The following is a 136,782-nucleotide window of genomic DNA, read 5'->3' as shown; positions in this document are numbered from 1 at the left end:
CTTAAGGGGGGGGTCGAGCCCCCCAATATTAACAATGTGGGGGCAGAGCCACCCAAATAATTTTGCTTAAGAGGATCTAATGTATTATTTTGCTTCTCTTGTAAAGTTTACTCTGAACTGTGCCACATGAACTTAACTTTTAATACACATTTAAAATTTTCTACACCATCAACTTTGGTGGACTAAAACCGCTAAACCATCAACTTTGGGGAGGCTATGACCAGAGACAGCAAAACGCATGATTTATTACTAGTATATACTAAGTATGTAATTATGAGTATTGTTAAAATTTTTACTAAACATGAGTTTCAAAAGACGATGTGCATGAACTAGGGTAGTGGATGGGACGTTCGGGCTACAAATGGCTCTCGCATGACATTCAGAACGAGATCATTGATATATTAGGGAGATCTGTTTTGCGCTCCGTGGTAGCAGATAATAAAAGTCGGGAATATTTTGCTATTATGGTTGACGAAACTTGTGACATATCCAACCGTGGACAATTAATATTCTGCATTCGAACTGTGAATAAAAAAATGACATTTTTGAGGAATTCATGGGCTTTTATTAGGGGTGTGCGGGACGGGAAAAATTTTCAATTTCCCTACTGAGTCGGGAAATGTTCAAAATTTCCCGAAGCTCTGAAAATCTCGAATTATACACGTCATTTTCACTTTAAGTGATTTCTGGATTAAAAACTAACAATTTACGGTAAGTTCCAGAAATTGACAATGCAGAAAACGTCGAGAAATAACGACATTTTCAAAGGAGCATTCGGTATTTCCCGACTGCACGGGATCCCGAAAATTCGGGAAATCATTTCCCGAAGTCCGGATCGGACTTTTATGAGATTCCGAACACTGTGGCCAAAACTTAAAAAAGGGAGAGAGTGAGTCATTCAATAATTTATTTCAGTGATCAGAGACCCCCCCAATAATTTTGACAAGTCGGCGGCCGTGACTGCAGGGACAAAAGTTGTGGGTAATAACCCCCCTTTTTCCGCCACTACTGAAGTAGGTTAGGATTTATATTCATCTAAATTTCAAGAAACTAAGTATTATAGAATTCCTATCCTCGTCCTGAAAAAATCACGGTGAAATATTTCCTGCTGCCTGAACAGTTTATATAGCAGAAAACAACCTGCAGTGTCATAATAGATTCTCCAGATGATTTTTTTCAAAGTACAAAATTATGTTTCCAAAAGTAAGCATCTGCGCTTCATTCAGTTATACAAACCAATGAATCGTATCGCAAAAGAAAAAAAATCACGTCACGATCAAAATCACGCATTGTGTATTTAGATATTAGTTTCCATTTCAAGCTTCCACCAGTCTCAAACTTACAGGACGATACGAAACAAGGAACTGAGAGGTTTCCATTTCTACAGTAAAACACGGGTCTTTCTTGTCGCACAACAATCTTGCTACCTTGTGCATACATTGCTAGCCTGCCTAACCTAACAACATAGCTTTCTCCCGTGACGTCAGAACATAAGGTTGCTCAAGTGTTGTGCGATAAGTGAGACCTGTAAAGAACGGATTAATTGACACAGATTCAATGAAAAACAGGGTTGCCAAACAAAAAAATTATCACAGACTATAAAATATCTACCACCAAAATGTGTTTTAAACACTTGTAAAAAAAACATGTTTAAAACAGATTGTTTTAAACGTTTAAAACATTTGTAAAAAAAACAAAGCCGTGTGTTTTAAACGTTTAAAACAAAGTGTTTTAAACACTTTTGTTTTAAACATGCCAATTGCACTTCGACTGCAGCGCCAAATAGACCGTGTTAAAAATGTAAACATAAACATTGGCGAGGTCTTGCCCGGTCCCCCCGGAACTTCCGGTTTGGGCCACCCGTTGTTGTTGTTGTTGTTGCCAGTGCAGATTCACCGGCATACGAAGTAAGAAATGGGAGCTTGTTTTCATTAGTTGTGCGACGATAGTCAAGAAAGGTATTTGTTATGAAGGAGTGTACGTCTAGAATCCGTCGGATGATCAACTGCAGAGCAGATTATTAAAATATGACGCGTCTTTGTGGCCGCCAGTTGTATAGCACTACATATTATACAAGTATCGCATGTACACGCACGACGAACTCAAAACGTACGAAAGTTTAGATATATTCAATTATTTTGTAAATGGAAAAGTGAGGGAAAGATAAATCTATAAAACTAGTGATATTATTATATTATAAAGTATGCTTAAGTGAATCTGCAGAATTAATGAAATGACACATAACAAATGCTAGTAAATATATGTGCTTTCAACGTCGCCTTTCCGCCTGGGGGATTTAGGGAAAACCTATGATATGGCATGCTACTTTCACTTGCACGAATTTATTTCAAACAACAATGGAGTTTTCAGACTGAAGGGACAAGCAATATCGAGATTTCGCACAGAAGCATTTGATCTAAAGCAAACCATTCATTCACCAGTCACGCTTGCGCAAGTAACAGGCCCGGTGCAACACAATGCACGGTATTGATAAAACGGCTCATTTCGAGCGACAAGCGACACCTGCAATTTGTCGTGTGTCTCTAATTCGGAAGGCGTTGTCTATTTTTGAATGTTGGTTTCAAAGAGACACGTATCGCTGCAGTCTGAAAGCTCCCTTTCGAACCAAATCACCAAGAGAAAACGCACATGTCGCTTGGACTGGACTGTTGTTTTCTCAGTACCATGCATCGTGTCGCCTCGGTCTGTTGTACTCGTATGCAAGATGAATTTTTTCCTTTAGAGTAAAGGGGCTGTTGCTTGTCGCTTCGATGTGTAATCTCCGTGCCACTTAAAAGTGAATCCTCAGTGATCAATGAAATTTCTCGACAAGCTGCACGTGTAGCTCAGATTTCCAATGGCGTGTATTGTGCCGCCTGAGACTTGATTTCCCATGAGCGGTAAATGCTTATTTATAGACTAAATGGGCCTGTGTCGCTTGTCACTTCGGTACGAACCACTGCTGTCGCGTGTTGCTTCGGTTTGAAACCTCACTAAGAGTCGTGCTTTTCACCACAACACAATACCCAGATATACGATCAACATGTTTGTAACAACAAAATGCAAGTCGTACAAATCCTTTCTTCGTTCTGCTTGTATCAATAGGTTTCGTCTCTCTACGTCCTTCGGAAACTTTCGAAGTGATACTTGACTCAATAAAGTTGTTCACGATCGAACTGTACAACCATATGCTACACAGCTGACACCCTATTTCCTTGTAAAATAATCTCCACTTTGCCCTTTCATATTAACGCCCATAGCACCGTAAGCGTAACCGGATGATCGAGGGGGACCAGACGAGTGCGCATGCTCCGCAGTAGCTCCGCCTTTAATCTATACGATCAGGAGATAAAACTGAGTACTCGTTGTTTTCCTCGACATTTAAACACTTGTTTTTCACAATAGAAATCACATAGCATTTTCAAATGCTCGTACACATACATTTCCACACATTAAAAGAACTATAACCCTATGCTATAACCAACAACTTGCTGGCCAATAACGTACCTGTGCTGCTCGCTTTCTACCTCCGTGATTTTAAACAAATGAACAACGAGTGTGGAAACCACGTGACCTAGTCACCAACCATCTGTACTGCACGCTGTGTACTTGCGTCCTTCTGTTCTTGACGCTTTCGAACTGTACTATACTGGATCCGCGCTTAGAAGGAACTGTACGGTAAACAAATGCACGTGTATGAATACAGTGTTGCCAACCAATAACTGCAGAATATAGCGAAAAGCGAATTATCACAGTGTGTAGTTTCTACATTATATTGTAGAAATTATTTTTATGAGTAGTGGTATTGACTGTACTATAAACCCGAGAAAGTATGAACCCCCCTCTGGCAGATTTGTCTACACTTAAAACAGGCTCAACATGCCCATATGAGCTTTTTGCTCAAGTGTGGAACCCCGCCTAATCCAAGATTTTTGTAAAAAAGCCCTCATGGATTCCATGAGAAAGTATGACCCCCCTCAGATTGATTTGTCTACACTTACAAAAGGCACTTCTGTGAGATTGTTGTCCATAATCCTGTCAAAAATATGCCCCTCCTCATATTTTTTTTGACCACACCTGAAACTACGCCAAACGTATTAACACACACCCACACCCACCCACACCCACCCACACATATTCACTTCCGGTCCACTTCCGGTTCACTTCCGGTCCACTTCCGGTCCACTTCCGGTATACTTCCGGTCTACTTCCGGTCCACTTCCGGTCCACTTCCGGTTTGACTACTTCCGGTCCACTTGTGGCCAAGTTGTGGCCTATTTCTGCTTTTTTTTATCCAGCATAGAGTTTTGATTTGAATCCCAAGAAATTGTATATAAATACCAAAGCCAAAAATATTAAGTGTATATACACCTACATACATATACACACACACAAAGCACAGTGTTGAACCCAACTGATCCAGCATAGAATTTTGATTTGAAACCCAGGAAATTGTATATAATAAACAACAGCAAAAATGCCGAATCAAAAATATTGTAATCAGTGCAATAAAAATATATCCAGCCCCAATTGGGCCAAGCACCAAAAGATTTGTAACCCAGACAAATACAGAACTCCCACAAAAATATGCCCCAAATGCAATAGAAAATATAACATGGAATATTTCACATATACACATAAAAATACTTGCTCTGCACAGTCATCAATATTGCCCCCTCAACCATCCACATCTGGTCTGAAAAGAAAGCACGAAGCACCTCTTAATGCCAGAGCAGCAAAACAGCCACGCCATGAACCTATCCGTAGCAGTTTTAACGGCCAATTAAGGGATCACAAGTTTGTATCAGAGCCAAGATGTGGCATTGAGAATTTCTTGAACAGTGTAAATCCTAAAGTGCAGGCAATTCTTAATGCACAAAATGGCTCTTATAAGCTCTCTCTCAAATTGTTTATACAATATAAGAAGCCAAACGCTACAAAATTTACACAGCCCCACGTAACAGAAACTGTACCGGTATATTCAAATGCAAATTTAGACACAATAATAAGCAGTTTAATGGATCAATTGAATATTAAACACTCTGAATTTGCAGCAAAAGAGTCAGGATGGAGCCTATGCGGTTCATCACACAAGTTATATGTTAATATTTCTGAATTCTGCCCATTACAAGGATCTACATATCTGCCATTACCTGCTAATATCAAAAACAAAAGAGCCGTGGTTAATATAGAAAATACCGACCAGAAATGTTTTCTGTGGTGTATATTAGCTGCTTTGTTTCTAGTTTCAAGGCATCCTGAGAGAATAAGTTATTACAAACAACATGAACATCTTTTTGACGATGCAATGGAAGGTTTAGAATATCCAATGTCTGTTCAGAATATTGATAAATTTGAAAAAAGGGCCAGGCACATCAATGGCAAACAATTATCTATTAATGTATTTACTTGTTCCACTGGCAATTGCTTGATAGATCCTATCAGAATCAGTACACTTGATGATGAATCTGCAATTCCGATTGATCTGCTCTTAATTGAAAAGGATGGCACATATCATTACACTCTGATACATAATCTTGAAGCTTTAGTGAGAACACAACTAGACAAAACTCATACAATATTCAAGTTGTGCAGAAGATGCTTAACTGTATTTTATGGTCAAAAAATGGTAAAAGGGGTTCGTGAAGAGAGTGCAGAAATTGCAAAAAACAAGTTAATTGAGCATCTAAAATACTGTGGCAACCATAAACCTGTTCATATGGTGATGCCCAATCCAAGTGAAAATTGCAAATTCAAAAAGTATGAAGCCTTGTTGGAACACCCAATATATATTGTCTGTGATTTTGAATCGAACGTCAAACCTCTTGCAACCTGCAATCCAGATCCTGAAGAATCTTCAAGTACATCATACCAGTTACATGAACCTTCCAGCTTTTGTTATGTGGTTGTACAGGATGGTGTTGTTACTAAAAAAGATTCATACATGGGACCAAATGCCATCAAAATATTTGCACATAGAATAGAAAATGTGTGCCGTGACATAGCATCTAACATCTTATTAAAATCAAAGCCTATGTTGCCTTTAACAGAGGATCAGATTGAAGATTTCAACAATGCAGAAAAATGCCCGGTATGTGATTCTGAATTTTCAGATGCAAATATCAAGGTGAAACACCATTCTCATACAGATGGTAAATTCTTAATGGCCCTGTGTAATAGCTGTAATATTAAGATCAAGAGACCAAGATTTGTCCCCATATTTTGCCATGGAGCATCCAATTATGATTTCCATCATCTGATCAGATACGAGGGGTTTGACAAGCAGAATTTAAACATTTTAGCTGAAAATGATGAAAAATATATATCTATTAGCAAGATAATTAAAGTTGATGGTGTTCCTATTCACATAAGATTTCTTGATTCTTACAGATTTTTATCTGCTAGCCTGGCTACACTGGCCTCTCAATTACCTGATGATAAATTAAAAATCACACGTGCATTGTTTCCAAATCAGGACCTGAAATTAATTAGGCGGAAGGGTGTATATCCATATGACTATGTTACAGATTTTTCTAAATTTGATGAGTGTTCCCTGCCACCACAAGAAGAGTTTTACAGCAGAATCAGAGGATCTGGAATCAGTGATGAAGATTATCACCATGCCCAGTTGATGTGGAACAATTTAAAATGCAAGACATTTGGTGATTATCACATGGCATATTTAAAACTTGATGTCACCCTCTTAGCTGATATAATACAGGCATTCAGAAAATCTTCCATGCAAAATTATGGACTGGACCCAGTGTATTTTTACAGTGCTCCGGGCCTAGCATGGGCCGCAACGTTTTTCAACACCAAAATGCAATTGGATCTGATCCCAGATCAAGATAAGTATCTGTTTATGGAGAAATGTATAAGAGGAGGGATGGTACAATGTTCTCAGAGATATGCCAGAGCAAATAACAAGCATATGCCTGATTATGATCCAGCACGGCCATCAAATTATATACTGTATGTGGATGCAAACAGCCTCTATGGTCACGCTATGATGAAAAAACTGCCATATGCAGGGCTTGAGTGGGTTGAAAATTTCAATATTAAAGATCTTAAGAATTATGATGACAGTAAGTATGGCCTCATCTTAGAGGTTGATCTGATAATTCCAGATCATTTGCACAATAAATTTTCTGATCTGCCCCCAATTTCCGAGGTTCAGTGCTCACCTGGCTCTAAACAGAAGAAGCTCATGATGACTCTGGAGCCGAAACAGGGATATGTCACATATTACAAAAACCTTCAGTTCCTGATGAAACATGGTGTCCAAGTGACCAAAGTTAGAAAAGTTTTGAGGTTCAGGCACTCAGAATGGTTGAAACCATACATTGATACAAACACGGAGCTTCGAACATCTGCAAAGAGCCAATTTGATAAGGGCTTGTTTAAATTGATGGTGAATTCAGTGTATGGCAAAACAATTGAAAATGTCAGAAAACATACCGATGTTAAAATAATTACTGACCCCAGCCTGAGCAAAAAATTGGTTGCAAAGCCCAACTTCAATTATAGAAGAATTTATGATGAGCACATGGCACTTTTCAACATGATGAAAACAAAAATCAAGTTTGATGAACCTATTTATGTAGGGGCTGTGATATTGGAATCGTCCAAATTACATATGTTAACATTGTATTATGATGTGCTGAAACCTTTTTATGGTGATCGTGTAAAATTATTGTACATGGACACGGATAGTTTTATTCTTGATATTCAAACAGAAGATGTTTATCAAGATATGTCACAACCTGAATTGTTTCAATACTTTGATACCAGTGAACATACAAAGATTCAACACCACCACAACAAAAAGGTGCCTGGCAAGTTAAAAGATGAGACACTTGGTGATGTTATTGTGAAATTTGCTGGGTTAAGTGCCAAGGTGTATAGTTTTAAAACATGTAGTGGTGCTGCTGCCAAAAAGGCCAAGGGCGTTGGCAGAGTGACTGTGGAAAAAGATCTTGAATTTGAAGATTATGAAAATTGCATCAAATCCCAGAATTCAATCAGAACATCAGAAAATAGAATTCAGAGTGAGGATCACTTATTGACCAGCAATGTTGTAAGAAAAGTGGCTCTGGACCCACATGATGATAAAAGATGCATTTTATCATGTGACATACATACTTTACCTTGGGGGCATTGCGATTTGAAAAGTGGGAAACAATGCCCAATTACAGAGCATGATTTGAAATAAATAAACATGCCTATGAACTTATTTGGGTTCAAGAAACAAGCTATTATGGACCTGCCGACACCACAACCCTTTCCTGATATGCTGTCTAAGCTGAGTGGCTTGTTAATTATTCATCTGAACAGCATACTTACAGATGTTGATGATGAAACAGGCAAAATATTGTACATATTTAACAATAATTTAAATCATTACCAATTACCTGTAGGTGGGCAATTGCAATTTATTACAACCCCTGAGGGTGATGTTAAAATTTCAGTAGGGAGAAATATTTACAGAATTAAGCACTCAAACATGGTTTCTGGCACTGTATATACTGTTTCTGCTGGTGACTGCTTATATATTGAGGTCCCTGGATCATATGATAAGCTTATACCTTTTTTTATAGAATTAAGAATCAGATACTCTATAATAAATAACCACTAAAACAAAAATGCCTAATGATATATTTGGCCATACAAGACATGAAGATCACAGTGATGAGATTCTGATGCTTGATGTCAGAGTCAAGAAATTAAGAAGTGATTTACAAGCTTTACAAACCACACTCAATGCCAGTCTTCAACTAGAAATTACAAATTTGCAATCGCAATGCATGGACCCTCTTCTTAAAATTGATTCCGAACTCAAGTTGTTGCTTCAGAAATATACTGATCTGGCAACCTTAGATAATTTTCAAAGTTTAGAAGAAGCTGTAGCAGCTCTTCAAGCCAAATTTAAGACCCAGGCCACCAACTCCGAGCAATTGAAACAACAATTGGAAGAGCAAATAAATAATGTCCAGGCACAGCTCCAAACAATTGTCAAAAGCATAAAATCACAGGAAGATTTTGATCTAGTGATTTCCACTCTAAAAGAACAGATTTAGTCACTCCAGATACCTAATCTGGATCCTCTGCACAATGCCATAGCCGAGGTTAAAGAAAAAATTGAGACACTTGAAAATTTTATGAACAATTTGCCATCTTCTGATGCTTTGAATGCAATAACTCGGAGTGTTGCAAATATTAAGCTGCAACTTGAAACATATGAAGATTTTGGAAAAATTCAAAGTACCATAACCCATCTTGAGGGTACAATAGCAGCAGTGCAAAGTGATTTGGCAAATGTACAAGAAACTCGCTTGCCTGGTATTGTAGACACCCTTGTCAGTGTCCAGCAACAGATCACAAAACTTGAAAACCTCAACACTGAATCTGAGCTATCTCATTTTCATCACTTGATCGATGATATCCAAACAAAGCTTGAAATTTTACAACAATCCACACCCTCTCAGGCAGATATAGCCCTGCTCCAAAATGCTATGCAAAATGTGGCTGATGCATCTGAATTAAACAATGTGAAATTGGCACTTGAATCTTTGCAAAATACAGTATCAAATCTTCCTACATCACAGGAACTTAAAAATATAAAGAGGGCAGTGAATAGGATATTGAAATCAGAAGATATCAAGAATATCCAGACAGAGATCAAACAACTCACTCAGACAGTGGCCACTCTACCAACCAATCAACATATTAATGAATTGCATGCCCTGTTTGAGGATATCAGAAGACAGGTCCATGATCTTACTGCTCAAAATTCAAAATTGGCAGTTGTTGAAAATTTACAGCAAATTGTAGCTAATATCAAGCAACAGCTAGGAACCATGGAATCCAATCAAGCAAATGCTCTGTCTGTTTTTGCCACCCAGCTTCAAGAAATTGTGCAACAATACAAGAAACTTATTGTGGACATAAAGATCAAGCCAGGCCATGATGATGTTGTTAGGACCATCAATGAGCACCTTGAATCTGTAACAAGCAGATTGCTCACAGCAGAAAAGGAAATAACAGGCATAATCGAGAATCCAAAACATACAGTAATTCTTGAATTGTACAGCATCCCCAACAAAGAATATGATTCTCCATTTACACCAGGTGGCAAAATATATATGCTGTCCCCTGCACAATTTTATTACCAGTTTTTTGTTGGAGGCACACTGAGACCAATCAAGATCAAATATTGGCTTCAACCACAGGCACACCACTACCCCACCTTATCAATAACAAATGCTGATAACAAAGTAAAAATCACCAGTGTAGAGTTAGAGGATTTTACAGATCCCAATACATTAGAAACAGCCTATGCTGAAGATGATGGATCTCTGGAATTTAAAATACAAATAGGGGACAAATTATATTTAGAAAATCCTGTAGTATCAGCTGCTGAACACCCCATAGTTGCAATATTCTTGTTTACATATTATGTCTAGTTGTTGATGAATTACACAGACAGGCCAGACATAATTTTAAGAGACTCCCAGTAGTCACAAAGGGCATAGATGATTTATGGCAGAGCGACTTGATTGAGTTGTCAAGTGGGCAGTTGAAAAACTTAGACAAAATCAACAAGGGCTACAAGTATCTACTCACTGTAATAGATACATTTTCAAAATTTGCCTGGGCTGTGCCACTCAAATCCAAGACTGGAAAATGTGTTACAGAAGCCATCAGGACAATCATCAATCAGAGTGGAAGATCACCGCGCTATTTGCAAACAGATAATGGCAAAGAATTTTATAATTCAGTGTTTCAACAATTTATTAAAAGCCAGGCAATAAAACATTACTCGAGTTACAGTGATCTCAAAGCCTCAATTGTAGAGAGATTCAACAGAACCCTAAAAAATCTTATGTATAAACAATTTACACTTCAAGGTAATTATAAATGGATTAATATTCTTCCAGAACTTCTACATAAATATAACAACTCGGTCCATTCCACAATCAACATGAAACCCTCTGAAGTAACTTCATCTGATGAGCAAAAATTGATCAGGACTGTTTATTATCCTAGATACCATCCAACAACAAGAAAGGCCAAATACAGGGTGGGGGATCAAGTAAGAATCAGCAAATATAAGCACTTATTCAAAAGAGGCTTTACGAGAAACTGGAGCACTGAATTATTTACAGTGGTTCAAGTTAAACCCGGGACCCTTAACACATATATAATAAAAGATCACCGAGGAGAAATTCTCAAAGGCCGATTCTATGAACAAGAGCTCAGCAAAACTAAACAGCCTGACACATATCTCATAGAAAAAATCATCCGCAGAAAAGGCAACAAGTTACTTGTCAAATGGCTGGGTCATCCGGAAAACAGCTGGATCGATGCAAACAAAATAATAATATGAGCACCTGGGATGTTATAAAAAGGCTGCCAGAACCTGAACAACAGAATAAGAGAAATGGCAACTTGCTGCCTGATAATATTAGGTGTCTTATTGTTGGGCCATCTGCTTGTGGTAAAACTACACTAATGGTTGATAATTTTTTATTGGCACCCAACTGGTTAGACTGGAAAAACAGGCACTTGTATGTTTTCTCTAAGAGCTTGGAACAATTAAAATATCAGCAGCTGATGAAGCTATATGATGGATTGGATATTGCCACTTTTGAACCAGATGTTAAGCCACTTCATGAATGTCTCGATAATTCTGTTGTTGTGTTTGATGACATTATATTGGATAATCAAAACAAGGTTAGAAATTTCTTTACACAGGGCCGCCACAAAAACATCGATTGCTTCTACCTGGCACAGACTTTTTCAAAAATACCGAAGCAGCTGATCCGAGACAACAGCAATTTTATATGTGTGTTTCATCAAGACCATACCAACCTCAAACACATACATGATGAATATGTAGGTGGGGACTTGAGTTACAATGATTTTTCCAAGTTTTGCAGCAAGTGCTGGAGCCAGGACAGTTATGGGTTTGTCACAATTGATATGACAAGAACACCCAATAGTGGCAAATACAGAAATAAAATCAACGATTTTCTAGACGTTGAGACATAAATAAATAACCATGAAAAGGCCAATTATTGATGATCTTAAGTTAAGAGATTATCTTGTAAAAAGATTTAAGGGATGGAAATCAGAGAACCGTGGAATTTATGAAAAACACAAACAAACAGAACAGCCTGTAATTGATGCTATTAATAATTTAGGTAAGAATATCAAAACTGTTACAGAGCAGAATCAAAATTTGATCACAGAGCTTGTACCTGTAGCTGCAAGAAACATATTAGATTATCCATTCACCCCACTTTCCAGTATTCATACACCTAGTCCTGTTGCTCCTAGAAGAATTGAAGCTACTCAGGATCCTATTGAATTGGGTCTTCTTGCACAAAAATATTTAACCACACCTAAAGACAACAAAGATGAGGTCTTTGGCTTATATGCTGACACAGAGCTTGATGGTAGTATCATACATAGAATTGGTAATTTCAGAGTAACTTTTATGGGGGATGATCTGATTGTATATTCAGAATCTCGTCTTGGAGAAAAAGGTGGTTTTGTTAAATATCCCGGCACACCTGGATTGTGGGAATTGATGACTAGGAAAAGGCCTGGCAGCTATACAGATCAAGATTATGAGCATTACAAAGAAATATTAATAAAATCAGATGCTCTATACCAGAACAATGATCCCACACAAAAAAGAGTCAAGTCTAGCAGTGGGGCAAAATACAACAATTTAATCAAGCCCATATGGTCACAGATCAAGACTGGCAGTGGAATCAAACAATACAACACCCTGCCTAAAGAATTTGTCTGGGTTGATGATGTCAGGAAACTTGTAGATAGGTTATTGGTGATAGCTGGGGAGGAAAATGCTGGGAACCACAATTTTTACAATGAAAAGGTTGGAATTATGGACATGATAAGCACCAAATTGTCTAATTTTATAGTGAATGATCCTAAGGGGATTGGATATCTCATAAAAATTATTAATACTCTACCCCCCAAATTTTGGAATATTTCTGAGGGTCGGGGCCTAGTTAATGACATTATAAACAAGCTGCCATTTGAACTACATATTCCAGGCTATCAGTATTGTGGTCCCGGTACAAAATTGGATCATAGATTAAACAGAGGCGATCCTGGTGTAAATCCCCTAGATGCTGCTTGTAGAGACCATGATATAGCATACAACACACATTCTGATCTTGACAAGAGACATGTTGCAGACAAGAAATTAGAAGAGGCTGCATTTGGTAGATTTGTAAGCAAAGATGCTTCTTTAAGTGAAAAAATAGCAGCATTGGGAACTACCATAGCTATGAGCACCAAACAAAAACTTGGGTGGGGGCTGTGAATATGTATATAATAAACCTAGAATGAAGGCCAAGGGTGTTATGTATCAAATACCTTATGCAGGTCTCAAATCTCTTGGGCCTATTGATAGTCTTTTAACCAAAAAGCAGCGCAAGAAAAAAAGCTCTTGTATTGCCAAGGGCCATGGTATGAAATTGTTGCTTAGTACCCCCCAATTAAAAAAATTACAACAATCTAGAAAAAAATCACATGTGGGGGGCTTCATATTTACTATCCCGGCCATCTTAGCTGCTCTCGGGGCTGTTGGGAGCTTGGCTGGGGGATCAGCTGCCATAGCAAAAACAGTAATAGATGCCAAGAAAAATAGGGCAGAATTAGATGAGCAGAAGCGCCATAACCTGGCCATGGAGAAAAAAGGCAAAGGTGTTAAGAGAGCCATGAATAAGTTTAAAAAAAACAAGAGCCGCTTACAAACCAAGATATTGAAGCTTTAATCAAGCCACTGGGCATCAAAAATTTTAGAGGTGTGTACATGTCTGATTCTTTGCCAGAACAACCACTCAACAAAGAGTGTGGCATTGTTAATTTGGATAAGTTAAAAAATCAGGGCACTCACTGGATTTGTTATCTTAAATATTTAAACAATGAGGCATTTGTGTTTGATTCATTTGGAGGTGTTCCACCTGAAAATTTAGTAAAATATTTAAAATCAGCTAATCTTTATTACAATAATGCTCGTGTTCAGAACTTCAAAGATGTTAATTGTGGACATCTGTGTTTATCTGTTCTCAGATATATGTCTCAAATAAATAAACCATCAATTGAAAATTTTCAAAAGGCCTTGTGGTATCTGAAACATCATGGGGGTATTCCATCTCACCAGCCAAAATTCAATATTGAAACTCAAATTACATGATGACATAGTGTATCCCAAAACAATAGCTCTCAGAGCATTTTACGGCATGTACTTGATACCTAATATTACACACCACAACAACACAATTGCAGTTGGTGATCAAAAAATTGTCATCACTCCAGGGCAATATAATCTGTCCACTCTAAATGCTCAATTACCCAGAGGTGTAGTGTTAAGTCAAAATTCTGTCACTCACAGAGTAGAGATTGTATCTGCTACAGAAACAGTGCATCTGGGTACTATAGGAGAGCTGTTAGGCTTTGAGAACAACACAAAACTTGAACCGGCCATCAAACACACTGCTATGAATATACCTAAATTCTTAGCCATAGAGACTCTGAATATTCACTGTAATGTGGCTGAGGGTATGATCACAAAATCAAATGGCATAGGCACTCACAAACAAACTGGCATCATTGCAACATTCAAACCTAATTCCGAATTTATGGAGCCCATAATCTACAATCCATCCCCAACATTATATTTTCCTGTGTGCCATAATAGAATAGATTACATTGAATTGATGGTCACTAATGAAAAGGAAGAATTAGTTGATTTTGCTGGAGCCACAACAACTGCTATCATAGAGATTAACATTTAAATAAAAATACATACAATGGAAAATATTGAGAGTTATGAGCTACAATCATTCCCCCCAAACAGGAGGACATTTGCAAATTTAAATCAACCCAACACAGAGATTGAGGTTGATCTTGATGTAGGGGATGGCTTTATACACCCCCACAGAGCAGATCTATACATCAAATTTGATGTTGTAAAGCTCGATGGAACAGATTATCCGGCAAATTCAAATATAAGATTGGTGGACAATTTTGTACCGCATCTGTTCTCTGAAATTGAGATCAGAAAGCATGGCGTTGTTATAAACAGAGTGGATTATCCCGGCATTACCTCCACAGCTTTGGCTACACTAAAATTATCCAAAACCGAGGCTTCTTACTACAAAATCGGTGGATTTGAAGCTGGTGATAAGATATTATCTAAAAATCACACAGTGCTGTTCCCAATGCGCCTGTTGCCAGGATTCTTCTCGGATTACAAAGAAATTATGTGGAAGGGCGGGTTAAGAATTACATTTAGAAGAGCTGCAAATGATAATAATGCTTTGATGAGGTACAGTACATTAAACTCTACAGGAGAAGCTCTGCCCAATACCTTACCTGATGCAGGCAAATGCATTATTCAGACTATGGAGTTAAGAATCCCGGTTGTTGAATATGAGGCCAGTTATGCTCTGAAATACAAAGCTGATATAATAAAAAATCCACAGATTCCTCTGCAATTTTACACATATCAATGCGTACAGAAGCCCGCATCTGGTACCTATTATGAGTTTGATGCTACAAATTCATTCTCCAGCATACAATACGACATGCCTGATTTTGTGGTGGTACTGTTTCAGACTGGGAGACACAACAATCAGGAAAAAAATTCAAGTAGATTTGATAACTGCAACATCAAGAACATATATCTTAAAAATGGCAGAAATGAGGTATTTCCTAGAGAAAATTACAATTTAGACATGTCCAAGGATGATTTTCTTAAATTATATGAGGCATTTTCGGCTTTCAAGCGTGTCACTACTGGCAATACTGATATGTATTACGCACCAGATGAATTCAAAACACGGAGACCCATGTTTGTAATCAACACTTCAAAAAGAAAACAAGTTGTGTTTAATGACAGGACAAACATTAAAATTATCTGTGAATTCCATGAGGCTTTACCTGAAGACACCATTTGTAGTGTCATTCTCATAGGAGAAAAATCATATGTTTATGATGTAAGAAATGAGAGAGTCACAGAGCAATTCTAGAAGAATTACATTGTTTTAATATTAGATAAACAAATTGAAGCTGGTATCCAATTAAACTTAAACCAGAAATAAATATGTGTGTATGTGTGTGTGTGGGTGGCCTAGTTTTAAGTATGGCCACAAGAGGGGCATATTTTTAACAAATTTATGGACAACAATCTCACAAAAGTGCCTTTTATAAGTGTAGCCTCATCAATCTGAGGGGGTCATACTTTCTCATGGAATCCATGAGGGCTTTTTTACAAAAATCTTGGATTATACGGGGTTTCACACTAGAGCAAAAAACTCATATGGCCATGTTGAGCTAGTTTTAAGTATAGCCAAACCTGCTTGAGGAGAGTTCATACTTTCTCGGGTTTATAGTACAGTCAATACCACTACTTTTATGACTTAGAAGGAACTGTACTGTAAACAAATGCAAGTGTATGAATACAGTGTTGCCAACCAATAACTGCAGAATATAGCGAAAAGCGAATTCTCACAGTGTGTAGGGTTCTAGATTATATTGTAGAAATGCTTTTTATGGATAATCACCATAATCACAATGTGGACACGTCATACCCTATTTGTTGCTAGTTTTCATAGAATAAAGAATACAAATTTTCCTCCTCACTTCCCTCACAAGAAAAGCCATTTTTTGAATGGCCAGTTCTTTCCGAGTGTTATCTTTGTATATCCGTAGGTTTATTAAATATATATATGTAGTATAAACATATTCACATAACTAGAGTAGTTTTGCATACATTTTTAGAGTTTTCCAAATTTCACGCAAATTGGACAAAAATTGTAAGAGAATTTGAAAAAAAAATCCAATATCGTGGATCCGCGATTTTCTTTTTTTATGCTATCAAAAAATGAAGTAGACCCTATCTTGCAATGGACGTAGAGAATATATGTGCAGAATTTCGTCTAATTTACTCAAAAATCGTAAGAGGTTTGACGAATCGAAAATTACCAACGAAATGGAACTTCAGCCACTTTATTTCTTCCATTTTTCAAAATTTTTAAAATCTAGCATCATATTTACAAACAGCGACGTAGACAATGTTCGAATAGGAACATCTGCAACAATACCACAAGGATTAATACTGCTGTTAAAGAAAATAAATAAACAAACGAAAAATAGGTCACTTCCGTGCCTATTTTTGAATGAAGTCAAATAAGTATGATACTACTGTGCAAATATCTGAAAGCCATTATTGTCACCAATGCAGGACCAAAAAGTTCAAAACAGCTAATTTTAGCAAAAGAATAGGCGGATTGGCAACACTTCTCGTTGAGTCTGCTTGAACAACAGACCCTGCCACGCGCAACAAAATATAGTCCACTTTCTAACTTGCAAGAATAGAACATTCCTTCAACACAATTGTAATTATCGTACTCTAGAATTATCATAACCAATATTTAGTATGTAAATGAACTCCAGGTTGGCATAAATACACAAGACGTGACAATTTTTACTCTGGGTACAACACGCATGCGTAAAGGCTGGGCATGCGGGAGGGAATTTCAATTTGTGCGAGATGGATGTTCGCGTTGGCTACGTTAAACACTGCAGCGGGAAACCGTTGAAAAGCGCCGAGAAACAAATTGTATTGAATGTGTTCGCAAAGTTTTGCGAGAAATATCCAACTATGGTTATCCAGGACGTGATGAAATTGACATCTGAGTTTACTGGTGTCTCTGTTAAGAGTGTAAAATCTGCGCGCAGCGAGGTTCTAAATAAGGGCATTTTAACAACACCAGGGAAAAAGCGTCAACGTCAAAAGCCTGTGTTACAAGTTCAGTGCGATGAGTTTGCGAGAAGTGCCATCCGTCGTAAGGTTCATCACTTTTTTGAGAGGAACGAAGCGCCAACAATAAATAAAGTGTTGGTGAGTGTGAATAGTGATCCGGATCTGCCGAACCTTAAGAAAACAAGTTTCCACACACTTCTGAAAGAAATCAGCTTCGAGTTTGTGCAACGCAACAGAAAAAATATTATTGTTGATCGAGAAGACATATTGTTGTGGCGCCGGAACTACCTGAGAAAAATACGCGAATACAGGCGGGAGGGGCGAAAGTTGTATTTCCTTGATGAAACGTGGGTGAATGAAGGCCATACTGTTTCTAAGGTGTAGGTAGATTCTGCCGTAAATTCTAAAAAAACAGACTTTCCTCTAAGGATTAACCACAGGGCTAAGAAACCCGACCGGCAAAGGCAGACGCCTTATTGTATTGCATATTGGAGAAAGAAGAGGAATGCTTCTGGGAATCAGATTACATGTGCGACACGATTGTTGACCGACTTGTTATCAATCCAGCTGATAGCAGTAGCGGCGGCACCAACAGTGAAGGGAAGGAATCGACTTTCTTTCTGACTCTGCTTAGGCAAGTAAAACACTTTTATATCTTCAAATTAAATTCTTAAGAACAGAAGTTCAGCTTATCTTGTGAATAGTTATAGTTTTCCTTTTTATTTAATTTCTCGTAGCTTGTAACATTGCTTTCGCGCCAACTTTCTCTCACACGTGGTGGAAGCAGCAGAAGCTTTACGATCATCCAATCGCTGAAGCCTGGCGGAGTAATACCTTTGCCCTTGTGTTTACAGTGCAGTCAGTCCCTTCTAAGCGCGGAAAAGGTATAGGTGACGTCAGCTACTACTGATGCTATGAACAATGATTTGCCTAAGGAGGGAGGGACAAAAATTGAGAGACATTAAGATAAGATAATAGTTTCCTGTATAAAATCCACATATAAATGTGTAAGGATCCGCCCTGGATCGTACTTGGTTCGATGGGTCTATTGAGCCTCGGCTTCACACTCAGTATCGCTTCGGGGCTTGGGTCTCCTCGGCTCAAGGTTCGGGTTATTCCGGCTTCTTCAATCCTCGATGTAAGGTCCCTCGTAATTCTAGGTCAAAGGTTCTCAATGTACTTATAGATCTTGACCAAGATTCTGTAAGTAATCGATAATCCTTTTTCCCACTAGGTTCTGTCGATATTCAGTTAAGTACCCAACTTCCTTTTCTCTTTTCAGCCTCTGACCAGAGAACTGAAAATTAATCCGTGACCACAGAATAAGAAAAGGTGTTCCCTGACCAGGGACACAAACGTTGACTACTAACAGTCTATCGACCGATCCCGAATTCTGGTGTATCCCACGACAATCACAATCCTCTCAATTATATCTCCTGACCAGGAGCATAGAACCGAGAGAACATAAGCCTTCTGACCAGAAGAGCTAAGTAATTGTCCTAACGATAATCCAGAATAAACTAATTCCTAGTAGCGACGTGGAAGTAAGTGCAGAAATACGGGTGTGAAAAGAAAAGACGGTAATACGAGTTCCGTATTTATCTGGAGTTCGAATACAAAAGGCCACGGGCCACCGAGCTTCGCTGCTTATATAGGAATTCTCGGTGCCGTGAAGGATTTACCAACTTTTATCTTTACCTCAATTTTACATTACAATAAAATACATATTAATAAAATATCAAAGAGGAACATAATTAGCTACATACAGAAATTACTATTTTTAACCTTTTGTGAATATTAAATATGCAAGATAATTTTAATTGTTACACTCAGCATTTAACTTGACTAGGGAGTATTGCTTCTTCCAACTCCCCTCTCTCCCTGCAACGGCCACGCGAAAAGACAACAAAGAAAAGAAAGAAAGTTTACAACGTTAAAATGTTAAGCAAAATTTTCTTTTAAATACAGGTTTTGTCTTGCGCGGGCATAACTTTCGTTTACCTTAACGTAACTAAATTCTGATTACACCGTCTTGAAGTAAAAGAATCAGGGATTAATATGATATTAGTTAACTTATTGTCCGCCAAGGGACACGACAGATAGAGCGTGGGGAAGACAGCCTAATCTTTCGTCTTTTCCCCGGTTTCAACGTTTACTTAAAGTTGAGTCTGCCTGGCTTCTACACAATAGCGATTGTTTTCTCGCATTGTTGTCACCGATAAAAAAAAAATTCCCAGCTCAGCTTGCTGGCAGAAAGAAACAAAATCTTTGAACTTTTATTTAACATCTGGATGTATAGTCTATATACGAGGTGGTTCCACTTTTCTTGGTAATTAACCATTACCACCCAAAAATTATAAATACCAAACAAAGGAAAATAATAAGTTTATATACTTCCTTGTAACGTGAACACTGCTACACGTTACAATTGCCCCGCCTCTTACGAGAAAATTTGAACAATTTTCTCTTTCACAGAAAAATTGTGAAAATTTTCAAAACTTCACTTAATGTTCATAAACAATTCACTGACAACTCTTGACGTTCCACACTAGTCACAAGAAATCTGGCTTTCTCCGAGAATTTCTCTCCGTCGTTCCTGGGAGCAGGTGAACTTCTTTAGGTTCTGGTAGTTAACCCGATCTACAGGCTCCTTTGTAGACGGCTGCAGGAGAAGTGCGGAGTTGTCCCTCATCTGGGTAGCGATGTATGGACCGACGTACACCTCGAAGAGTTTGGAGATGGTTTGGAGACGACTGGAGCTCAGCTTACGGTTCTTCACTAGGACCAGATCTCCTTCCTTCAAGATCAATGCTTGTCCTTGATTCTTCACTCTTCTCTTCTTCTGTTGGGCTTTTTCTCTCCCTTGAGCTTGATATAATTTAAAGGCCCAAGTCGTCTTCTCATCCTGTGGTACAGGCCAATAAAACCTTTCATGAGGTTCCTCCGGGATGGCTCTATTGAAGAAAAGTTCAGAAGGAGCATATCCCGTAACAGAGGAGACGGAATTGTTCAATAACCAAACCACATCATTGATGAAGGTGGCCCAACGAGTATGCTCTCTGTAGCAAAACAGCCGCAAAAGACGGACGACTTCTTGGTTAATTCTCTCTACCACATTACTGCTGGGATGATAGGCTGTAGTGCAGACATGAGTAATGCCCTTCCTTCTCATATACTCGCTCCAGGTTGTCGAAGTGAACTGGGTACCTCGGTCTGAGAGGATGACTTTTACTCGAGGGTAGTGTGCAAAATACGTCTTCTCCAATAAGTTCACGATCTCCTGAGATGTAGCTCTCCTCAGAGGATAGGCCGAAACGAATTTTGTGCCAATGTCAACGGCAGTAAAAATGTAGGAGAACCCATGGGAAGTTGGTAGCTGACCTATAATATCAATAGACAGCATCTCATGAGGATCCTTGGGTGAAATGTGAAGCTTCTCTCTCAGGATTCCTATCTTATCCATTTTTGTCTTGGCACACATCTCACAGTCCTTCACATACCGAATAACATCTCCGGATAGTTTGGGCCAAAAATATCTATATTTTATTTTAGCTTTGGTTTTTGTAATGCCAAAGTGTCCTAGGTTATCGTGATTTTCTCTAAGTATCTGGGAAACAAATATTGCCGGCACACAAAGCTTCCAAATAATGGATTCACCCTGAACTCTTCTGAACAATAAACCTCCATGTAGACAATAATTCTTCCTAGTTCTACCTTGAGTAATGGTATCAGTCTCTTCTGGAGCTTCCAAGATGTTCAAGATGCTTTGACAAAACAAGTCCTCCCTCTGAGCTTCAATCCACTTCTCCAGTTCCTCAGTTTCTTCCCGTTCTTGCCAAATATAGTTCACCTTAAAAAGTGTCTTCGGAATATCTCCTTCTGGTGAATCGGACACAGGATACCGGGAAAGAGTGTCAGCTATCTCATTATCCTTTCCTCTGACGTAAATAATCTGGAATTGGTAAGCCTGTAGTTTCAAAGCCCATCTAGTTAACCTGCTATTAAGATCCTGAGAGTTTTTTAACCAGACGAGTCCCTTGTGGTCTGAGTATATTTTAAATGATTGGCCTTTTAAATAAACCGAAAATTTCTCCACACCAAAAATGATGCTCAGACACTCCAGTTCATGGATGGAATAGTGTCTCTCATTGTTTCTCAACTTTCGACTTGCATATTGGATAACATTTACAATTTTCTCGACACCCTCTGGTTCTTGGAACAATATGCAGCCTAGCCCTTTAGCAGAGGCGTCGCACTGTAGACAAAAGCTTAAATTAAAGTCTGGCTGAGACAATGCACCAGTGGTAACTAACGTAATCTTAATTTTCTGGAACGCCTGTTCTTCCTCTTCACCCCAGCTCCACTTAACATCCTTCCTTAGGAGGTGACTTAAGGGTTCTACATCCTGTGCTAATCCAGGGTAAAATTTTCTTCTCCAATTAGCAAGACCTAAGAACTTCCGGAGGTCCTTCCTACAAGTCGGTCGAGGAAATCTCAAAATGGCTTCATTTCCAGCGGGGTCAGGTTTTACTTCCTCTCCTGATACTATATGCCCTAAAAAGCGAATCTCTTTTTTGACAAATTCACATTTCCTTAATTTAATGGTCATTCCACATTCTCTCAATCGTTCTATGACCAATTGTAAATGCTGTAAATGCTCTAGAAGCGTCCTGGAGTGAACAAGTAAATCATCCAGATACACGGTCAGATACTCCTCACTCTCTGGACCAAAATATTTGTGCATGACTGAGACAAAAGTGCTGACCGCATTCGAAAGTCCAAAAGGCATCCGAGTAAATTCATATAAGCGACCTCGATAAGAAAAAGCGGTGTATTTTCTGTGGCTAGGGTGTATTTTTACCTGAAGGTAGCCAGACGCGAGATCCAAGCTGGAAAAGTACCTGGATCCTCGGAAACGTTGCAAAGACTCATGGATGGGTTCGACGGAACTTCTTGGAACTATCATTTTGTTGTTGAGCTGGCGAAAATCAATGCACGGGCGTATTTGTCCTTGAGGTTTATCCACTACAATTAAAGGATTCAAATAGGCAGAATTCGAAGGTTGAATGACTCCCCATTCCTTCCATAAATTTAGTTCCTTTTCTAAAGCTTCACGCTTGGCAACAGGGATCGGATAAGGCTTCCTAAACACTGGCTCTAAATCCTTCAACCATATCTCACACTGAACGTCTCTAGCACAGCCAGGTCTTTCTGAAAATACATGGTGATATTTCATAAGCAAATGGAACAAACTATCCTGTTCACTCTTGGACAAGAACTGACTTTCTTCAACCTTTTCCCTAATTTTATCTTCACTGGCACTCCACTTATCCAACACAGCGACGTTTACTCTGGCTTCCTTGCCTCCGTCGTAATCTATATTAACAGTGAGCGGGGTGCAGCTACTTTGCAGTGTCAACTCGTTCTCCAACAAACAGATATTGGCTCCATAGGGCTTAAGAAACGGCATGCCCAGTAAAACATCAACACCTAACTTCTTTATCACAAATACTTCAGTGTTCAATTCTTGGTTTTTAAATTTAATGCTAATATTCCTTCTCCCACAAATCCTTATCCGATTCGAACCGGTTACTCCAACTATTCGAATTTCTGGATCCTTCTGTAGTTTCATTCCCCTGTACTTCTCAAGTAGTTCCATCCAAATGTCGAAATTTAACAACGAAGCCTCGCTCCCAGTGTCGAGTAAGCAAACGACAGGAATGTCTGCAACTTGAGCTTTAACTTTGGGCGTACTATGGAAAGTAGTTAATTCAACAGACCTCTTAATCCCTTCTTCCACAGCTTTCTCTTCTACTTTGGTTAAGGAGTAGCTGTAATGGATTTCGTAAGCCCTGTTAAAAGTTTCGCCATTGGATACTAATCGTTCCTTACTACTTCCTTGCCCAAGCGGAACGGAACTTAAGCAAGATTCCCATTTAAACCTTGGTTAGTGGGAACCACTGGAGCGCTCCAATAGAACTGACGAGTCTGATCAACAGCTTGTTGTTGCTCAAAGGTCCTCGGTAACTCGGATTCATATGTCTGAGATCCTGAAGTCACGAATTGCCGGTTAGGAGAATTGTAGACTCTTCTTCGAGGAGGAGATGCAGAGTTTCTTCTTCTCTCGACGTAACCTCCTTCTGGTGCTCTCGTCTCGGGATCAGATCTGGGTTCTTGTCTATTAGGTCGACTTCTATACCACGTCCTTCCTCTAAACTCCCTAGTTTGACGGTAACCATTATTACCTGTTCTTGGTTCTTCATGGTTACGGACGTTGTTGTTAATATTTCTTCCAGCAGGTCCGTGGTTTTCTCGGACGACTTGTCTCACTGCTGTATTTCTCTGTATTGGTTGCTGATTTCTAAACCTTCCATTATTACTGTTCCCAGCTTCACTTCTCTTGAACCAATCTGCTCTCCAGCTTTCGGCCTCCTCATTCACTTCATATCTTTTCAGGAACGCTGCTAACTCTTCCATTGTCTTTGGTGGGTTAACGAGGCAAAGTTGTCTGACTTTATAAGACATCTGTTTAATTATCAAATTCAAGACCTCACTTTCTATGAGTACTGGCGAAAGATTCTTAAACCCAGCATAGATTCCCCACGCATACTCTTCCATGGTTTGATTGGAGCCTTTAGTGTACTTTCTATTTCTCAAGACGTCCAATTGTCTTTGTCTTGCTTCCTCTGAAGCAAATGTAGCAGTAAACTTTTTACAAAATCCATTGTAGTCCCTAAACTCTTCATAATGGGCCTGGAACCAATGCTCGGCTTGTCCGGTAAACAATCTGGATAGTAACTGGAGACGATATTTCTCTGGAACTTGCATAAGCTCAAAGTTAACATTTAGTTCCTTCAAGTACTTCTGTGCACTTTGAGCTTCAATGTTACCACTGAACTTAGGGAGTTGATTTAAGTCAGATATTCGAGGTAATTTGACATATCGTCCTCCGATTTTTTTATCTAATTCCGAATCTGAAGATGGAGTTGAGTTCCTTCCAGGTTTCCGCCTCTTCCGACGAATCCTTCCCGGTGGTCTTTCGTCCTCCGAAGATGAATCACAAGAAGGTCTCTTCCGATTTATTTCTGTCTTCGAAGTTTTTCCAAACCTTCCAGCATCAGAGTTTCCAATGGAGGTCACAACTTTACTGTGTTTAATTCTTTCTTCCATACCTCGAACAATTTGATCTTCCACTGTAGGCCTATCATTATTCTTCCTTGAGATCTTTCTCTTTCTCAGAGGTCCGCGTGCACCCTCACTCGCAACGTAATCTGACGTCTCTCCAGCTGACTGATGGTTATCAAAGCCATAAGGTGACTTAACAGCGGTTTCCTGTTGAGTTGAATCTACGCGAAGTCCTTGAAGTCTGTCTCTCAAGGAGCTTATGTTTTGTTGCATGTTTAATTTCAGCTGACGTAACTCGGTGGCCACACAAGTGTTATTCTTTGCAATGTTATCCACTTCTTCACGAACGCTGGTTATATTGTGGGTTACTTCTTCACGGAAGCTGGAAATACTAGTATTTATCTCTTCGCAAAAAGAGGAAACCTTACTTTCTCCTTGACGTAGTTCTTCACCAAAATTCTCTAATCTCTCGAAGCATTCAGCAACCTTAGAACTTACTTCCTCATTTTTCCCTAGATAAGCAGTCATCTGTTCCTTAATCTCGGTTACACTCACTCCCAGAGTTTCCATGGAACGAGTAATTCCTTCCATTTCACGCTCTCGCTCAACTGTAAGCGTTGTGTGAAGTACCTCCCACTTCTCATTATTTTGGGACAGTTCCTTGCTTAGAGTTTCGTGCAGTTGTTTCCACCGTTCTTCATTTTCCGATTTATCAGCATGTCGCTTCCTTTCTTCTTCTGCTTTCTCTTCTTGTCGCTTTCTTTCTTCTTCGGCTTTCTCTTCTTGTCGCTTTCTTTCTTCTTCGACTTTCTCCTCTTGTCGCTTTCTTTCTTCTTCTGCTTTCTCTTCTCGTCGCTTTCTTTCTTCTTCGGCTTTCTCTTCTTGTCGCTTTCTTTCTTCTTCGGCTTTCTCCTCTTGTCGCTTTCTTTCTTCTTCTGCTTTCTCTTCTTGTCGCTTTCTTTCTTCTACTGCTTTCTCGTCTTGTCGCTTTCTTTCTTCTTCTGCTTTCTCTTCTCTTAATATACTCCAGAACTGTTGCCACCTGTTCTCTTCAGCGATTTTTTTAGCTTTCTCTTCAGCCTTCCGAGCTTTCACCTCTGCAGCCTTTTCTATTTGACGTTTCCTTTCTTCTTCGACTTTCTCTTCACGTCGCTTTCTTTCTTCTTCTGCTTTCTCTTCACGTCGCTTTCTTTCTTCTTCTGCTTTCTCTTCTGCTTTCTCTTCACGTCGCTTTCTTTCTTCTGCGGCTTTTTCTTTCCTTCTTTTCTTTTCTTCCATTTCGGACCAAACTGCCAACCACGGAGGAAGTTCAATAGCAGGTTCCTTATTCTCATCGTCATCGCCCTGGCAACCTTTACACTGGACGGCATCTAAATCTTGCCCTTCCACGGATTCAGCCTCAAATTCACAAACGAAATGTTTCCACTGGTTGCAGGAAATGCACCGAAATGCTCCCTTATCTTCATCTTGATCGGAGCAACAATCAAAGTGCAAATTTCCGTCTTCCTCTACAATCGTCGGCAATAAATTGCGTTTAGACTTTCTTGTTGCCATCTCGATGTTTCGTAATTTCAGAAGAACCACCGGATATATACTTCGAGCCCCAACGTTGCAGCGCCACTTGTAAGGATCCGCCCTGGATCGTACTTGGTTCGATGGGTCTATTGAGCCTCGGCTTCACACTCAGTATCGCTTCGGGGCTTGGGTCTCCTCGGCTCAAGGTTCGGGTTATTCCGGCTTCTTCAATCCTCGATGTAAGGTCCCTCGTAATTCTAGGTCAAAGGTTCTCAATGTACTTATAGATCTTGACCAAGATTCTGTAAGTAATCGATAATCCTTTTTCCCACTAGGTTCTGTCGATATTCAGTTAAGTACCCAACTTCCTTTTCTCTTTTCAGCCTCTGACCAGAGAACTGAAAATTAATCCGTGACCACAGAATAAGAAAAGGTGTTCCCTGACCAGGGACACAAACGTTGACTACTAACAGTCTATCGACCGATCCCGAATTCTGGTGTATCCCACGACAATCACAATCCTCTCAATTATATCTCCTGACCAGGAGCATAGAACCGAGAGAACATAAGCCTTCTGACCAGAAGAGCTAAGTAATTGTCCTAACGATAATCCAGAATAAACTAATTCCTAGTAGCGACGTGGAAGTAAGTGCAGAAATACGGGTGTGAAAAGAAAAGACGGTAATACGAGTTCCGTATTTATCTGGAGTTCGAATACAAAAGGCCACGGGCCACCGAGCTTCGCTGCTTATATAGGAATTCTCGGTGCCGTGAAGGATTTACCAACTTTTATCTTTACCTCAATTTTACATTACAATAAAATACATATTAATAAAATATCAAAGAGGAACATAATTAGCTACATACAGAAATTACTATTTTTAACCTTTTGTGAATATTAAATATGCAAGATAATTTTAATTGTTACACTCAGCATTTAACTTGACTAGGGAGTATTGCTTCTTCCAACTCCCCTCTCTCCCTGCAACGGCCACGCGAAAAGACAACAAAGAAAAGAAAGAAAGTTTACAACGTTAAAATGTTAAGCAAAATTTTCTTTTAAATACAGGTTTTGTCTTGCGCGGGCATAACTTTCGTTTACCTTAACGTAACTAAATTCTGATTACACCGTCTTGAAGTAAAAGAATCAGGGATTAATATGATATTAGTTAACTTATTGTCCGCCAAGGGACACGACAGATAGAGCGTGGGGAAGACAGCCTAATCTTTCGTCTTTTCCCCGGTTTCAACGTTTACTTAAAGTTGAGTCTGCCTGGCTTCTACACAATAGCGATTGTTTTCTCGCATTGTTGTCACCGATAAAAAAAAAATTCCCAGCTCAGCTTGCTGGCAGAAAGAAACAAAATCTTTGAACTTTTATTTAACATCTGGATGTATAGTCTATATACGAGGTGGTTCCACTTTTCTTGGTAATTAACCATTACCACCCAAAAATTATAAATACCAAACAAAGGAAAATAATAAGTTTATATACTTCCTTGTAACGTGAACACTGCTACACGTTACAATTGCTAATACGTGTTTTATTAATATATTTATATACTTCGCGGTTCCTAACGAAAGTCGATGAGAAATAGAGAAGAAATAACAAGTCGGTCTTATTTCTGTGTTCTGGGGATAGCTGTGTTCAGTGTCCTTAGAGATGAGGAGGCTCTTTGATGTCCGTTCCTTCTGTAAGTTTTCGATATTATTCCAGTCAAATATATTCGAATCCCAAATTAATTGTTTATGTTTCTTGTTAAAACAAAACCTCTTCTCCCCGGAAGAGATTGCTGGGGGGGAATTCCCCCCCTGGATTTCGCACCCTGCGTTTAGAACACTCGGGTTTACACGCCAATTTCTTCAATAAGAGGTGATATGTTTAAAAAAAAATAAAGGTACGCTGAGTTTTTAAATTTCCTGCAGTAAACGACAGTTTTCTTTAGTTAATATATATATATATATATATATATATATATATATATATATATGGCAAATTTATGTATTTATCCTACTTTTACGTCGCTTTTTCTTCATATTGTTTAATGGTTAGTATGTATCTTCTCTAATGTCACATTTCTTCCCACTTTTGGGTAATTGAGACAATGACTACGAGCAGTATTCGAAGTCGGTGGTGCAGGAGATGAGGTTGTGAACAAATTAATTAATGCGTTCGGGAAAGAGTTGAGGCAGCTTTTTTCGCAGTACAAAATTCAAAATATATTTCAGTATGTGATATCATGTTATATACATTATTTTCTTGTAATAATTACACATAAACTTGTCTTTGAAATGTACTGTGGAACTGATGTAATCTTCTCAGTGTATTTTCTCTTATCTGCACAAAAATATTTTATCATAATTTGCGTAACAGAAATGAAACACAGACTGAAATTGCTTTATGGAAAATAAAGTAAAAATAGGCGTTAAAGTAAAGTGAAGAATGTGAAAATTCTTATTTTGCACTACATGGTTCATGGTAAATTTCGATAAATACAAGTTTAAAATACATTTTGAAAACTTGGTCAGTAACCAATTTTACAAGCAATAGTTTTCTCGTAACTTGATGAAAAGACGCAAGCAGCAGAACTCTTTCGTTTATCTTTCACGTGAGCAGCAGGGATATTTAATAGAAGAATGACCATTATAATGCATAGCTTTCCCTTCCATTATCGTTCCTTCTTCCATTATTTAACTCTACACAGATTTGCAAAACTACAGGGTGATTCTTTATGTAGTTTACAACTTCAATAATTTATAATTATTTATTGGAACCACATACAGACTTGGTTTATATGTCATTATGCAGCAAAACACTTCAAGTTTTTTATTAGAAATCTGTTATGGTTCAATGTGTGCACCGTTGGTCATCCTCGACACATCCCAACGAAAGTCAATTTCCTGCCAAACATTAACCAGCATTTCAGGGGTAACATTAGCGATGGCTGTTGTGATGCGATCTTGAAGTTCATGAAGATTATAAGGTAGGGGAGGGGTGTACACCCTATCTTTCACAAACCCCCACAAAAAAAGTCGAGTGGAGTGTTTCTTCGAACCAGAACATGCACTTAGCTCTTTCTGCACCAGTGCAAGCCATTTTCAACGATAGACCGGTGGCGCCGCATGTGATCAACTCCGCAACTACACACTACGTGAGTCAAAACTTGAAGTGTTTTGCTGCATAATGACATATAAACCAAGTCTGTATGTGGTTCCAATAAATAATTATAATTTATTGAAGTTGTAAACTACGTAAAGAATCACCCTGTACTATACACGTTGCCTCTCCGTGGGCCACCGCCAGTAAACTGGACGCTCGAAGCAGATGACAAACGAGCTCTCTGAGTAGTGACGTATTAACATGGCGGGGCTTGTCATTCAGCGCAACACTAGCCTCGCAACTTTGGAAGTCTGGTTTTCCCCTTAAACTGAACGCAGAGAAACGCGAAAAATTGCAGGGGTCATTTCCTCAGGGTGTAGTTTTCAAAATTGCTTAAAATAAAATTGAATCAAGGACGTCATTAGTGGGTGGCACGCGGGGCACTGGCCCCGGCAAACGTCCACGTGGCCCCGGGAAACTGTTCTGTATTTGCTGGAAATTTTACTATAATGGCAAATATTGCAAAATAATTCTTCAGTAAATTTTGCTTGCAGTTTGAAACACTTCAATTTTACAGTAGCACGAACCCAAGCAAGGCATTTCTTTTTTATTTCCCTCTTTCTTGCTTTTTGAACACAAACAGTTGTATTGGGATGAGATGTAGTTAATGGTTTTGTGGTCCGCCCCGGTCAGGGAAGTCCGAGACCTATTGAAAATGCACTTTTCCTCCCTGCTGCACACCAGATTCAGGATCCACCCAAAACCCGCACTTTCTCTTCATCTGGCCCTGCACTGGTTCCATGGGCGCCGAAAGGACGACACAAACAGGAAGATTTAGCTACGGGTGGCTAGAACTTTCTGCGTTAATTATTTTATGGTTCAGAAAATATATCCCCATGCGTTTCAAATTCCAAGAACAGAATTCTATTGCTTGTCCCATTTTCGGTGCGGGAATGAATGACATAGCGGTTCTTCTCACATGCACTCAACCCTCCTGTTAATGACTTGCCCTTCAAAGGAGGGAAAGGCCACTTTCTTAAAATTCGGAGAAACATCTAAGCGGTCAGTTCATCTGTTGATTTGTGGACAGTTGATATCTGTCAGTTTGAAGTAGGATTTGTTGTCCGAGCGGTGATAAACTTCTGTAAACGTGAGAAGATAGCATCACGAAGTATTTGTGATCTCGTTTTCCTACATCGCGAGTAAAATGTCGAATGAGAAGCTGCCAGATTGTCTTCCTCTGCAAACAATGGATCAGGATCGACTGATCGACCAAATATTCAAAATATTGGCATTCTAAAAGAGAGTCTGACTACCACACAAGATCCTGGGTTCGACCCCCAGGGAGGTTGATCTCATGTATAATAAAGAATAAACCACGTTTCAATTAAGGAAGGAAACTAGGTATTTAGCAATGAATTTTACAGCCGTCTGCATGCTCTATAAGTATTATGTTACAAAATTTGTATATATTTCTGACTTTCTGTGATTTTTCTTCATTTAGCCTCCACCTGCAAATGCGGAAGCTGCTGCTGCTTAGGTGGCTAGGTTGGCTAGACATACAAATATAATTAATCCCTAGTCATACAGCGAATAATACTTATAATATAATTATGAGTTATGGAGAAGCAAATAACTTATCAAGCATTTTCTGTTTCTATTTGTTGTGCAGTGGTTAACAAGGTGCATTACGATGCCAGGTGTCCTGGGTTCGAATCCCGGACTGGACGTGTGTGTTCTTTATGATGGTCCTCTCATCAATTTCACATCGCTCATTGTCATCTTCATCTTCACGATTAGCCAAAAAGGGTCAGAAAAGCGAAGTAAAATAAACCAAATCAATCATTTATATATTTCTATATTACGCCGCTTTTCTACCTCATGCGTTAAATGCGACGATGAGGATGAATGATGAACCGAAGGAATGGCGATGGGACAGACATGATACAACCATACCTGTCCAATGTCCAAACCTTGGACCTCTGGTTTCCTACCGTGTTATACTCCGTGGAATTCTTAGGAAGAAAAACTGTAAAAGTAGGGTGAAAAGAAGCAAAGCTGTACGATGCATAAAAAGCCATGTTTAGTTCTTCTAAAACCTTCCAATTATCGAGTTCGTGTTTTAAGTCCACTGTATGCACAGTAAGGCTAATCGGGGATCCGAACCACTATGTGCCTCCACCGGGTACTGAACCCGGGACCCCTTGATTGCAAGGCGGCGACGCTACCACTGCGCTATCGAGGAGGCCGAGGAAAACTTACAATTAGTAAGTAAAATTAATATTGAGGGACAAGGCCAGCGAAGAGTTCTTTCATTCTGTTGCTCGTGGTCATCACATCAAGTCCCATAGTTTCGAGAGCAGAATTTGCTACCATATTGCTTTCAAGTACTTCCCAAATTGTCCTCACGACGTTGGAACAGCACAGACATTTTGGCACATACCCAGGGAAGGGGCTCGGGGCTGCAGTCCTTTCCCGAAATCCTTCAAATATCTGATTTTAATAATGTGTAGTAGTAATTAAACTTACTTCATTAACAGGATTAAACATCTTGTATATGGTAAGTTGCAATATGCCAAGAAATTCATCTTCAGCGCATTTACTCCCCCCCAACCTTTTCGTCTTTAGATGGCGGCTGCCGATAAGGGAGAAGCCCCTTCCGAAATCAAATTCTGGCTACTGGCCTGCCCACCAGCGATCGAACCTTGAACCTTTCGATTGATTGATTAATTGAACTGGTGTTTTAAGTCCACTTTATGCACAGTAAGGCTAATCGGTACTGGACCTACAGTTTAAAGTGAGATCCGAACAACTATGTGCCTCCATCGGGAATCGAACCCGGGCAGGTTGTTGAACCTGCCGAACCAAAGACGAGAGCGTAATTATTTGAGAGTGTGGGAACTTTGTTTTATCCAGTGCCGTCATGCGTATATTCAGTTTTCCACTCACAAATAAGATTAATTTTATGAAATTAGATGTGTGCATATAATTTCTTATCGTCATCATTTCCCAAGTGAACAATCAGATGCCATAGAAGACTCGGGCCCGCCCATGAACTAAGAGATAAAGGATTCGATTCCGGTATGAACTGTATACATGAGATGCCTAGCTTGAACTCATTACGCACACATTTCATATTTGCACTGTTGCCAATACTTGTAAACCTGGTTCCAGCACTTTATATCTAAAACCACGGAAAACGGTTTTATCTACTTCTCAATTTTTTCAGCAAATTTACAAATCTAAAGACTAATATAATAACATTGTTCTTGGTGTATAAGCCATTAAGCTAATGAGTTCATTCTGTATTTAGTTTCCCGAATAATGGCTGTGTAATTCGCGAGAGTATATCCGTAGACTGTTGGGGCTACAGAAGAAAATTATGTTCCTTTCCTATTGATTGATTGAGTTGGTGTTTTAAGTCCACTTTATACACAGTAAGGCTAATCGGTACTGGTTCTATAGTGTAAAGTGGAATCCGAACCACTATGAGCATCCACCGGGTATCGAACCCGGAACCCCTTGATTACAAAGCGACGATGCTACCATGCGCCACCGAGGAGGTCCTTGATCCTTTTCTTTCCAAGACTATATATATATATATATACACACACACACACACACATACATATATAATGTATGTATACAGCATAGGCCTATATGGTGTATAAATAGTTTTTAATTTATAATAGTTTGATAGAAAAAAATCTTACGTTTGCTCCCCCCCCCTCCCCCAAACTGATCAACCTAGCTACGTCCCGCTTTGGAAAAAGGCTGAAGTTTCTTGGCAACCGGGGTCTCGTTCAACTGGCTCCTTTTCGCTTTCCTGTTCCTACTTTCAACAACAACAAAAAAACAACTTCGTAACTAAACGATTGCTTGTTCAAAATAAAGTATTTACACAATTTGACAAAACACCAATTTAAATGTTCATCATTCTTCCCTTTCAGCGTTTCTCGATTTTTGCTGAATTCGTTTCCACTTAAAAATTGCCATGAGGAAATTATAGACATGACATTATGTGTGAATTGGTTTGTTCAAACTGGTAGCCAATTTTAACATGAGCTACCTGGAGAAGAGGTAGCGTCAAGTTTCATGTTATTTGTGGATAAACATATTATAGTTAGCCCGTCTGAGCTACCCTGCCGTTGAGCTTTAATATATTAATTCTTAGGTTCAGGAGAATATAATTTTCGAAACTTATTTACTTGCTACATAATCTTAAAGGTTTGCTAAGCACATTTTTGTTATCGATTTATACGAGAAATTCTTACCTTCGTTGAAAATAACGTTTGAATAGCCATCCTATCGCGATTCAATGTAAAGCGTAGGGCAACCAGATGACGGACGAAATTCTTTAGGGACACAACAGGGGTAGCGCCTCTAGCGGAAAAGTTTGGCAATGAACAGTCCCATTGTCAGATCTTGAGGTGCTCTTCTGATCTCAGAGATAGACATTCTCATGTACTTAGTCTTCTTTTCATTTACAGTAAGCCCCATTTTTATTGCTTCTCTTTCCATTTGCTCATAAATTTGTTTAGGTGTACTTATTGTTCTGGAAATGATTGTAATATCATCTGCATATCCATATGTACAGATTTGACTGGACTTTCCAAATATTGTACCCTTCTGGTCAACTACATTTATTACTTTGTGCAATGTTACATTAAATAAATAATAAGGCCATCCCCTTGTTTCACCCCTGTGTTGAATTCAAATTCTTCACTCAGAGTCACATGTATAATAAAACTAAATTATTCTTTGTGAGTGAATTTGGTATTATCAACAGGAAAGTGATAACATGTAGAACACACCACTTTGTCCTTTCTTGTGCTGAGTGCCCCTTTACAGCCTCAGCTTTTAACTGAAGTCAGAATATTTTAGTGTCCAACATTAAAATCGTATTGTTAGTTATCTTTTAGATAAGGTAAGGGACTGGCCCCGTGTCATGTGACGGGTGCAAAGTAGCGTAAGTGCTGAAGCACCCAGCATTTTGAATTCAATCAATCAATCATTGACACCACTTAGAAAAGATAAAAATTCGTCATACTCTTAGCAAATTACGTATTAAGCCCGAATCACACGGGACTGGATTTCCAGTAGGAATCCCCTAGTTGGCGCTGGACTGGCTACCCATTTGCTAGTTTTCGCTTCACACGATACTTGTCACCGTACTTGTCGGTATACTTTTGTTCCCACAAGACATTGCGCCGAGCAGACAATCTGTAAAGATGGACGAGAAATTTAAAGAATGTTGTAGGAGAATTACTGCTTTGTGCTTTTATTAAAAATTAAAAAAGAAAAGTACGGACTAGAAATTGGCTCCAAGAAAATAAGGTAATCAATGCGTATAGAACAAGCTTTTTAATTCGCAGGATTCATTCACAAATAAAATAAATCAATCATTTAATACACTTGCAATAATAAGGATTTTCATTTCCGGCTAATCATATTTGTCATGTACACATCTCATAGCTTTGCACAAATACCTAAATATTAATGAACTGAACACGAATGCACTGCACGTCATCTTTATACTTTTCTTTTATCGAGATAAACAACAGCCAACACTCTGAAACCACAGACAAAAACATCACCTTTGCAAACTCACAGATTATCTTCACATGGCCAAACTTTACTCTGATTGGCTGTTCCACAGAATCCAGTCGAGAGAAAGCCATTAGCAATTAGAACGTGTCCTATTCCTCAAAATCAGTCAAGCAGTCAGCCAGGCAGACATCACTTCCGGTCAGGTAGCCAGTTCATTGCCAAATTACGGGATATCCAGTTCCGTGTGATTGAGCCTTTATTCGGCATTTCATTAACGTACGTTGGTGGGGCAGACCGTTTGTCTGACTGGGAAACGGCTGCCCCTTTATGGCTACGTCACTACTACAGAGCATTCTCTGACATTCGCTACGAGGCTCGGCGGCAAGTGGCCCGGCGTCAGAGATTGTCTTTCCCGGTGAATGGGGTCCGCGACAGTCGGACGCTACAGTCTGTTTCTTTCGGTCTCCCTGCCTTCGCTCTCTTTCCCTTTCTGTTGACGTTGCACACTGACGCCAGGATAATCCTCCCTCGGAAGTTGTGTTGTGTCGTGTCCGTGTGTTGAAGATTGTGGCTTAATATGGCAGCACAAAAGTTTACATTACAACAAAGGATTTATCTTGTCGAGTGTTACTTCGGAAAGAGGAATTGTGGAGAAGTGCGACAACATTTTGCAACGAAATTTCCTGGAGTTCCCTTTCCACATAGGACCACTATATTAAACCTCGTAAAAAGTTTAGAGTAACAGGGTCAGTTCTGAATAAAAGTGGAAAGAAAAACCCACGTGTACTTACTGAGGAAAAACTCTATGAGATAGGACAAATGTGAGAATAGTCTCCTCGGAAATCTATCCACCGTGATACGTTCTTGTTTCTTGACGCGTCGTATTATTATACTATTAATATTAACTTAATAATACTCCGCGGTGAACGATGAGACTCGGTGAAGTACACAGACTCCTCTCAGGTACAGGGTCAGAGGCCAGCATAATGTGCATTTTACCTACCCACTGCCCGCTTGCCGCGAGGACAGGTATACCTGCTCGCCTGCCCACGGCAACGAGTCGACTTGCGTCTTTACCCGGGTTCTTCGTCTTCCAGGCGCTCTGCGCTTACAAGGTAACTGGGCATTCAACAAGACCCGGGCGCCTGCAAAACCTGCTGGAAGGAAACAGCCCTCCGGCAGCGTGTCGCTCCAGGTGTTTCATCACCACGTGGACAGCTTCAGCCAGTGTTGCCTACTTACGTAGGTCGTAAATCCTACGAGGTCCTAGGAGGAGCTCTCTCCTCCAAGGAGAATTTATATACTTAGCGATTTCAGTTCAGCGTAAGCAGTTTTTATCTTATTGCCAGGAAATGCACGCAGTATTACAGCTTCATTTATTTAAATGAATGATCGAGCAAACAAAAATCTCCTCACTGAAAACTAATTGCTTTTCATTGCATGGTGCCTTAACCAGGCACGCAGTGGCGCAACCAGAGGGGGTAGGGTGCATTGCTCACAAGCTTGGACGGAAATTAAGTCTAGCGGAAGGGTCAGGGTGGGGGTCAAACATTAAAGTACAAGAAAAAACAGACTAGCAGAATTTAAGAGTAGCAGGGCTAAAGGGTACTCAAGATGGAATTAATTTTCATATTTTTCTTGCATTTTCCTTCCAGACGGCCAAGGGCACCTGCAGAGGGGGAATGGAGGGGTAATTGCAACCCCTTGATTTCAAATTTTATGAAAGTAGAAATATATTATAAAATATTATCCAGTCTCATCAAGTTCAATGCCGTAGCAAAGGGGTAGCGGGAGTCGGCCCTGAGCGCCGAACGATCTAAGTGAGAAAAGTTTTAAAACAGAGAATGCTATGGCTGCCCGTGATATTATTTGCTATTAATGTTGGTTTGTTACGAGTTGGATGAATTGATTATGTAATACGTCGCTCCATGTGAAAAGAAAATATTGTAGATGGAAATTTTACATGCCATATGTCTGTACATTCGGAATGCATTTATCATGCACTTTCTTTCTTTCAAAAACAGTTTGTGTGCTTGTTTTCCATTATTAGCTAATGTGAAATTGACGTGTTGAAAAAAAATATTTCTAATCCTCTGTTTCAACACAAATGCGCGTGAGAACCGACTTCTACCCCCTTTTTGCGTGATTTATGAGGATTATAATGCCTTTCATGCTACTTTATTACTATTATTGTGATTGTTCTTGTTGGCACGTTTATCCAAGTACTTGGCCCTACCCCCCAAACGAGGGTAACGGCAATGGCCCTGGCTGGCTACGGCCCTGGTGTTCGCAGTAGAACAGTGTGTTGTTCGACTCGCGACCTCAGCGTCGAACGTGACATGTTTCAGTCCTGTCCTATATCACTATATATACGTATATTGGTTGTTTACGACATATACTTATGGATCCTGTGCCACGGAAAACCTATTTCAATGTGTGTGTGGGGGGGGGGGGTAGCAACATTCGTAAATCTCATTTCATTGGTGATGTGGCTTACGAAGCTTCGAGTTCCCTTTTTTAAGTAGTGAAAATCTATTGCAGTTGGCAACACTGCAGAACGGTGTGGGCCAGGTGCAGTTTCTACTCGAAGCAACTACGTCATGCAGAGGGAGGGGTCTGCAGTTGATGGAAAGAACGAACTGAGACCTACTAGGTATCGTAAGACTGCGGGTACCCGGCGGGTCTACAATGCCTGCCAGGAACGATCTGTGCAGGTGGGCATACAAGCTGCTCAAGCGAGGGTGTTGCGCAGGTTGCATGGCATTTCAGGAGCGATGTCTCGCGAACGGGTCTGCTCCAGGTCTTGTGCAGGCCTTTAGGGATAGTGTTAGGCAAAGACAATATTCACAGCACAGAGAAATAAAACCACATTACTGCAGTATGTATAAACTGAAAGGTTTTATTCTTTATTTATTGCAATTATAATGCAAATATACTTGAGACGAAGGCAAGGATTTCGCTTTGTCGATGAATTGACTCAACTAAAACGCATAAACTCAATGCGTGGCTATCGGCATGCCTATGATCACATAGACCTAGCTTGTGCCCCGAACTACCACACCAAGAGATATGCAATGATAACTGAGCCAATATTTGCTCTTTAGCCTTTTATTTCCAAATTAATCCTTAGGCTAGCTTTATTATTTAACGTAGAATGGTTGGAGTATTGTGCATATCATCAATGCATGGCTATCGGCGTACCTATGATCACATAGGCCTAGCTTGCGCCCCGAACTACCATACCAAGATGTATGCACAACACCGAGGAGTTCTTTTTAATTTTAAAAGCTTCGTCGATCCGTGGCGAAAAAGTGTGATATTTCTTACGCGATATTCTCGCTTTTATACTATTTCGAGAACACATATTCAAGTACAGATGAATCACTCACTATTTACAAAAATATTCTACCAACAAAACTGACATCTATGCATGTTTAGAAATACAAATTCGTATAGTGCACTCTCTCAAACAAAGATACATAAGATTACCCATAATGTGCCATAAAATACAATAAACAAAAGATATACATTACAAACAAAGTGCATTATTACATATAATAACAAAGAAATTACGCTTTGCTTCACAAAAATAAATACATTAGTGACATATTTTCTACTGGTGACGTCACATAAAAATGTGGATCATATCATCCGCCTCTCACAAGAAACGGGTGATTCAAAAACCCTCTAGGTTCCCCGATTTGTCAGCCTGCGATTTTTATTTATGGGGAAATCTAAAAAATTAAGTATACAAAGACAATCCGCACACCATCCGTGAGTTAAAAGAGAGTATTGTATGAGAAATCGGGAGAATTACAGTAGACGAACTTGCACGTGTAAATGCCTATTTTCTTCGGAGATACCAGGAATGTGTTGCAGCAGAGGGACATCATTATCAACACCTTATGTAGTCAAGGTTAGTACACAGTATGAAAACTGTAATTTTAATAGCCGACTCAACCGACTGTAGCGGACCCTGTTCGCCGGGAAAGACAAGCGCTGACGCCGGGCCGCTTGCCGCCGAGTCTCGTAGCGAATGCCAGCGAATGCTCCCCGCGGAAGAAGCAGTGGATTTCCTCGTGGACTGTGTGCAGGCTGTAATTAAAGATCACGTGCCCCTAAGGAAAACAAGAACATCCCGATTCCCTGTGTGGTATACTGAAGAGACTAAGCTTACGCTGAAGAACAAAAAGAATGCGTGGATCCTGTGGAAACAAATTCCGAACGTTCATACACTGAACACTTTTACTTACTTAAGGAAGTATAGCAAAAACTTAATTCAAAGGGACTATAATAATTATATTCAAAGTGTAACAGAAAGTGCTGCTAAAAATCCTAAAACATTCTGGACGCTAATTAACTCACGCCGGCAACATGACCGTATTCCCCTTCAAGTCTCCTGGAACGGTAAGTCTGCTACAAAGGATGAGCGTTCATCACTTTTTAACTCGTACTTCCATAGTAACTTTACAAAGAATGCTGCTACCACACTACCGGAAGTTAGGTCCATTATTCCTTACACACTCTTTCAAATCTCAACTAACTGCAATGAAGTTCAAGAATTATTAAAATCTGTTTCAAGTTCCAAAGCTACCACTCCTAATGATATTCCTGCGATATTTCTGAAACATTTAGCCCATATTTTATCCAAACCAATAAGCACAATCTTTAATAAATGCTTCTCCGAAGGTGTGTTTCCTTGTACATGGAAGCAAGCAAATATAGTCCCTATCCTCAAACACGGAAACAAAACTCATGTCACTTCCTATCGGCCGATTTCCTTACTTCCTGCACTTGCACTGCTAGCTGAAAAAATCATTTCTAATCGTATCCTTGCACATGTTTCTCCGTTTCTCTCTCCCACTCAACACGGTTTTCTCCCTCATGCTTCCTGTGATACAAACCTTGCTTGCTTGCTTACCAAAGCAGTTAACTGCCTGAATGCCAAGCAAGACATGGATGTCGTATACTTAGACTTTTCCAAAGCCTTTGACTCTATCTCTCACACGCAACTCATCCACAAATTATCGAATAGATCCAATATTCACGGAGCTCTTCTTAAACTACTTTCAACTTACTTGCACAATAGAAAGCAAAAGGTTATCGTATCTGGTTGCTCTTCGTCGTGGCTCCCTGTAGTTTCCGGTGTGCCCCAAGGAAGTTCTCTGGGACCCCTGTGTTTCTCTCTCTTCATGGATGACATTCACGAATATATTTCTTCCGAATGTTCAGTATTATTGTATGCTGATGACTGCAAATTATTCCGAAACATTACCTCACCTCAGGACACATGCTACATCCAAGACAATCTCAAACACATTGAACGCTGGTGTCAAGACTGGAATCTCAAATTAAATCCGGATAAATCTGTTGTCATGAGGTTTACCCTAAAATCCAATAACACAGTGCCATCCTACAAGTTATGCAACCAGGTTATTCCGTTCGTACGACAGCACAAGGATCTTGGTGTCATTTTTGATAGCAAACTGACTTTCAACCATCACATAGACTATATAACTTCGAAAGCGATGAAAACACTTGGACTAATTTACAGATTTACAGACATAACTCACGTTTCTGCCCTCAAAACCTACTTTACAATGTGTGTTGTTCCTATTCTTGAATATGGCTCCTGTATTTGGTCAATGGCATGTGAAAGCAATTTAAAGAAAACAAACAAAGTAGTAAGTTTCTTCGTCAGAATAGTCAAACACAGATGCCCAGCCCTTGCAAACTTCTCCAAACAAGAAATTCTATCCACTCTACAAATTCATGACCTTTCTCTTCGCCGTCAACTCTCAGATTTAACACTACTCTTCAGAATCATTAATGGACAACTTTTCACCAGCGAACTCTTGCCACTTCTTAATATCAGAATCCCACGTCCCAACAGTAAATGCAACAACTTCTTTTACATTAAATCTTCAAGGCTATCCTTAGAACAAAGATCACTTCTCTACAGGCTACAAACCATTTACAACTCATTAAAAGACGCTCCGGGCTTCCATTTATCAAAGCAGACTTACAGAACGGCGTGCATAAAGCAGCTGAAGTATAAATAATATTATTCTTGATCTAGTTGTTATTATTCTTGTTATATATGTATATGTGTGTGTATGTGTCCATCTTATTATTTTGTTTATTTCTTTTCCGGTTGATATCCTGATGTAAAATGGATTTTTCTGTATTCAGGACTTTTCAAATAAATAAATAAATAAATAAATAAATAAATAGAAGGATTCGTCTTGTGAGGCACCTGCAACCAGCTGCAAGTTGTCCACGCTCGAATATTTCGAACACTATTTGTCACATCGTAGTGTCGGAAGCAACGTATCTATTACGCAAATGTGATGTTTGAAATCCTACTTAGATATTGCAGAAACATTAGAAGGTAATTTTTGAAGCGCCGGACCTTCACCAGAATTACACTGTTTTCGTTGTTACACCAGAAAAATTTATCCCAAATTTACACGTGCTTTTACGGGTATTTCGTTCCCTTGCCATTCTATTTCTGTTTGAAGGAAGGTCAATTTGTTCCACGCAGTAAAAAGGTTTTAGCCGCTCTGTGATACTAATTTGTGCACAATCAGATCAATTGACCTTCTGCCTTTGGAGGCTTTAGGTTATTACGTATACAACCTCTTATCGGACTTCTCAAAGGGTATCAATTAGCCGACACCACTTTGAACGGATACCGATACTCACACCGATTCCCACCGATGCTGATACTCGAAAATTGTAATAATTAAAATTTGTTCACAAGATATTTATCAATATTGGTATGTAAATAATCGTTTCCAATTATATGCATTAATTTACCAAGGAATTTGCTTTAGAAAATTCAAGAATTACATCAGAACATTAAAAATAGATGTTATGTAGTAAAATTACAAGTTTTTTTTCCATAATTTGTGGAAAATTAAAAGAAAGTTTGAATTTTGCATGATTCTCAAGATATATATAATATAGACTCCACGAAAATGTCGCGCGACGTTTTTGCGGACCCGGTGAAAGACCAAAATGTCGAAAAACTATCAGCTGCTATCCGTAGATGAATTCCAACCGATATTTTCCAATACCTATAAATAAGCAACGGCATCAGCTCAGCCCTAGTATTAATGGGTTTGTAGGACCAAGCTCCTGCGTGTTCTGTGGTGAAGGATTCGTTTGTTTTACCTAGTGTTATTTTGAATAAAACATTATTATTATATATTCCTTAGAGCTATATTCAAGCTTCTGGCGATATACATAAACTTTTTAAAAACAGAAAATTCACCCTATATAACTTGTAGGCCGAAACCTATTAGTTGTACCGCAGTTTAAAACCTTGGTCCTTTAGTAATGCAGGAAAATAGAGCCTTTCGGAATCTGGGTTAGAAATATTCGCCTTGGCGTACTACACCAAAGCGGCCCCGAAGAACGCTGCAAGATATTTATTTCCCTAGTAATTTCCTGAATCACCAGGCTTTCAGCAACCAGGAGAGTGTTTCCCGAGCTTAAAGAGCTTTCCGTTTCTACACAGAAAATGTGTTTATATTTTTTTTCAAGACGTCACTATAGTTGTTTACACATCCTCATAGTTACTAAACTTTTACATTGATTCACAATTTTCTTGTATATTAGCAAAATAACAAAATATTTTACATTGTTTTTTAGTTGGAAATCTGTTGGAAAAACCTTTACATATATGATATTAATAATAAAGTATTTTCTAAAAGAAATATACATATTTTAGAGAAAAGCGGAGTTGATCACAGATTATTCTTACACAGAGGGAACAGTTAGCGCTTGATTGGTTGATTGATTGATTTGCTTTATTTTACTTCGCTTTTTGTGCCAATCTGGCGTCGTAGGGCCCTCGGCTAACTACTCCGTCACGGGGCCGGCAGTTAGCGCTTGAAAAACGCTTAGTATTTTGTTTTCGTATTTATGTAGTGTATGTATGTATCAATAAGTTCCATTCCCTTCCTAACCCAGGGCCTTCCCGATGGCGCAGTGGTAGCGTCGTCACCTTGTAATCAAAAGGTCCCGGGTTCAATTGTCGGTGGAGGTACATAGTGGATCGGATCCCACTTTAAACTGTAAGTCCGGTCCTGATTAGCCTTACTGTGCATAAAGTGGGCTTAAATCACCTCAATCAATCAATCAACCTATCTAAACTCAAGTTCTAGTTTAATTGCAACCGAGGGCAAAGCAACTGATTTGGGAATCAAAATTGAAGCATAACGAAGGTCAAGACTCATAGCTTTGCTTCATGACTTTTGTCTGCTGTTCTACACGTTTGTTGTCTGCTGTTCTACACGTTTGTCCCAGAGAATACTGACACGAAGCAGTTGTGTGGGAAGTGCTGACGCAGGGTATCATTGTCGGGCGAAAGTCTCTCCGATCCGAGCCATTGCATTTATCTCTCAGATGCTGTCTGCTTCCTGCCTACTGCCTAACCGAAGTGAGGTGCATTATGGGTTAGTATATAATTGACACAATGTAGCATGGTTTTGCATGTTTCTCTAGCGAGTACTACAAGCTACTGGTTACGAGATTGCTATGTAGTTTCTCCAGGACTTCACCATAGTTGCCGTTTGGCAGGGAATTTGTAATGCTATTGACGACGAAATCCATGCAAAGCGACGAGGGAATTTTCTAGATGCTGCGGATGTTTTTTACCGACTAATCTGGTGATTTTTTAACAACTACCAATATGTCGTTATATTTTCTGCGTAGGTTCATTTCCAAAAGCACCCATACAGCTTTCTGTCAGCGGCAGCACCCGGAATTATCATTTTGGGTGCTGAGGGGGTGCGGAATGAAATTTAGGGGGTGCGATGTTAATTGATTGTTGTTGTTGTTTTACTTTGCTTTTCTCCTACTTTTGGCAACGAAGATGAGGATGAGTGGTGCCATGGTAAAATTGATGAAGGGACACTCACAAAGAACACTCATACCCAGGCTGGTATTCGAAAGAGGATGCAGGACCCATGCATTACATCAAATACCAATCAACTTTTAGTTGGCTTCTATGAAAATATGCCAATGAATCTGGAGACTACTAATGACTTGCTTCATCTTTGCTTGCTTCGCATGTTTTGTTCAAGTTAGACCAATGACATATATTGTGACTTACAAAAGAGGAAACAAATGTTAACAATATTGCTGATGAAAAAATACAACTGGCCCTTATTCCAGGGTTGTTAAAGGTACAGGATCTTTAAATAAATTCAATTCCGGTCCAGGAGAGAAAATCAGCAAGCGCAAAAGGGTTCTGGATCGTATAGAACCTTCTTATCTGTAAAGAATTATAATTCGGTCCAGAAACTTATTTCCGGCTGAATTTAAATTCGGTCCAGAAACTTTTTCCGGCTGAATTTAAATTCGGTACAGGAACCTTTTTTCCGGCTGAATTTAAATACTGTCCAGACACCTGTTTTCCGGATCATTTTAAACAAGGTCCAGGAACCGTTTTTCAATTAAGCAATTCGAAACTTGTACCGAATTTAAATATTGTGCGAGAAAGAAGGTTCCGGCCCTGCAGCGGAAACCATTAGAATTTATAGGTTCCTGCACCTTTAATAACCCTGGCTTATTCTCTTTAGAGATTGCCCAGAAGAGGGATACCCGGTGGAGGCAGATAGTGGTTCGGATCCCACTTTAAACTGTAGGTCCAGTCCCGATTAGCCTTACTGTGCATAAAGTGGACTTAAATCAACATTTCAATCGTTATTCTGTGTAGAGATTGCCCCCAGTACATGAAAGTAAATGCGGCTTCTCTTTCACATTAAAATCAATAGTTTGTCTCTTGCATACAATAATAGCTGTCTGATTTCAATACCTAACATTCTACGTTCAAAATGACAACATAGTTTTAATTGAAATATAACATTGCAAGTTAATTGTGTTTTCCATTGAGAATAGGTAGGGTGCTGGTGCGCAAAAATTTAAGAGGTGTGCCTCCCCTGCTTTTCGTGTTCAGAGGACACGAGGTGAGTGACGTGTCTTTCATGCGAATAGAAGATCTACTGTATTCTACTGATTTTAACATCAATTTTTTGTCTTTTGTTTCAAGTGCGCTCAGATAGGCTTATGAAGGCAGAACATGCAGTGAAATGTTCCGTACTACTGTGTAAATTGCTTCCACCGGGGTTTAAACCCGGTACTCTTCAATTACTATATTTGAGAATTAGCCATTATGCTTCCGAATACATAGAAACCTCAATTCGATTACGAAGGTAACACTTGATTTGGTGCAAGCTGCCGTTGGGAAGTTATGCACATTTCATAACACAAACTTATAAAGTTCGTAAAGTCAATTTTGACCACTACAAGCAGTTTGTTTTCCTTTCTGCCTCATAGTGTGCTATAAATATAAGGTGGTCAAATCACAACAGTAGGAAGCTGCGAAATGTTGTAGCTTTTCGTGCTTCACGAAAGGGACACTAACTTAATAAAGTAGACATCAAATAAACAATACCACCCTTAAATAGAAAGTATGTTAATGATACCATTCTCTCTGGCATCGTGAAATATCTTACGTTTTTTTATTCAACGACTGAAATTCAGAAGTTGGGCTAAAAATGGTGAGGATGCGTTCACCACTTAGGAGGTGCCGTTCTCAAGGGACAAACATATTTTCAATACAAATTCACCTCCACTAGGAGACAAATACATTTACATAAAAGCATTGAATATAGTCGCAACTCTTGCACTGGGCATTTTGATTGTGCGTATTGCTAAGTATTGCTAAAAATTGGATCAATAGTTTTAGACGTGCTTGAAAGATTGATTCTCCTGCACGGATTCAAATTTGGCCACTATCTGTACACTCACTCTCAACTCTCTGGATATAAGTATAAATAGTAGATGTAACACTATTTCTATTGTGAAGAGTGTTACTTCTTTGCTGAAATGAGAATGAAATGAATCACAGCAAGAAAGTATCGGGTGTTTCAACAGAAACGCCGTGATTTCAAATGGCATTTTAAAATATTTATGATAACTACTAAAAAAAAAAAAATACATAATCTGATAGAGAAAACGCAAAAGTTTAATGGAAAACATGTTCGAAATGTCCACCTTGACGATTTATCACTTCTTGCACCTGGTTGCACATGTTGTCAAATATCTGGACAAGGGTTGCACGACTAACTTGTGCAGTATAGTGTTCGATGTTGATTTCAACCCCACAAGAAATAGTCTCACGGGTTTAAATCAGGGCTAGTTGGAGGCCACTCTAAACCATTTTGAAATAAATGTGTGTAGCGATTGTCAGGACAGGTTCAGTTGTATGCTGCCTAGCTCCGTCTTGCTGGAACCATTGCTGACGAATTGGACAACGTTTTCGTCGAAGACCAGGAATGAAGTATTCCTGCAGCATTTGCAAATAATTTTCTGATGTGACATAGCCATAAAAAAAAAGGTCCAATTAAGCCACATTTCGATACACCACCATACCAAAACCTTTTGTGCGTACAGAGGTGTCTCCTTCGTTCATGTGGATTATACGTTGCCAAAAATTTAATTTTAGACTTTTGTCAATCATAACATATACAAATTATTACTGTGAATATACTAAATATTTTTTTAGGGTCATCTGAAATCACGGCGTTTCTGTTGAAACATCCGGTACAATGAGATACGCCCTATTTTTATGAACAGCTTTAATATACGAGCATAATATAGAGACTGGGCAATAAAATTGACCAAGCGATTATCGCACCGTATTATAATGATTAGTTGATTGATTTGAATTAAGGTCCATTATATGGACAGAGGTTAATTGGGACGAGAGCTACAACTTCTGGTGGAATCCGAAGCCATTACTGAAATGTTAACTGTACCGGGGACTCCCCTTCATTTAAAGACAGCAGTTTTTTCGCTGGACTATCGAGGCTGAGATAACAATTTTAATCTTTCCCCTGTACTTAGCACCACGCCATGAAGGCGTATAGGGGGTACGGGGGTAACGCCCCACACTTTCTTGATCCGGTCTTGAGTGGGGATGATGTGATCAGCACCACGCCCCTGACCGCCTTTACCCCCAGGGTTTCCCCAGGTACCCATGCTTCCAACGTTAGAAAAGTTCCCGGATTTGAACAGGCCGGGGATCGAACCCGGAACCTATAGCATGGTAGTTAGACGCGTTACTGACTTTTTTTTTAATAAAGGAAATACCTCCTACACGAAGGTATCCCCCACCATTCACACTTTTTCTCATTTTACACTTTTCAATTTTTACAGTTTCTCAGTTTTCTTATCATCTGGACAAACACAAATACCCATATCTTACCCGGGACTCGAACCCGGAATCCCTGGCGTTGTAGCGCGCTCTGCTAACCACTCCGCCACGTAGGTCGACACTGAGCCACCGCGGCCACTATTTTAATCTTTCCAATTATTATAATTTATGAATTAGGTAGTACTCTTGGATTCTTTAACATCGTATTTCTGCCTCCCGAATATTTGCAGCGTTAAGGATAAATATAACGATAAAACCAATCAGGGGAAATCACTAACACTCATGTAATAGTCGATACTCAAATGAGGAAGTAACTTCTTTAGAATTGTAACGTCGTTTTAGTTATAAATAGTCATTTGTCACACCTGTTAGAGCTATTTCAAACGAATATAGTGGTACGGTTTATAGAGGCTAATAATTGTACACATTTAGCTCATTAGCGGTATATGCCAACAATCAAGGAACAATCTCACAGCCACTGAATACGTCCACCTACCAGGCAGGCAACAGATTTCGTAGCAAGTTTGGTGACTCATGATTCAATTACTTAGTACTTATCAAATGATCAGTGTCCACTGTTATCCATCTACCCCCCCTTGATTTTAGAACACAAAGTAATAAAGTAACCTTGCAATCTATGCCCTGTCCCCGGAATCTGTGGAGCAACGCAGAGAAGGGCGGGAGGTCGAGTGAACAGAGGGAAGCAGTACTTGCTGCTGGGAAGGCTGGTAACTGCAAATACCGTCCCCCCTCGCGTGTTCATTGGTTGAGCCGTCTCGCGTCAGTACTTGCGCAGAGAGTTATTTTCGTTCGCCTGTTCGAGAGATTCCCAGGACAGGGTATAACCGAACTAGAAAATGTACTTGAACATTGCACTGCCCCAATGGAGGTCTTATTATGGAAAATATAAACTTATACTTTTTAAATTTTCGGTCAAAATTCTTCTACCGTACTACGAAAATCTAGGGGGCGACCGGGGGGCTGAGACATGTTTTGGGGAGGCTTCAGTCCCCCTGTAGGGCCGTTCCTGGGTTGGGGGGTGGGGGTTCTATGGATTCATTTCCCCACAAATGAGCGACAAAACGCTATTTCAATTTGAAGACATCACGTTGCTGGGACGATCTGCACAAGTCTTACTTTTAACAGTGACGTGCACTGAGGAGTAGCTAGTCTAGCAGAGATAGATCAATCAATCTCACGTCTCTAATTATTTTCATATCACAATATTTATTGTCTTGATGCCTCAGTTCATATGCAACACTCTTTTCCACGCGCTTCTTGTCCCTCGATGTGATCAGCTGGCAAGGCTGGATACCCTAGTTGGCTCTTCCTCCGCCTTACCAATTCAAGGTATAGACAATCACCCGAAGGGAAAGGGAAGATTTCTGCTTGTACCTCCCTTGCCCCCCCGCCCCCCGCTCCAATGGTTGAAAGCCCCTGGTTTCAGGTCCTCCAGTCTATCTCCTATAGGACAGATAGGGGACTGGTTTCCCTTCGATTCCTTTGTAAACCCTGTAAAGAACTCAGGGGAAAATTTTCTGCAGTAGTACTTATGTTCTCTGTATTTACACAATATTTTAAACGTTGTACGTACAATATGTATGTATAATATGGGATGTAGTTTTATTTGTATATGAATGGGAACGTACTTGTATTATGTGCAGACAAAAATGTTATGGTTTTCTTTCTCTTTTCTCAAATATGGAATAATGATTAAATAACAAATATTTGCTCACGCTCTCTCTCACTCTCTTTTTTTGTAGTGTTTCATTTAAATATATTAATAATTTGGCCTCCAATAAAAAAATGGGTAACCTAAACAGTCATAAATACGGATGTATTAATTTGGGCAAGAAAACGCGCGTTCTAATTGTTGTTGTTGGTTTGGTTTATTTTACTTCACCGTTCTGCCACATTTGGTTATCGCGAAAATGAGGATGAGTGATGATATGATGAAATTGATGAAGGGACCTCACAAAGAACAATTCAGGCCGGGATTTGAACCCGTGACGAGCGCGCATTCTTGTTCCTATGAACAATGAGTAATGAAATAATTTGGAATGAAAAATGTATCCCACAACTCAAAAAGCCAAATGAATATCATTGAAGAAAGTAGAAAAAAGTGTGTTTTGTAACCTGTTTATATCCTCTAATATATTGAATTTTTGCCACCTCCCATCGCTTTTTCTAGCTGTATAGATTTAATCGCGATAAGTAGCTAATGAGCTTATAGAAGTCACGAGGGACAATCATAAACAGAGAACTCTGGACTCCTGATTTCACAGTGCCCTGCAGATGCACTGGGAGGAAATTATTTGTATTTTCCCCCCTTTCTTTAGCGTTGCTTTTCCATCACTTTACCTAAATTCTGCCATGACGATGAACGTTGATTAAATTAAACAGATGAAGAGAGGTTACAAAGGAACACTCATTCACAGGCCAGGGTTCGAGTCCGGATCCTTCAGTAACGAGATCGTGAGATGGAGAAATTAGGGAAATCAAACAATGCAATTTTTTTGGAAAAACGTTAATCATATACAAATATGGTGTTTAAAAAATCCAAATGAAATTTAAGTACCACTGAGTAAATACGCAGTTTGCTTTACCGATACCCACGTATCCGCATAGTTAGAGTTTTCCACTCATCTTTGTTGTCGGCCGACCTCCGGTTCGGTACCCGGTGGAGGCACATAGTGGTTCGGATCCCACTTTAAACTGTAGGTCCAGTCCCGATTAGCTTTTATGTACATAAAGTGAACTTAAACACCAAATCAACCAACCGCGGGGGAGTGGTTATCACTGCACGCTACGACACCAGGAGTTCCGGGTTCGAACCCCGACCTCGGCATGGGTGTTTGTCTCTTCATTAATTGTATTGTATCATCTTCGCCATTAACCAAATATGTCAGCGACGCTAAGTAGCATAAATCAAATCAAATCATTGATTGATTGTTTGATTTGCTTTGTTATACTTTGCTTTTCCTACACTTTTGGCTAATCGTCAAGATGATACGATAAAATTGATGAAGGGACAAACAGAAATAACACCCATGCCCAGGGCGAGGTTCGAACCCGGGATCTCTGGCTTAATAGTCAAATCAACTTTTTTTGGATTTTCGAAAGTGGGTGGGATTAACGTGTGCTTCTTTTCAGTAGTCCTTCCCCATTTTGCAATCCTTTCCTTTCTTTGACGTTCTATTTTTAGGAATTCTGGGCCCTAAAGGGGGGGAGGGGGGATTATGACCCACACCAACCTCCCTTGGGCACGCAACGGATTGCTACCCCAAGTGTCGACATCACCGCACGTCACTGACTTTTAATTATCAGTCTTCTGTAATAAATTAATAAGGGCGCCCTCAGAGGTGGGCTAAGGGGGCACTTGCTTCTCCTGAGATATCAGGAATTACTTAATACATATAATTCGAATATTGAAATTGTAGCGTGAAAACATGAATGGTACCATGTAAGACAGCAGATTAAGTGTTCTCTCTTTGATATGTGTGCATGGTGAAGAATTACAAAAACAAAAACAACAGAGAAAAAAAGAATTGTTCATCAGCAAAGTGGATAGATGTTTATGGAAAGGAAGCAAGACGAATCTAGTTTTGTATTTAAATATGGACTCAATCCTGAACTTGACAACAAATCCAAGGCATTTTCAATTAATTTCGATTTTATGATTTGCACGATAATAATAATAATGAAAAGGTAAAATATGATTTTTTTATGGCTGAAGGGCGAGATATGATATCTCTGTAACTTCAAGTGCTCTAAGAGAAAATTCTTGTATGGGAGAATGCTTCTCCTTAGTTTTGGGCCTATGCAAATTACTTTCATGGGGGATGCTTTGTGAGAATTTTCTTAGCAAGGGGATAGTATCCCCACGGTTCTCCCTTTGAGTACTGCTGCCACGTTGAGAGAAAATCCTGCGAACGCCGCACATGAAACATAATACTTTAAGATAACATTATCTTCCTCTTCCGCCACTACAGACGGTTGCGTACATAGGCGTAACTTGGCGGGGCAAGGGGGGCGGTTCGAAACATTCTTGACAACCTCCGTGATTTCAGGAGGCTGTGAGCATGCTTTTTTGCCCTCGAAGACTCATGTCGGCACTGTATGCTCGCTCAACACTACTGGACATTAAATACTTCACCTTCATGCTGTTTTGTATATTTAACATATGACATCAATAGGTCCAAAATTATAAATTAATTTCACACCGATGCAACTCTTCGAGATAGGACACTGAAACTTCATTAGAACCAGAAGCTTCACTCATACTTGTGGGCTATATGTGGTATGTGGCGGGGCGGATCAAAATATGGATTAAAATTGAAAGAAACACCTTAGAAATTGTATTATATAATACAATATATTCGCTTCATGATTTCACGGATACTCTTGGGGCACGTCACATCTCATATGATTCTAAATATTGAAGGAATTTCCGTCTAGAAGTCCACATTTCTTGTGTAGCTGGGTAATTAATTTCTCAACCTCGTAGATAGGGGAAAACTACTGCATTTCTATCACTTGTATTTTAAGAATAGAGATCTTTTACAGAGGAGAAATTGATGACCAGTTACTTACGTGAAATTTAAAAGATTTCGTAATTCCGCGTTGCACAATTTAATGGTTCAATCCTATTAATTTCGAAGATCCACTGTCTTCATTCACAAAAGGGTACGGCGTTTTAATAGGATTGAACCATTAAATTGTGCAACGCGGAATTACGAAATCTTTTAAATTTCACGTAAGTAATTTTAAACCGCGTTTACCGCAACCACCATGATGACCAGTTGCTGGGCTCATTTAAAGTTTTCTTCTCAAATAACAGAACCATTACGCACTAGAGCTATTAACTGCTCAACATCAGAGCCAAAAGTTGATGCAAACAAATTGTAAATTAAATTAATAGAAATTTCACAGACTTCCACAACGACGTGTGGGTGGGTGTAAAAAAAGTTGTTGAACTAGTATACTGCGCAAGATAAAACTAAATTCATGCAAACAGCCTCACACAATACTGCATACTTTGCACACCATGGCAAAGACCTGAAATTATGGCCAAAACACAACACCAGTTTTCTTGAGAAATTTTAATATTTAATTGGGAAGCAGGGACAAAAATGATCATTAAATAATTGAGAATACACCCCTCCCCCCGAGTGTACTTTTTACGTCATCGTGGATAAATGGTTGAGCTCTCATTCCTTTTTTTACAAAATGCCGTAAATACTAAGAGCGAACTACCGCCCCCTCTGACAGAAAAGACTCCGAAGAAAAGAGGACTACATTGGTTAAATGTCAAATTATAAAGTAGGTATTTGTAAATACTCTGTGGTCCTTGCGGTATGGAGGGAGTTCTGCTGTTCACGGCCACCGTAATGCCATGCAACCGTAGTTCTTTCCAACTCAAATGCGGCGACGTGCACAGTGGATGGCGAAAAGTCAATGAATCTGAAAAGTTTCATACTGTGTTACGCAAAATTATCTTGTTGAGTTGTTGTTTTAAGTCCACTCTTTACGCAGATAGGCTAATCGGGACTGGGCCTACAGTGTAAAGTGGGATCCGAATCACTATGGGCCTCCACCAGATATCAAACCTGGGACCCTTTGATTACAGTTTTAAGAATAGTTACAACAATATTATGTGTAAATTCCCACGTGAGTAACCAGATTTTACTTTAAATACCTAAAATATTAAATTGATGTTTACGGTGTGTTTAAAATTTCTATTCGGCTTGTTAATTTTCCAAAATGTAATTAATGTTTTTATAAATTTCATTAAAAATTAATTGTGTATTAATATACTAACTTTATAATTTTTCAATTTTTTCAATTTTAGCAGTTATTCAGCAAAGTTGTCCTAACGCTATATTCAATGGGATGGGAAATTTTCGATCTTGCCCACTCCCCCCCCCCCCCAATGTTAGGTCCCAAGTTACGTCTATGGTTGCTTGTGTGTGTGTTTCCACATGTTGGCTAGTTTTGATATTTTAAAAATTCTGTATAAAGTACATTTTTATGTTACGTAATGAAACCGACAGTAAATGTTACGGCATAATTTGGACTACAACTTCGCAAATACAGTTCATAATTTAGGGGAGGCGGGGATCAGTAACTAGTGGAAATTTCGAATCATTTACAAGTAGATACAATTATTCTTGAAGTTGGATACTTTCAATGGCTGGAATGGTATTTGAATCCTTCTCATAACCATTCTTTTACATTTGTACTTGGTGTAGGGTCTGAAGAAGACCTTGCTAGAAGGTTGAAACGTTACGTTCAGTTTATTTTTTATAATAAAATAAATTTCTGCCTTGGTCAGTATATTGAGTTTTTTATACCATGGAAACAAGGCTTAATAGTGTTACAATATATGTATTTGAAATGGACCGTGTTCGACGATGTGAATGCCAAAATCAGAAACGGGCCGGCCAGCGTCGTGGTCAATATTCAGATTTACCCACAGTTCTTACTCTATACACGCCGGAGATATGTTATTCTTGTACATTCAGTGTATATATGTATATTCAGTGTTCGGGTATGCTTAATGAAAATTAGTGTCGACTTAACAAGTTTATTACACTGGGGTATATGTATATATCCACAAAAAGCGAATTCACATTATCTTCTGATATAACTTCACTGCACTGCACTACGTTGTCCCTGAAGAAGCTCCTCTGCTTGAATTTTTGGAAAGGGAGGGCAGTGACCATTCAATTTTTCCTCTTATGAGGTACCAGTGGGGAAATATGGGACCTTATTTTCTTAGGAAATCAATTGAATGTTGCATTATCATTCATTTTCTTCTGGATATCAACAGTGTTGGCTTATGGGGACAATAGAGCATTAGTTTGCGACTCAAGGAACATTTAATCTGCCTTCCTATTAGCAAAAGAATAGTACTAAAGAACAATATGAATTTAATTTATGCTTGTAAGCTAACTGCAGTAATTAATGAACTGCTTAATCACCTTTTATGAGAAACTAATAAACGGTGAACGTCATCTTTCGTATAATCTACCTGGTAGCCAAAAGACGAAGCCACTTCTACAACGGCTGTTGTGAGATGTATAATCTACTAGTAGGCCGAAGAATACGTATACCGTTCGTTTCCATTCTACTAGTAGACCATCTCCCAACATTAAAACAATTCACGAACTATCCGTAACCTGATAGAATGCGTATTCTTTCTACTTGTAGGCCACACAAGTGCGTTTTCGTTCTACAGGTAGGCCACACTGTAGGAGGTTGAACCCGATACAATGCGTATAATCTACCTGGTAGGCCGAGGGATATTGCTATCTCTCGTCTCCGTTCTACCAGAGTAGGCCACACTGCAGAAGGATTTCCCTAAGCACCCGTGTGCTTGCAAAAGCTGGGCTATTTTATGCGTGAGCAGAGTAATTCAGTTAAATGATTATTAGATGAGGGCCTCATCTTGAGACGAGCACAATAGTTAGAACACCCGAGAAATCGTAAAGTGAACCAATTTTAAAGGCATGTGTTTGTGCTGGAGAGGGGGCCGGGGTAGAGTCTCGTGGGCATATTTTCGTGCAAGTAGATGACTAACTTAATTAATTATACCATGGACATAAGTGCAACAGGGTCGAGAGAGAGTAAGATTGGACGGAAACGATTAAGTAAGTTACTCTACATGTATATAACCGGTCTCCATGACAGCATAACGCTTTAGGAAGCCAGAAGCCCCAGTTCGAACCATAGTAAGGCATATAGGTAGTAATGTTTGTTTCATTCTTCATTTCATTAGTTCATCATTCATCCTCATCGTAGCGATCAACCCAAGAGGTAGAAATTCGCATTTAAATAAAGGACACATGCATACACACATATTGATTTATTGTTATTTCGCTTTTCTGCTACTTCTGGATAACCGCGAAGATGAGGATGAAGGGTGATAAGATGAGGAGGATGTAAATACAACACAATACGAGCCCCACCAAGGATTATACTGGCCACAAGTCCAGACGCCTCGCTACTCCAAGTATTCAAAAATGCAGTATAGGATGTGTATATATTGTGTGTGTGTGTTTTCTTGTGGAAGCATCTGCAACCTCCACCGTATAGTGATTAACAAATCACATTGCTAAACCAAGACAGAGGCCAGGCCTGTTGTTTATATATTTGTTATTTGACGTCACTTTTGGTTAAACGCGGCGATGAGTGATGATCACATGAAATTGATGAAAGGACAGTCGCAAAGAATATCCATGCCCACGACGTGATTCGAACTCGGGAACTTTACTGACGGGATTCAAAGTGGAACACTTGACTACATTGACCATCGAGCTGGGACGAATTTCTTTGTGAGTCATCCACAAAAGGTGGGGAGGGGGGGGTAATCTTTAATTGAGAGATTACGTTTTCTCACGACATTAAATTTTATCCTTTTACAATTTCTAAAAAGCATATTTTATTTTTTCAAAAATAAAATATTTTTCAGTTACGGTTTTCTAAACACAAATCATGCTAGCGTCGCCGGCTTGTAATCAAGGGGTCCCGGGATCGATACACGGTGGAGGCACAAGTGGCTCGGATCGCACTTTAAAACTGTAGGTCCAGTCCCGATTAGCCATACTGTTCATAAAGTGGACTTAAAACACCAACTCAACACAACCCAACTCTAAACACAAATCAGTTTAGGTAGAATATTTCTGCAGTTTTCCCATAGTTTGTGTGCAGTTACCAGGCAAATGTTGATTTGAATAGCTTTGCCACTACTGGCGTACGCAGGATTTTTTTCGGGGGCTAAACTACTGAACTTGGATGGTGCATTGGTGCAATTTCGCTGATATCCCTTTGTCGCTGTTCTATTTTCATTAGATATGAGCTTAAATTACCATTTTAATCCTTCATTTTAAAAGTTATTCAAACACATTTTCATCTGCGGTACAAAATTCTTAGAACATAAAAAATGAAATGAAGGCAGTAATGAAGTAAAAAAAAAGACCATAAAATGACCCCCGAAAACCACCGAAGATGCGGAAAGGATGAAAGACATTGGTCGGGTCCCTCGGACGGTTTACTATATTTTGTTTATCTTTTGTTTGAAACACGTCCACTCATGAAATGGAGATGTTCGGTTTATTTTCGCCAAACACAGGGTGCTGGGTTTAGCACCATTGTTACAAAAGTATCTGTGACGTTTACACCGTAAACAACGCGCGCTACGGCAGCAGGGGGCTTTTATTGTGACCCTTTGCTTGGCGACTCTAGGTTATTCACAACCTATCTCGTTCCCTTCCTTTCTGGAAAATGAATGTTGACATAAAAGTACCTATTATTTCAGACCTATGAGTCGATTTCAGTCACAGTAATTTACATCCATTATTATAATAGGAACGTGGTAATTTCAAACTCAAGTGGTGTTTTCTGAGAGGGCAACGCTATTACGGGTTAATATGCCTAGTTTACCCGCCTGCTAAAAAAAAACAAAAAAGAACATTGTTTCTGCGGACGTTCCCTTGCCCCCAAGTGCACACGCCTATACCACCCCCTACAAAAACATCGTTTATCCGCTACTATTAGATCATTGGATTTTGTAGCAGATCTTCTGGTTTCTCAAGGAACAATCTCCTGATTTTTTCAAGTCTGACCTGGCAACACTGCCCCGAGCACCAACAACGGCAGGGATGATGCGCGAACGCTTTTCGCGGAAGGTTTTTTTCCCTTGTGGTCGAACTATAGTCTGGCATCTGCATCCTGTGTCCGGTGGAGGGCTTGGAGTCCTTCTACCAATGTCCGTATTGGCTGGATTAGTGTTGGGTTTAGCAAGGTAAAGAGGAGTCGACGTAATACTTCTAAGTTGTCGGCTCTCTGCGTTGTCGGTCTCGAAAAGGATGCCTGTGATTGGCTGGGAGAAGGAGCGGTCAATGTATCGCTGGTAACTGGCTGCTGTTGTTGAATGGTGCTCGGCTGTGACATCGAAATAGGTTTAATGGCGCTGAATGGCAAAGTCGCTGGTGGTTGAATGGGGACAGTTGAAGTTGAAGGAGCGGGCTATTTCTTCTTCTCCTTGTTGTTGGGCCCCCTGGTGGGCTGCTTGGAGCCTGGAGCACGGGAAGCCTGTAGCAAACGTAGATATAGGGAGCAACCCCTGTAATTCGCTGTGTGAGACCCGGCACATGTTAATACACCTAGCCGGGATATCGGGTGATCTGTTCGGGCAATCTGTAATGCGGTGTCCTCTTGCACATTTAACACACCTGAGTGTCATATAGCAAAAACGCTGTCCATGGCTAAAATTTTGACAGCGATGGCGTTGTAGAACATGTTGTGGCCATAGTTTTTTTCACTTGGACGTTGAATCCAAAAATGGAGACGAGATCGTAAATGTCCGATGAGGGTCGAGCCTCCTCGTGCGTCAGTTCTGCGCGTTGTATAGTAACAACAACCAATGGTAATGAATCCTTCCTAAAAAAACCCCGACCAGTCGGGGATGACTAATTTGGAGTTGACAGTCGCTCAGGGAGACGTCGATCTGTGTCCACAAAAAGCCAAGTGCCTGTAAGGCATGATAGATTTGGTTCTCGGTGACGTCCAGAGGAACGTGACGAATGACTACCTTCGGTAGCACTTTGCTGCTGATCCTACAGCCATAGCGACTTGGCGTTCTTCTTCTTCCCAGGATTGCAGACGAAACAAAACTCTGTTGAAGTCGGAGACAGTTTTACACTGTACCTTAAGTTGTTTTCTCGGACAGACGAATGTGGGCGGTAAGCTTGTTTCCTTTTTCAACACCTCTGCAATAGCAGAACGGTGAATAGTGTAGACAAAAATTGAGCGAATGTGTTTTTCGGTGCAGAACGGAGCATACTCCTTCCGTTGGAAACCATGTGGGGTTGACAAACATCTTACTTTCGCAGCTTCTCTCCAGGACGGTGATTCTCTGCGACGTTTTGCCCTTGACTCGGGCGTCGAAGAGTGAGACAAGCAAAACATCCTGTCTCAACAGGTCCGAGGCTGGGAATAACTGGCCTTTTTTTTTGTACGTCAGGATTTGTGTATCCCAGCATATTGTTTATTTAACATTAACTGGAATCGACAATAATTTACAATACTGCTACAATGATTATTTTTCTTTACATCAATATTTTACAAAAACTAACGCAACTGTCGCGCTACGCGTAGTACAATATACAATGTTCCCAGAAAATCCCCAAAATCTACTCACCACTATGCTCGACAAAACAAGACTACAACAACTAACTACTGAATACATAGAACACAATTACAAGCTGGCAGCTAAGTTCGCAAGGAGCTGCTGCCGCTGGTCGGGTGCCGACGTCTGGTGTATTTGCCACAGTCCCTGTAGGAGTACGATCAACGTCGTGAGGACATCGGGTTGCGATAACTGTTGGAGTAAGTCGAGCAGAGAATCTTGGGTCGCATTGGACTCGTCGAGAGGTGTTTGGCGTGTACTCTGGTCCATTTCTTCGTCCTGCTGCCGGCGTCGAACTCTGGTGGTGAGGCGTCCGATGGTGTATATCGGAAGTTTTAGCTGCTCCGTCAGAAGCTGTCGGATCTTCTCCAGGGATAGGTCCACTGGAAGATGTCGAACTACGACCTTGAGCTTCTCTGCAGCTGAGGAGCCATAGGCGTATTCAATCTTCTAATGGTCCAAGTAGTCTCGTATGGCGGTGAATCCATCGTCGTAGCTGGTGTGGACCCTACAGCAGTTTCTATTGATCGTCAAAGTTATTTGACCAGGTAGTATGGCTGAGATTCGTTCTGAGAATGCAGAGCTAGTCTGTCCGAAAATGGAAATGCAAGGTGGCTTGCGAATCGAAGTACTCTTCTTCGTCGTCTCTTAGATAGGTGGTTTCGAAGGGAGTAGTGGTTGCTCCTGTGTAACAGGGGCGTCGTTGTTGTTAGTTTCCCTTCTTGCATCAAGAATACGTCGGGCTTCCATTTGGGCGGCGAGCCTCCGAAAGTGGGCTTCTCGGTCGAACTTTCCGTTAGCATCTAGCCAAGACGGTCCTGGTTCTCTAGTCTTCTTGCTGCTATTGGTTACTAGTTTCGGAAGGGACCGAACAATAAATGGAAATGTGCATTTTCTGTAGGAGAAAGACTCCACGTGGATCATTTCTTCTTAGCTGGTCGTAAATTCTTAATTATTGTTGACGCTTTCAGTCCTTCGTTGGATGTTTGGCTCGTGCATTCTCTCGATTCTTCTGAAACTATAAGGTGGTTACTGCAGTCTTGTTCGGTAATTGGCTTACCTTAAACAAACTAAAAGTATAACGTCAATAAACAACATTACATTTATAATTGCCGATCTCCTGTCCGAGTGGTTAGCACAACGTGCTACGACACCAGGTTCGAATCCCGACCTGGGCATGAATGTGAAGATGATCCTTGACCGTTCTGACGTATCTCTCTGCCAACCCATTACTTGGACTGTGGTATGGGAGACTAGTCAAATGTTGTATTCCGTACTGTTGACAGAAAGTCTGGAACTTAAGACTATTAAATGCAACTTCCTCACTTAACGCCGTTGCAGGTAGATATAAACATTTCTGAACTACTACTACTGTTGCGTAATTCCTTCATCAATTTAATCATATTACTAGTCACTCTCATCCTCAAGATTAGTCAAAACTGGCCTAAAAGCGAAGTAAATCAATCAAGTCAACGAATCCCCGCTTTCGCAATTATTTTTCTTCTTTGTCATTTTCTTCTCATTAACGCCAGTGCTGCAACAGCCAAGTCCATCTTTGAAAATCTGTTAAACATTGAAGTTAGCACAATCGGCAGGCTTTTTATACAGAAAAATCGGTGCAGCCTGTGAAGAAATCAGCAACAGAGTCACGTTGACCGTACCTTGACCGGGAAGAAGCTTGATCGCTAGTGTGGATATCCCCTGATCGTGAGCGGAGCGTTAGGGGATAGTGACCTGAGAGTTGTTTGAGCGTAGATGTGAATCAAATCAAGCCTTGGGTTTTTTCTCGCATGTAATCCTATTAAATGCACATGATTATGAACGTGTGATTTAAGGTAACATGTCAGGTGAATTTTAATGTAAGCGAAAGAATGTATGCGTCACTGGTTAAAGGTAATCATCCAAAATACAGTTCCACCTACTCAAAGATTATGTAAATTCAATCGAAATTGTACCAATATCTACAGTTGAATGGGAACGCGGGTTCAGTGTCTTGAATCTAATCTTTACATTGCCATAAATCAATTTCGGTGATACCTCGTTGTTGTTCTTTTTCATGACATATGAGCTCCAAACCTTCGTTTAAAATATAGAAATTATAATCGGGGTCATTTTATGGGAAATTTGCACTTACCATTTGGGTATACACAACTTTTTCTTACCGCTTTCATTTGATTTTTTGATTTTCTGAAAATTTCAGCGAGGGCTGTAGCCTCTCCATCCACCGCTCTGCGTACGCCAGTGACTATACGAAACAAAATAGATATAATATATCCATAAATATCCAGGTAGGCTATATACAGGCTTCCTATACTTGAAGACATGGAATCACAAAGTAAATTCGGTTTATTAAACTTTTCAAACATCGTACCTACGTTTAGAAGAAAATCCGATAGTCCGTGACAGTAAGTCATTGCATTTCACTTGAATGCTTTTCACGCCAAAGACAAGTTCCCGAAAATAACCCCCCACCCTGGAAATTTTCACATACCACACTGTACATCCATCCATCCATATGTATTAATTTCAGATACAATTATACAATTTCAATATGTTTGTCTTTTAGGGGTCTGCAGTGTCCCTTCTTGCGAGACCTGAATGCCACTACATCCATGGAACATGCCTCAGGCGAACACAGCAAATGGTACCTCAGAGATTCCTCCAGATGTTTCCTCGCCTTTAATGGAGCGCTGCCACTCGAGCATCAAAGTAGAAAACGTCTCATCTGTTGCTGCAGCAAGATCCTTGTTCACACCAAAAAATGACGAATTCCTTGCCGGAGATTTTTTGCACATGAAGCAGGATTCAATTTTTCGTTCTGAGGCTCCTATGAAACATCAACATGGAGACGCGACTGACACGAAATGGAGCATTCAGGGGAATGACGTGCTCGATCTTGGAGACGACTGGGTTTCATTTGAAAATAAAGATCATGTCGAATATTCTCAACCAAACGATGCATTATTTCCTAATTCTGACGGCTGTGGTGATCTCCAAGAGCCTACAAATGAAGCCACCTGTGCCATACAAAAATACTCGAAACAAGATATGTCTTACGGTGGTATGAAAGAAAGTGGCAAGGGTCAAGTTTCATTAACAGCAAGGAATTCTACATCTGCACATGGGATTAAATCTCCTGAGAATTTCCCGGAAAAAGATGTAAAAGTATGCATCAGTCCCCTGCTGAAGCCTGTGAAGATCAAGCAAGAAGATAGATGTGAAGTTATCCTGGGAGCTTTCCCCGGCCTTTCTTGCTCAGATAACGAAGGGATTGAACAGCATCCGTTGTTATCGAAGAATACATCGAGAGCAGTTACCAACTGTAAAGAAGAAGAGAGGTTAGTATATTTCAAATTGTATCTAGGTGTCGGCTTTGGAACTTGACTTTGGGACGGGATTTTTCGGAGAGAACGGTTTATAACCATTTATCAGGTAGAATTTATTAACGAAGCTGTTAATGCGCTGTATTTTAAGATTCGTCTTCCTTATTTCACGATCACATACTCCGTAGTATAAATCCGCATTTTGTCATCCCTACTTCACAGGTCTTGCAAAAACGCTGTTATCATCACTGAACTGTTCACGTGTAACTGGAATTATCAATGTAGGAATGGCGCCTTTCAGTATCTTCTTTGATGTATTTCCTAGTAATTCGGATTTTTAATCACGTTCGTAACATTCTGTTAAAAAATGTATGGTAAACGATATTAGAATTTTTCAATTTCTTTAGATAGTGCGGACGTGCGGTTACAGCACAGTGACATTATTATCACACAGACAATAGAGCATAAATTGCAGAAAAGAATAACCAGAAATACACGAATACAAGTAAAGAAAAATAATACAGAAATACGTTTACCTTGCTAAAACTAGATGACGCTAAACTTTCCCCCAACGATCTTTCATTTCTATGACTTCACAGTTTTACAATCAACACGGTTTGCCAAAAAAAAAAGGTGTGTTATGAACAGATCATCCGAGATGGCGGCGAACAAGGTCGACGGACCTTGTCTTGACATATCAATAACTATAGGGTACCCTACCACTAAACGAAGTCCCAACTCAAACTCAATTCCTCAAGCCGTAACCTCTCCTTGTAAGTCAATACAACATTATGGAAATGAAAATTAAACATAACCACGAAATGTAACTCGTGACCTTTTCAGAAAGCTCTTATTTATCAACCTGTCTTCCAAAACCCTGGAATCTTCATTTCAGGATGACGAACGTGTGCAGGCAGGACTCACACCCAGTGGGAATTGAGAATATTGTCCCTTGTCTACTCGATGTATGTGCTGAGTGCTTCTATAAAGCATCCGCCTTTACTTACATGTGTTTTCATTGTACTTGATATGGAGTTCAGTTCGTCATCATATGACGCAACATAATAATGATATTTGCTATTGGGTCAATCCATATGAAATCATACAACCTGGTTGCTTGACCATTTTTAGAAAGTTTATTTTTTGAGTGGTGTGAGAGTAGATAGTATATGTACCTTCCACGACAACCCTGATTTTTTGACCCCAGGACCACCAAAACCTCAAAAACTCACTTTCTCTCCACGTCCCGCGCCTCATTTATTGCGCTGACGATGTTTCACAGCGCAGAAAAGCCGGTACGAGTAAATACACTTTCTCATCCTTGAAGTACGAGAAGTACGAATGCACCTTATCGTAATTTTTTTCTAAGTCCCGACCAATGTTTATATATCGTGACCTTTGTAAACCTCTCGGGAAACGATGTGATATCACACACATATGCGCGCGTCTCTCATTATTTCTGTATTGTGACGCAAGCAAACAAACAAATAATAATTGTTTTTTAGGATTCCTGGCCCCTATAACCCCGCCAGGGTGCGTGGTGCCCAACCAAAAAAAGGTTCTAACGGCTGCGGTTAGATAACCACACCTCTGTAGAGTTTCACGTGTTTTTTTTCTCAAAGGTCTTATGGGACACCTCTCTTTGTCAAAAATTCGAGATATTTGCAATTTAACGCTGTGAACTTAGAAAATTTTCGATTGATGAAAAAAATTGGTTCCATGACGACCTATGTTTATTTTGGTATGGGAGGACAGAGGACACCGAGACTCGACCAACGCACAACTAAACCCGACCTTTCTACGACTATTTGTTCAAAAGTTACGAGTGATCAAAGTTTTGGAGGGTGGGTTAACTTCTTACCCCTTGACCCCAGGACCACCAAAACTTGGTACACGTATTCGACCTCCAAAATCGACAGGCGGGGTATCTAACGATACCGTATGGGGGTGTTTTTCGATATATTTTTTCGATAACTCTTACTATTTTCGAGATATTTGCAATTTAAGATTTTTTTAACGCTGTGGACTTAGATTTTCGATGGATGAAAAAAAAATTGGTTCCATGACGACCTATGTTTATTTTGGTATGGGAGGACAGAGGACACCGAGACTCGACCGACACACTAAACCCGACAGGTGGGATGCTTCGTTTTGGCGCAACCTTTTTGACCTATTTTTGAAATGACTTACGATATTTTCCTATAAGGCTGTCTCCCCTTACGATGTTTTCCTGTAAGGCAGAGATCGTCTGTCAATAGGCCCTCAGTGTAATCTACTACGACCTAATACTAACTTTTTTTTACGTTTCGCGGTTGTTTTATTGCAGTGACGAACTAAAAGAGCGGGAAAAAAGGCTCTGAAAGGTGAGTGTCAAAAAACGTACTTTCAAGTATGCATGCTCCAGTAATGTAACTTTCTAAAAGCATTTGCCGTCCATGTTTCTATATCGTGAGGCGTTTTCTGCGATGATGGTCTTTATATGCGGCTGTGAATGAAGTTCTACTCTTAGAAGCAATAATGCTGTAACGCGGAAGAAAGGATATAGGATTCTTGCAGTGATATGGCTGCATCAAAACAACTGCTTTTTTTATTCACCAGTTCCATCTGTTTCTGCGGTGATGTGATTGTTAAGTCATCCAACAACAGCTCTTAATAATGGTCGCGGATTGCTGTATCCAGATTGTCGTTGCATCTGCGGAAATATATAGATACTCAATCTCTCGTAAACAATCTGTACAACTAAATTACGTTCAATTCGTCCTCTTCATTTCTCAAAATTAAATTTCTGTATGCATCTCGTAAGGAAATGTGAGTTCATATAAAATGTTCAATTTGATCCATCCATCTAATTGGTAAATAACCTCTGGATATTTATTCTTCTTCTATTCCTTGGAGAATGGATTCCCAGGACCAGTTTCAAAACGACGTGCTACATGCTCAAAGTATTGTAAAATCTGATGACAGCAAACTGTCTAGAACTTTTCTTGAATACACAATTTATTTCAAATCGTTCGTCGGTTTTTTCAAACGTCTAATAGATTTGTAGCATTCGCAACCAGCACCACCTTTCGAAGGCACCGATTTTGGTCTGATGGCTTTATTGTCCATGATTCAACACCGTGCATGAGAGGGCATCCCCGATTGCCTTGTAATCAAGGGGTCCTGGGTTCGATACCCGGTGGAGGCACTTAGTTGTTCGGATCCTACTTTAAATTGTAGTCCCGATTAGCCTTTCTGTACCAGTCGACCTCGTGACGTAGTGGTTAGCACCAATTAATTGATTTTGTTTATTTTACTTTTTTTCCCGGCACTTTTGGCTAAACGCGAAGATGAGTATGTGATGATGATGAAATTAATGAAGGGACACCACAAATAACACCCATGCCCAGGCCAGGATTTGAACCTGGGACCCCTGCATCAACGCTGTTGATTTCCGGTTCAGTGGTTAGCACATGATAACTTATTTGAACTAGTTTAGAAATTCAAATACTTAGGAGTAATATTAACAAATGAAAATTATATTAAAGAGGATATAAAATAAAAAAGTAGGCTTAAAATTTAGGAAATGTATGTTACTTCTCTCTAAGAAACTTATAGTTAAAATATACAAAACAGTAATTTTGCCTGTCGTATTATATGGATGTGAAACTTGGTCTGTCATATTGAAAGAGGAACATAAAATTGAGAGTATTTGAAAATAAGATTGTTAGGAAAATATTTGGATCTAAAAGGGGTGAGAAGATAGGTGAGTGGAGAAGGTTACATAATTTAGAACTACATAAATTTATATTCATGTCCAGATATTATTAGATTAATTAAATCAAGAAGACTTAGGTGGACAGGCCATGTGGCACGAATGGGAGAGGAAAAAAGGAGTTTACAGGATTCTTGTTGGGAGACCTGAAGGTAAGAGACCTGTAGGAAAACTAAGACGAAGATGGAAGGACAATATTTGGGATGGACCTAACGGAAAATTTTGGTAGGGATGGAAAAAGAGTATATAGATTTTTCTCAAGATAGGGACAGATGGAAGACCTGTGTTGGTGCAGCTATGAACATTTTGGGTTTGAGAAGGCTAGAGAGTTAGTTAGTTAGTTAGTTAGTTATGAAAGCACATGCCACTATAAAAAAAAGAAATACAATCCCTGGCAAAAAAATGAATTAAAAAAAAATGAATTTTATTTCCATATAATGAACTTCAACCTATACAATTGTATATATATTTTTTTAATTTTGCAGGATTTAAATGAAACAGACGTAAATAAGAATTGGGAACACGTACGTAATGCAATAGAATGAACAGTTAAATAAAGTATAAATCAAGAAAAAGTAAGCCATGGTTCGCATAACCTAATAGAAATAGATTGATTAAGTCCACTTTATGCACAGTAAGGCTAATCGGGCCTGGACCTGCAGTTTAAAGTGGGATTCCAACCACTACATGCCTCCACCAGCGATCGAACCCGGGATACCTTGATTACAAGGCGACGACGCTACTACTGCGCCATCTGAGAGGCACTAATAGAAAAAAAAAGACTTAGGCGGTTAAAGAACGACAGCATGTTTTAGAAGATTACTTGAAAAGTAAAATTAACGAAATTGAAATAAAAGTAGTAGAGGTGCAAATGAATTTGAGAAAGGAGTGGCAACCTAAAGTAAACTTGATATAAAATGGCTGACTATTTTAAATAGATGGAAGAACTACTTTAATGACGTTTTAAAAGTTCATGTAGGAGATAAATCAGAAATAAATTAAGTACGCACAGCAGAATCTAACTTGATTGAAGTTAAAGATGCCAAAGAGATAAATTAGTCGAGAAGAAACTTGTTAATATGTCTGACAAAAAAATGTACAATTCATGATGGCTTAAAAAAAAAAAAGAAGATGCATTATCTCCATTGCTCTTTTAATTTTGCCTTGGAATATGCTTCTAGGAAGCTAAAAGAAACTAACGAAGTAGTTTTAGCATATGCAGATGATGTAGACTTACTGGGGAATGATGTAAATACAAATTAAGAATAATGCTAAAATATTTTTTTTCAAAGCAGCTAAAGAGAGATAGCTTTTAGAAGTTAGCAATGTGAAATCTAAAGATATGTGCTTACAGGTCGAAACCAAGTGATAACAACTTGTTTGAACCAGTTTTTTCAAATCCAAAATACTTGGGAGTATTACTAACAAATGAAAATGATATTAAAGAGGAAATGAAAAGAAGGCTTAATTCGTGTTACTTTTCTCTGTCTCCTCGTTTCATATCTAAGGAACTAAAAAAAATTAAAAAATATATAAATAGATCTTGCTCAGGATAAGGACAAATCGAACTGCTAGCATGAACTTTCGGGTTCAAGAAAGGTAGAGAATTAATTAATTAGTTAATATTCAATGTAATATGGTTTCACGTATTAAACAAAAAACAAAGTTAGTAATATGATATTCATATTGACAAGGGAATTCTTACAATTTTATTCCCATCGTAAATTTTGCCAATAGCATTTTCATCATCATGTGTTATTTCAAATCTTCAATTATGCAATGCAAAAAGAAGAATAATTTCCATGACGTGATAACATGAATTTGTACGTTGAGAGAAAAATGGAAACGAAGAGCTGTGAAAAAAAAAAGCTTGACTGACGAGCGGGAAACATAATAGAAATCAAGGAAGGAAAGTATGAACAGAGGAAAGGGGATATTCAAAGGAAGGTGGCTCTTCCATGATAATTTTTACTTTCTTAATCCGAACAAATTCATAAACATTATCATCATGGAATGTTGTTGTTGTTGAGTTTGTGTTTTAAGTCCACTTTATGCACAGTATGGCTAATCGAGCCTGGACCTACAGTTTAAAGTGGGATCCGAACCACTTGTGCCTCCACCGGGTATCGAACCCTGGACCTCTTGATTACAAGGCAACGACGCTACCACTGCGCCATGGGGAGGCTCCATCATTGAATGGTTGGTTACGTTGTCCCTCCGAACGAAAGACGGAATGCATACAAGCCTGTGCCTCCTAAGTTCATTGTGGCTTGCGAAATGAAAACTTCCGATGATTTTATTATTTTTTTTTAGAACATGCTTCGCTAGGGAGGTCAAATTACAAGTTCCGTAATTCGAATAACTTGTTGATTTCATTACGAACGAAGAAGAAATGCATGGCACTTAACACATTGGGGTCTCACGACGGGCATAGCCCGCAGTGCACTTAAAGTCAATGTGGACGAACGACGGGCATAGCCTGTCCTGCGGTATGCAATCGCTTTGCCAATTGAACGACGGGCTATGCTCGTACTTCGTCTCATGCGCGTGTTCATTCAAGTCCCTCTGTTGATATTCCGACCGCTAGGTGACTCATGTGCTATTTTTATCTCGCACCTGCGACTGTTTGTTGTCGCGTTGATGTGCTGTGCATTGTTTAGAATGGCGTCGTTAGATCCAGACTGCATATCGGAAATTCTGCATGAGGATTCTGCCTCAGAGTTTGAAGTTAGCGATGATTTTGATGATGCAGATGAATTTGAAGATTTGGAAGGTAGGTTATATTCGTAATAATTAATTCTTGATAATATAAACAGTGTTGCAACCTCCAGTATTTTATGAATGAAGTGAGAAGAGGTAATTATTCATCTTGCCTCTTGCTTGATTCTCCTACATGCATTAATGTATTTTTAGTTTTCCATTTATTATTTTGTATAGTGTATGTCAAATGAAAATTTATTTTATTTATTTGTTTAATTTTTACAGATGACGCAGAACCAACTGATACATCGTCTGGTCCTGTCCTGCAGCCACTTTTTCATACAAAAGATAGTTACTTGTAATTTGTAATTATATTTTGTTATGTGCACATAAGAAGTATTCTTATGCAAGATTCAAAAGATGTATTGATAGAATATGTAGTTAATTATTGAAATTTCCAGATTACGAACTTAAAATATCTCTATATTAACATTTGTTACAATGTTGTACTTTTTTTCTCTTCACAAAACATTGCTGAAAAAAATAATAAAAAATGTCTCAAAATGAAAAGAAAATTTAACAAATTTTTGTTAATTGAAAAGAGGAAGTTTTGTAGTTTTAAGAAATATGTGGTAAATAAAAACAATTTAAAAATTTTTTTTTTTTATGATTTTTTTAAAAACAACCTAAAACTGCAGACCAGAGGTAACAACGCTGTATTATGAGGCCAGACCCGAATGTGTTAAAAAATACTGTAGTATTATTACATCAGATCATCTTTTGTCTTGCTCGCGTCGATTAGTCTCCTTACGTTTCTTCTTCTCCTTGTAGTTTTCGTCCAGAATCGCTTCCATCTCTCCTGTTATTAGATTCCCAACTTCTAGATTATCACTTTTTCTCCCTGTAATTTTATAAATATAATTTTTTCATGATCGTCTAGAGAACACCAGATAAATTTCAGCAATATCGATCACTCAAATGGATATCATCATCTTCGTCCAATACAATTCTTGAAAAATTTTATATAGTACTTCCAGGAGTAGGTCGGTTAAAAAAAAAAAAAAAACGCGATCCCGAAGATTCCACTTTTATCTTGTTCTGTCTTGTTTAACCGAATTTGAATTTGAGATTTTTTATTTTTATTTTGCCATTCACAACACGTTCGACTATTCGTGACAATACGTTTCAACCTTTCTGTATAAACGTTTCAACGTTCCTAGTAGAAATTTATAAAACTTCTTGATACCAAATACCACACTCATTACCTCGCGTTCAACTCGAGCGTATTTCTTCATTTCATTAAAGATAGAAGATGCGCATGCAATAGTATGCAGTTTACCATTTATTCCATGGCATAGATGAGCTCCACATCCATACGGTGAACCATCGCAAATACGCGGCAAATACGAACAATCTCTTTATTAGGATCAAATAAAACTATTGGTTCAATCTTCTTTATTTCCGAAATTATGTTGCGGAATTCATCTGAACAATCCTTTGACCAGTTAAATGTGACATTCTACTTCAACAAATTAGTAATGTTAAATAATTTGGAGGCTAGGTTTGGAATAAATCTTTGATGAAAATTTACCATACCCATAAATGATCTAACTTGGGTCACATCCTTTAGTTCTGGACAGCATACTAAAGCTCCTATGTTCTTAGGAGAGGGACTGATTCCTTTTTCACTTATTAAATATCCCAAGTATTCAACATTTTGCGAAATAAAGATACATTTCTCTAAATTAGCTTTCACATTGTGTGCTTGTAGTCTAGAGAGCACTAAACAAGTTCATTCTTCGTTCTACCACCAATTATGACATCATAGAAATAAAAAGCAACTCCTGGTGTTTCTCCGATGATCTTTTCCAATGTCATTTGAAAAAAAAAAACACTTATGGAGATTCCAAAGCATAACCTTTTGATTCTAAATAAACCAATATGCGTGTTGACAATCATAAGTTTCTGCGCTGAGTCTGATAACAGTAACTGAAGATAAGCCATCATCAAATCAATAACTGAAAAATATGTACATCCGACAAGTTTAATGAAAATATCATCAGTCGTGCTGCAATTAAACTTTACATTCTCTGTCATTTTATTAATCTTTGAGGAAAGTCAACACATGATCTCAGCGCACCGTCCTTCTTCATTACTGTAACTAGTGGTGAAGCCCAATCAGAGTAAGCAATTGGTTCCCACAATCCTGATTTAACTAATTTTTCAATTTCAGCTTCAACTTTGGAACGTAAACCATACGGAATATCGTAAGCTTTTCTGAAGACAGGAACAGCTCCTGGTTTCAATGGTATGTCCATTTTGAATGGTGTTATAGGTTTGGACATATTTCCGTCAAATACTGAACTAAAATCTTGTTTGATCTGTAAGCATAATTTATCTGGCTTATCTAACTGTGTAGAGTTCATCTTATAACTCTGACAACTACTGGTTAATTTATTTCTCCATAAAGGATTAATTACATTTAACCACGATCGTCCGATTAAAGGATTTTGTAGTTTTTCTGAACAAATGATAATCGGTAAGCGGTAAGTGCTGCCACCATACTCGACATCTAGAAATGATTGGCCGCAAACAGATAACATATTGTTGCCTACACCTTTAACCACGATATTATTAGACTGAATCGGTATATTTGGTAAACATTTGTTATACAAATCTGAATTAAAAAGGTTAACAGCCGATCCTGTATAGACTTCACATTGTATAATATAACTATTAATGTTCAAATTTACCAAGTGAGGCTTTGCTGTAACTACATATACAGTGATGGAATATGAATTACGATTGTTAGGACTAGGCCTACCCGGATCTAAATGATATAGCGATAAGACATCTAGGTTATTTTGCGTTTTGTCTAATAACGAGTTATCATTGCAAGTATTACCCTTTTGTAATGGTTGAGACTTATTCACCGCAGAATCTTGGAATCGCTGTTTCTTCCTACAACGTTGATGCCAGTGGCATTTTATCCCACAATATATACACACAGAATTATTTGCCATTTCCTATTCCATGACTCCGTGTACATTTAGTACAAGGGTGAAACTGTTTACTATAATCCGGTGAAGAGAGTACTTTAGATTGGTTCCGAAATGGAACTGAAGTCGGTCTGTTGCCTCACCCATTGTATTTATGTTTCCCGACTGTCCTGCTAACATAAGAAACATCGTTCGTAATTTCATTGTGTACGAACATTCTAGCTTCTTTTTCTAATGCTTCCATTTGCAAAGCAATATCCTGACTTTTACTAAATGTCAGTGAAGCGTCAGATAATTCTTTCAAGTAGCCTCGGAACGAATTCCCACTAACAACTGTTCAACTAAAGCTTCTTCTAAATATTGCTTGTACGTACATTTTGGAGCCTGTTGCTTAAGCCTAACCATGAAATCTGCTACTGATTCACCAATCTCTTGCACACATCGTCTAAATTTAAATCTTTCGACACACTTATTGGTCTTAGGCTTAAAATGATACAAGAGCTTATCTTTCAGCACTGAATATGGCTGTAACTGTACTTGTTCAGGAGTCAGAAGATTTTTCAATACTTTAAACGTTGTAGCTCCAACCACAGAGATCAATAAAGGTACTTTCTGTTCCTCAGGCAACTTTTGAACAACACTTAATTGTTCAAAACGAAGTAAATAATCATCGATATTCTGTTTCAGACTGAAACTCAACAAATGTTATAGGAGTCGACATAATGAGCTTTAATAAAAATAGCTACTCACATGAATATCAACAACCGTTATACCACATGGTGCAAAGAAAAATAATGTCATTCTGACTTAATCAGTACCATTACTTAAAGTGATGCAAATCCTGCAAATTAGTAACACATGAATACACCTGGAACTACTTCATGGCCAATCTTCCACAATATTCCATCCTACCGAATGCGCCATAAATTATATCTTCTCGCTCCCCGTTGCTTAGACTTACTTCATGATAAATAAAAGTCATTAAGTACAACACCGATCGATGATAACTCCTGTTTAATTGTGTAAAACTAACACATAATATATCACAATAAAGTGTATTCAAGTATACATTTACTCCATGTTCGTACATCCATATAACAAAGTCTTGTAGTCATTGTAACCCTGCGTCCTGGGTTCGAATCCCGCTCGGGCTTGGTTGTTTGTGAATGTCCATTCATCATTTCATGACTCATCCCCATCTTCGCATATTATCCAACAGGCACAAAACGCTTAGTAAAATAAACTAAATCAATCAATCAATCAATCATAGTAACCCACACAGACCATACACCTTTTCTTTATAATTTGCAACTATCATCTGTAAACCACAATTACCTGCTTCAGAAATTATCACACCGATTCATGGAAAAGTTCTCTCTCTGCTCAAGCACTACCTCCAAAAAAGACAACAAAAAGTTGTTCTTTCTGGAACCTCTTCTCCTTATCAAGCTGTATCTTCTGGTGTACCCCAGGGCAGTGTTCTTGGACCTCTTCTCTTCATCCTGTACCTTGATGTTCTTCCAGAATATCTTTCCGACTCATTCAAAAACCTTCTCTTCTTCGCTGACGATTGCAAAATATATAGTAAAACCTCTAATTTCAGTGCCATGGCACTTATGCAAAATAATTTATATTCTCTAATAAAGAGGTGTGAATTATGGAACTTAAAACTTAACTCTCAAATATGTCATCATGACCTCCTTAAAGAAAAACACATTAAATTGAAAATACTCCAACTTCAAAGAGTTGCCGCACAGAATGACTTAGGCGTCATATTTGATGAGAAACTTTCCTTTTCTGAGCATATCTCCGCAGTCACTAAGGATTCCATGCGTATGCTGGGTCTACTCTATCGTTTTACCGAAATAAACAACCTGTCTGCTCTCAGCACTTTTTACAAATCTTTTGTTTCACCACAAATTGAATACTGCTCTCCGATCTGATCTATGATCCCCTCAAATTTAGATAGACTAAATTCCGTCCTAAATTTCTTCCTGACCATTATTCGACACCGAATTCCGTCCACAAAATACTTGCAAAAGTCCATCCTTCTGCAAATGTTAAATATCCAAACTCCTCACGAGAGACATAGACTGGCAGACCATATATTCCTGTATAAAATAGTGAATGGCAACATCAGAAGTGGACCGCCTTCGTCAGGAAATTCACTTTCGAGTGCCGTCTCGCACAGCAAGAAGCACAGAACTTTTCGCTTCTCAGAATCCAAGACTGTGCGTCATCCAGCGTTCTATGTTCCATAGGCTGCCCAGCCAACATAATAATCTAAGGCCGTGTCCGAAAGATGCAAGACCGTACTTGAAGCGAGCATCCTCCGAGTATTGTCTTGGAGTGCGGATTTCAAGTCGTGGGCTGGAAGTGAAAGTCTTTCAAATTGCACTTCGACTGCAGCGCCAAATACGATTAGTAGATAAAACTGAGTACTCGTTGTTTTTCTCGCCACTTAAACACTTGTTTTTCACCATAGAAGTCACATAGCATTTTCAAATAATCGTACACATACATTTCCACACATTAGAAGAACTGTAACCAACAACTTGCTGGCCCATAACGTATATCTATCTGTGCTGCTGGCTTTCTATCTCCGTGATATTAAACAAATGAAGAACTAGTGCGGAAACCACGTGACCAAGTCACTAACCATCTGTACTGCGAGCTGTACTTGCGAGATTATGTTCTTGGTGCTTTCGAACTGTACTAGATGACGTCACTTTCGCCAAGAGCATACTTCAAGTCTGTACTTTATACCTTTCGGATAGAGCCTACGAAGCCAAATGGATATTTTTGAATATGTGGCACGTTTTAGAAGACTGTTAAGCAATGCTCGGAACTGCTGTTGTTCATTCGTAACGAAAATCAGGTTTCAAAGTTCATTTATCAAAAAATAATGACAGTAATAAGTGAATTAGTGAAATCAAATAATTACCAAAGAATCAAAACAGAAAACAGTGATGTACAGAAATCAAATATGCATGAAAAAACTGGTTATGCAGTTGGTATACTTGTGAGCGCGGCGCTCACAAAAACACGGATTGCCATGAAAATGACATGTCTGCGCAGACAGAGGATAATGTCACAACCTATAACTGGCGTCATCTGGTCTCATACATTCCGAAATACAGATACACAACAGCAGAAAGTGGTATCGTTATCTGGACCTGAGAACTTACAATTATATCCCAGGGTGAGTCGCGCTCACAAGTATACCAACTGAGGGTTAACCACATGTAATTTTATTCTACGTATGTTATTATTCTTGCTGTTTATATTATTATATTTTACGTTATTTTCTGTTAATACTTTAAAATGTAAAATGGCTAACGCTGTACATGAAATATTCTGTTAAATAAATAAATAAGCATGTATGTATGTATATATTCATATTTTCTAGGATTGATCAGAAGCCATTCTCATCATCTATAGAATATCAAGTAACGAAGAAAGAAGCAGAGGAAGTGGAGAATCTTGTATATGTAAGAAGCCACATTGGAGCGGAGGAAGCAGAAAATATAAAGGTAAGACGCAATAACCTTAAAACCTTATGCCACCAAAACTCTGCAAACCTTTCAACTATTGAGACCTTAAATGAACCTACGAATATTGGTCAGAAACAGAAGCACATGCGGTCTTTGCATTCTGATCAAGCGGGGAATCTTTCAAAATCTCTCCCAAAATAATTTCCATTTCGATCCTTCTCAGAAGGTGTCCAATTGACAGTCTAAACCTCCTTAAACATATCCAAAATTACTGAAATCATTTCCAAAATAAAGTAGGCTACATAAAAATCGTGTTCAAAGATTTGTGTAATAAATAGTTAATATATATTGTCAATTTACTTGTAGAATGAAATCATGATGTGAAAATATCAATATATATGTAAAACAATGTAAATTCACTACAGCTTCAAAATCCAATGAAAAGTAAAAACAAGACAAAACAAAAAAACAATTATGTTATTGGATACTTAAAATATATAATACACTTTTACAGTTAAAGTAACAGTTCAATACACCCAGTTTTGTAATTTAGTACAACAAAAGTCAAAGTAAACTGCTCTCGGTCCTTCGGTATTTCAGGGTTGAAGAGAATTTTAAGTTACATTTTTCCAAACGGTATTTTATATTATCTATTGTCACCGAAATAATGTCTCGAGTTCATAGATGCAGCCAGTTCTCTTTTATTAATTTTAATGTCAGGGTGGTTTAGCTGTTGAAAAAACGAAAAAACTGTTCTTAATACAATTATGAACAGGAACAATGGAGAGATATAAAAATCGCTACTCTTTTGAAGAAATATGTTGAAACGAGCGGTTCCCAGCTCCCATATCTATCCTTGGGTGGACCCATGTTAACATGACATGATTAAAATGTTGTTTCACAAAATATATGAATCAGAAAACAGTCACAACGTATCAGTAAAACACAACTCAAGGTCATGAAAACACTCATTTTGTCTAATTTTATGAGGAACGCCACCTACATTTATTGTTATAACTAAAGTACTGAACAATAAACTTTTGATGATTGGAAATTGAAGTACTGTTTTATTTCTTTCATTAATGTAAAGCCTAACAACATATGAGTATGAAACTATACGTGGAAAAAAAAGCAGAGAGTATTACATCTCATATTCACTTTTTTTGTGTGTTGAGGGTCTATCCTTCAGATCTAGCCAGGGCGTAGGTGTTCTTGCGTATCATCCGTCTATTATCGTCACAATCTGTAACCACCTTTAAATATAAGATTGCTACAAAATTGTAACTACACTACTTACAGCAGAAGGCTCATTAAATTTGATCAGACGTTTTGATTAAAACATGTTTTGAAGTAATGCCAATAATCTTATTTATTATACATATGATCAATAAATTCTTGGTACATACAAGGAACCGCTAATGCGTTGGTGAGGAGTGAGTTGGAAACCCTGCATGCTCCAAGGAGCTTTGCTAAGGCACCTGAATTGCTTCCAGTTGAACCAGTAAATAAGCGATCTTTAATCCTCAAGGCCAATCTGTAATATGACCATAAGAGGTTGGTGTGTGGATTTGGTCAGCACGAAATTGCTGGTTGATGATAAGTGAATGTTGTTTTTTTTCGTTGCTTTTCTACCTCAGGATGTTTAAAGGCGAATAGATTAATTTGGTGAATGAGCAACATGAAATTGCCAACCCCGTGGCTAATTAGTTAGCGCACGCGCTTAGAAGTCGAATATCTGGAGATAGAACCTGGACCAGAAAATATGGATGTGTCATTGTCTTCATTCCACTTCCATCTATCACATCTTTAATCTTTATCATCGCAATTAGCCGAGAGTGGTAGAACAGTGACTTGAAATAACAGAAAAAGAACCTTCGTTGTCGGCTTCCGACTTTGAAGCATTGCTGTTTCTTCAGTCAACAGCGACAATAGATTGTGACAGGAATATGAAATGCTTCTTATTTTATAAGTAATAGCAACACGAGAAGGGCGACAGATATTCCTCGTATTTCCGATTTTCCTTTAAACTAATTTCCCGTCTGTGGTATTAATTAATTCTAATTTAGTGTGCGAAAGATGTTTGAAATCAATTTGTGCTAATCTATGCAGCTGTAACTGATTAAAGAGAGCCTCCACGATGGCGCAGTCAAAACGTCGCCTCATTGAAATCAATAAGTTCTCGGTTCGATGTCCGGTGGAGGCACGTAATGGTTAGGATTCCACTTTCCAGTTTAAACTATAGTTCTCTTCCCGATTTGCCTGTCTATGCTCAAAGTGGACTTGAAAAAATACTTATTCAAAATTTGTGGCAGTTAGTTGCTGATCGTAAGTTGCATTGTCGGCTGCTAATAGACGACGCTTTTAATTTTCAAATAGATTTTAATTTTTGGTATTTAGTGTCGTTTTTCTGCCACTTTTGAGTAATAACGACGCTGAAGATGAGTGATGATATGATAGATGGACAAAAAAAAAAAAAATGCCCAGACCGGTATTCGAACCCGGAATCTCTGTCGTCGTAGCGGCCTCTGCTAACCACACTTCCACGGAGGTCGACAATTTTCACATACAGTATAGAAACTTACATATCTTCCTTACATATTATATTTACCTACTGCACCTCCTACCACTCTCTCTTATCATGAATATGAATGTTACCTATTCATTTCAAGTTTGGCTTATTTACAGCTGAATCTGGGTAGTGAATAAGTATTGTATATTTTCATTTCCTGTTGAGGCACAAATTATATCACCCAGATTTCACGTTTAAAAAATGTAGGTCCAGTGTAGTTTAATCATTGTGAATTCGCGTAAATCAGCAAACATTTTGCGTTGTTTCGAGATTGTCAATTAGGATACAATTTAGATATAATGAAAAATGAAACTTGCATGTCACAATTGCCATGTCCAACTGATCTCCGTGCGTATAAAGAAAATAGTGTTTAGCTCGTCACACTTCAATTGTAAGCTATGATTGTTTCTCGGTTATGGACGAGATGTGTCTCCCCCTAGCGCCCGTCAATCAAAAATGGGATTGTCCCCGAAGAACAAATTTGGATCTAATACCACTCATAAATTAAATGTGCAGAAACGGCTGTTACGCATGAATATAAGAAAAATACTCCTTAGCAGTTACAAATAATTATAAGCTAACTCCTGGCCGAGATTTAGAACTATGTGACTCAACTTCCCCGCTCTTGCTTCCGAGTTCGAGTCCTGGTCTCGGCATGGAGTTCTATCTCTGTAGTGTTTCTTTATCAATTTAATCTAATTATCATCCATCCTCATATTTGCGATAAATTATAAACGTCATGCAAAAAGCAAAGCAAATTAAGACCAAAATAATTTTGTAAGATTACTGCAATGTCAGAACTACGTTGAAAAAAAAAACAACGTGAACACAAAATCAATGTAGACTTACTGGGGGATGATATAAATACGATTAAGAATAATGCTAAAATATTTTTCAAAACTGCTAAAGAGATAGGTTTGGAAGTTAACAAAGAGAAAACTAAATATATGCTTACAGGCCGAAACCAAGTGTTAGGTAATAATCAAAATCTAATTATTGATAACATCTCGTTTGAACCAGTTTCAAAATTCAAATACTTAGGAGTAATATTAACAAATGAAAATTATATTAAAGAGGAAATAAAAAGTAGGCTTAATTCAGGAAATGCATGTTACTTCTCTCTTCATAAACTTTTGTCTTCTCGTTTAATATCTAAGAAACTAAAAGTTAAAATATACAACACAGTAATTTTGCCTGTAGTATTATATGGGTGTGAAACTTGGTCCCTTACATTGAAAGAGGAACATAAATTGAGAGTATTTGAAAATAAGATCCTTAGGAAAATCTTTGGACCTAAAAGGGATGAGGAGACAGGTGAGTGGAGAAGGTTACATAATTCAGAACTACATAATTTGTATTCATGTCCAGATATTATTAGAATAATTAAATCAAGAAGACTTAGGTGGGCAGGCCATGTGGCACGAATGGGAGAGGAAAGAGGAGTTTACAGGATTCTTGTTGGGAAACCAGATGGTAAGAGACCTGTAGGAAGGCCAAGACGAAGATGGAGGGACAACGTTGAGATGGACCTAAAGGAAATCGGTAGGGATGGAAGAGAGTATTTAGATCTTGCTCAAGATAGGGACAGATGGAAGGCCTGTGTTGCTGCAGCCATGAACCTTCGGGTTTAAGAAGGCTAGAGAGTTAATTAGTTAGTTAGAACACAAAATCATTTTCAAACAGGCATTTGGGGAGAACTGTGTAGACAGACAACATGCTCCCGAATGTTGCCAATCGACATGTAGCATGACCTTCGGTAAGTTGTGCGTTGGAAAAACTTTGCTTGAGGCTCCTCAAGCGTCTTATCACGAATACCTCTGTGTTCGCGGCATTGCCAACTTATTGTGCAAACTAACCAACTAACTGTGTAAATTTTTTTCCTACCGTTATATCTGCAGCCGGGTGTACAACCTACATTGCATTGAGCAGGCTAACAAGATTCTGTCTGACACCCACCTTCTGCCTTTGGGAGCTTTAGGTTAGTCCGAATACTACCTCTTATCGGACTTTTCAAAGAGCCTCAATTAGCCGATATCACTTTGAATCGATACCGATGCCGATAATCTCACCGATACCGATACATGAAAATTGTAATAATTAAAATTTGTTCACAAATTATTTATCAATATTGGTGTGTAAATAATATCTTTCAATTATATGCATTAATTTACCAAGGAATTTGCGTTAGAAAATTCAAGAATTAGGTCATAACATTAAAAATAGATGTTATGTAGTAAAATTACAGTTTTTTTCTCCATAATTTGTGGAAAATAAAAAGAAAGTTTGAATTTTGCATGATTCTCAAGATATTTAGACTCCACGAAAATGTCGGCGACGTTTTTGCGGACCCGGTGAAAGACCAAAATGTCGAAAAACTAACGGCTGCTATCGGTAGATGAATTCCAACCGATATTTTCCGATACCTATACATCGGCAACGGCATCGGCTCAGCCTTAGTATCAATGGGTTTGTAGGACCAAGCCCATGCGTGTTCTGTGGTGAAGGATTTGTTTGTTTTACGTAGTGTTATTTTGAATAAAACATTATTATCATATATTCCTTAGAGCTTTATTCAAGCATCTGGCGATGTACATAAACTTTTAAAAAACAGAAAATTCACCCTATATAACTTGTAGGCCAAAACCTATTAGTTGTACCGCAGTTTAAAACCCTGGTTCTTTAGTAATGCAGGGAAAGAGAGCCTTTCGGAATCTGGGTTAGAAATATTCAGCTTGGAGTACACCAAAGCGGCCCCGAAGAACGCTGCAAGATATTAATTTCCCTAGTAATTTCCGGAATCACCAGGCATTTATCAACCAGGAGAGTGTTCCCCGAGCTTACAGAGCTTTCCGTTTTTACACAGAATTTTTTAAATATTTTTTCAAGACGTCACTATAGTTGTTTACACATCCTCATAGTTACTAAACTTTTACATTGATTCACAATTTTCTTGTATATTAGCAAAATAACAAAATATTTTACATTATTTTTTGCTGGAAATCTGTTGGAAAACCTGTATATATATGATATTAATAATAAAATATGTTTGAAAAGAAATATACATATTTTAGAGAAAAGCGGAGTTGAGCACAGATTATTCTTACACAGAGGGAACAGTTATTTTACTTCGCTTTTTTTTTACACTTTTGGCTAATTTGCGAAGATGGGGATGCGTGATGATATGATGGAATTGATGAATGGACAGTTAGCGCTTGAAAAACGTTTAGTACGGTATTTTGTTTTCGTATTTATGTAGTATATAGATTATAGACTATCAATAAGCTCTATTCCCTTCCCAACATAGGCCCTTTCCGATGGCGCAGTGGTAGCGTCGTCACCTTCAGGGCCGGATTAAGGTGGGTGCTATTGATGCTGCAGCATTAGGCCCATTCCTGAAATAGGCCCAGATGAAAACAGACGAGAATTTTCCAAAAGCTGAACAGTATTCTTTTGCTATATTAACCTGAAAATAAATCTTAGAATGAAATTTCGAGCCCCAATTTCTGACGCCTAGACACAGCGTTACTTATTATACAGGTAGTATTATTCTTTGCGCTGTGACGTAACTGTAACGTCATTGTGTTTATTGTTCACCGAAGATTACAAGCATCAGGGCCAATTTCGTCTTAATCCGGCCCTGGCCACCTTGTAATCAAGAGATCCCGGGTTCGATTGCCGGTGAGGGAAGATAGTGGATCGGATCCCACTTTAAACTATAAGTCCGGTGCTGATTAGCCATACTGTGCATAAAGTGGACTTTGTGCATAAAGTGTCTGCTGTTGTACACGTTTGTTCCAGAGAATGCTGACACGAAGCAGTTGCGTGGGAAGTGCTGACACAGGGCATCCTTCTCGGGCGAGAGTGTCTCCGGTCCGGGCGATTGCATTTCTCTCTCAGATGCTGTCTGCTTCCTGCCTAACCGAAGTGTGGTGTATTATGGGTGAGTACATAATTGATACAATGTAGCATGGTTTTGCATGTTGTTCCAAGACGTCACCCGAATTTGTAATGCTAATGACGGCGAAATCAATGCAAAAACGACAAGGGAATTTTCTAGATGTTGCGGATGGAGATTTTACATAACAGCTACCAATATATCGATAATTATCTGCGTAGGTTCATTTCCAAAAAAAACAGCCATACAGCTTTCCGTCAGCGTCAGAGTCAGGATTTATCATCTAGGGGTGCGGAATGAAATTTAAGGGGTGCGATGTTAATTGATTGTTTTGTTTTGTTTTACTTTGCTTTTCTCCTACTTTTGGCAACGAAGATGAGGATGAGTGATGACATGGTAAAATTGATGAAGGGACACTCACAAAGAACACTCGTACTCAGGCTGGTATTCGAAAGAGGATGCAGGACCCATGCATTACATCAAATACCAATCAACTTTTAGTTGGCTTCTATGAAAATATGCCAATGAATCTGGAGACTACTAATGACTTGCTTCATTTTTGCTTGCTTCGCATGTTTTGTTCAAGTTAGACCAATGACATATATTGTGACTTACAAAAGAGGAAACAAATGTTAACAATATTGCTGATGAAAAAAGACAACAGGCGCTTATTCCAGTGTTGTTAGAGGTCCAGGAATTTTAAATAAATTCAGTTCCGGTCCAAGAGAGTAAATCAGGAAGCGTAAATCGGTTCTGGACGGTAAAAGACCTTTTTCTGTAATGAATTATAATTCGGTCCAGGAACCTGTTTTCCTGCCGAATTTAAATTCGGTCCAGGAACCTTTTTCCGGCTGAATTTAAATTAGGTACAGGAACCTTATTTCCGGTTTAATTTAAATACGGGCCAGGAACCTTTTTTTTCAATTTAGCAATTCGCAACGTATACCGAATTTAAATTTTGCGAGAAAAGAAGGTTCCGCTCCTGGAGCGGAACCCAATAGAACCCATTAGAATTTATAGGTTCCTGGAGCAGATAGCGCTACGACGCCAGGGGTTCCGGGTTCGAATCCCGGCCTGGGTATGGATGTTTGTGAGTGTCCACATCAATTTCATAATATCATCCCTCATTCTCATCTTCGCAAATTAGCGGAAAGTGGCACAAAAACCGAAGTAAAATAAAGCAAATCAATTAATTAATCAATCATTTATATGTCCCTGGACCTTTAACAACCCTGGCTTTGGTAGCGTCATCGCCTTGTAATCAAGGGGTCCCGCGTTCGATACCCGGTGGAAGCAGATAGTGGTTCGGATCCCACTTTAAACTGTAGGTCCAGTCCCGATTAGCCTTACTGTGCATAAAGTGGACTTAAAACAACAATTCAATCGTTATTATCTGTAGAGATTGCCCCAGTACAGGAAAGTAAATGCGGCTTATCTTCCAGATTAGGATCAATAGCTTGCTTCTTGCATACAATGATAGGTTTCTCATTTCAATACATAACATTCTACGGTCAAAATGACAACATAGTTTTAATCGAAATATAACATTGCAAGTTAATTTTTTTTTTTTTACTATTGAGAATATGTTTGGAAAGGGGTGCTGAATGCGGTGCGTAAGAAAATTAAGGCATCCCCTTGGCGCCGCCCCTGCTTTCCGTGCTCAGAGGACACGGAGTGACGTGTCTTTCATATGAACAGAAGATCTACTGTATCCTACTGATTTTACCTTCAATTTCTTTGTCTTTTGTTCCAAGTGCACTTTACGCTCAGATAGGACAATGAAGGCTGAACCTACAGTGACATGTTCCGGACAACTATGTAAATTGCTTCAACCGGGGATTGAACCCGGGACTCCTTTATTACTATGCATGAGAATTAGCCATTATGCTTCCGGGGCGGCACAATGAGGTTTCTTCGAAAACGTGAAAAACACGCGATAAATGGCTACATAGATTTTTTGTTTTTATTTAAGCGTTTTAGTCAGACGGGGTAATTGGAACTGAAGCTACAGTTTTAGGTGGGTTGGTTGGTTGTGTTTATTTTTAAGTCCACTTTTATGTACATTGAGGCTAATCGGGACTGGACCTACAGTTAAAAGTGAGATCCGAAACATTATGTGCCTCCACCGGGTACCGAACCCGAGACCCCTTGATTTCAAGGCAACGGCGTTACCGCTACTTTAACCACTGTGCCTCCAGCAAAGACAGCGTTCTCACCACGCATCGACGGGCTCGGTAATAGTCTCGTTATCAAAGATTCCCGGGTTTGAATCCTGGCGGAGGCGCATTGCTCAGTCATTCGGATCCCACTCTAAATATCCATAAATATCCAGGTATATACACTCTTGCGATACTTGAAGACATGGAATAAGAAAGTAAATTCGGTTTATTAAACTTTTCAAACATCGTACCTACGTTTAGAAGAAAATCCGATAGTCCGTGACAGTAAGTCATTGCATTTCACTTGAATGCTTTTCACGCCAAAGACAAGTCACCGAAAATAACCCCCACCTTGGAAATTTTCACATACCACACTGTACAGTGGTGGAAAAAAGTTCTTCCCCCATAAGACTTTATGGCAGTAAATAATGACGGAAGGGATGGTAACACACATTGCACCTTTAGGTGATCGGGTGATTCTGTCTGTCTCAAGAGCAACTCGTCTTTCATGCAATAGCCAACAGACACAGGAAATGTAGGAAAGTCACGTGACTTGTCAGGTGGAATGTTCTTGGTCTGAAAATCACCATTTCTCAAGCCAGGTCGCAGAACCGACAAGAGCTACACGTTATGTGTCCGAAAATGATTCGTCTAAAAACCTTGAACGAAATGCTAAAATAATTCTTGCCTTAATTACATAGTCTAATATATGTGCCGCAGTAGCTCAGTCGTTAGGGCATTTTATTAGCATGCGAGAGATCTGAGTTCGATCACCGACGGGGGAGAATCGGGATTTTGTTCACCTGTTCAAGCGACTCCGGTGTCCACTCAGCGTCGTATAAAGTGGGTACCTGGATGAAACTCGGGGGGAGTAAGGCGGCCAGGGGAGTGGTGTTGATCACATCATCCCCACTTTGTGCCTGATCAAGAAAGCTTGGGGCCTTATCTCCACACCCCCTACACGCCTTCATAGCTTGGTGCAAAGCACAAGGTAGCATTTTGATTTTTAGTTTGCTAAACGGGGTAGCTCAAAAAGTCGCTTAACACCCCCGGTACAAGGCCACTGCAGCGCGCAACATGGAAATGGTGATGACCAATCGTTATCAGGCCAAGGGGGAACCACATTGACACACCCGCGCGGTTGGCGGCCATCTTGATGTCCGCCATCTTGAATTCAACTTCAGAATTTTAAATGGGAAGGGGGTAATATGATATATCAAATCAGGATAGAATTTCACGAGAAATGCAATGGTGAAGATTTTTTCGACGTATCTTTAACCAGTAAAAAGTTATGACTGAATTCTTGTACTAATTTGCTCCTTTTCGAGGTGTTAGAAAAATGCCTTAAAATTTGTTTAGCCCATCGGTAAGGCATGGAGATCAAAGTGGCGTCTAGGGAGAGAAGTTCGCATGCCAGTGCACAAGATTTTAATCGGATACATCCACGAAGAGCTGCGCATTATGAATGGTTGTCGCGAACAATTACAGTGTGACGCTTCCATTAAATGAAAAGTCCTTCACAGTGACAAGGCTAATGTTGATGTTCATAGGGAAGTTCATAAACAGAATATGCGACCCTTGTTATCTGATAACTAACTTTGGACAGAAACTGCTTCACAACGTTCCCATAGTGTTCTGGTGCTCCTCCCTATTGAAAAAAACTCTGTAAAAAGTACCTTCTTCCATAAGCAAGGATGAAAAAACAAACCTGTTTATTTAACAAATCCAAGTAGCCCTAAGCATTTAAGGTTCCGTTGATGGAAAATTTACTAACCAATTGTGTTCCACACAGCACTCCACACCATTAACTTAACAAAGGAGCAAATTGGTACAAGAATTCAGTCATAACTCTTTACTGGTTAAAGAAACGTCGAGAAAACCTTCACCATTGCATTTCTCGTGAAATGATTTGACATATATTATCACCCCCTTCCCATTTAAAATTCTGAAGTTGAATTCAAGATGGCGGACATCAAGATGGCCGCCAAACGCGCGGGTAGCGTCAATGTGGTTCCCCCTTGGCCTGATAACGATTGGTCATCACCATTTCCATGTTGCGCGCTGCAGTGGCCTTGTACCGGGGGTGTTAAGTGAATTTTTGAGCCATCCTCTTTACATCCCGATTTTGTCGGAACAGAACTTCCCAATCTCTACGTGGGCTTTCTTCCAAGTTCCTTAGGGATGTGAATAGGCTCCAATTTTTCTTGACACAATATGTGATATTTCGTAACAGCCGATATTCTTTGTGTGCGCGTGTGTGTGTTGGGGGGGGAGGTATAATCCAAACATGTGAAGTGATCCTTTTCCAACTACTCCATTCTCAGAAATAAATCTCAATTCCACACACTGAAAATGTAGCACTTTCTACATCTTAGCATTCAAATATCTAGTAGCAATATAATGTGTGTAAAGGGAAAAATTAACGATTTGTAACGGCACTCTGGAAATTTCGTAGGTTTTTTTTTTTTCCAATTTGAACTGACATTCATAATATTCATTAACAATCCCAATATTGACTAAAGAATAGCTTAGTCGTTCTGCTACTTTCAATTCTACATAAGCGTAGTCACCGTAACTCTCTCTCTCTCTATCTCTCTCTCTCTCAGCCTTCCCGACGGAGCAGTAGTAGCAGAGTGGCCTTGTAACCAAGGAGTCCCGGGTTCGATACCAGGTGGAGATACATAGTGGTTCGGATCCCACTTTAAACTGTAGATGCAGTCCCGATTAGCCTTACTGCGCACAAAGTGGACTTAAAATACCAAATGAAAATAAAAATAAATATCACCGTAACTCTCTACAAAGCCAGAGAATGCAGGTTCGAAACCTGCTGAGCTTAGATGTAGCATTGCATTTGTATCATTACCCATCATCTTCATCGTCGCAATTATCGCAAGAGGTAAAATGCGACACAAAATAACCCAAACAGAAGCTTGGAATCAATCCGAATATTGGTTACGTTGGATACGTGGTAGAACTGTCTTAAAAATCACTTCCTGTGATGTAATAGGATTTTTGATTAGAGACCATTTGTATAATACATATCGTTGTTGCGAACAATAAGTAGTTTCATGTTCACCACACTCTTCAGTTGTTTAGAAATCGTAAGGAAGAAGGATCTATAAATTTTCGCTTTCACATATCAATGAAACTTCAACATAAGTTCAGTGTAGGTCACAAAGGAGATTTACATATTGTTATGATATATTTTAAACGTCACGAAATCTAAAAGAATACACGATACAGCACCTTACGTTCCTATAAATGTTCACCATTAGTCTGGCGAAAAAAAAAGTAACGAAGATTTCCGTGTTTCCTTGAGCAGAGTTAAGGCGCCTGCTTGTAGCAAGCAAGCACCAACTGCTTCGATCAGTGACTTTCACTGCCAGAGTGACCTACGGCAGGCCTGTGCTCGTTCCAGTGTGCGTATAAAACAGGTATTTTACAGTGGCGTAGCATGGACATTTCGGGTGGGAACGCCAAGTCCGAAGGAAGAGTCGGCCCTTTCTTGCTTAATAATTTACTTATGGTATTAGTCGCCACGGGTATTATTTGCCTGAAGTAAGCTGGGTTTTCAATAAAACATCATCTTTGCATGTTTTAGCTAGAAAATTAGATGCCTCACTATGCCACAGATGTTTTGAACTCTGGTGTTCTATACCTTTTTTTATATCTTTCTGCATGACGCAAGTCATTAAAAACCTACCTGAATCACAAGCGCCTCTGCACAACAGTAGACGTCATTGTTGTGGGCGATCCAACTACTGATTGATTTGGTTTATTTTACTTCGCTTTTCTACCACTTTTGGTTAATTGCGAATAAGAATAAGAGTGATGATATTGATGAAGGGACACTGACAAAGAACACCCGTGCTCACGCCGGGATTCGAACCAGGGACCTCTGTCGTCTTGGCGCACTGTGAAAAGCATAGTGGATGATCCAAAGATCGTACACTCTACTGACGTAACAGTGCCGATTAGTAATTCAGACCACTGTTTATTACATCTTGAGAATGCTGATAAACATTTTAAAATAATTTTGTCCAGAGATCATTCGATGTTAAGAGTTTTCAAATGAATGCTAAACATTTCCATTCACACAATGTTAAGTAGTTAGATAATAACGAAAAAATACAATAAGAAAATAATAGTTTTGCGGGTTAAGTGGTAGAGCAGCCACAGGCTGAATTTCTATCACGAGGACTTCACCAACTTATTTGACAAAAACTGTGTTGATCTTTTAGTTTCTAATACACATCGCTGTTCGTGCGATAAATTATACAATGCAGTGGCCATTAAGAAGCAGTATATTTGAGATTGGTAAAGTTACGTCAGTCAATATTGCGTATTGTAGCATCACATAGCACGGGTTGCATGAGCGCGAAGAGCGAAGAACCGGGTAGGAATTCTGCCGCTGTGGTCTGCTTCAGAAGGCAGGAAGGGTCACATGAACCAATTACGGTAGACCTCTCGTATGCCGGCGTAAGAGAGCCTATTTACGCGCGTGCTGTAGAAATGGAAGCTTTCCCTCCATAAAGGCAGCAAGGAATATAGGAGTCCTGTACGCAAAAAGTATAATCTTATTCTCTTTGCCTGTACGCCGAACCTGCTCGGCGTCCGGCCGGGAAAGGCATTGAAAACATATGCTAGAACGAGTGTTGAGAGTGGAGCGTTGCAAGCGGATCGCGAAAAATAGCCATTATAATGCCATGAAGGTCAAACATATATGAAATTAGTCACTGTTTACTATATAATCACAGCATTTAAGCATTTTTGAAATTTTAAATCTGGGAACGCCGGGCGTACGGGCGTACTATAACGCTACACCACTGGTATTTTATTTCGTACGTTACAATCCACAGTTATATCAAGCTAACATTCTAATATTTTCGTAAAATATGTAGTAAACAAGTTGTATACATTGTGGTCTTCCAGAGTGTTGTTGCCTGTTATTTACACGCGGGAGATGGGGGTGTTGTAAACATTTCTGAAACCAAAGGTCGAGCACGAAGGAAAAGTCGTGTAAGCATGGAGGTAATAACAAGGTAATAGAAGTTGAAGGAAATGTTGGAATAAATTATATTAGAAATTGAGTAAAACTCAGTTTTCTTCACAAATAGGACTATCAGATCACTCTTCAGCGGAAAGTAGGACAAATTATGTCAAAATGTTGGACTAGAACGCATTTGCAGTAAATATAATAAGTTACTAGGACATCTTAGCATTGTATAACGAGAACATGACACATCTTCAGCTCAAAAATTAATGTTGGAGTGAACGGTTGAGTTCAAAATTCCTCAACTGCTAATTAATAGCACGGCCGTATGTGAGATCAAGTTGTGTATGCAAGACAGAACGTTTTCCGTAGAGACGGGGCCAGGAAGGGAAAACAATCCATGAATTCCGGAAGAAAAAAGTTGACAATTTCGTAAACAAAGTCTGGACGTTCTTGTTTATTGAAATGTAAAAGACTACTATACACTGGGAAAAAAACAGAATTGCGTGCCTTATTTCTTCAATAAGGACTGTTTATGTCATTTCTGTTGAGTTGAGTTGGTGTTTTAAGTCCACTTTATGCACAGTAAGGCTAATCGGGACTGGACCTACACTTTAAAGTGGGATCCGAACCACTTGTGCCTCCACCGGGTATCGAACCCGGGACCCCTTGATTACAAGGCTGCGACGCTACCACTGCGCCATCGGGGAGGCCCTATGTAATTTTGGAATGAACCTTGTTACTTCGAACAAATTACCGACACTTATAGTATCGATAAAAATTTCACAAAGTAAGCATTTTTATACATATTCAATATATGATATTAAAAATTTTATGAGGTGATTGAATGGTATGACATTTCGTGCGCCACCCTGTATATCCGGACTTTTCCGCATCTAGAAAATTGGAAAGTAATTTCTGAGCTGGCATTGTAATTTTTTTTCCGAACATCCAGTAGCAATCATGCACACTCTTTGATTTAAGCATACTTCTCCAAGGAACCACGTTTTCTCAGACTTCCCTCAGATTTTCTTTTTCTCCATGTAATTTGAAGTTACGTGATGCACAAAATGCATATAAGACATTTGTGATTTCTTTCAAATTCCTTGCAGAGGCCAGACACAGCTCTAAAATCTAAGACACGTCCGGAAATAAGAATGCTTCTTATAACCTCTTTTTATTTTCTTATTTAGCGTTCGTTCACCTTTTGATAATCGCGACAACGAGGATGAGTGATATGATGAAAATGATGAAGGGGTACTCACAAAGAACACCCATATCCACGACGGGATTCGAACCCAGGACATCAGACATCGTAGCGCACTGTAGTAACCACTCCGTCACGGACGGAATTTTTATAGCCCTAATCGTTCCACAAGCATTTTTCCTATCTTTAACTAAACACGAAACATAAAGAACAATCACGTAAATAAACAGGTGCCAGTTCACACTCTAACCGTAAAATAAACATACGCATGTGAAAATGCAATATAATATTTATTTTTAGGTAGTTGCAACATCCTCCGCTTAGGATGGCCTCCACTCCACCGTCGTCGACGTAGACACGCGCCTTTGCTCGGCGAGCGCGTTGCGGAGAACGACAACATTTCGTAATGTGCATAAATTTACCCATAATGCTAACTGTCTCTTCAGGGGAGAGATGAGACTCCATAGTTCTCAGGGATCGAGTGTTAAAAGAGCTTCTCCAAAGATTTCAGATGTAATGGGACCAATAGTTTTTACCTCAACAGAACAACAGGTGATGAAAGTTTATATTCCAGTTTATTTCCTTAACAAAATAATAATATATATATACACGTTTTAAAAACAAAACTACCCAGGGTTAACAATAATAAGTACCTTGAGATGCTTACTCATTAATCTTATTAAAATTATCCTATACATATATACAAGTATGGAAACGTAAAAACACATTTCTTACTTCAACCGGTTTCTTACAAAGCAACCGAGATTATTATTTCCCATTATTAGGTGGGATTAAGCCGATACTAAATATTGTAAGGGCCTTTTATCTCTTTCAACAGAAAGTGGAGTTTAGCTTCTCTATGGTGCTTAGACTCTCGCCTTAGCGGAGAGCACCTTCTCTCGCCCAAAATCGGAGTGGGATTCCTGTATGGTGCTTGGACTATCGCCTTAGCGGAGGGCACCTTCTCTCGACCGAAAGTGGAGCAGAAATTCTCCTCGGTGCTCGGACTCTCGCATAAGCGGAGGGCACCTTCTCTCCTTTAGGTGTTTGGTCTCTCGCAGTAGCGGAGCACACATTCTCTCGCTCGCAGGCGGAGTCTAACTAACTTGCCAGCCAAGCTTTCGTCCTTATATACGGTCGGCGATGCTAGCGTTAAGCGAGCGGGAAAATATTGAACTACCCATATTAACATTAAATAGTTACAAAAATTGATTATACGTTGAGGTGGATCCGTCTCTACTTGTGACGATCCGAGTTCGTTACAATCTTGACTAACAATATTTACAATAAACAGTTACAAAAGTTGATCATCGAAGCTAACAAACTTAGAGCTGGATTGTTTCGTTGGTTGGTTGCGGCAGGCAAAGTGGAGGCAAAATGACAATGAAGCAGAACGAGGGGGGCCCTTGGATCTCAATTAAAAAACTCTTTCTACATGCAACTGAATCGCTGCGTGAAATCGCTGAAAATGTCATTTATTAATTTTGCTTGTTTTATATTGCTTTTCTAGCACTTGCGTCAACAAAGGCGATGAGGATGATTAATAAAGTTATGAAATGGATGATAGGACATAATGATCCATGCCTTACACAAAATTCTAAGTTAGGACTAATGAATATCAATTCGTCTTATGATTTGTCAAGTAGTTGTTTTTAACTCCAATCTTTTTCAAGGAGTTCTGGGTTGACAGCATGTGTATTGCTCGATGATGATTTGATAAAATCCACAACTTTAGTGAACTTTCTTGACAATGACTCTAATATCAGTAAAGAGAACATTTCCTTACGAGTAGTTGTTAAGAAATCAATTCCTGAAAGTTTTCTGGATGTCTCATGGCACCCAGCCGTTATTTGTTATGGCTGGTCCTAGGGGTATGACTCACGCTGCTGTCAATACTCAATCGTTCCCGAGAAGCCAGGTTCTCCAGGCAAACCTAAGCGATATCTTTTATATTTGGGTTGCATAGACAACAGGCTTTAAGATGTTACAATATCCTAGTTCACGTGGCCCATATACTACTTTCTCTGACTGTACATCCATCCATCCATATGTATTAATTTCAGATACAATTATACAATTTCAATATGTTTGTCTTTTAGGGATTTGCATTTTTCCTTCTTGCGAGACCTGAATGCCACTACATCAATGGAACATGCCTCAGGCGAACACAGCAAATGGTACCTCAGAGATTCCGCCCGATGTTTCCTCACCTTTTTTAATGGAGCGCTGCCACTCGAGCATCAAAGTAGAAAACATCTCATCTGTTGCTGCAGCAAGATCCTTGTTCACACCAGAAAATGACGAATTCCTTGCCGGAGATTTTTTGCACACGAAGCAGGATTCAATTTTTCGTCCTGAGGCTCCTGTGAAACATCAACATGGAGACGCGACTGACACGAAATGGAGCATTCAGGGAAATGATCTTGGAGACGACTGGGTTTCATTTGAAAATAAAGAGTATGACAAACATTCTCAACCTAATTCTGACGCCTGCGGTAATTTTGAACAGCCTCAAAATGAAGCCAGCTGTGTGATACAAGAAGATTCGAAGCAAAATATGTCTTACGGCGCTATGAAAGGAAGTGGCAAATGTCAAGTTTCATCAACAGCAAGCAATTCTACATCTGCACATGGGATTAAATCTCTCGAGAACTTCCCGGTGAAGCCTGTGAAAGTCAAGGAAGAAGATGGATGTGAAGTGATCCTGGGAGCTTTCCCCGGCCTTTCTTACTCAGCTGTCACTAACGAAGGGGATGAACAGCATCTGTTCTTACCGAAGAATTCATTGACAGCAGTTACCAACTTTAAAGAAGAAGAGAGGTTAGTACATTACAAATTTTATCTAACAAGGAGAGGTTACGGCTTGAAAAATTGAGTTTTGGACGAGACTTTTCTGAGAGAAAGGTTTATAATGCAGACATGCGGTTACAGCACAGTGAGACATTATTATCGCTGAGACACCAGAACATAAATTGCATTGAAGAATAACCAGAAATACACGAATACAAGTAAAATAATAAATACAGAAACACATTTCCCTTGCTAAAACTAGTGAAAACTAAACTTTCTTCAACGATCTTTCATTTCCATGACTTCTCAGTTTTACCGGTTTGCCAAAAAGGGATGTTATCAACAGTTCTGAGACAGGTGGCAAACAAGGTTGACAGAACTTGCCTTGACATATCAATATCAACAGGGCACCTTACTACCACATGAAAGTCCCGTCCAAAACTCAAATTCCCAAGTCGTAACCTCTCCTTGTAAGTCAATCCAATATTATGTATGTAAATGCCAATTAAGCATAGTCATGATATGTAATTCGTGACCTTTTCAGAAAGTTCTCATGTATCAATCTGTCTTCCAGAACCCTGAAAAGTCCATTTCAGGATAACGAACGTGTACAGGCAGGACTCGCACCCAGTGGGAATTGAGAATATTGTCTTTTGTCTACTCCATGTATGTGCCGAGTGCCTCTACAAAGCATCCGCCTTTACTTACACGTGTTTTCATTGTACTTGATATGGAGTTCAGTTCGTCATCATAATAACGATATTTGCTATTATAATTTGATGAATAAATTACCTCTTTTCTCTCTTGAGGTGCTTGTGCCCCCGGATGAGGCGAAGGGTACAAATCCTCAGTACTGACACATTTACAACAATAATGTTACTAATGACCTAATTAGTCATGCAGTGCCATGTTATTCCGAGAATTGAAAGTGCTTGATGTTAGAAAACAGTCTAAATGCATTCTGTATGATCATCTCCAATTTACAATAATTCATTTCGGAGAAATTACACACATAAACGTTCGACCTCGCCATCCATGATGAGTGTGTGAATCCCAGTTTGGACATGGGCGGATGATCTTTGAGAATGTCCCTTCATGTCATCGTTAAAATTGGTCAGATGTGGAAGAGAGCGACGATAAATAAGAAATTTTATTGAAATAATATGTATCAAGCATGTACCCTTCTTGGTTCGACTCTGAACTCTTGCTTGCCCTTGGAAACCGAAAAAAGGCCTTGGATCTCTGGAAACAATTTCCTAATGAATACACACGAAAAAATTTCACCGACTTATGACGCCACTCTAAACAACTGCAGAAAATTAAATACAGTGAATACATCGGTGCTATCACAAACATCAAATCAAATCCCAAACATTTTTAGTCACTAATTAGCTCTAGGAGGTAAAATTCCCGAATATCTTTCTAAGTAAAACATGACTCAGTATACGCAGAAGAGGGCCCTGACGGAGCTGATCTTTTTAACACTTCTTTCTCCAAAATGGACCAACTCTGCAAATTTACTTCTCCACACATAAATACAGCACAGCACAGCTTCTTACCAGGCAGCTCCTGCTTCACCAACTTGAGCATTTTATTACCTGACACCATCCACTCTACAACTGAAAATTCTTAACTGGATGTTCCACATCTGGATTTTTCGAAAGGTTTTGACTCTATAAACCACAATCACCTGCTTCCTAAATTATCACAACGATTCAATATTCATGGAAAAATTGGTTGATTTGGTGTTTTAAGTCCACTTTATGCACAGTAAGGCTAATCGGGACTGGACCTACTGTTTAAAGTGGAATCCGAACCACTATGTGCCTCCACCGGGTATCGAACCCAGGACCCCTTGATTACAAGGGGACGACGCAACCACTGCGCCATCGGGGATGCCCCCATGGAAACATTCTCCCTCTGCTCAAGCACTACCTCCAAAACAGACAACAAATAGTTGTTCTTTCTGGAACCTTCTCCTTATCAAGCTGTATCTTGTGGTGTACTGTACGTGAGTTGAAATTACTAGTGTACCTCAAAAATGTTCATTTTTTGAGTATGGTGTTAGCAAGATGGCGTCCTTGGTTTTGCACACATTTTTCCTGCCTGCCCTAGATGATTTTGACCCAGATGAAGAAATACTTCTAGGAAGATGGTGCAACTAGCCATATTACCAGAGTGGCTATGTAGTGGCGTCGATTAGGGGGGAGAGGGGGCAGTTGCCCCTCCACTTTAGCCACTTTTGTCTCAGCACTATGCTAAGCCTTATCTGCAAAGGGAAATATACTGTCTTTGCCCCCCCGTTAGTTTTGGCACCTTGTCCCCCCTGTTTTGGAACCCAATCGCCACCACTGTGTCAGCAATCATTGGAGCAATTGGAGGGTTAAATCAAACTGGATGTGCTTAGACTCGCATTTCCTGGTCGTCTCATCAGCAGATTCGGCGATATTCCGTGCCCTGCCCGTGCACCCAACTTGGCAGCTCCTGACTTTTTTCTTTGGGGTTACCTCAAATCCAAAGTATTCAAGGACAACCCTCAAAGAACCAGGGATGATTTGAAGGAGCAAATTCGGCAAGAGATCCATAACATTCCGTTAGAGATGCTACGCAATGTCATGGGCGGATTTACTCTGAGACTCCGATAATGTGTGCAGCACCAAGGACGCCATCTTACTGACACCATATTCAAAAAATGAACATTTTTCAGGTACACTAGTAATTTCAACTCATGTATGTACAGTACATTCATGTTCATAAAATAAATAATATTTGCTATCTCCATTTTTTGTGATTTTTTAAAAATCTTCCCGTTTGGCAGCCTCACCCTGTATATTGTAAAGACATGGCACTTCTGCAAAATAATTTAAATTCTCTAATAAAGAGGTGTGAATTATGGAACTTAAAACTTAACCCTCGAATATGTATCATGATGACATCCTTAAAGGAAAACACATTAAATTGAAAATACTTCATAAAAAAATAATTGTGTTCAAAGAGTTGCCGCACAGAATGGCCTGGGCGTCATATTTCGTGAGAAACTTTCCTTTTCTGAGGACATCTCCGCAGTCACTAAGGGTTCCATGTGTATGCTGGGTCTACTCTATCGTTTCACCGAAATCAACAACCTGTCTGCTCTTAGCACTTTTTACAAATCTTTTGTTTCACCAAAAATTGAATACTGCTTTCCGAACTGATCTATGGCATGCCCCTCAAATTTTGATAGACTAAATTCTGTCCAAAATTTCTTCCTGACCATTGTTCGACACCGAATTCCGTCCACAAAATACTTGGAAAAGTCCATCCTTCTGCAAATGTTAAATATCCAAACTCCTCACGAGAGACATAGACTGATAGACCATATATTCCCGCATAAAATACTGAATGACAACATCAGAAGTGGACCGCCTTCTTCAGGAAATTCATTTTCGAGTACCGTCTCGCACAACAAGAAGCACAGACCTTTTCGTTTCTCAGAAGCCAAGACTGTGCGTCATCCAGCGTTCTATGTCCCATAGGCTGCCCAGCCAATATAATAATCTAAGAAGCCAAATATATATTTTTGAATATATGGCACTGTTAATCAATGCTCGGAACTGCTGTTGTTCATTCGTAACGAAAATCAGGTTTCAAAGTTCTTTATCAAAAAATAATGACAGTAATAAGAGAATTAAGTGAAATAACATAATTACCAAAGAATCAAAACAGAAAACAGTGGTGCACAGAAATAAAATATGCGTGAAGAAAATGGTTACGCGGTTGGTATACGTGTGAGCGCGACGTTTACAAATCACCGCCTGCCATGAAAATGACGTCTGCGCAGACAGAGAGCAATGTCACAACCTATAACTGGCGTCATCTGGTCCCATACATTCCAAAATACAGATACACTGTGAACACTGTTGGTGTTAAAGAGACACAGAGTGTGGTCCCTGGAGGTCTACACCACATTTTGGTCAACGGTTAACCTCACCGGTGTTGAAATAACACACACATACTGTTGCAATCAACACCTCTTTGACACCACTGAGGTTAAATGGTGACCAAAATGTAATGTAGACCTCCAAGGACTACACTCTGTGTCGTTTTAACACCAACATTTTTTACAGTGTACACAACACCAGAAAGCGGTATCATTATCTGGGCCTGAAAAACTTACATATATATCCCAGGGTGAGTTCCGCGCTCACCAACGGAGGGTTAACCACATGTAATTTTATTCGACGTATGTTATTATTTTTGCTGTTTTATGTTATTGTTTTGTCCTTATTTTCTGTTAATACGTTCCAATGTAAAATGGCTAACGCTGTATTTGAAATCTTCTGTTAAAAAATAAATAAATAAATAAGTATGCATGTATTACTTAGGAGTAATGCTAACAAATGAAAATGATATTAAAGAGGAAATAAAAAGCAGGCTTAATTTAGGAAATGCATCATTACTTTTCTCTTCATAAACTTTTGTCCTCTCATTTAATACCTAAGTAACTAAAAGTTAAAATATATAAAAAAAAACAGTAATTTTGCCTGTAATATTATACGGATGCGAAACTCCGTCCCTTACATTGAAAGAGGAACAAAAATTGAGAGTATTTGAAAACAAAATCATTAGGAAAATATTTGGGCCTAAAATGGATGAGGAGACAAGTGAGTGGAGAAGGTTATATAATTTAGAACTACATAATTTGTATTCATGTCCAGATATTATTAGAATGATTAAATCAAGAAGACTTAGGTGGACAGGCCATGTGGCACGAATGGGAGAGGAAAGAAGTGTTTACAGAATTCTTGTTGGGAAACCTGATGGTAAGAGATCAGTAGGAAGACCAAGACGAAGATGGAGGGATAATGTTGAGATGGGCCTAAAGGAAATTGGTAGGGATGGAAAAGAGTATATAGATCTTGCTCAGGATAGGGACAGATGGAAGGCCTGTGTTACTGCAGCCATGAAACTTCGGGTTCAAGAACGCTAGAGAGTTAGTTAGTTAGTAATTATGTATGTATGTATGTATGTATGCATTTATGTATGTATATATTCATATTTTCTAGGATTGATCAGAAGCCATTCTCATCATCCATAGAATATGAAGTCACGAAGAAAGAAGCAGAAGAAGTGGAGAATCTTGTATATGTAAGAAGCCACATTGGAGCGGAGGAAGCAGAAAATATAAAGGTAAGACGCAATAACCTTAAAACCTTATGCCACCAAAACTCTGCAATACTTTCAACTATTCAGACCTTAAATGAACCTACGAATATTGGCCAGAAACAGAAGTCTTCAACTGCAGGAATAGATGCCGATGGAGAAGAACTACACTTCCAATGCCAAAAATTCAATCACAAATTCCACAAGAAGAAACCCTTTCTCGCCCACATGAAGTTCCACGAAAAAGAATTCGGGTGCGAAGTCTGCAATATTTTATTTCCTGATAAGCGTTCTCTGAGTAAGCATTATACGATCCATGCTGAAGAACGTTTCCAGTGTGACCACTGCGATATTTCGTTCACGCGCAAAGAGTATCTTGAAAGACACTCTAGACGTCATGCAGTCAAGGCGCAGTTCAAGTGTAAGAACTGCAGTCAAACATTCGCCGAGAATCGTACCTTACAAGAACACGTAAGGATCCACGAAGAGATGGGCGTACTCAAAAACAAGAAATCCGACTCAGAAACAAAGAATGTGGACCAACATAAAACGGAAAACTTTCTAAACTGTGAGGAGTGTCACAAAACATTCAGCAGGAGACACCGCCTTAATATCCACCGAAGACTTCACACAGGTGAGCGTCCATTTCAGTGCGGAGACTGCTGTGTCGCGTTTCCGTCGAAATGCTCTTTAAGAGATCACGTTTCAAATCACAATCCTTTCAAGTGTCTGGAATGTGGGAAATTGTTTACCAGGAAAAGAGTTCTGGTACGACATGTCGAAAATCACGCTGAAAGAAGAAGATTCAAGTGCAAGCCATGCGACAAGTCATTCTTAGAGAAGAGATACCTCGCTCGTCACGTGGAAGGACACGGTGGGGAAAAGCCCTTCGGATGCGAGGAATGCGGTCGCAGGTTTAACAGGAAAGAGGTTCTGCAGAAGCACCTCCGGATCCACACGGGAGAGAGACCTTTCCGGTGCCACGAGTGCGGCACCTCCTTCGGGAGGAAGTGCGTCCTGGTCGAGCACATGAAGCTCCACTTGAGACTGAAGCCATTCTGCTGCGACCGGTGCGGGAAATCCTTCAGGATTCTCGGGAACCTGAGCAAGCACCTCGCAATCCACTCCGGGGTGCGCCCCTTCAAATGCGACAAGTGCGAGAGAGCGTTCTTCTCGAAAGTAACTCTCAAGCTGCACATCATGCGGCATGACGGAGAACGCCCACTCTTGTGCGACAAGTGCTGCATGTCGTTCGTCGACATAACCAGGCTGAGGAAGCACATGCGGTCTTTGCATTCTGATCGAGCGGGGAATCTTTCAAAATCTCTCCCAAAATAATTTCCATTTCGATCCTTCACAGAAGGTGTCCAATTGACAGTCTAAACCTCCTTAAACATATCCAAAAATAACTGAAATCATTTCCAAAATAAAGTAGGGTACATAAAAATCGTGTCCAAACATTTGTGTAATAAATAGTTAATATATATTGTCAATTTACTTGTAGAATGAAATAATGATGTGAAAATATCAATATATGTAAAATATCAATTTATAAACAATGTAAATTCACTTCACTTCACTTCAAAATCCAATGAAAAGTAAAAACAAGACAAACAAAAAAACAATTATGCTATTGGATACTCAAAATATATAATACACTTTTACAGTTAAAGTAACAGTTCAATACACCCAGTTTTGTAATTAAGTACAATTAAAGTCAAAGTAAACTGCTCTCGGTCCTTCGGTATTTCAGGGTTGAAGAGAATTTTAAGTTACATTTTTCCAAACGGTATTTTATATTATCTATTGTCACCGAAATAATGTCTCGCGTTCATAGATGCAGCCAGTTCTCTTTTATTAATTTTAATGTTAGGGTGGTTTAGCTGTTGAAAAAACGAAAAAACCGTTCTTAATACAATTATGAACAGCAACAATGGAGAGATATGAAAATCGCTACTCTTTTGAAGACATATGTTGAAACGAGCGGTTACCAGCTCCCATATCTATCCTTGGGTGGGCCCATGTTAACATGACATGATTGAAATGTTGTTTCACAAAATATATGAATCAGAAAACAGTCACAATGTATCAGTAAAACACAAAGCAAGGTCATGAAAACACTCATTTTGTCTAATTTTATGAGGAACGCCACCTACATTTATTGTTATAACTATAACTATGTTGAAGAATAAACTTTTGATGATTGAAAATTGAAGTACTGTTTTATTTCTTTCATTAATGTAATACCTAACAACATATGAGTATGAAACTGTACATGGAAAAAAAAAGCAGAGAATATTACATCTCAGATTCACTTTTTTTGCGTGTTGAGGGTCTATCCTTCAGATCTAGCCAGGGCGTAGGTGTTCTTGCGTATCATAAGTCTATTATCGTCACAATCTGTAACCACCTTTAAATATAAGATTGCTACAAAATTGTAACTACACTACTTACAGCAGAAGGCTCATTAAATTTGATCAGACGTTTTGATTAAAACATGTTTTGAAGTAATGCCAATAATCTTATTTATAATACATATGATCAATAAATTCTTGGTACATACAAGGAACCGCTAATGCATTGGTGAGAAGTGAGTTGGAAACCCTGCATGCTCCAAGGAGCTTTCAAGGCACCTGAATTGCTTCGAGTTGAACCAGTAAATAATCGATCTTTAATCCTCAAGGCCAATCTGCAATACGACCATAAGAGGTTGGTGTGTGGGTTTGGTCAGCACGAAATTGCTGGTTGATGATAAGTGAATGTTTTTTTTTTTCCGTTGCTTTTCTACCTCAGGATGTTTAAAGGCGAATAGATTAATTTGGTGAACTGAGAAACATGAAATTGCCAACAACGTGGCTAATTGGTTAGCGCATACGCTTAGAAGTCGAATATCTGGAGATAGAACCTGGACCAGAAAATATGGATGTGTCATTGTCTTCATTCCACTTCCATCTATCACATCTTTAATCTTTATCATCAATAACAGAAAAAGAACCTTCGTTGTCGGCTTCCGAGTTTGAAGCATTGCTGTTTCTTCAGTCAACAGCGACAATAGATTGTGACAGGAATATGAAATGCTTCTTATTTTATAAGTAATAGCAACACGAGAAGGGCGACAGATATTCCTCGTATTTCCGATTTTCCTTTAAACTAATTTCCCGTCTGTGGTATTAATTAATTCTAATTTAGTGTGCGAAATATGTTTGAAATCAATTTATCAATCTATGCAGATGTAACTGATTAAAGAGAGCCTCCACGATGGCGCAGTCAAAACGTCGCCACATTGAAATCAATTGAAATCGATGTCCGGTGGAGGCACGTAATGGTTAGGATTCCACTTTCCACTTTAAACTATAGTTCTCGTCCCGATTTGCCTGTCTATGCACAAAGTGGACTTGAAATAATACTTATTCAAAATTTGTGGCAGTTAGTTACTGATCGTAAGTTGTATTGTCGGCTGCTAATAGACGACGCTTTTAATTTCCAAATACATTTTAATTTTTGGTATTTAGTGTCGTTTTTCTGCCACTTTTGAGTAATAACGACGATGAAGATGAGTGATGATATGATAGATGGACAAAAAAAGAAAAAAATGCCCAGACCGGTATTCGAACCCGGAATCTCTGTCGTCGTAGCGGGCTCTGCTAACCACACTTCCACTGAGGTCGACAATTTTCGCATACAGTATAGAAACTTACATATCTTCCTTACATATTATATTTACCTACTGCACCTCCTACCACTCTCTCTTATCATGAATATGAATGTTACCTCTTCATTTCAAGTTTGGCTTATTTACAGCTGCCTCTGGGTAGTGAATAAGTATTGTATATTTTCATTTCCTGTTGAGGCACAAATTCTATCACCTAGATTTCAAGCGTCTTATCACGAATACCTCTGTGTTCGCGGCATTGCCAACTTATTGTGCAAACTAACCAACTAACTGTGTAAATTTTTTTCCTACCGTTATATCTGCAGCCGGGTGTACAACCTACATTGCATTGAGCAGGCTAACAAGATTCTGTCTGACACCCACCTTCTGCCTTTGGGAGCTTTAGGTTAGTCCGAATTCTACCTCTTATCGGACTTTTCAAAGAGCCTCAATTAGCCGATATCACTTCGAATCGATACCGATACATGAAAATTGTAATAATTAAAATTTGTTCACAAAATATTTATCAATATTGGTGTGTAAATAATATCTTTCAATTATATGCATTAATTTACCAAGGAATTTGCTTTAGAAAATTCAAGAATTACGTCATAACATTAAAAATAGATGTTATGTAGTAAAATTACAGTTTTTTTCTCCATAATTTGTGGAAAATAAAAAGAAAGTTTGAATTTTGCATGATTCTCAAGATATTTAGACTCCACGAAAATGTCGGCGACGTTTTTGCGGACCCGGTGAAAGACCAAAATGTCGAAAAACTAACGGCTGCTATCGGTAGATGAATTCCAACCGATATTTTCCGATACCTATACATCGGCAACGGCATCGGCTCAGCCTTAGTATCAATGGGTTTGTAGGACCAAGCCCTTGCGTGTTCTGTGGTGAAGGATTTGTTTGTTTTACCTAGTGTTATTTTGAATAAAACATTATTATCATATATTCCTTAGAGCTTTATTCAAGCTTCTGGCGATATACATAAACTTTTAAAAAACATAAAATTCACCCTATATAACTTGTAGGCCGAAACCTATTAGTTGTACCGCAGTTTAAAATCCTGGTCCTTTGGTAATGCAGGGAAAGAGAGCCTTTCGGAATCTGGGTTAGAAATATTCGGCTTGGAGTACACCAAAGCGGCCCCGAAGAACGCGGCAAGATATTTATTTCCCTAGTAATTTCCTGAATCACCAGGCATTTATCAACCAGGAGAGTGTTCCCCGAGCTTACAGAGCTTTACGTTTTTACACAGAATTTTTTTAATATTTTTTGAAGACGTCACTATAGTTGTTTACACATCCTCATAGTTACTGAACTTTTACATTGATTCACAATTTTCTTGTATATTAGCAAAATAACAAAATATTTTACATTATTTTTTTGCTGGAAATCTGTAGGAAAACCTGTATATACAAGGGTTGCATAAAAAGTAATGGCAACACTGCTGTCCCGAGAAAGGGGCGAGTCACAGCGCCACAACCGTTTCGTGGTTGATAAAGGAATGTCAGACGAGGAAGTATAGTGAGTGGGGTGCGATTGTATGTTATTCAGTCAAAAACAGCAGTGCTCTGAAGCAGAGGACGAGAGTGCAAGCGCCCTAACAATATGTTTAGGCAAGAAGAACAACGTCTCTTAGGCAGACGGTCAACGCAGCCTACTACTGCACCTTCTTGCAACACCACCTTCGTCTCGCATTAAGAAGGAAGCGACGGCACGTTCTGGCACGGTGTCCCATCATCCTGCTTGACAATGCAAAGTGTCACACTGCGAACACTGTGACGGCGGTCCTACATAACTGGTAGTGGGAGGTACTGGAACATCCGCCGTATTCACCGGTATGAGACCGTGTGATTACGACCTTTTTGCCAAAATGAAGGAACCACTGGGCGGGAAGCAGTACGACACGCGAGAAGCCATCATACGTGTTATAGGGCGGTCACTGCGGGACATCGACGGAGATGGACGCGCTGACGGTGTACGACGCCTTCCATACGTGTGGCAGAAGGTCGTAGAGATGGGGGGGGGGGGCGGGCGATTACATTGAAGGAATGTAACACGTGCTCTTCTGCCAATACAGTCAAGTAGCAATTATACCAGTGTTGCCATTACTTTTTATCCAACCCTTGTATATGATATTAATAATAAAATATGTTTCAAAAGAAATATACATGTTTTAGAGAAAAGCGGAGTTGACAACAGATTATTCTTACACAGAGGGAACAGTTATTTTACTTCGCTTTTTTTGACACTTTTGGCTAATTTGCGAAGATGGGGATGCGTGATGATATGATGGAATTGATGAATCGACAGTTAGCGCTTGAAAAACGTTTAGTACGGTATTTTGTTTTCGTATTTATGTAGTATATAGACTATCAATAAGCTGTATTCCCTTCCCAACCCAGAGCCTTCCCGATGGCGCAGTGGTAGCGTCGTCACCTTCAGGGCCAGATTAAGGTGGATGCTTTTGATGATGCAGCATTAGGCCCATTCCTGAAATAGGCCCAGATGAAAACAGCCGAGAATTTTCCGAATGCTGAACAGTATTCTATTGTTATATTAACCTGAAAATAAATCTTAGAATGAAATTTGGAGCCCCAGTTTCGGACGCCTAGACACAGCGTTACTTATTATACAGTTACTACTATATTCCTTGCGCTGTGACGTAACTATAACGTCGTTGTGTTTATTGTTCACCGAAGATTTCAAGCATCACGCCCAATTTCGTCTTAATCCGGCCATGGCCACCTTGTAATCAAGAGGTCCCGGGTTCGATTGCCGGTGGGGCACATAATGGATCGGACCCCACTTTAAACTATACGTCCGGTGCTGATTAGAGAGACTGTGCATAAACTGGACTTTGTACATAAAGTGTCTGCTGTTGTACACGTTTGTTCCAGAGAATGCTGACACGAAGCAGTTGCGTGGGAAGTGCTGACACAGGGCATCCTTCTCGGGCGAGAGTGTCTCCGGTCCGGGCGATTGCGTTTCTCTTTCAGATGTTGTCTGCTTCCTGCCTAACCGAAGTGTGGTGTATTATGGGTGAGTATATAATTGACACAATATAGCATGGTTTTCCATCGATAATTATCTGCGTAGGTTCATTTCCAAAAAACAACACCCATACAGCTTTCCGTCAGCGTCAGAGTCAGGATTTATCATCTAGGGGTGCGGAATTAAATTTAGGGGGTGCGATGTTAATTGATTGTTTTGTTTTACTTTGCTTTTCTCCTACTTTTGGTAACGAAGATGAGGATGAGTGATGACATGGTAAATTTGATGAAGGGACACTCATAAAGAACACTCATACCCAGGCTGGTATTCTAAAGAGGACCCAGGACAAATGCATTACATAAAATACCAATCAACTTTTAGTTGGCTTCTATGAAAATATGCCAATGAATCTGGAGACTACTAATGACTTGTTTAATTTTTGCTTGCTTCGCATGTTTTGTTCAAGTTAGACCAATGACATATATTGTGACTTACAAAAGAGGAAACAATTGTTAACAATATTGCTGATGAAAAAATACAACTGGCCCTTATTCCAGTGTTGTTAGAGGTCCAGGAATTTTAAATAAATTCAGTTCCGGTCCAGGGGAGAAAATCAGGAAGCGTAAATCGGTTCTGGACGGTAAAAAACCTTTTTCTGTAATGAATTATAATTCGGTCCAGGAACCTGTTTTCATGCTGAATTTAAATTCGGCCCAGGAACCTTATTTCCGGTTTAATTTAAATGTGGTCCAGGAACCTTTTTTCAATGAAACAATTCGCAACGTATCCCGAATTTAAATTGTGCGAGAAAAAAAAATAGGTTCTGCTCCTGGCGCGGAACCCAATAGAACCCATTAGAATTTAAAGGTTCCTGGAGCACATGGCGCTACGACGCCAGGGGTTCCGGGTTCGAATCCCGGTCTGGGTATGGATGTTTGTGAGTGTCCATTCATCAATTTCATCCCTCATTCCCATCTTCGCAAATTAGCCGAAAGTGGCACAAAAACCGAAGTAAAATAAAGCAAATCAATTAATTAATCAATCATTTATATGTCCCTGGACCTTTAACAACCCTGGCTTTGGTAGCGTCATCGCCTTGTAATCAAGGGGTCCTGCGTTCGATACCCGGTGGAAGCAGATAGTGGTTCGGATCCCGCTTTAAACTGTAGGTCCAGTCCCGATTAGCCTTACTGTGCATAAAGTGGACTTAAAACAACAATTCAATCGTTATTCTGTGTAGAGATTGCCCCAGTACAGGAAAGTAAATGCGGCTTATCTTCTAGATTAGGATCAATAGCTTGCCTCTTGCATACAATGATACGTTTCTCAACTCAATACATAACATTCTACGGTCAAAATGACGACATAGTTTTAATCGAAATATAACATTGCAAGTTAATTTTTTTTTTTACCATTGAGAATATGTTTGGAAAGGGGTGCTGAATGCGGTGCGGAAGAAAATTAAGGCATCCCCTTGGCGCCGCCCCTGCTTTCCGTGCTCAGTGGACACAGAGTGACGTGTCTTTCATATGAATAGAAGATCTACTGTATCCTACTGATTTTACCTTCAATTTCTTTGTCTTTTGTTCCAAGTGCACTTTACGCTCAGATAGGACAATGAAGGCTGAACCTACAGTTACATGTTCCGGACAACTATGTAAATTGCTTCAACCGGGGATTGAACCCGGGACTCCTTTATTACTATGCATGAGAATTAGCCATTATGCTTCCGGGGCGGCACAATGAGGTTTCTTCGAAAACGCGAAAAACACGCGATAAATGGCTACATAGATTTTTTTGTTTTTATTTAAGTGTTTTAGTCAGACGGGGTAATTGAAACTGAACCTACAGTTTTAGGTGGGTTGGTTGGTTGTGTTTATTTTTAAGTCCACTTTTATGTACATTAAAGCTAATCGGGACTGGACCTACAGTTAAAAGTGGGATCCGAAATACTATGTGCCTCAACCGGATATAGAACCCGAGACCCCTTGATTTCAAGGCAACGGCGTTGCCGCTACTTTAACCACTGTGTCTCCAGCAAAGACAGCGTTCTCACCACACATCGACGGGCTCGGCAATAGTCTCGTTATCAAAGATTCCCGGGTTTGAATCCTGGCGGAGGCGCATTGCTCAGTCATTCGGATCCCACTCTAAATATCCATAAATATCCAGGTATATACACTCTTGCGATACTTGAAGACATGGAATAAGAAAGTAAATTCGGTTTATTAAACTTTTCAAACATCGTACCTACGTTTAGAAGAAAATCCGATAGTCCGTAACAGTAAGTCATTGCATTTTACTTGAATGCTTTTCATGCCAAAGACAAGTTACTGAAAATAACTTCCACCCTGGAAATTTTCACATACCACACTGTACAGTGGTGGAAAAAAGTTCTTCCCCCATAAGACTTTATGGCAGTAAATAATGTCGGAAGGGTTGTTAACACACATTGCACGTTTAGGTGATCGGGTGATTCTGTCTCTCGCAAGAGCAACTCGTCTTTCATGCAATAGCCAACAGACACAGGAAATGTAGGAAAGTCACGTGACTTATCAGGTGGAATGTTCTTGGTCTGAAAATCACCATTTCTCAAGCCAGGTCGCAGAACCGACAAGAGCTACACGATATGTGTCCGAAAATGATTCGTCTAAAAACATTGAACGAAACGCTAAAATAATTCTTGCCTTAATTACATAGTCTACTATATGTGCCGCAGTAGCTCAGTCGTTAGGGCGTTTTATTATCATGCGAGAGATCTGAGTTCGATCACCGACGGGGGAGAATCGGGATTTTGTTCACCTGTTCAAGCGACTCCGGTGTCCACTCAGCGTCGTATAAAGTGGGTACCTGGATGAAACTCGGGGGGAGTAAGGCGGTCAGGGGAGTGGTGCTGATCACATCATCCCCACTTTGTGCCTGATCAAGAAAGTTTGGGGCCTTATCTCCACACCCACTACATGCCTTCATAGCTTGGTGCAAAGCACAAGGTAGCATTTTGATTTTTAGTTTACTAAACAGGGTAGCTCAAAAAGTCACTTAACACCCCCGGTACAAGGCCACTGCAGCGCGCAACATGGAAATTGTGATGACCAATCGTTATCAGGCCACATTGACGCCACCCGCACGGTTGGCGGCCATCTTGATGTCCGCCATCTTGAATTCAACTTCAGAATTTTAAATGGGAAGTGGGTGATATGATATATCAAATCAGGCTAGAATTTCACGAGAAATGCAATGGTGAAGATTTTTTCTACGTATCTTTAACCAGTAAAAAGTTATGACTGAATTCTTGTACCAATTTGCTCCTTTTCGAGGTGTTAGAAAAATGCCTTAAAATTTGTTTAGCCCATCGGTAAGGCATCGAGATCAAAGTGGCGTCTAGGGAGAGAAGTTCGCATGCCATTGCACAAGATTCTACTAATCGGATACATCCACGAAGAGCTGCGCATTATGAATGGTTGTCGCGAACAATTACAGTGTGACGCTTCTATTAAATGAAAAGTCCTTCACAGTGACAAGGCTAATGTTGATGTTCATAGGGAAGTTCATAAACAGAATATGCGACCCTTGTCATCTGATAACTAACTTTGAACAGAAACTGCTTCACAACGTTCCCATAGTGTTCTGGTGTTCCTCCCTATTGAAAAAAAACTCTGTAAAAAGTACCTTCTTCCATAAGCAAGGATGAAAAAACAAACCTGTTTATTTAACAAATCCAAGTAGCCCTAAACATTTAAGGTTCCTTTGATGGAAAATTGACTAACCAATTGTGTTCCGCACAGCACTCCACACCATTAACTTACTAGCACTAACCATTCAGCTTTGATCTGTCGAAAACGGATTACACTGTAATTGTTCCCGACAACCATTAATAATGCGCAGCTCTTCGTGGATGTATCCGATTAAAATCTTGTGCACTGGCATGCGAACTTCTCTCCCTAGACGTCACTTTGATCTCGATGCCTTACCGATGGGCTAAACAAATTTTAAGGCATTTTTCTAACACCTGGAAAAGGAGCAAATTGGTACAAGAATTCAGTCATAACTTTTTACTGATTAAAGATACGTCGAGAAAACCTTCACCATTGCATTTCTCGTAAAATTCTAGCCTGATTTAATATATCATATCACCACCTTCCCATTTAAAATTCTTAAGTTGAATTCAAGATGGCGGACATCAAGATGGCCGCCAACCGCGCGGGTAGCGTCAATGTGGTCTCCCCTTGGCCTGATAACGATTGGTCATCACCATTTCCATGTTGCGCGCTGCATTGGCCTTGTACCGGGGGTGTTAAGTGAATTTTTGAGCCATCCTGTATACATCCCGATTTTGTCGGAACAGAACTTCCCAATCTCTACGTGGGCTTTCTTCCAAGTTCCCTAGGGATGTGAATAGGCTCCAATTTTTCTTGACACAATATTTGATATTTCGTAACAGCCGATATTCTTTGTGTGCGCGTGTGTGTGTTGGGGGGGGGGGTATAATCCAAACATGTGAAGTGATCCTTTTCCAACTACTCCATTCTCAGAAATAAATCTCAATTCCACACACTGAAAATGTAGCACTTTCTACATCTTAGCATTCAAATATCTAGTAGCAATATAATGTGTGTAAAGAGAAAAATTAACGATTTGTAACGGCACTCTGGAAATTTCGTAGTTTTTTTTCCAATTTGAACTGACATTCATAATATTCATTAACAATCCCAATATTGACTAAAGAATAGCTTAGTCGTTCTGCTACTTTCAATTCTACATAAGCGTAGTCACCGTAACTCTCTCTCTCTCTCTCTCTCTCTCTCTCTATCTCTCTCTCTCTCTCTCTCAGCCTTCCCGACGGGGCAGTAGTATCAGAGTGGCCTTGCAACCAAGGAGTCCCGCGTTCGATACCAGTGGAGATACATAGTGGTTCGGATCCCACTTTAAACTGTAGATGCAGTCCCGATTAGCCTTACTGCGCACAAAGTGGACTTAAAATACCAAAAGAAAATAAAAATAAATATCACCGTAACTCTGTACAAAGCCAGAGAATGCAGGTTCGAACCCTGCTGAGGCTTAGATGTAGCATTGCATTTGTATCATTACCCATCATCTTCATCGTTTCAATTATCGCAAGAGGTAAAATGCGACACAAAATAACCCAAACAGAAGCTTGGAATCAATCCGAATATTGGTTACGTTGGATACGTGGTAGAACTGTCTTAAAAATCACTTCCTGTGATGTAATAGGGTTTTTGATTAAATACCATTTGTATAATACATATCGTTGTTGCGAACAATAAGTAGTTTCACGTTCGCCACACTCTTCAGTTGTTTAGAATTCGTAAGGAAGAAGGATCTATAAATTTTCGCTTTCACATATCAATGAAACTTCAACATAAGTTCAGTGTAGGCCACAAAGGAGATTTACAAATTGTTATGATCTCTTTTAAAAGTCACGAAATCTAATTCCAAAAGAATACACGATACTGCACCTTACGTTCCTATAAATGTTCACCATTAGTCTGGCGAAAAAAACAGTAACGAAGATTTCCCTGTTTCCTTGAGCAGAGATAAGGCGCCTGCTTGTATGTAGCAAGCAAGTCCCAACTGCTTCGATCAGTGACCTTCACTGCCAGAGTGACTCACGTTAGGCCTGCGCTCGTTCCAGTGTGCGTATAAAACAGGTATTTTATTTCGTTCGTTACAATCCCCAGTTATATCAAGCTAACATTCTAATATTTTCGTAAAATATGTAGTAAACAAGTTGTTGCCTGCTATTTACACGCGGGAGATGGGGGTGCTGTAAACATTTCTGAAACCAAAGGTCGAGAACGAAGGAAAAGTCGTGTAAGCATTGGAGGTAATAACAAGGTAATAGAAGTTGAAGGAAATGTTGGAATAAATTATATTAGAAATTGAGTAAAACCCAGTTTTCTTCACAAATAGGGCTATCAGATCACTCTTCAGCGGAAAGTAGGACAAATTATCTCAAAATGTTGGACTAGAACGCATTTGCAGTAAATATAATAAGTTACTAGGACATCTTAGCATTGTATAACGAGAACATGACACATCTTCAGCTCAAAAATTAATGTTGAAGTGAACGGTTGAGTTCAAAATTCCTCAACTGCTAATTAATAGCACGGCCGTATGTGAGATCAAGTTGTGTATGCAAGACAGAACGTTTTCCGTAGAGACGGGGCCAGGAAGGGAAAACAATCCATGAATTCCGGAAGAAAAAAGTTCACAATTTCGTAAACAAAGTCTGGACGTTCTTGTTTATTGAAATGTAAAAGACTACTATACACTGGGAAAAAAACAGAATTGCGTGCCTTATTTCTTCAATAAGGACTGTTTATGTCATTTCTGTTGAGTTGAGTTGGTGTTTTAAGTCCACTTTATGCACAGTAAGGCTAATCGGGACTGGACCTACAGTTTAATGTGGGATCCGAACCACTTGTGCCTGCACCGGGTATCGAACCCGGGACCCCTTGATTACAAGGCGGCGACATTACCACTGCGCCATCGGGGAGGCCCTATGTAATTTCTGGAATGAAACTTGTTACTTCGAACAAATTACCGACACTTATAGTATCGATAAAAGTTCACAAAGTAAGCATTTCTATACATATATCCAGACTTTTCCGGATGTAGAAAATCGGGAAGTAATTTCTGAGCTGGGATTGTAATTTTTTTTCCGAACATCCAGTAGCAACCATGCACACTCTTTGATTTAAGCATACTTCTCCAAGGAACCACGTTTTCTCAGACTTCCCTCAGATTTTCTTTTTCTCCATGTAATTTGAAGTTACGTGATGCACAAAATGCATATAAGACATTTGTGATTTCTTTCAAATTTCTTGCAGAGGCCAGACACAGCTCTAAAATCTAAGACACGTCCGGAAATAAGAATGCTTCTTATAACCTCTTTTTATTTTCTTATTTAGCGTCGTTTTTCGTTCACCTTTTGCTAATCGCGACAACGAGGATGAGTGATATGATGAAAATGATGAAGGGGTACTCACAAAGAACACCCATGTCCACGACGGGATTCGAACCCAGGACATCAGACATCGTAGCGCACTATAGTAACCACTCCGTCACGGACGGAATTTTTATAGCCCTAATCGTTCCACAAGCATTTTTCCTATCTTTAACTACACACGAAACATAAAGAACAATCACGTAAATAAACAGGTGCCAGTTCACACACTAACCGTAAAATAAACATACGCATGTGAAAATGCAATATAATATTTATTTTTAGGTAGTTGCAACATCCTCCGCTTAGGATGGCCTCCACTCCACCGTCGTCGACGTAGACACGCGCCTTTGCTCGGCGAGCGCGTTGCGGAGAACGACAACATTTCGTAATCTGCATAAATTTACCCATAATGCTAACTGTCTCTTCAGTGGAGAGATGAGACTCCATAGTTCTCAGGGATCGAGTGTTAAAAGAGCTTCTCCAAAGATTTCAGATGTAATGGGACCAATAGTTTTTACCTCAACAGAACAACAGTTGATGAAAGTTTATATTCCAGTTTATTTCCTTAACAAAATAATAATATATATATACACATTTTAAAAACAAAACTACCCAGGTTAACAATAATAAGTACCTTGAGCAGCTTACTCATTAATCTTATTAAAATTATCCTATACATATATACAAGTATGGAAACGTAAAAACACATTTCTTTCTTCAACCGGTTTCTTACAAAGCAACCGAGATTATTATTTCCCATTATTAGGTGGGATTAAGCCGAAACTAAATATTGTAAGGGCCTTTTATCTCTTTCAACAGAAGGTGGAGTTTAGCTTCTCTATGGTGCTTAGACTCTCGCCTTAGCGGAGAGCACCTTCTCTCGCCCAAAATCGGAGTGGGATTCCTGTATGGTGCTTGGACTATCGCCTTAGCGGAGGGCACCTTCTCTCGACCGAAAGTGGAGCAGAAATTCTCCTCGGTGCTCGGACTCTCGCATAAGCGGAGGGCACCTTCTCTCCTTTAGGTGTTTGGTCTCTCGCAGTAGCGGAGCACACATTCTCTCGCCCGCAGGCGGAGTCTAACTAACTTGCCAGCCAAGCTTTCGTCCTTATATACGGTCGGCGATGCTAGCGTTAAGCGAGCGGGAAAATATTGAACTACCCACATTAACATTAAATAGTTACAAAAATTGATTATACGTTGAGGTGGATCCGTCTCTACTTGTGACGATCCGAGTTCGTTACAATCTTGACTAACAATATTTACAATAAACAGTTACAAAAGTTGATCATCGAAGCTAACAAACTTAGAGCAGGATTGTTTCGTTGGTTGGTTGCGGCAGGCAAAGTGGAGGCAAAATGACAATGAAGCAGAACGAGGGGGGCCCTTGGATCTCAATTAAAAAACTCTTTCTACATGCAACTGAATCGCTGCGTGAAATCGCTGAAAATGTCATTTATTAATTTTGCTTGTTTTATATTGCTTTTCTAGCACTTGCGTCAACAAAGGCGATGAGGATGATTAATAAAGTTATGAAATGGATGATAGGACATAATGATCCATGCCTTACACTAAATTCTAAGTTAGGACTAATGAATATCAATTCGTCTTATGATTTGTCAAGTAGTTGTCTTTAACTCCAATCTTTTTCAACGAGTTCTGGGTTGACAGCATGTGTATTGCTCGATGATGATTTGATAAAATCCACAACTTTAGTGAACTTTCTTGACAATGACTCTAATATCAGTAAAGAGAACATTTCCTTACGAGTAGTTGTTAAGAAATCAATTCCTGAAAGTTTTCTGGAGGTCTCATGGCACCCAGCCGTTGTTTGTTATGGCTGGTCCTGGGTGTATGACTCACGCTGCTATCAATACTCAATAGTTCCCAAGAAGCCAGGTTCACCAGGCAAACCTAAGCGATAACTTTGATATTTGGGTTGCATAGACAACAGGCTTTAAGATGTTACAATATCGTAGTTCACGTGGCCCATAAACTACTTTCTCTGACTGTACATCCATCCATCAATATGTATTACTTTCAGATACAATTATACAATTACAATATGTTTGTCTTTTAGGTGCTTGCATTCTCCCTTCTTGCGAGACCTGAATGCCACTACACCCATGGAACATGCCTCAGGCGAACACAGCAAATGGTACCTCAGAGATTCCGCCCGATGTTTCCTCACCTTTAATGGAGCGCTGCCACTCGAGCATCAAAGTAGAAAACATCTCATCTGTTGCTGCAGCAAGATCCTTGTTCACACCAGAAAATGACGAATTGCTTGCCGGAGATTTTTTGCACATGAAGCAGGATTCAATTTTTCGTCCTGAGGCTCCTATGAAATATCAACATGGAGACGCGACTGACACGAAATGGAGCATTCAGGGAAATGACGTCCTCGATCTTGGAGACGACTGGGTTTCATTTGAAAATAAAGAGTATGACAAACTTTCTCAACCTAATTCTGACGCCTGCGGTAATTTTGAACAGCCTCAAGATGAAGCCACATGTGTGATACAAGAAGATTCGAAGCAAAATATGTCTTACGGCGCTATGAAAGAAAGTGGCAAATGTCAAGTTTCATCCACAGCAAGCAATTCTACATCTGCACCTGGGATTAAATCTCTCGAGAACTTCCCGGTGAAGCCTGTGAAAATCAAGGAAGAAGATGGATGTGAAGTGATCCTGGGAGCTTTCCCCGGCCTTTCTTACTCAGCTGTCAATAACGAAGGGGTTGAACAGCATCTGTTCTTATCGAAGAATTCATTGACAGCAGTTTCCAACTTTAAAGAAGAAGAGAGGTTAGTACATTACAAATTTTATCTAACAAGGAGAGGTTACGGCTTGAAAAATTGAGTTTTGGACGAGACTTTTCTGAGAGAAAGGTTTATAATGCAGACATGCGGTTACAGCACAGTGAGACATTATTATCGCTGAGACACCAGAACATAAATTGCATTGAAGAATAACCAGAAATACACGAATACAAGTAAAAGAATAAATACAGAAACACATTTACCTTGCTAAAACTAGTGAAAACTAAACTTTCTCCAACGATCTTTCATTTCCATGACTTCTCAGTTTTACCGGTTTGCCAAAAAGGGATGTTATCAACAGTTCTGAGACAGGTGGCAAACAAGGTTTACAGAACTTGCCTTGACATATCAATATCAACAGGGCACCTTACTACCACATGAAAGTTCCGTCCCAAACTCAAATTCCCAAGTCGTAACCTCTCCTTGTAAGTCAATCCAATATTATGTATGTAAATGCCAATAAGGCATAGTCATGATATGTAATGCGTGACCTTTTCAGAAAGTTCTCATGTATCAATCTGTCTTCCAGAACCCTGAAAACTCCATTTCAGGATAACGAACGTGTACAGGCAGGACTCGCACCCAGTGGGAATTGAAAATATTGTCTTTTGTCTACTCCATGTATGTGCCGAGTGCCTCTACAAAGCATTCACCTTTACTTACATGTGTTTTCATTGTACTTGATATGGAGTTCAGTTCGTCATCATAATAACGATATTTGCTATTATAATTTGATGAATAAATTACCTCTTTTCTCTCTTGAGGTGCTTGTGCCCCGATGAGGCGAAGGGTACAAATCCTCAGTGCTGACACATTTACAACAATAATGTTACTAATGACCTAATTAGTCATGCAATGCCATGTTATTCCGAGAATTGAAAGTGCTTGATGTTAGAAAACAGTCTCAATGCATTCTGTATGATCATTTCCAATTCACAATAATTCATTTCGGAGAAATTACACACATAAACGTTCGCCCTCGCCATCCATGATGAGTGTGTGAATCCCAGTTTGGACATGGGTGGGTAATCTTTGAGAATGTCCCTTCATGCCATCGTTAAAATTGGTCAAATGTGGAAGAAAGCGACACTAAATAAGAAATGTACTTGAAATAATATGTATCAAGCATGTACCCTTCTTGGTTCGACTCTGAACTCTTACTTGCTCTTGGAAACCGAAAAAAGGCCTTGGATCTCTGGAAACAATTTCCTAATGAATACACACGAAAAACTTATGTCACGGGCTGATTTAACAAACTAACTAATTAACTCAACTGAACTAACTCAACTGAGCTTAGCAACGCAACAACGAAGAATCGCTCGCCTCACCTGCTGGGCGAATTAAACATCACATGAATTATAATACGGTCAGGATAAGTGCCTAACCGTCGGAGTTATCGAGAAAGACCTAGGAGGATTTGATTTTAAATACCTGAAATGACGTTACATAATACTACGGTGTTTCTGAATATACACATATATTAAAGCACATATAAATAGACAGTACATCTTGCCCTCTTTCACTCGATCTCACATTCATACTCTCATTCCATGGCATATGGCGACAATATGACAATTACAAAGGTTAGATTAATTAATACTTTGACCATACTCTTGCTATGTCTTGGCTACATTGCCTTTTACAATTTATCGTTTAGGATTTTAAGTATAAAGTGAATAATTGTTCCTTGTGCGAACCCCTTCTATCTTTTCTGAAGGTATAAATATACTTCAATGAACTATTGTTTGCTGTTAACATAAACTCTCATCTTTAACATTGATTACTCCGCCGGAATACCGATGTCTAGGGATGCCATAGCACTGATTTAAGTTATGCAATGATTTGATTTACGCAGATTCGCGGTAGATAGGCGTCATCTCTCTCACACACGCACATGGTTGGATCTTACCTTCGCTGCATTCCCTCTGACTTGGGTTGGGTGAAAGTGGTCCTACAATTCTGGAAGACATCCGCACTCCAGTGTTGCGCTTCACGGTTATCCTGGTTGGCGAAAGTGGATCAGTCGGCAGCTCCATCTGGCATCATCTGTTCCTGGCTTCACTCGTTCACTTCGCAGGGACGTCCAGGACGGTACACGCACACTGTCGACTCCATACGACAACTTGCGCAATAATAGGTCAGTTCTTCGCGGTCGCTCGTAAGTACAGATACGTGGCTTGGGCAATGAGACGAACATACGCGATGAGCCATTCGCGGTTTCACATGGATATCAAATGTTATTAACTTTTACTACTTAGGACGTTGTTTCGGACGATTGACACAGGTGGACGTGTCTGGCGTTATTCTCACATAACCACACGTATGTGCACGGATGCGTAGACGGCGAGGGGGAAAACGACCCCCTGGTTCTATTCTGCTCTACTCCATGGCTCTAAAACACTCACTCGAGGAAAAAACAAATCCAGACCTCTGGTCGGATTGCAACTCGCGGCTAGGTCGCGCTTAGCTCACACTCTGGTGGCGATTGTAGGCAAACTGTGTCTCGCTATTCCAAATCATCCCTTTTATTCCAGATTTGAACGTGGTGACGCTCTACCCTCTATGATCAGGTGCTTGTTTATTGTTTCTGGTGCTTTGACCGTTGTCCTCCTATCCTGGTCAATGCTCACTCCGGTGGATAAGGTTACATAATTTAGAACTACATAATTTGTATTCATGTCCAGATATTATTAGACTGATTAAATAAAGAAGACTTCGGTAGACAGGCCATGCGGCACGAATGGGGAGAGGAAAGAGGAGTTTACAGAATTCTTGTTGGGAAACCTGATGGTAAGAGACCAATAGGAAAACCAAGACGAAGATGGAGGGATAATGTTGAGATTGACATAAAGGAAATTGGTAGGGATGGAAAAGAGTATATAGATCTTGCTCAGGATAGGGACACATGGAAGGCCTGTGTTACTGCAGCCATAAACCTTCAGGTACAAGAATGCTAAAGAGTTAGTTAATTAGTTAGTATGTATGTATGCATGTATGTATGTATATATTCATATTTTCTAGGATTGATCAGAAGCCATTCTCATCATCCATAGAATATCAAGTAACGAAGAAAGAAGCAGAGGAAGTGGAGAATCTTGTATATGTAAGAAGCCATATTGAGGCGAAGGAAGCAGAAAATATAAAAGTAAGACGCAACAACCTTAGAATCTTATGCCACCAAAACTCTGCAATCATTTCAACTATTGATACCTTACATGAACCTACGAATATTGGCCAGAAGCAGAAGTCTTCAACTGCAGGAAGGGATGCCGATGGAGAAGATCTACACTTGAAATGCCAAAAATGCAATCTCAAATTCCACAAGAAAAAATCCTTTCTCGGCCACATGGAACTACATGGAGAAAAATTCAGATGTGAAGTCTGCAATAATGTTTTTCCTGATAAGCGTTCTCTGAGCAAGCATTATACGATCCATGATAAAGAACGTTTCCAGTGTGACCACTGCGATATGTCGTTTACGCGCAAAGAGTATCTTGAAAGACACTCGAGACGTCACGCAGTCAAGGCGCAGTTCAAGTGTAAGAACTGCAGTCAAACATTCGCCGAGAATCGTACCCTACAAGAACACATAAGGATCCACGAAGAGATGCGCGTACTCAAACGCAAGACAGCCATCTCAGAAACAAAGCATGTGGGTCAACATAAAACGGAAAACTTTCTCAAGTGCGAGGAGTGCGGCAAAATATTCAGCAGGAGAGACCATCTTAATCTCCACCGAAGACTCCACACAGGTGAGCGTCCATTTCAGTGCGGGGACTGCTGTGTCGCGTTTCCGTCGAAATCCTATTTAAAAGATCACGTTTCAATTCACAATCCTTTCAAGTGTCTGGAATGTGGGAAGTTGTTTACCAGGAAAAGAGTTCTGGTACGACATGTCGAAAATCACGCTGAAAGGAGTAGATTCATGTGCAAGCCATGCGACAAGCCATTCTTAAAGAAGAGATACCTCGCTCGTCACGTGGAAGGACACGGTGGGGAAAAGCCCTTCGCGTGCGAGGAGTGCGGTCGCAGGTTCCAACTGAAAGAAATTCTGAAGAAGCACCTCCGGATACACACGGGGGAGAGACCGTTTCGGTGCCACGAGTGCGGCGCCTCCTTCGGGAGGAAGTGCGTCCTGGTCGAGCACATGAAGCTCCACTTGAGACTGAAGCCATTCTGCTGCGACCGGTGCGGGAAATCCTTCAGGATTCACGGGAACCTGAGCAAGCACCTCGCAATCCACTCCGGGGTGCGCCCCTTCAAGTGCGACAAGTGTGAGAGAGCGTTCTTCACGAAAGTAACTATCAAGCTGCACATCATGCGTCATGTCGGAGAACGGCCATTCTTGTGCGACAAGTGCTCTATGTCGTTCGTCGACACAACCACGCTGAGGAAGCACATGCGGTCTTTGCATTCTGATCAAGCGGGGAATCTTTCAAATTCTCTCCCAAAATAATTTCCATTTCGATCCTTCACAGAAGGTGTCCAATTGACAGTCTAACTAAAATACTGTTTGAAAAAATGTAACTTAAAATTCTCTTCATGGGGTGTTGTGAGAGAGTGGACGATTATTTAGAACCAATCCCAGAACCAAACTGTATAATGAACTCTACCCAGTTCAATTAATCCTGTCACCTCATTAATCACAATCAGTTTCTGTCACCCACTGAGATACCGAAGTACCGAGAGCAGTTTACTTTGACGTTAATTGTACTAAATTACAAAACTGGGTGTATTGAACTGTTACTTTAACTGTAAAAGTGTATATACTTTGCGTATCCAATAACATAATTGCTTCTTTTTGTATTGTTTTTACTTTTCTTTGGATTTTGAAGCTGTAGTGAATTTACATTGTTTCACATAAATTGATATTTTCACATCATTATTTCATTCTACAAGTAAACTGACAATATATATTAACTATTTACAGTGATCAGAAGTAGCGAGCTACTTGTAGCGTCGCTACTGTAGCTAGCTACAAAATTTGTAGCGGTAGCTGTAGCGACACTACATTTTAAAAATTGTAGTTGTAGCGGTAGCGAAACTACAAAATTCTTGTAGTTGTAGCGAAAATTTCGCTACAGCTACATTTTTCTCAGCATTTTGAGGTGAATTTTGAATGCGGCAACAGCGTCAGAAAAATTGACAGTAACCCTTAATTTTGCAGGAGGTTCATAAAGACAGTCTATTGCATGGAGATACAGATTATCTAGATTGTAGATTATAGATATCTGCGTAATTTATTTAATTAGAATATGAATAATTCAGATATCCAGATAACTAACTGACATATATGAATATATTCCTGCTAACAGCTACGTTTTTTTAGGGAGAAACATGCCTCGTTTGCTCCACCACTGGAAAAAAAATGCCTCGTTTGCGTCACCCTCGGAACAAATCCTGTGGATATTCATGGTGTAAGAGACACCAAAGTGTCATTAATTGCTGTGTAAGACACAACTTGCAGTGCAAAAACGAGCGATGGATTCTCCACTGCACTGACAAGGGAATAGTGCCAGCAATAAAAATGGCTCAGTACGTTAACAGCATTGATCATCCATCGTCAATATATAGGATCTCACCAGCAAGAAATTATTGTTACATGAATGATAGAGTTTCTGGAATTACAGTTCCATGAATGATAGAGTTTAAATTGTATTGCATTTTTGTGTATATGTGTGTGCGTGTAGCCGACTAGATGGCCAAGATTCTGAAGTAATCGACATTTGATCTTGCCACAGAAGTTCCCGGGTTCTAGTCCCGGTCTGGTCAAGGATATTCTTTACGAGTGTCCCTTCATCTGTATCATCACGCATCATCCTCATCGTCGCGATTACTTAAAATTTGAAGAAAAGCGGCATAAAATAAGAAAAATACAAATACGATTCTGTATGTGTATGGATATACATATATGTGTAAACAGTAAACACACACACACACAAACAAAATTTATTGCACATACTTGTTTTCATTACTCTGCCTCATGAGTGAGATTTTCTATATTTGTATCTTGTTTCAGTTTACATTTCATGCTGCGGATAATGCAAATTATGCAGTACGATAGCATACACAGAAATGCTATATAATTATATCAACCTTTTATTAGTAATAACGTGCATTTACATATTCTTCCTTTTTTTCATTCGATCACTGGTTTTAATATCGCAACAAATGTGAGAAAGCGAGTCAACAAAATGCACTCCAGATCTGCGCTGCGACACATCATCGCTCGTTCACGACTCTTGAAACAGCACGAAGAGTCACAGCACAGTCCCACGACTCTTTCCCCATCATTCGTTCACGACTCTCGAAACGGCACGAAGAGTCATTAAGCACCTTAACGACTCGCTCGCCTTAGCGACTCTTCTGCTCACTCATCGTTCACGACTCTCGAGACGGCACGAAGAGTCGTGGAGCACCTTAACGACTCGCTCGCCTTAGCGACTCTTCTGCTCACTCATCGTTCGCTCGCGAGTCGCGAGCTCTCTTACACAAGGCGCGGCGGCGGCAGTCTCGCCAGCAGACTGGATCTACAGTTTAAAGTAGGATCCACCCGCTCGCTCTCCGCGGATGGCTAACAGCTGTGTTTAAGAAATATATATCGCTCTTGAACATTATCCATGTCCATCCCATATCCATAGCTTTTTGTTGTTCTACAGTCATTCAATATAAGTTTCTGCCAATATCATAATGTATGATCGAATTTCTATAAAGCGGGCCAAATTATAAGTATGTATTTTTTTTTAATGTTGCTTTCTACTAGTAAAACACCTTAACACGTAGGCTCACCGCAGATGGCCAACAGCTGTTTATATCACTCGTGAACATGACCCATGTCCATCTTACGTAGTTGTTCCTAATTCTGCAGTCATTCAATAAAAGCTTTTTTGCAGTATCATGTACGATGAGATTTATGATTAAACTTCTATATTTATTCTTTAATGCTGTTTTCATTAGTAAAATATTTACACGTTAATGTTAATGAAATATTTCACGTCATATGAAAACGATTTTGTCAGACAATGTCCACTTCTATGCTCCAATAGGCTAATCGGGTCTCCCCGATGGCGTAGTGATAACGTCGCCGGTAATCAAGGGGTACCGTGTTCAATACAAAGTGGAGGTTCGGATCCTCCTTTAAACTGTAGGTCCAGTCCCGACTATCCTATCTGCACATAAAGGCTAATCGGAATATTGTAATCAAGAGGTCTGTGCCTAACGCCTTCTCAAAATTTTTACAAGACTCCCCTAATATTTTTTACTAACATTTAATTTCTTGTGATTTTAGCGCTAATGGTTTGGCCGAACTTGAAACTACAGGACAAATTTGTTGGCTGTTCTTCGCTGCCCGTCATGGGCTGAGGTTGCGCGCTCTCTCTCTGCAAACAACACTCGCGAGTCGACTCTTTCCTTCGTTCAAAGAGTCGCTAAGGTGTGCCACGACTCTTTGAACGAAGGAAAGAGTCGACTCGCGAGCATGCTCCTTCCCCTCTCATCGTACACGGCACGTTTCAGCCAGCTTTACGGGAAAAGGAACAGAGAGGACCCCCCCCCTCCCTCTCCTCTCCAGTCCCCATTTGCTGCCCGCAGAATCGACTTGCTTTCTTTCAAAAATTCCGGCCGCCAGGCGAGTATACACTTGCGCATGCGCCTTCCTCGCAAAATTCGTGGAAAGGAGAGGGAATAATGGAATAATAGTTGCTTGGCGGGCGGAGGAGTCGTGGCACACATACGACTCTTTGAACGTGTCGTTCAATTCTGGTGAACGAGTCGTTCACCGCTCACAAGAGAGAGTCGTTACTTTTGAACGACTCGTTCACGAACGACCCATCACTAGTTAGTACAAAGAAGAGGGTCTACTGACCGGATGCGTGGAGCAAAAGCTCTTCGCCGGACAAAAAATTTCGCAATTTTCACGTGGCACGGGACGCGTGTGGAAAGCTGAAACACAATATTGAGTATTGCTTCTTTACATACTTTGGAATTCGAACAGTAGGTTTGCTAGTCGCTATGGATAAATTCGTCATACGTTTGTCGTCGTCATCACAGGTGGATATTACTGACAGTAAACATAGTGAAACGCATGTTCAGTCAAAAAATAAGGAACCCGAGAATGTGTCTTCTGCCAGTTCCTGTAGTACATTAGCAACAAGTGTCAAGAAATCGTCAGGCAGGTCATACCATGAAGGATGGAAAAATACATTTCCTTAGATTTATTACGACAAAGAATTGGACAAAGTGTTCTGTAGTGTGTGTAAAAACGCATTTGATTCCAGTATAATACTTCCGTCGGCAACTGCTACTTCTGTAGACAGGGATTCGTGTAATGCATTTGTTCGAAATGGATTTTCCCAGTGGCAAAAGGCAATTGAACGTTTCAGTGTTCACGAAAAATATACACTTCATCGTTCGTCCGTGACTGCTCTGGCAACTACGAAACAAGGAACCAATGTGTCATCTCTTATCTTAACACATAAATTAGGAGATATGAGAAATGCACGCAAGGCGATTTTAAAGATAATAATATCCCTCCAATTTTTAAGTCAGCAAGGTATAGCAATTCGGGGTCACGCCAATGAAGCATCAAATATTCATCAGTTGCTGCTGCTTAGAGCAGAAGATGCTCCTGAGTTGAAACCTTGGCTGCAGCGAACTACATATAAGTGGGTTTCTCACGATATATTGAATGAAATTGTATCTTTATTATCCAGCGATGTACAGCAAAATATTGTGAAATCTATTAATACGCCACAATACAGGGTGTATCAAAAAGAATCATCCGATTTCAAAAGGCTATATTTAGGAAACCAATGAACATAGAACCTTGCTGCAAATTGTAAAATACATGCTGGAATATAAAGTTTTATTTACATAATGTTTACAATTGCTCTATATGTCTACCTCTGGATGCACAGCATACACACAAGTGAAATTCATCCCATACTTGAGGGGGCATGTCTGGTGTTATTGCAGTCACTGCTGTTGTTATGTGGTTTCACAGCTCATCCACAGTTCTTAAAGGGAGGGGGGAGACATATACGGGGTCTTTCATGAATCCGCCACAAGAAAAAATCACAGACAGTGAGATCTGGCGACCTCGGTGGCCAATGGTGTGAAGCCAAATTGATAGGCTCCCTTTCGTATTCCAACAGGATGGAGCACCACCACTACCACCTGGATGTTCATTCATTTCTTAACAATGAGCTAGCTTCCTCAACGACGGATAGGCCGTTGGCAGCAGTGACTGCAGTAACACCAGACATGTCCCTCAAGTATGGGATGAATTTCACCATTGTGTGGTTGTATGCTGTGCATCCAGAGGTAGACATATAGAGCAATTGTAAACATTATGTAAATAAAACTTTATATTCCAACATGTATTTTACAATTTACAGCAAGGTTCTATGTTCATTGGTTTCCTAAATATAGCCTTTTGAAATCGGATGATTCTTTTTGATACAACCTGTATTTTTCTCTCATTGTAAATGAGACTCCCGACATATCAGTGAAGGAACAAATATCCATATGCTTGAGATTTGTCGATGAAAATCTGCAAGTTGAAGAAGTGTTTATGGGCTTCTATGAAGTAGCTTCAACAAGTTCTAGGACATTGTTTGAAGTCGTCCAGGATGTCATAAGACGTTTATCTCTCGACATAAAATACTGTCGTGGTCAATGTTATAATTGCGCGAGTAATGTCAGTAGACATTTAACAGGATTACAAAGTAGGATTACTCAGTTGGAGCCGAGAGCTATATTTGTTCATTGTTCGGCGCATAATTTGAATTTGGTAGTGCAAGATGCGATACAAGGTATCAGTTATGTGCGAGACTTTCTGGTGATTCTTCGTGAATTAATATCATTTGTAAGACATTCGCCAAAGAGGCTAGCAGTGTTTCAATCGCAATCGTAAGACAACGAAGATGGTGTTATAAAAAACATTCCCAGACTCACTTTGCAACCATTCTGTCCCACAAGGTGGTGTGTGAGAGTAAAACACTACAATCGTTGGAAAGTAATTATGACGTTCTCTTAAAATTTTTGGAGATCTGTCAGAAGAAAAAAGTGAAGTCGGTGGGAAGGCTAGTGGATATTTTTCAAATACATCAATTCAGATTTCTTATTTTCCTGAAAAATGTTAATTTCAGTTTTCGGCAGGATTGAACAACTTCATTCTTCTTTTCAGAAGAAATCATTGTCACACCGAGAAATCAAAACTTTGGTGGAAACTTTAGCTTCATAAAGGGATATATTTTTTGAGTTGTGGCATGAAACCATGAGGAAAGCGGAGGAATTGAACATTGATAAACCAGTTTTGCCTAGAAAAAGGAAGATGCCAAAACGCTAAGAGGAAGGTAGTGATCGTCATACGTATCAAACGCCGGAGGAAATGTACAGACAAATATTTTTTGAAATAATTGATGTCGCTAAATCGTAGATTTCAAACAAACGTTTTGGAACTTATTTCACAACTTGAAGCTTTTGCTATCGGTCAAATTGGTGCTGATCGAATTCTGCAGTTCTATGGGACATACTTTGATAAAGACAAGCTAACATTGCACAGGGACATGTTTCTAGATGTATGCAGAACGAACAAAGAAAAAGTGGCCAACTTGTGAGACATTACAAATATTTTGGGCCTCCCCGATGGCGCAGTGGTAGCGTCGTCGCCTTGTAATCAAGGGGTCCCGGGTTCGATACCCGGTGGAGGCACATAGTGGTTCGGGTCCCACTTTAAACTGTAGGTCCAGTCCCGATTAGTCTTACTGTGCATAAAGTGGACTTAGAACACCAAATCAATCAATCAATCAAATTACAAATATTTTACGTAAGTAGAGAAAACAGTGGTCTCATGCGTGAAATTCTCACAGAATTTGTGAAGTTTGTACGGGTGATTTTAACTATACCTGTTACTTCTTGTACCTCTGAGCGGTCATTTTCAGCACTTAGACGATTGAAAACGTTTTTGCGGTCAACAATGACCCAAAAAAGATGATTTGGCAATTTTGCATGTTCATAAAGAGATGACATTACCAAAATTGCAAACAAATTCATAAGTGCAAATGACGTAAGAAGGAATGTGTTTTATATTGAAAGTTAACATGTCATCAGTATTATTATTATTTGGTACATAAAGTTAGTCATTTTGTAGTTTCTGTTCACAACAAAATCCTTGCATAGTTCTTTCTGCAATAAAATTAAAATTATTTGCATTTATGAAGATTTTTTCATTTTAATTTGTATGAATGTGGTATTTTCTTTTAGTAACGTGTTGATAATATCATTGCCTCTTGCAATCATTGTGCATGTCAGTTGTTTAAAGTATACAATACTTGATAATTACAGATCTAACCGCCATTGATATGCACCCACAGCAATTTGGGAAAGTCGGCGCCCTTGTCCGTACACCCCTACTATTCTCTTTGCACGCAGCCTTGTGTTCTGACGTCAGACGAGGAATGACTACGAGGTTAGGTTAGGCCTGTTAGGTTAGGTTCCATTAGCATAAATATAATTAAAAATTATTATTTAGAAACCTAGCTAGCCTAGCCTTTTTACACCAGATCTGGTGTTTTGACACCTCGAGCTGGTGCCAAATTTTTTAAATCGCCAAGGCGAAATTCTGGTGTTTTTTCAGATTTTCTGGTGTAAATTCTGGTGCGAAAAATTGCATGTGAATTTTCAAATTGTAATGAGTTTTAATTTATTCATTGTTCGTCGGGGAAATAATGATGCCGGGATACTGTCTTGAGATCCTCACGGGGCCGCGTCAGCAGGCCCGTAGCCAGGAATTCCTTGTAGGGGGGGGGGGGGGGCGAAGTGAATCCTAGAGGGGGCAAATTTTTAATATATTGTGTCGCATTGGCAGATATAGCAGGGTACACAGAGGCACTTGCCCCCTCCCCCAAAAGAGATAAGTAACAGAAAACGGATGATATCTTGAAACTGCAACGAACAAAAGAACTTCGAGCAACATCAAATAGCAATATTTCGATAATGACCTTTCCAGATTGCCAAAGAATATGAAGTTTAACATAAATACCTAGGTAGGCTAATAGGGACTGTATCTACTTGATATTTACACGTCGATAATGTTAATAGATGATTAATATACACCAACAACTTTGGGCCTCTCTGCAGAACTGATTAACGGAGCCCTTTATAAATCATGCTTCATAATGATTCCCTCTAGTTTCCAGTACGAAAGATTTTACGCACAAAGGAATCTAACGAGAATCCAACAACACCATTGTGTTGTGTTATGCAAGAAAAATAGAATTAATTAAATAATAATGGTTACATATTACCTACACTTTGATGAATTGTGTAAAAATTTGTAGCTAATACACTTTTTTTGTACTTGCTAAAACATTAAAACATGGGTCCCTTAGTCCACCACGGACTCTATTTCTTTCAAAGGGGAGACTCTTGCATCACTACAGACAACGTTTGCCTACTGGTTACGTTAATCATTTTGCAAAATATTGTGTGAATTGTATTATATTATAGTTGAAATACATGTGTTTGACACCTGACAAACAAATAGGAATCCCTTGATTGATCAATGACTTTTTGGATTACAGTGTCATCATTAATATTTCATATTAAGTTTCATAGAAATAAATTGTTTTAATAGGGTGCAATAATTTCACGGGGCACCATGGCATTAACATTTTTTTTTTCATATAGATCGTTTGGCTCCCAGGGCCGACTCCTGCTGCTCCATAGCTATGAATCTGAACTTGGACTATAAGAACAGCAGACATTGCGAGCGAAGCGAGCAAGAAAATTTTACGATTTTTTTTTTATTTGTATAAAATTTAAAATCGAGGGGGGCAATTGCCCCTCTGTGCCCCTTGTAAGTGCCCTTGGACGTCTGGTAGAAAAATGCAAGGAACACGTAAAAACTAATTCCATCATGAGTATCCAATTGTCCTGCTATTCTTAGATTCTCCTAGTCTTGTTTTTTTTACTTAAATGTTTGCTTCCCCTAGAATGGACTTCTGTCCAAGGTCAGGGGGAGGGGACAATGCCCCCTGTAGTTGGGGCACTGTTTATGAGTGTGTCTTCATCAATTTCACGTCATCCTTCATTGTTGCGATTAGCTATAAGTGGCAGAAAAGTAACGCAAAGTAACAAAAATCAAATATCCACTCCCTCTCTCTACCACACTATTACCAAAAGATGGACTTGGGAACAAAAATTTAATCAATTCAAAGTTCATAGCAACATATCCAAGAAAAACATCCGAACACATTAGGCACCTGTAATACAAGACTACTCAAAATGTCACAACTGTTCTAGATACTAAAAATTGTGAAATCATTTCCCGAAGTCTAATCTGGAAGGGAATTTTCCCCCCCAATCCTGATACGACATTATACGGAATCCCATACACCCTAATAAATCACAAAATCAATAAGTGTCTTTGTAATGTTGCTAGAGTAACACATGATATAATTGTAAAGATTAGTGAGAATTCTAGGTAAGAATGTGTTCTGTATTTTTCACAGAGGGGGCAGAGCAGGCTCTCAGGGGGGGCAGTTGCCCCCCCTGCCCCCCTCTAGCTACGGGCCTGCGCGTCAGGCGTCACGAAGTCGTACCTCACTCCCCGCCAGGAATGCTAATTTGGAGCTTTTTACACCAGATCTGGTGTTTTATTCTGGTTCGAGAATCTTATAGTTTTATTCAATTTGTAATGAGTTATAGCTTCACTGGGGAATCAAAATTCTACATTAATGCAATGTAATTAATTTGTAAATACGCATTTCAAATACACTGAAACTGATATAATTACCATTCCATAATGACAACGATATACACTTAATATTACTTTTATTGAATTAGGCCTCCAGTTTGTTTCGACCCCCCCCCCCCCCACCCACGGTTTTTCTGTCGAAACAATGCACAAGTTTCGGAATTGATGAACGAACTATCCACAGGCGGAGATTCTCATAAAGAAGACGTTTTCTTTGTCAGATGATGATGATGCTTTATAAACGAAAATATACTATTTTATGCTATAATTTACCTCTTTATGACATAGCGCTCTTTCTGGCGATTTTTTCCCTTTGCCTAGCGTTTTTCTGGTGATTTTTAAACTGAAATATAGCGCGTCTCTCCGCTGGCACTTTGCAACCCTGCTCTTCGTCTTCATGCAACAAACAAAGTACACAAAGGTTGCAGAAGTGAAGTGAAACAAGGTAGACCCCGTCTTCGTTTGTTAGTTACAACTTGATAATTCGAAGTTGAAATTGTGGTCGTACATCATTTTTCCTTGTATAAACTTATTGTTTTAGTGTCAAGAAGTTAAGGGTACAAGTAATTATGTCAAAGCAATTATGATACGTATGTTGGCAAATGTTATTGTTCCATTCATTTCAATTTATTGTAATTATTACAAGTTTTCTTAATTGTGTGATATTTGAAAGTCGCAGACAAAGCTGAGGATTGTCCGAGGGAACGCAGCTATCCATCTATATTACATGCAGTGGCTCCAGAAAGTATTCGTCTATATATATAGGAATGGGTTATTGGATGTATAGACTGGCATTAACTTACGATAACAACAAAAATTGCACTGGAATACTTATTCGTTTGCACACAAATATATTCAAAAGTAAATGTCATATTAGTCATACAAAGTGAATTAAAACAAAAAATACATTAACACACATGCCAAATAAATATTCGTCTGCAATACATAAGAACAAATTCGTCTGTACATATAGAAATGGCTTATTGGATGTATAGACTGGCATTAACTACGATAACAACAAAAATTGCACTGGAATAGTTATTCGTTTGCACACAAAAATATTGAAAAGTAAATGTCATTTCAGTGTATTGTAATCATTATAAGATAAGATTTATTTCATCCATGAATCACTTATTTGCATATACAGGCAGTGATATCGGACATGTCAGTTTGTTTACTCTATCATAAACAATGCAGTATACAATGAAATACAATTTATGGTTACAGTAAAATATAGTAACATTATAATACAATAAAACTATGTCAATACAATACATGGTAACTGTGGAATATAATAAAATATCATTGAGTACAACATAATGTAATAAAACTCTGCAATAAAAATGTTACCTTTCACCAGTAACCACACCATGTTTGGAGTCACTGATACACATTGAGATGCCTCAATATCAGTATAGCATAATGTGGTTTATGTTTTACGATACCTATCTTGTTTTTAATAAGATCTGATTTAGCGAAACTTGAGAAGAAAAAATACATACATACATACATATATTATTGCAGGCTTAGATATTCATCAATTGAGTAAAAGCAGTGTTCCAGTAAGTATTTGTACAGTTCTTTCATAAAAGCTTTGCAGGCTTCAATGTTTTTATGTGGTTTGGAAGGTTGTTATACAGGAGAGTCCCTGAGTACTTAGGTAATCTTTCATATAGAACTGTATTGTGTACAGGTATTAGTAAGTTAGTTTTATTTCTTGTGTTGTAATTCTGTACGTCATGGTGGCACCTAAACAAATCATAGAAGTTTGCTTTTACATAGCAGAGCAGGTGTACAAGCATGGGAGTGGCAGAAAACCTAGATCCCTGAATAGCTTCCTACATGGTTCCTTTGGTCTTGCCCCCATCATGATTCGTATAACTTTATTTTGTAAGATAAAGATTTGCCTAGTCTTGGAAGCATTACCCCAGAATATAATTCCATACGTTAACAAGGATTGAAATAGGCTAAGCTGAAATAAATTGTTTTTGTTGTTTCCAAATTTGTGGTAGCCTAGCCTTTATTACCTTGATGGCGTAGATTATTTGGTACTACTTTACTATACCAGAGACACCTATCAATGATTTATTTCACAATTTTTTACATTGCTAACGTACTATTCTGCATTGCGGAACATTTCTTTAGGTGAAATAATGAATTTCTAACAAAAATAATGTCTATTTCTTACATTAACGAGTACTTACTGTTGTTCCTTATTTCCCATAAACCATCCACGGGTAGCCCTAAAAACCATTGACATTAGCCCAAAAATTCACGAAAGCCCCACGAACCATCACGGGGACGAGGTATGCGTACTAGGTTAGGTTAGGCCTGTTAGGTTAGGTTCCATTAGCACTCCTTTCGTTCAATTTAGCATATACGGACAATACGAGAGCATATATCTGCTGTCGTGCAGAAAGCAAATGGCGGCAGCAGCAATAGCGCATCAGAAATAGATTTTCATAGAAGACCAAATGCATTCGCATTAAAATGGATCAAAACTACACTCCCAAACATCAACGACGCTACAGAAAATGATTTGCGTAAGTAATTTCTCCTGTAAATTTCAAGAAATCCGTCTCCGGTATAGTAAAGTGTTACCGATTATTTTGCTGAGTTTGCCTGCCAAATAGTTGATTTGTGGTTCCCAGCTACGATTTTCGTTGATCCACAGCCCTAAAAATTTAACTGATTTCTCATAGTTAACCACAGTGTTTTGTAATTTGATAGAAGGGTTACCTCGTGGTTGGCTCCTTGTGTGATGAAAATTTACTGCTATAGTTTTATTGACATTCAGTTGTAGTTTGTTTGTTGAGAACCACTTATTGAGATACTCTATTGTGTGACTAATGTTGGAAAGAAGATCACTGTTTGAGCCAGTCATCGCCATGCTTGTATCATCAGCATATAAGACAGATCTTGCAGAGTTTATTTTCATAATTGTGTGATACGTATTTGCAAGTTGTAGACAAAAATTGCTTATGTAGCATGATGAAATCACAATAAAACAAAAGAAACTTGGGCCGAAATTATTGTAATGCTAAAAGCCGTAAACCTGACTAAACATGTGTAAGGATGATTACAACAAAAATTAACACACATGCCAAATAAATATTCGTCTGCAATACATAGAAAGAAAAGTGTGTCATCCTTACACATGGTTGATACTTTGCTTTGAAGGATGGCTTCCATCCTTTGTGGCATTGATTGAACCAAATTACTTGTCGTTTCCTGTGAAATATTTTGCCATTATAGCTCTCTTCAGATCATTTGTATCAGAAATGTTGTATTTGCGTATGTTTTTCTCCATCATATACCACACATGCTTTATAGGATTAACATCTGGAGATTGTGGAGGTGTTTCCATCCAGTGTGGTGTATTATAGAGTAACCACAACTTAGTGCTGTGAACTGTATGCTTAGGGTCATCATCTTGTGTGAAGATGTATCCATTGGATAGACCCATATCCTTCACCCTTTTGGGAAGGTGGGACTTCAGGATGTTGATGTATGCTTTATGATCCCTTGTGCCTTCCACAAAATGCAGATCCCCAACACCACTGGCACCCGTGCACCCACATACAAGCATCAAACCTCCACCATGTTTCACAGCCGGTCTTAGATTCTTCTCAGATATTTCTGTGTTCTTCCACCACACCATGCGTCCATCTCACTTGAAAATATTAAATTTACTCTCATCTGTAAATATGTCACTCTTCGAGTAGTCATAGGTGTCATTTTTGTGTGCTTTGGCATAGTCATTCCTTTTCTTCCTGTTGCGTTTGGTGATGTATGGTTTTCTGCGGTCAGTTCTTTGCCGATACTGAGCTTGGTGGGGAACACTTCTTACTGTTTCTGCTGAGACCATTTTCCAGTTTCATTTGCAACCTCAACAGCCAGCTTTGAGGCACTCACTTTCGGATTTTTTTCACAACTTTCCGCACTATCACACATTTTTCTTTCTGTGTTAGCTTTCAAGGTCAACCATTTCGTTGGACATGTTCTTGTGTTGTTAAACCTATACACAATACTTTTAATTGTGCTGATGGGCCTACTGCACATGTCTGTGAAAGATTTACCATTGCGAAACAAACTCACCGCAATACGCCTTTCCTCTTCGGTAGTTTCCTTCGATTTTGTTCCCCATTTTTCCACACAGGCCCAATCCTGGCCTCCAGCAAACACATTCTCTGTTGGAATGGAAGAAACCTTGTACTTGCGCTACAAGAGATTCACCTTGCATTTCAAAAGCGAGTATCTAGGGGGCGTGGCTTCATGCAATTAAGTAGCAGACAAATATTAGTTTGGTGCATAATATGACATGATTTTCGATATTTGTGTTGTGTTCGAACACAGCAGGTAATATTTTTGCTTTTTCTCTTGATTTTCGCAGAACGAATGTGGAAGTGCATTGGTATCACATTTTGCTTCTGCTTTTCTTCTTTTGCAAAGTGTTATGCATGGTTTTACAATCTGATTGTGCTGAGAAGAATACTTTCATTCATTTGTAAGGGGTGTCAGGCATTTGGTGAAACTTGATTAGTAGAAATACTAAAAACAATTCATCCATTGAAAACGCAAATGTTCTATCTCCAAATTGTAAACAAATAGAGATATTTTGGCTGTGGTCTATTTAGGATTCAATGTTTCATCTCTGCTATCATCTGATGCCTTCCTACAACCAATATTGATATATGAAGAGTCTTCTTGGTCCATGTGCATAGTTTGGAAGCACCCACAAGAGTGCAAACTCCAACAGCCAATGCACCTTGAGCCATCACCTATGACATAACATTTGAGATAAACAAAATTGATAAATGAACTGAAATACAAATACATTCGATGAACTAGCCTGAAATTGAGTGCATCGAATAAGGTCTAACTAAATTTGACACACATTTATAGTACTGAACACAATGTGATTAGATTGCAATTTGCATCTTAAAAGATGCCTTTCTGTTAATAAAGGCAGTGGGTAATAGAATATAACAGGCATTTACATCTTTTCACATTTTGGGAATTATTATTTCACAATAATAACCCTGGTTCCAAAGCCCATTGAGGGCCTGGGTCTACCTACAGGCTGCTGGCCTCACTCCCACCCGAGGCCTCTTCCATGGCGCAGTGGTAGTGTCGTCGCCTTGTAATCAAGGGGCCCCGAGGTTCGGATCCCACTTTAAACTGTAGGTCCAGTCCCGATTAGCCTTACTGTGCATAAAGTGGACTTAAAATACCAAATCATCAACAAATCACTCCCACCCGAATCTACTCACTCACTCATCCAACCAGTTAGAGAGGTGACATGTGGTCAGCACGATGGACCCACAGTTGTTGTAGGTTTTCATGACCAGGTTACGCTACTCATTCATAGCTCCACAATTTCCTCATGATGGTGGGTGACCACCCATCCCAAACACAGGCCGAAATATCAGGAGAAAAATTTGCATGTGTCCTTGTAACTGGAGCCCAAAGCATGTCGTCTAAGTCTGCATGGTCACAGTGCAGGACATTATTATTTTATTGGTATGTTCTTTCGTTATATTCATTATGTAGTCAAGGAAGTAGTAATTGCTTCAGAGAAATTATATCTCAAATCATATTGTGATATTTGCATCGGAGTTACATAAAATATTCAAAAATGCTGTATCTAGGAAATGGGACTTGATAGATGAATTCTGTAAATTGCATTGAATTCAGCTCCCTCATATTAGTAAAGAACATATATTTTTGTCTGTATTGCACACACACAGAAAAATAAATAAATTTGTTACCAGTGATTTTTCAGATAACATTAAGTACATCATCCTTTGCTCTGTGGTTCTTGAGAGAATAGAATTGTATAGCTTTATGCTTTTTGCATACAATAGTTTGATATTTGACTTTTTGGTACTGAATCAAATTTTGCTCACTGTTTTCAGCTTTGTCACTTATTACAAGTTAGATGTTGATCACTTAAATATTACAAGTTAGATGATGATGGCACATGAAAGTTGACTCCAGATTGAAAGCCTGATTCATTATTTCACTTCAATCCAAAGCACCGAAATATGCCATTCTTAATTTTCAAATGCACAATTGTAAAACAATTAACAAGATGCAGTTAATTTAGAATTTTGATGAATTATATGCATCCTGTGCCATTACAGTTTAGTGCTAAAAGTTTGTTTCCTTTTACCAAATAAATATTTTCTTGAAGATTAGGCACACACATAAGATGTACTATGTAGAAATTTCAGCGAAAAATGAAGGCTCAACCAGGACTCGAACCCAGAGACGATTCGACACAGGTATAACAGCGGCAGCGAAAAATCAGGCGAAGCCAGGTCAGCTCGGTAGCTCAGTGGTAGGAGTGGCACAGTATGCCAGAGACCCAGGTTTGAGTCCTGGTCAAGCCTGCATTTTTCGCTGAAATTTCTACGTAAATATTTGCTTGTTAGAAAGAATTTTATTTATTCCTATTAGAAAGAATTTTATTCATTTATTTATTTCTATTTCAGATAATGTCTACAATGGCTAACAGAAGACTATTAATGGCATCTGAATAAGTTATTGTGAGCAGTGAGGGATCTGCATCAGTAGGACTTCATTATGATTATGTTGAATATTTATGTTAACACTCTGCTAGTGTTCCACTGACTCAATACTTTTATAATGTCGTAACAACGAGTGCAACAATCTTAGCGAAGTGCTCAGAATACTGTGGATATTTTTGACTTCATTATTTTAGATATGAATACTGGACAAAGTGTTGATGTGGTGAGGCCGTTTTCTGCTACTCCATACCTCTGTGCTGAAAATTTCACAGATATATCTGTTTCCAGTGGCCAGACAGGAGACGTGGGTATATCTTGGTTCATCAACCCTGAAAAATTCTATGTTCAATTGTTGTCATACAAACATGAGTTCCGAACGATGTCAACTGAAATTGGCAGAATTTACAGAAGGCGAGTCAATCAAGCTGTGTCTTGTAAAATAGGTCTGCCAGTTATTGCCAAGTTCCCGCTAGATCAGAATCTGTACAGAGCCGAGATCAAAGCAGTTGAGGAGCATGATGTATTTGTGTCCTTTGTTGACTATGGCAATGCAAGTTTTGTGGGCAAGGGTGAACTGTGGTACATTGATCCTGTTTTTGTCACGTTGCCCAAACAAGCAATCCTCTGCACATTGGATGGAGTGAAACCAGCATTACATGCTTGGCCTAGAGCTGGCAGCAGTAATTTGGATAGATACTTCAGTGCTCGTACCTACAAGTGTGTCTTCAAGGGCAAAGATGGTGACAGCTACAAGGTGGAATTGTTCCTGAAAGGAGAAAGTGTTGCCGAAAAATTGGTTAGAGATGGATTGGCCATTACGAATTAACCATGTGATAAATACACCACTGGTAAGTTTTTCGTTACAGATAATATTTAGATTATAACTGCAAATGATATCTTATGACCACATTCAGTGTTTCAAAAGTATATATGTTGTGTAACTCAAACTTTGATCACTCATAATGTGGAAACTGGTTTTCTTCATTATGAAGCTCTGTCTAGTGAGGTAGTTTAAGGGCTTTTGATGGCCAGTTCACTCCATACAGGAAATCAAAGTGCTTTTTCGTGGGAGATGAAGGTGCTTGTCCTGCACTATGCCCGTGCAGTCTAAGGCATCATGCTTTCAGTTCTGGCTATGGGACACGTGCAGGGGTTCGAGTCTCCTGGGGAAGCGTAACAACTTTTGTCTTGAGATTTCGGCCTGTGTATGGAACTGGTGACCACACACCATTGTGAGAAAATTGGAGAACTACGAATTAGTAGCGTAACCCAGTCATGAAATCCTACGACAACGACTGGAGTTCATCGTGCTTGCTAATCACACATCACCCTGTAACTGCTAACCACACGTCACCCAGTAACTGCTTGCATGATCTCCCAAGCCTCGGATGAGAGAGTCAGTAGGATCAGGTGGGAGTGAGGCTGACAGTATGTTGATCATGGACGTCCACAGGATTTTTTCCAGGGGAGGAGGGGAGACAAAGAAGGCATATTTTTCCCCATAATAGTGATGCCTCAAAAAACAGTTTGATTCTGAAATTATCAAGTTCCTTCAACACCCTTATAATAATTAACATAAATTACTGTCTGAAGATACCTTCCACGTATCAACATGAAAGAAAACTAGCATCTCTGGGTATGACGCCATATTGAATATCTTACCATAGGGCTGGAACAACGGATACAGCAACAAATTCGCATATGATACAAGTCCTTTAATTCACTTGGTATTATATAATAATTAAATACGTTTGCACACTGAAGAAATACAAAAAGGCCCACATCCGATAGGCTAGCTGAAATGTTCTCCCGCTGCCGCGAGCCGACATGCACCATGCCGCTGTGTTCGAATATCACGCTCCCAGAATTCCGAGTTCTTGCAAGAAGCTCCCAGCGGGAGTAAAATAAAAACAAATGAGGAGCGGAAAGCAATACTATTTATAATCTTCAACATTCTTCCCCCCCCCCCCCCCCCCGTTGGAATGCGCAGCATCCAAACTAAATCATGAAAGTTCAATTGATCTTCTTATCTGGAAGAGGTACAATCTTACTGAGAGCCCTTCGGTACACTCCATCCTTGGTGCGAACCACGGCTACACAAACTAAATTGTCTTTCCCTGGAAACACTTCTTCTATAATGCCCATTTTCCAAGATAATGGGGGTAGGTTGTCTTCTTTCAGAAGCACAAGTAGTCCTGGTTGCAGGTTGGGCTGCGTGGTTGTCCACTTCTGACGCTGTTGCATACCATGAAGATAATCTCGGGACCAGTTTCTCCAAATCCTTTGTTGAAACTGTTGAACTCGTTGCCACCTGGAAAGTCTATTTTCTTTGAGATCACTTAAGTCTGGTTGAGGAAAGGAAGTTAGTGGGCCACCAATAAGAAGTGGCCTGGAGTGAGGTAATTAAATTCTTCATGAGAGTCAGGTAAGAATGTAAGAGGTCGAGAGTTTAAGCAAGCTTCGATTTGGCACAAAAGAGTTGACAGCTCTTCGTATGTC

General features: G+C 39.4%; 2 protein-coding genes across 5 annotated transcripts; both read left to right on the top strand.

Moving 5' to 3' along the window:
• Positions 1-61,505: 61,505 nt before the first annotated feature.
• On the top strand, positions 61,506-99,092 carry LOC145994799 (uncharacterized). 3 transcript variants are annotated; one of them, XM_083131101.1, is made up of 3 exons: positions 61,792-61,854; positions 91,709-92,429; positions 97,445-99,092. In XM_083131101.1, the coding sequence occupies exons 2-3, from the start codon at positions 91,741-91,743 to the stop codon at positions 98,877-98,879; spliced, it is 2,124 nt and encodes a 707-aa protein (XP_082987227.1). In that variant the 5' UTR covers positions 61,792-61,854; positions 91,709-91,740; the 3' UTR covers positions 98,880-99,092. The 3 variants fall into 3 exon arrangements, with proteins under 3 accessions (XP_082987245.1, XP_082987227.1, XP_082987237.1); XM_083131111.1 differs by lacking the exon at positions 61,792-61,854 and adding an exon at positions 81,255-81,295; XM_083131119.1 differs by lacking the exon at positions 91,709-92,429 and having other exon boundaries at positions 61,506-61,854.
• A 14,162-nt stretch (positions 99,093-113,254) lies between these two features.
• Positions 113,255-134,484, top strand: LOC145994792 (uncharacterized). 2 transcript variants are annotated; one of them, XM_083131087.1, is made up of 3 exons: positions 113,255-113,976; positions 117,013-117,136; positions 134,248-134,484. In XM_083131087.1, the coding sequence occupies exons 1-3, from the start codon at positions 113,282-113,284 to the stop codon at positions 134,293-134,295; spliced, it is 867 nt and encodes a 288-aa protein (XP_082987213.1). In that variant the 5' UTR covers positions 113,255-113,281; the 3' UTR covers positions 134,296-134,484. The 2 variants fall into 2 exon arrangements, with proteins under 2 accessions (XP_082987213.1, XP_082987204.1); XM_083131078.1 differs by lacking the exon at positions 134,248-134,484 and having other exon boundaries at positions 117,013-118,475.
• Positions 134,485-136,782: the final 2,298 nt, after the last annotated feature.

Source organism: Lepisma saccharinum, chromosome 1, assembly GCF_977018435.1.
Source record: "Lepisma saccharinum chromosome 1, izLepSacc3.1, whole genome shotgun sequence".
NCBI lineage: Eukaryota > Metazoa > Arthropoda > Insecta > Zygentoma > Lepismatidae > Lepisma > Lepisma saccharinum.
The sequence above is the reverse complement of the archived record's forward strand: the minus strand, read 5'-3'. Positions and strand labels throughout refer to the sequence as shown.

Coding starts and splice junctions, on each gene's coding strand:
- LOC145994799 (XM_083131101.1), top strand. CDS start 91,741: ATGCCACTACATCAATGGAACATGCCTCAGGCGAACACAGCAAATGGT. Junction 92,430..97,444: donor AACTTTAAAGAAGAAGAGAG/GTTAGTACATTA, acceptor CATATTTTCTAG/GATTGATCAGAAGCCATTCT.
- LOC145994792 (XM_083131078.1), top strand. CDS start 113,282: ATGCCACTACACCCATGGAACATGCCTCAGGCGAACACAGCAAATGGT. Junction 113,977..117,012: donor AACTTTAAAGAAGAAGAGAG/GTTAGTACATTA, acceptor CATATTTTCTAG/GATTGATCAGAAGCCATTCT.